We start from the raw sequence: 115,204 nt of genomic DNA, 5'->3' as shown, positions 1-115,204 counted from the left end.
ATTCATTCATAAATAAACAAGAACCTTTGGGTGAATTTCGTCTAATTTAGAACCGTTAGAAAAAAAGTAACTCCCAATGCCATCTTCCACGGGTTTTGGGTCCCAATACCGTCTTCGACGGTGTAATTTAGAACCGTTAGATCAAATTTAATTATTTCATCTTTTATAAATGACGATATTAATACTTATACTTTATATGTTTTGTTAAAATAAACGCTTAACATTAAAAATAATATAAGCTAACCTTCCTTAAATTTATATATACGTTTTTTTGATAAGTGAATTTTACCTTAGACGCGTATGATGTGCGCTAATCGCACAACGAAAGGGTCCCGCACTAAGCGGATCTTAAATAGCCTTTCTCACCATACTAGCAAGATACTAGTGTTCAAAATAAATATATCATACTATTTGAGTTATTTCATAACTATATCTATACTAAATTCAACTTATTAGCCGGGAACAGTTTGTTAACGCCAAATGTTAGATATTACCGTTTAACAGTGACATCCAAGTTGGGTAGTATGCTCAAAGTTGGAGCTCACGAACTCTTGCAAAACGTGAGTAATAACACGTACGCTCATAGGCTCAATAGGCAAATACCTGAAACCATATGAAATCAAGATTCACTATTGGGTCTCCAAGCCAACATCATTTCCGCCAGTTCCCCCAAAGAGGGCCTCAACTGTGTAACACCCCGTAATTTAAGGTATTATAATAATGATAATACTATTACTTTTACTATTATAAAATGATTTTGTTAGAAATTAAAATATGATAGGTGACCGTATATAGAGTCGAGATTATACTATTTAATAGCCGGATACTTTAAGTATCTAGACTTATGTTTTAAAGTAACGGGTGTTTAAACGATTTGTATTAGAGGGATTAGGAGTGTAAATACCCGTTAAATTAGTAGATAAACATGATATAGTGGAGCTTTATGGATTATACACGTATACACCTACATACATACTTATCAGATTTCATCTGATACTCCCTCCAAAGAGAGAAACACAGGAAAATCAAGAAGAAAAGAAAGGAGGGCTGAATTCATGTTTATTTTATCATCTTTATATTGATTTCAAGTGATATTCCCATCATTTAATTCAAGTAAGTTGTTGTTCATAATTCTTAAGCAAAAAGTCTTGACTTTTGATGAGATATAGAATAAAAGAGTGGAATTGAGCTAAAAGATTTTAGGGTTTTGTTTCTATGATGTTAACAAACATATAGGAACCATCAATTTTAACTATTGAAAGATGATTTTATGACCTAACTATGATTATATGAAAAATCATGGTTAGTGAAACAATAGAAGTTTTTCATAAATTAAAAGGTTTAATGAGCTTATATGATGATATTAATGTTGTTTAGTTAGTGGGTTATGGTAGAAAATTCACTAGCCAAGATTATGAGTTAACTAGTAAGTTGTACATGAAGCTTGACTTTTAAAAGTCAAACTGGTCAAGTTAAGATTTGTGGTGAAATTTGTTTAAGAGAAGTTCTTATGGTTATTATAATGATGTTTATATGTTAATTGTATAGGTGCTAAAGTTGGAAGTCTCATTGTGATTGAATTGCTAGTAAGCGGCTAAGATGAGTAATATGGGGATTAGACGGGTCACATGACCACATGACCCCGAGGTGTCATGTATTCATGTGATAGTTACAGTTAGACTATATGACCCCGAGGTGTCATATAGTTCTTCGATAGTTATGTTACGTGTAATGCGATAAGAGTTGTTTGCATCATAGGGATATTCTAGCTTTATTGCTAGATTAAAATTGTTATGTGCTAAGTTGTTATATGTGTTGCATATGCACGGATCTGTTGCAAGATAAGAGTTGTAAATCCCTATGTTTGCTATTGATAAGATGTTGATATGCTTGTTTAATTGCTTATATTGCTCACTAAGCTTTTTGCTTATTTCTTTAGTTGTTTAACTTGGTAGGTGCAAGCAGGTTAGGTTTTAAGAAAGAACACCGGGAAGGAAAGGCTAGTGAGGAAGCTTAGCGTGGACTTACTTGTGCTAGTAGGTATATGAAAGTCTCTTTTTGAATTGTCGAGTTGATGCCCAACTTGAATTAAATCGCCCTGTATTTTGAGTTAGTATGTAATGGAACAGGTCGTCCATATCTTGATTAACCTTGTTGGTCAATGACAAGTTGGAGTCTTCTTGTAAATTATGGTAGTTAAGACAACCCTACAATATTTTCATATAAGTTTAAGGCCATGTAATATGGTCATGTTGTTTATATATGTAAAAGTCTTAGTTTTACCCATTTTGCATATCATTGGGTGGAATAACTTAATTAGGTTTTCTTATGGGTCAAAAAGGATATTTTGAGTTGAATGTATTCTAATTATGGTACAAAAGAGATCTGCACTTAGGTAGGTTTATGTATAGTCATTTGGTATAAGATATGTTTAGTTTTGTCTAAAGAAAAGTGGGTCAAACTGTGTCGTAAAACAGCTGCTGGGTGCTGTTTGTTTTCTGATCAGCAAGTTGCTGTATTTTTCAGTAACCTTCATGTTCCTGGGCTGTTTTTGAACTGCTGTAATTTTGTGTGTGTCTTGTTTTGGGTGAAACCAAAAACAGGTATTGAAAGTATGGTTGTAGCTCTTTGAAATGGTACAGGTTTCATGCAATACGGATGTGTTTAAGTGTGTCAAATATACGTCACAAAACTGCTCGTTGGAGCAGTTTTCTTGTAAGTCAATTGAATTTAAAATGGTTATAACTCCATTTTTAGTAAATGAGCTATCCACGGAAAGGGGAAGAAGTCTACTTTCTAATGGTTATGGTATTAAAGTCTAAATCAAAATTAATTTCAAGTTATAAGTTGTTGAACAGTTGCTGTCCTAGTCGGTTGCCCCATTTTAGTTTGTATAAGAGTACACATGTTTCTGTTATTAGACCATGTTTTTTTTTAAAAAAAAAGTTGGGCGTTTCAAACTGGCCATCTTGTTTTTACATTAATAAGTTAATAATTACAACGTTACTACCGACATCGCCAGCGCCACAACCACAACCGCCGCCACATTCCCCACCGACTGTTATTGTTAACGTCGCCACCACCACTATCTGCAGTCGCCACCACACCTGCACATCATTTATTCTTAGATATATTTATATCTTTTTGTTTATATCTTTTTGATGAACAAATTGATGTCATAAATTAAATAAACTTCTGACTTAATAATAGTAATACATAAATATATTTAGCAAGGAGTATATTTGATCAGCTTAACACTTAGATTATCCGATTTTAAAAACCATTATAACATCTTCTTTTTTCGGTAGGTAGTCACTACATTTAACTTTACAACATCACTAAATCTCTCTTTCTTTATAAAAATTCAAACACCCCATCCTTCTAAAAAGAGAAGAGATAATTGTATAATAGCTTTTGTTTATTAAGTCAATAAACAAACATATTTGATTGAGTTAATGAATTAAGACAATTAAGATTAAATCATGACTTTTTAATTAAAACGTGATAACGTTCGAATTATACATATTTAGTTGAGCGTTTTGGTGCCATTTAACGTACAAATATGGCCCATTTGAATGTAATTTAATGTATTTTAGTTACCTATCATAAGTGTTTTTTTGTAGGTAGCATTGGAAATTGATGGGGAAATGCACTAAAAAAATAATAGAAATGTTGTTGCACTGTTTTGGTCATAACTTATTAATTCGGACTCCGATCGAGATGATTCAACTTTCTACAGGTTCAGAAGATTATTATCTACAAGTTTTATGTTGATCTCTTCCGATGAATTAGCCACTATGATCACGTTTTGGAAGTTTGAAACACGAAGATAAAACATGAAATCGACATTAATCACTTCGGCCCCATTCAATTAATATTTGCAACATTGAATTGAAAATTTACATTCCAATAGACAAGTTTCTGATACAATTTGGCTCAGAGCTTCACTATTCACTACTATAGACCAAAACTCAATGTCGAAAAATTCATCGCAAGTTGTTGAAGACATGAGCTATAAATATCACTCGTAGAAGGACGTTCAAAGTGTGCCTACTAGTGAGAGCTACCATCTCACTCTTCCTCAGAGCTACCATCTCACTCTTCCTCAACATTAAAGTTATTTGTAGTTTTAGTAATTCTAGTAGTAGTTACCATTGTCATTCGAAAAACTTGCTGTGACAATTCCCGTTCAAAACTCAAATCGCATTCTAAATCAGTTTATATTAATTAATAAATGTATTAGCAACATCTTCAAGTTACAGCAAGTTTGTTTCTTAGTTTACACTCATTTCAAGTTTGAGTTAGTAACAACTGTTCGAAAAACTTCGGTCTCCATTTGTGAAAAATCCACACGTTAGATTTTAGTTTTGAAGGGTGTTCCAAGTTCGTTAATGATCCATTAAGTAGTGTGTAAAGTTTCGCGAAGTTTCTTTACCATCCGTTCGTTCGCATGAAAAACATTCACGAGTATTTTTCACGAATTTTGATCTAGTTTACGGGTTAATTGTGAAGGGTTCAAAGTCATCTTAGTAGTTCGATAGATAGATTGAGGCTTAGTCTAGTTGCATTAAAAAGTAGAAGTGTTACCGGCTACCATAACAGCTAGTTCGAGTGAGACGAAGTAGGCTGTTGGTGCAAGTTCTTGAAAGGTTTTGTTTAGATTTCAAAGTTCTCCATCAATCATCTCATTCACGTAAGGGTTGATATTAATGCTAAACTTTTAGTCTCCTAGTCTGATAGACATTAGCAGCAGTATTTAAATAGTGAGGTAAAAGTCTTATTACCGTTGGAGGTTAACTTTTCATATCGTTACTTTAAGTCATTTCCATTTTTAGTTTGATAATCGGATAGTGACAGTCTGATTATAAACTGGAGGTTGAAATTAATTTCTGGTCCCAAAGATCAAACAAACTCTTTTCGTTAAAAATAGTTTTAAAAAACTATTTTTAGGTTGTAATGACCTTAAAATTTATCTTTCGCTCCTCTTACACCAAAATTTACTTTTCAGTCAATTAAAAGCTTTCAAAAGATCACTTTTAGTTTGTTAAGCAACGTGACAACTCGGTCATAAACCCCCCAATTTTACACTTTATTTTTAGAGTAGATTCAATATTGTTATTAACTACTAATCTAATTCCCTTGGACGATCTTGCACTTACTACTAGCTATACTATACGCGACGGGGTACACTGTCCATGTGTGTAATATAATTATTAATATATCATTGTTTTATAAATTTAAAACTTGGGTGATTTTTACGAACAAAACAATTTAATAAAATATACACTAAAATACACGCATCAAGACGTTACCAAACACTACCTAATAGTACTTCCGTTTTAGATTATGCTATAAGAAAGTTAGTTTGAAAATGAGACAATTGTCCTTAATGAACCCCAATGGAAAGAGTTATTATGAAAGACCTAATTCGTTATTAATGAACTAATTTACACCTTAAACCACCTACACACTGGACCTGTCACCACTACTAATATTAACCGCCATTACCACCCGTCGCCGCCACTCTCAAGATATAACATACATATCCTAATAACCATTTTTTATTCAAAACATTTTAATATCATCAAAGCATACATATCCTAATAACCATTTATGTTTTATCCATAACTAATTTTATGTTATAATAAAAATTTGGATTGAGATTCCCTAAAGTTATAGTAACTTTATAGGTAAAGTTAGGATCATCTCCACCATTGAATTAAAATCAAAGGTTAAGATTCAAAAATGATTTTTTTAATCTTAACAATTGATTTTAATCCAATGATCCACATCCATCAACTTTACCTATAAAGTTGATATTAACTTTAGGGAATCTCAATCCTAAAAATTTAATATGTTCATCTTGCGTATTACGCGGGAAAACAAACTAACTTGTTGTTTTAATAAGGGATAACTGCAGAAAATTGAAAACACCTTTCGACTAATTCACGAAAATAGCAGTGACCTTTAAAAGTTTTTTTTTTTAGAAATGAACTTTCATTTATTACCGGAAATAGCAACATTTGACACGTGTACATGGTGACGTGGACATTTTTTGATTACGTGACATTTTTTAATGACTTGGCATTATTTGTTATTTATCAGCTTCTTTTCATTGTTTTTTGTCGAGTCTATTCCATTTTCATGCATTGAGAAGCTATGTATGAAGATCATAAAGGAGACATAGATCTATCTCGAGATCATATAATAGATGCCAAAACGTCTTCGTTTTCGTCAGAGAGAAATCCTGTGGATGTTCAAGGTGAGACGAGAGTTTCATAGGCCGGATTTAGGCCATTTATAAAGAGTTTCCGCGGATGACATAGATCCAGATGGCGAAGGTCTAGAGTTTAACTCGAGCTCGAACAAACTGTTAGCGGTTTTTAAGTTAGTTGAAGAAATCAAAGAAAAAACCATTTCTACATCCAACAATAAATTATCGTTCCTTACTAAAAAGTAAACTTTTAAATGTCATTGTTATTTTCGTAAATTGGTCTGAAAGTCTTTTCTATTTTCTGTGTTATAAAGAATGTCACGTAATTAAAAATGCCACTTAATAAAAAATGTCCACGTGTCAAATGTTACTATTTCTGGTAATAAATGAAAGTTTATTTCTAAAAAATAAAACTTTTGAAGGTCACTGCTATTTTCGTGAATTTGTCGAAAAATGCTTTCTATTTTCTGCCGTTATCCCTTTTAATAATGTACATAATTCACGAAATTCACATATTATTTTTAATATGGTTATAAAATGAAAAATAATAAAGTGTTATCGTCCTATGTTTTATAGAATCAACTTTTGGTCCCCAGCTTATCTTGTAATTTATCTCTTTGCTAGGGGTCACTTTCTTTTCCTAAAAAATAAACTCAAAGTCGACAAAGTTTTTGAATATCCTTAAATTGTTATTAACTTCACATCTTGAGTAAATTGAGGATGCCAATGTTCAAAAAAAATAAAAAATAAAAATGAGGATGCTCTAGTACCTCTATGGGAAGACATGATTTCGATCTAGCAATGTTAGAATTATTTTGTAGGTTAGTTATTCAGTCGGTGTTTTAGTTAGGGGCGGTTTAGTTTAGTTGTAGGGACCATTTGGATTAATAATTTGATAAGAAATTGATGGAAATAAATATTTTATGAAAGTTGTAGCTAATTGTTTAAGTTTGAGCAAACGATGTTTACATCCAATTTAACGTTGTGCCTTCTATAGCGGTTAAAATTGGTGGTTTTTCTCTCCCCTGTGGCCCCTGACTTCGTGGATCAGTCGCTATTGACTGCATGCCCGTATGGATGTAATGGCTAGCCGTCCCGTGACATGAACACTAAAAAAAAATTGTTTAAGTTTTCTTTTTTTTAATAAAAAATTTAGATATTCAAAACACTTAAATACTTAAACACCAGTTTATGTTATTTTTTTAAAGAAAAATGATCCGTATTGCAGACTTTACCTAAACTTAGATACTGTCACTTTAAAAAAAGTTATAAATTAAACCTTTCAATTTGATAAACATACATAGTCTCCACTGAATTTTACATAACCTCCTATGAATTTTACATAATCTCTCCCTCCTTTAACTAAGATAGGGACTGCATGTTTTACCTAACATTTCCTTTTTTTTAATTGAACATTAATTTATACTTTTTTATTTATAAAAGACAGACTCTCTAGCACGAACCCGGTTAAGATAACGTAAGTTAGATTCTCTGTTGTGAGGACATGATCAACACCATTCAAAAATGAAAAAAAAAACCTTAAATTCAAGATAAATATAAAATATTATTAGCTTATCTTAATTTGTTTTATAAAAAATATTTGAAGCTTAGTTGAATACATTACAAGAAAAAAATATGATACATTATGTTTAAAATCATAAATGATATACATTATGACTTACTTAAATTGCAGATTAAAATATTGTAAAGATTTTTCTAGTTGGGTTTTAGAATAATTAGTATTCCTTACCTTTTTTTCTTTTCTAAATTTTCTTACTTATTATTTACATAGATAATACGGGTAATACATATATAGTAAATAGTAAGAACAGCGTGTGTAAAGTGGAAAAAAAAAGATGTCATAGTTGGGGTTTTGAATAATTCCTCACCGATGCCTCTTGTAGGAATCTGTTGGATAATAATTTTCAAGTCATGTTTACTTAGAAAAATTTTGTACCCGAAAATATTTCATAAAACAACACGGAACTAGAGATGCACAAAACCCGGACTATATCCTATATTTTAGTAATCAATAATTAGTTTGACTATTAGGGAAAAAAGATGGTTTTAACCATTTGCAAATTCTTTAACCAAAAATATTGAATTTCCCATTAAAATAATAAAGGTAATGGATAAACATGAATGAGGCTGCCACTGCCTATCTTATTATAGTATCCTTTTACCCAACATGTCATTATCCAACCGTTGTAGTGTCTGTTTCACTCACTACTAAAACAATACTGTCCTGACCTACTGTGTGTGTTTGTGACTGTGTGTAATCAATCAGCCACTGATCAGGTTCATCTCTTTCTTCTTCTTCTTCTTCTTCTTCTTATGTATATCTACTATATCACTGCTATATAATACTACAGTATATCTTCTGCTAAAAGAATCTTGATTTGACTGTCTCTTGTTTAGTATGAATCTGTCAGATTCCATGATTTGGTTACTTATGAAAAAGTTTAAGGGTCTATGAGTCTATTTGGTTGTAGGAAAACGTTTAAAGTTGTGACTTTATAGATAGATAAACGGGTAAACGGATGAGGTTTTTCCTGTTCAGATTACCCGGGAGGACAGGTTTTTGACTTAAAGATCTTTGCTTTCTTTTCTTTTCTAATGAGGATTTCCGCCACTAGGCCACCTTGGTGGTGGCGGCGGTTATAGTTGTGACTTTAAAGATCTTTGCTTTCTTTTATTTTCTAATGTTATTTGATTCGATAAGCCTGATTTGATCATCTTTCCATACTATATATTGTAATACCGTTAAAACTGAACAATAAGCTCACAAGTAAAAAAACAAGGAAAAAAATATGGACTTAGTATCCCAAAAGGATAAGTTAGACCAACACCCCCCTTCATGCAATGATAGTGTAGTGATATAGGACACACTAGTACCGGGTATTTTGTATGCAGTTAGCGTGATTTTTGCATGTGCTATATTGGCCAAGAGACGGGGGTTCAAACGGGCGGGTTACCATTTTGAAATGAATCAATGATTTCGGGTAGTGGGTTGGCTTTCTCATTTACGTGTGTGAACGTTTTGAGTTAAAACACTACTGATGTTGTCTGAACTTTTTGATGAAGATTTGAGCTTACAACAGGTAAAAATGCAAAGAAGTATCGGAACATTTCTATCACATGGAAGCGTTGTGAAGAATGCGGTTCTCCAACACATTCGTTTGGTGAATCCTCTTGCACGATCTCTTGTGAGGCATGAGTCAACTTCGGCAGCTCGTATTGAAGAGCAAGGTTTTGAAAGCACTAAAATTTCAGATGTTTTAAAAGGAAAGGGGAAAAGTGCCGATGGTTCATGGCTTTGGTGCACCACCGAAGATTCCGTGTATGACGCCGTCAAGTCGGTATGTAACATGGTTAAGGTCCATCTATGTAATGTAGAAGTGTTGAACAAATTTACTTGTAAGTGGGTTGATTCCAGTTACGTTTATCTCCAAATGGATCAATAGTTTTACAGTGTAAATATCAATCATAAAACTCCTAAATCAATCATAAAGTTGACAACTTTTTGTTGAAATACTATAATTATCATATTCAATTTTGACATGAAATTTTTTATTGATAAACTAAAATTGGACGGAAAGTATACATATAACCCAGCCATAGTTACCTTTTTGGCCCTTTACCTAAGCTGTCAAGCCACCCATTTTGCTGCCTCTATCGTAATGCATAGCAGTATTTACAGGCTAACCCAAAATGAAAACTTCATATGATTGTTATTATGGGCCTTTTCTTATATGACATGGTTCAAGTCTATTATGATGACCAAAAGAGTGTATGTTGCAGATGACACAACACAATGTTGGAGCTTTGGTGGTGGTGAAACCCGGGGAGGAGAAATCCATTGCTGGAATTATCACAGAAAGAGGTAATTCAGTGGAATTTTTGTCTTTCATCATATATAGTTAGAATTGTTCTGCAAATATTACCCTGTTTTGGTTGATAAGATCATAAGTTGCTAAACCCATACTTTTTCTTCAGATTATCTCAGGAAAATTATTGTTCAGGGAAGATCGTCGAAGTCAACCAAGGTTGGAGATATCATGACAGAAGAGGTATAAATATAATCTCACAACCTCCAAAACATGATCACGCTCCCTTCAGTTTGCCTCTTCGCTATTGCTTTTTAAGTTCGTTTTATGACCAATGACTGTTTTTTAAAGTGATCATTCTTTTGTTTTGGTTACAGAACAAGCTTATCACGGTCACTCCAGACACCAAAGTTCTGAAAGCAATGCAGTTGATGACAGGTATCTTATACTTCTATCCTTGCGTCATTGAAATTGCACATGGTTTTATGATATTGTATGACTGCTGCCTCATATACCAACTACATTAGGTGTTACATAATGAGATATAAGCTGTAATGATGACGGCAAAACCAGTTACTCCAACTTTGATGATTGTCAAAAAAAATTGTTATACTTCCAGCTTTTATGGGCATAGGAGTAAATCTTGCCAAATTTTTACGTAGTTCATTTTGATCCAAATCAAGGAATCAGTAATCACCTTTTTTCTCCCATAAAAATTGCAGCTATGGTATGGTCTTGTGAATAGGTTCAGCAATTCTTTGAGCTCAAAATTACTTGAACTTGTTTAAGTAGAACTAGCCTTGCTTAGCTGAGTATGGTTTTATTATTGAGCTACTCGAGGTTTCGAATAAAGCTCAATATTAGTCTAAGGTGGTTGCGTTGAGCTCAATCTCAGCTTGTCCACTGCCCTGTTCAAGTGTCTTGACTGTACCTTCTAACAACAAAAAGTTGAAGTGTAGTGATAATAATTGACTCAAAATGAAACTTGCGCAATTTTCATGGGATGGAGGGGATTTTTTCTAGCCATTATGTTACATTTTCGTTAGACTAATTAAGGAGCCGCGTTCTCTTTTCCATAAAATTGCAATGGTTTTATGAATGTTTTCAACAATTAGCCAAATGTCCTAAACCATCTAATAGTGACACAATATTGCGTGGTCTTATACATTGTATTACCAAAGTATTTAACGAGTAATCTAATGTTTCAAAACCTCCAAGAATGATAAAGTAATAGCGGAATTTCTAATACTAATATTGGCTAATAGTTGCTATCAACTATGAGAGCTGAAAACAAGTGGATCTTTTGTGAGAAAAGATCTGTAGTTCATGGGTCAATGGGTCCAGGTTGCAATGAGAAAAGTAACGATCTTATGGATCTTTTGTGTGATTTTGACTGTGTATATAGCCTCAGTGATTTAACCTAAGTAGATGTGGCAAATTGGGTGTGTTCAGTAATGGGTCAAAACAAGTTTCTTTGTGATTTTGACTGTGTATGTAGCCTCAGTGATTGAAGATCTGAGGCTAACCTAAAGTAGAGGTGGCAAAATGGGTGCGCTTGGTAATGAGTCAAAACAAGTTTCGCTTTCAATAAGTTGTCTATGGTACGAAGCGTAATGGGGCTGGGTTGGGTTGGGTTGAAATGTTACATTTTCTGCTCATTTTTATGAATATATAATGCGAATATTATAAAACTTTGTTGTTAGAATACTAATTCAGTGTTTTCAAAATAAAATGATTTGGCTCCAAGAATCAGAAGTAAGCTTTAGGCAACTTTCAATCCATTTTTTAGCTACAAAATCCATTAAGGATGAAACTTATCCGAATTATACCCATCTATAAGCAAATTGGTTGAGATTGTGACCTCTTATCTAATATTAGATTTTGGGCTTTAATCTTGGCAGATAATCGTATTAGACACATTCCAGTGATTGATGAAAAGGGCATGCTAGGCATGGTTTCCATTGGAGATGTGGTCCGTGCTGTTGTAAGCGAGCACAGGGAAGAGCTCAACCGTCTGAATGCGTTCATTCAAGGAGGCTACTAGAAACCATAGAACTCGACCACCTGAATGTGTTCATTCAAGGAGGCTACTAGAAACCATAGATGATGATAATGACGATAAGTTGCTTCTCTGTAAACACGGTTATATGCTGAGTTTGAAGTATGCCTTTTCTTTTAATGCTTGTATAATATTGTGTTGCTCTACAAACTTGACATAAAAAGCTTGAAGCTTTATATGTTATATTTCGTTCTGATGTCAATTGTGACTATGTGTGTGCAACTTGCGTGAGCTGTTATATTTTCTTGCTTTTCTTTTCTTTTTTTTTTTTTTTTTTAAATTTATAATCTGTTCTACAGGCCAGGTATCCTACAAATAGACCACTTTCTATATTCCACAATCTCATCTACTAAAATCGATCCTTCCAAACTCGTCAAGCTTCTGAAAACTTCGTGTCATATTGTTCACAAACTTAGGTCATTGGAAAGGGATAAACGGGGAAATTTTTACCTGTTCGGGTATTTGGGAAGGGTCAGTATTTTTTAATCAAATATCGGATGATTATAGAATTGTTTCTTAAAACATGTTTTATAATGTGAGACCTCTTGTGAAAAAATAAAACTCACATAAAACTCAGGACAACCAAGTCACTTTTATGTTAGTTCAAAAACACAAAGTTGGTCATCGTTATTATAAAAAAAATAAGGGAAATTTACTTTGTTTGATCAAATTGAGACCTTGTGGTCTTGTTTGATCAAAAACACCTGGCCACTCTCTCCTCTCTTCTCCCACTCTCCTCTTTCCGTGCTCCCCTTTTCTGCTAATGGTCATTTTTCAAAAAAAAAAAAAAAAAAACCTAATTTTCTATACACATTAAATCCTAATCCTATTTTACACAGATGATTTTGTAAAAGAATTATGAAGAAACGACCATAATATTTTTGTTGCTTGCCCTCTGTTCCATTAGTTGTTGTATTTGAAGAAACGACCATAATGGCAAAAATGTTGCTTGGGCTCTAACTTTTTCGTTCACAATTTTTAGGGCGTTTTAGAAAACTTTAATGGTTGGATACGACAATATGATTCATAAAGTAAGTGTTATACTTTACGACAGATAGAGTGTACTATTGAGTGAAATGACATCTCAAAATTTAGTTTATATAAATACAGGCTATATGAAGCCATAACATTGACAAACAAAACAAGATGGATCATGAGTGGTATGATTGGTATTTTAGATTTCTTGGTGAACAATATATTACGAAATATATGGTAAGGTTTATGGTAAGTTTTTTATTACTTATTTTTCTGGTTTACGTCAATAATTGAAATAATTCTTGCTATATACTATAATGAAATAAATATTCAATGTTATGGGAATAAAAAATGAGGAAGGGGGAAAAGAAGAGCGAAAAAGAGTAGCAAGGTGTCTTGCTTTGATGGGGTAACATGTCATATGTAAGACTACAAGGTCTCAATTTGACCAAACAGGTAAATTTTTCAAAAACTAAACTATGAATAACCAAGCCACTTTGACGGAGGCACAAATAACTGAAAATTGCCAATGAGGCACAATCGTCGTCGCTGCCACCCGTCATCGCCACAGCCGCCACAACATGCCGGCTCCATCTTCGTCGCATTGCACATGTACCCTTCCAATTCTATTGATATAAATAGACTCTCGACAAATCGAATCATTAATCTTAAATAATTCTTTATGGGAAAATGATCCGTACTGCAGATTTTACTTAAGCTTAGGTACTGTCACTTAAAAAAAAAGTTACAAATTAAACCTTTGAATTTGAAAAACATACACAGCCCCCCTGAATTTTACATAATCTCCCCCTGAATTTTACATAATTCTCACCCCTACTTTACCTAAGATAGGTACTGCATGCTTTACCTAATTTTTCCTTCTTCTTTGTATGGGTGTCTGGTCGTTTAATCTTTGGAAAAGTGACACTTGATTCTGTTTAGTTTCAAACACATAAAAAAGAGCCCAAATCAAAACAACATCAGGGATGCATAAGTACATGAATGTCACAACCTTTGCAATCAAATAAATACTACTCGTCACAATATTAGTTTTCGTACTATTCCAGAGTTCGTTTTGATTTATTTCACTTTTAAACTAGTACGAACTACACCTGTTCTTGTTTGTGTGCATACAATTATTGGCAGTAAATGCACAAAATAATTGGTTATGCCCCAAAACCAACAACCCCCTTGAAAGTTTGAATATGTGATATTATGGGTTTGTTTTTAATTTAAAAATATTCTTTGAAGTTTTAGTGTGTTTTTTTTCCCTTACCGGTGTAAATTATTCGCGAATGACGAGAGATTTAACATATGTTATCTTAACCGGATATCCGTAAAAGAATTGAGTGAAAAACTCAATTGTACCTACTATAAGATAGTGAAGGTTAAGTACATGTGGTAGTTATCTCCAAATATAAGGCATCACTCAAACCCGAGACTTCTTGTGAGGAAATAGGTCATTTGACCAACAATTTGGTGTCGGGATAATACTCCATGATCCATTAGTGATCGAAAAACTAACAGTTAAAAAAAATTGTCTAAGAAAAAGTTTTGAAACATTTAATTAAGGATTTCATATTTAAAAAGTTAAACAAAATGTTTGAACTGAAGATATAGAGAGTAATTGAACATTTATTATTTGACCCTAAAGACCGAAGCCCCCTCATGCGAATTAAATCAACTTAGTCAATGTTTTGTCCGGTTTTAACGATTTACCTTACACCACGAACACATTTTTAATTGTCATTACTACTTATACATATAATATAATGTGAAAGTGAAGTTATGAAGCATTACAAATCGTTAAAGATGGTACACATTGTGGCGCTAATTGCATATCAATAAAATGATATGCAAATGTCATGCTTTTTTACTTCCCCACGATATCACAATCAATAAATTCAAACGTATATTCATCATTTATAGCATGGCCGGACTTAAAAAAATCAATTCTGTTATTTCTCTTTTCACAAGTAGTAATCACTATAAATTAATAGCTTGTGGTGATTTATAGCTTATTCCACAAGTATTCACAAAAAACCCAAGTAAGTTACTACTAGTAAATTTGTTTTGTAATGTTATATATGAGGTGTATACACAGTTTAGCATGTAACATTGCTTATTATGTGTGAATATTTATGTTGTTGCATTTTGGTTTATGCAGCAATTTTTGCAAAAATAAACTCATGGAAGGAAGAATAACTACCCCTTCAGGTTTTAGCACCATTGCTAATCATGCAAGTTCAAGCAACCCAATCCGGTGGTTGTTTTCGGTTTTTTGGGGCATCATCATGTGTAAAGTTGTAAGTATTGGCCCCCTCTTTTGTGTTTCATAACTTTTAGGATGTTACAGTTCTGACGTTCGTTACAAATCTAGGCAATGTGCTATAATTGGCATTGTCCAATGCATATAAGTTGATCTCGAACTAGTAAGCTATGCATGTATCTTGAAAAAAAAGATGCATAACTTGCCATTTTGGATAGTTTTTAAATCAAAGTTCATAAGCCATTGTAATATATATATCTTCTTGTATATATGTTGTATACTTGTATACATTGTCTTCATTGAGTTATAAGATAAAATTTGTTTTTGTTGCAATGCAGGCTTATGACTTGATGGGAATACTTGGCCCGCTCATCTTCAAAGGCTTTAACAAACTAGACAATGCGCAAAAACTTGAATGGAAAAACCGGTATTGCACTTTTGTATTGTAACACTTATCGGCTTTCCTCCAGCTAGTATCTTGTGCCTACAACTCTTATATATTGTATTAGTAGCTCATTTGATATTAATTCATCTTCTTAATTAGGGGATTCTCAACCTTCCACGCACTCTTTGTAGTTGCTGGTTCTTTATACTTTCTACTCGTTTCGGATCTTTTTGATGAACATGCTCATCAAGAGTGGATTATTAACCGTTCATCTGCATCATGTGACACCATACTTGGGGTAATATTTTTTGTTACATCTCAAATTATATGTTTAGGGCACTTCACATCCTTATTTCGTGGGAAAATACAACAAATAACCAAGTATGACTTATTTATTTTTTTATCTTCTGATTATTGGACCATCTGACATGCCACATGTGTTTATAGATAGTTTTTACATGTAATATTACTTGTCAAAAAGACCATATTGCACGCTTATGTTCTCATTTGTTATTCTATTGTATTGCAGATGTCAATTGGTTACTTTTTGTCGGATTTGGGGATGATTTTTTGGACTTACCCGACTTTAGGTGGTTTTGAATTTGTAAGTCATACTCCCTAGCGCTGAGACAGATAAGCAACAAGCCCGTATGTGAGAGTTCAACTGATTATCGGTACAAATGTTCTTAATAAAACTATGAGTAAACCCTTTTCGGAAATTAAACTATTGCAAATAGTAGTTATATATAAAGTATCTCATACACACTTAAAGATAGTCGACGTATTTGGGCTTGTTGGGTTGCGTTGAACTAGAGTTGTGCTTAAGAACACTCCGATGACCATTTTATTGGATTCATGTTGATTATTTTCCTCTCGTGCCTTTACAGGTATTGCACCATGGACTCTCCATGTTTGCCATCGGTCAAGCCCTTTTAAGCGGCCAAGTTCAGTTTTACATCCTTATAGTCTTTATCACCGAGATCACCACACCTTTTGTGAACCTAAGATGGTACCTTCAACACACCATTTCTTCATCACATCTAAAGTACAAATGATCACTCGATGCACAAATGTAGGTATCTAGATGTCGCCGGGAAGAAGAACTCCACATTTTACTTGTTGAATGGTGTTGCATTGTTTGCAGGGTGGTTGGTAAAGACTTTCATATCTTAAGTCTTTCTACATTTAATCAATTCATCAAGAAAAAGGAGACAAACATATGATATATATTTTCGGGTTTTTTGTTTTTTTTTTTTGTAGGTTGCAAGGATCATCTTGTTTATCTTCTTTTTCTACCATATGTTTACACATTTTTATCAAGTACATTGCTCAAACCTTGACTTATTTTGAACTGTGAACAACCTTAGTGCACCAAGGCCGCCTCTGACCCCCTTTTTGCGTGTCGTTTCAGGTGAAGCAAATTTACGCAATGGGGTTCTACAGCGTGTTGACGATTCCCTCGGTGTTGGCTTTCATGAACTTGTTTTGGTTTTGGAAGATCCTTAGAGGGTTGATTAAAACCCTTTCCAAAATGAATAGGCACAGCCATAGTAGTTGACCACTAATTATTTGTTTTCAAGTACATTTGCTATTTTAATGATTGTATTTATAAGAATAAAAAGCTAATATAAAGCGTGAATGACTTGTCACACACCATAATTATATGAAGTGTTAAGTTTAAAACATTTCAAAGTAGTATAATACTCATATAATCCAATGATAAGGTAGGTAATTCTGATGAATTATTAAATTTTCAATCACTGTGTAGAAAAAGATGTGCAAAAGGCTTTGGTTATAGAGTTTCGATTATTTTATTCGTCTAAGAGTCAACAAATTGGAACGAGAAATAATCTAGAACTTTTCAAACACTAAATCTAATCATTTGTGTTTCCAAACTAAAAGAAATTGTACGCTAACTTATGCGTTTACCAACGATCAACAAATGATATATGGTGACGCTTGAAATTAAAAGATTTTGAGTTTAAATTCTGGTGTGAACAAAATGCTCACAAGAATATAGACATAAGTTTTTCCAACATGTGTTTCTTTTAGACTTAAAAATTAATTATATAAAGAGGCATGTCGATCCTAAATTACCATTCAAAACAAAAACTTATGCATTTGCAAAAAAGATGGAGGTGGCGATATATGACACAATGGTTTGAAGATTTGATGTGGGTTGTCTTATGAATGAGAGTGTTTAATATGTTGTTTTTTCTCAATCGCAATTTTTTTTTATAAAAGACTAGCTAGCTAGAAGCAAGTCGAGCCAAAAAAAACTTACTGAAGTGTAATGTACAACTTATAAGGAAAAGGAACAACAATAAACCTAACCAATGTGTCTTATTCTCTTTTTTCTTGCTAGGTTCAATCTTCCACCTGGTTCACCTGTTCATCTGGTTGAATCGTTTCGACATAAATCTGACCGGTTAATTGGAGGCAGTTTAACCTACCTGTTCAAATTGGTTATAAAGGCGGTTCTAGGTTGAATTGAGCTTGATCCAATCAGAGACGGAGCAAGAAACGTTTTTGCGAGGAGGCAATTTTAAAACTTGTTTGTTATAGTTATAAGAGTCGTATCCGAGAATGAAAAAAAAGACCCTCAAAAGAATTTGTTATCGACACCGGGTCTAACACTCATATTTAAAAATACTAGTTTTTTTAATAAATAATAACCACATGTATCGAACAAGGTCTTATTAAATGAAAACGTATTCAATCATATAATGCAAGAAACCCAAAAAATATACTTCTTTGGATATAATTAGCTTATATATATATACACACACACACAATTATAATTAAATGTTTGTGATAAATATAGATAATAACTTGAAAGAAAATAAATTTTTATAAACAGTTCCACTATAATGTACTACATATTTACATACCCAAACAACGAAAGTTTTTTCTTAAACTATACTTCATTTTTTCTATTAAAAATCAAAACAACTCGAGTTTTTTTAATCTTTCAATGAAAAAATCTATCTTAAAATTAATGCTCGATGACCAATGACATTCAAATAATAAGTTTATGATAAGTTGACAACAAATGTATCATTTGTATTTATTTCCTACTTACCTTTTCTTACTTTTAGAAAAAAATTACAAACATACCATTTAAATTTTGAAAAATTACATTGTACTAAAATTGAAGTGGGGGCTGCCCCTGCTGCCCCCCAAGCTGCAGCTACCCCTGTATCCAATAACACCTAAAAGGAGTGATAAGTGGCTTGGGGAAAAAGATAGTGAATTTAACATTGGGGTCAAAGAGTTTCTTACCGGTGATAAGGATATGTGTTCGAATAGTTTAGTTGGGTCTCCAAAAAATGCAACAAATTCACCTGGAGGACTTTGATGAACCGTAAATCTTACGTTATTATCTCTTCAAGACCGGATTGCAAGCTTAGAGGGTTGGCATCCCATCTTTCATTTCCTTTTTCACCCCACTCACTTCTAACCAATCACAACATGCCACCTCAACTCCACCACTCACTCACCACTCATCCAAATTTCGTTGGCATCCGACCACTCACTTCACCACTCATTTTACAATTTTCATTTTATTTAAACATTAAATTTTCATTAAACTAAAAACATTACATTATAAAAAGAAATAAAACATACATAATACTTAAAAAACATTACAAACACATTACATAATAAATAAAAACATAACTAACAAAATAATTTTAAAATACATAAAAACTAGAGAGTTGTGTGTGAAAATATGTAGTAAGTAGTATATATAGGAAAGGTAGATTGTGGTAAAATGAGATTTGTATTTGAAGAAGGTATTTAAAATTAGAGAGTTGTTTGTGTAAATATGTAGTAAGTAGTATATATAGGAAAGGTGAAAAGATAAAAAAATAAAAATAAAAAATCAAACGGCTCAAAATTTCAAAATGTAACCGTTGGCATACCTCGAAACCATGCAACATTTGAGTGGTGGACCGCGTGGTGTGACCACGCATTCTCACCCCGCCACGCGTGGTGAGGCGTTGGCGGCGGTGTTGAGTGGTGGTGCCGCGCCTATAATCCATCCAACATCCATCCGTTGTCAACCCCTTAATGATGTCCATTGTGGGCTATTGGTTGTGTGGCAAGAAGACTGAATCTGTGTAACATTTTTTTGTTTGGTAGTTATAAAAGTCTGACTAGTTAGTGCTTGGTGGGGTTCGACATACGTATAAAAAAAAAATCTTAAAATGTATTGTTATGATAAAAGTTTGGTGCTTATAAATTGAAAAGAATGATTTCAAGTTTTTGAAGATCGAAGGTTGGAAGAATTATTGTCAAATTTTAAATCCACCATCTCTTATATAAATAAAAAAGAATTATTTCTAGAAGATTTTTGTAGAAAATTTCCTATGTGGCAAACTCACAATCTTTCCTACAAATGTTTTTAGAAATTATGACATCATATTTATAATTATAATTTTAGCAACATTTTAGTTTTTAAAAAAATTAATCCACTTAACACTATCTTAATTACTTTATTAATTTTCATATAATTTTATAATTTACATTTAAGTCTTGATGAAACATTAATAAATATAGACATTTTTTTTAATTTATTTTTAAGTAAAAAGAATATTTTGAAGTAAAATATATAACTACATATTGTTTTTTTTTTACATGCTAGGTATCTTATATAAAAAGAAAGAAAAAATAGCTTGATATAAGAAGTTTAAAAAAATTATCATCAAATATATTAATGTTTGTTGTTTAAGTACAAATATATTTGATACACAAAAGCTTAAAGGTAACTATATGCATTTTGTTTGTCAAAACTATAAAAAAAATGTTGTAGTAAATAATCAAATAGATATTTCAGAATAGATTTAATCCATTTTGTCGTAACTTCAGCAGTAATGATCATACGTTTTTAAAAAAGCTTTCATTAATATGCCCGGGTTGAACCCGGCTTAATCATCTAGTGTGGTATATAATTAGAACGAAACATTATATGATTTGTTTGGAAAAAATGGTGTGAATAATGTTACAAAGCTTTGTATATGTTTCCCCTTGCGCAAACTTTATGAGTTTGTGAATAATATCATACGTTTAAATCCATTTTTCATAGCCCTAGATTAAAAAAAAAAAAAGGTTAAAATCTTTAGAAAAGGCCCACATACATCTCCCTTTGACCAAAGTCAGAAGACTTGTGCGGTCTTATTTAAACCCAAAAATTCCAGTTCCAGCTAAATAATATGTGTATAAAAACTCCCATATTCCTCTAAAAACTTTTCACCTACATCACCACCCCAAAATTCAATTCAAACCTGCTCTATTCACCAATTTTTATCATCATTTTTCCAATCAGTAACATAGTACAATCTCTTTCCTACCATTATTATCTTCATTATTACAGTGGGGATTTATCTCCACATGTTTTCTTTCTTTCTTCATAAATATTGAACAGACCCAGTAAGTTTTTTATTGGTTTTTAACCATAAAGTTTGTAACTTTATATATGGGGTTGTGTATGTATGTGAATCTTGAAGTGGGGTTTTGCTTATTTTTGTTTTATTTTTGTGTAGTTGGATTTTTTAATTTTTGCTGAAATTTTGGAGGAACAAAAAGATAATGGAAGGAAGTAGTTTGGATTATGGTGTATCTGGTTTGAAGGTTATTGGTGATCATGCAACTTCAAGTAACCAAATCTTGTGGTTGTTTTCAGTTTTTGGAGGCTTTATTATGTGTAAAGTTGTAAGTAATATTGCTTTTTTACTTTGTCTCTTGTACTTTTGGGTTGTGAAACCACAGCATTAGGAGGTGTTTGTTTTGGCTTTTTTTAGAGAGCTTATAGCTTCTTTAGCTAATTTTAAATGAAATAAGCTAGATTGACATCCTGTAGTCACAAGAGGTCTAGGTTTAATCTTGGTATGGCAAGAGAAAGGCTTTGGAAACGGTTAGGGGTCAGTCGTCAACGGTACATATCCGAGTCAAACACGGGCTAATAAAGGTTATTAGGTACACAACATGTACAAGCAGTAAACTGCAAATTATTCAACCAACTGAAACTTGAGCTTCTAAGATATTGTGTTGTGTGTACAATTTGAAGAGTTGAAGGGTGATTGTGTTTGCTTATATTAAAGTGCTTATGTGCTTTGAAGGGTGATTGCTAATATCAAAACTGCTTACATGCTTTAACATTAAGCTGATGCACACTTACATAAGCAATCTTAAACACCCTCTTAATCAGACAATTATTAAGGTAGTGTTAGGAAGGTGCCAAGCAATTCACAAATTTTGATTCTTTTTTTATGGAAAGTAATGATGAAATATTGGTACATAATTGTAGCTTACCTTTTAATCATTGTGTTGCAGCTAATATCAAATTGTTTTTATGTAAAATGATCATTTTACGTCTAGATAATCATCTAAACTTGCAAGCAGTTGCTGAAGCAAGTTACCAAGCATTAGAACTATATTCGAGATAGTTAGATTATCAATTTCAAGGCACATTTCTTACATCGATTCTAGCGACTTCATATGATGCGGATAATGAGAACCTTAATGTTTTTTCTCTTATGAATTAAAAGTTTAAAATCTTCATCTTTTGGCATTATCTGTTAATATGCTTTCAGCTTTGTTTTCCTTTGATTCTGAGAGGGTTACATTTTGATATTGAAGGTTTATGAATTGACTGGTGTAATTACCCCCTTGGTCTACAAAGGTTTTAACAAACTTGATGACATGCAGAAACTTGAATGGAAAAACAGGTTATATTCCTTTACCATTATGCTTATCATCTCTCGTTCTTGTTAATTTGTTGCCAGAGCTTATGTCTATTATCACATTATCTAACTTCACCATATATTACATTTTTAGGGGATTCTCGACCTTCCATGCACTTTTTGCAGCTATTGGTTCTCTATACTTTTTGGTCATTTCAAATCTTTTTGAAGAGCATAACCAAAAAGAGTTGATTATCAACCGTTCCTCCGCATCATCTGACACTCTACTTGGGGTGTGTCTTTTTTTTTTCCCCTCTCTCTCTAATGTACTTTATTTCTGTTTCTTGACATTTTTGGGTCGAAGCAGAGGTGTAACGCTGTATTATCTCAATAATATCTGAAAGTTTGAAGAAAATGATTTAGATGCATTGAAATGATAGATGGTTTGTACCTCATTGACAGCCTTTGGTACAACAGTAACTAACATATTGTGCTGTAATTATCATATTTCAAAATACACTATGGACGACTTTTAAACTTAAGTCTCTGTAACCACTTTTTTACGTTTTTGACCCGTTAAAGATAAGACATTAGAAGTCTTGATTTGGGAGCATTGCAAATGTAATAAATGATTGTGTGTCTTGTTGACAGAAATTAAAGTGTGGCTGATGTGTGTGTTCTTCTATGGTTGCAGATGTCCATTGGTTACTTTTTGTCAGATTTGGCGATGATAATATGGACTTATCCAGCTTTAGGCGGTGTTGAATATGTAAGTATATAGATACCTTAACCTTGGTCAAACAAGCTTGATATCTATGGGCTTGTGCAAGTGTAGAGTCTTGGCACGTCTTGATTTGACAAAAAATTATATTTCAAACTATAAGTTTAAACTGTATATAGAAACTTACAAGTAAGAAAAATGCTTATTGAAGCTGTTACAGTTTCAAAAGTTTTGTTTATGCTACACAACTATAGAATGATCAAAAGAGGTGATCACATGATTTTGGAAATGACGAAAAATGTTCAAATTGCCATGATGCCATTCAACTTTCTTTTTGTGCCAAATACCAACTTAATTAAGACTTAATTCAAAATAAGCATCATGGAGTCAACAGTATGAGTCAACAATCCCTCCCAAACACACACTTCAACCAGTTATCTTTTATCTGAGCTTTTGTGCTTTTCTTTAAAGTAGACCTGGAAAAATGGGCGGGTCGGGCGGGTTTGGGTAACGGGTCAAAGCGGGTGCGGGTCCAAGCAGGGTTTTCAGAAAATGCGGGTCAAAGCGGGTTGGGTGCGGGTCGACCCACTTTTTTCCCTACAAGTGAGAAGAAAAGTAACAATGACTAAAATTTAGTTGTTCCATATAATCGTCATTTAATAGTCTGACTAGTTACATCTTTCCATTTTATTTGCTTGTGTTGAGACAGAATAATGAAACAATTTCTCATTATGAATGATCTCGAATTCTCATTCCAAAAATATTTCTATATTTACAAAGAACATGTGCTAAAACATGGCCATTCGTATAGAGCACACTAGCACAGATCATGCTTCTACTTACCAACTATCATTCTGTAACACAAAGGTTAAAGTATTGTTTTTATTGTTTATTAATACGGAGCATAACGTTTTCAAATAAGTTGATATTTGTACATGATGTTAGGTTTTTTTTAGTGAATTAAAGAACTAATTTAAAAGGTAAAAGTGTACAATACATTATTGTTAGTATTATATTATACCTTATAAATAAATAATAAAAAAATATAAGAATTATATTTACATCGTTAATTAGTATATTTGTACGTGATAATAATTATTACTCGTATAACAAACACTTTACACATTTGCTAACACAATTACATATTTACGTGTAAGGTTTATTCATGGATACCATGCCACCAAGTACTGACACATACATATTTTTTAGATATTTTAAATATTATATTAAACTTTTTAAGTTATGAACAGTTAATACAATTATAAAAAAGAATAAATAAATAAATCTTGTTGTACTAGAAACGTGCATAAACCTTATTGGCAGCTCTCTTTCTTATCCTACGCCTCACCCAAAATCTGAATTTAGTTTTCCATCGTATACTTCCGTCGTCCACAAGATAGCAATAAAAGATACCCAATGGGATGACCCGTTCTGACTTCTGACCCGCTCAGAATTTTGGGAAAAGATTGAAGTTACCCACTAGACCCAATGTCATTGTTTTAAGCACGCCCATCTTAACCCAAAAGATCAATTTTTTCTTGCCCAAGGAAACCCGCTTTCTCCATATTGGGTATAAGTATTGCCAGGCTTACTTTAAAGTTTAGCTGTAACACAAAGATGCTCATAACTCATGTGGCCCTGGATGTTTGGTAGGCTCTACTTAATTAAGTTTCTCAAGCTGCCTAGCTCTGACCAGAATAAGCTCAAAGTTAGATCAGCTGGTCAAATAACGGGGGCGGGGTTTGATACTTTGTATACTCAGATATACTAAGCTTAATCAAAGTACTACTGAACTGATGAAATCTAGGACCGTCTGAATGAAAGTGTTCTGTTTGTTTATGTGAACTCATATTGATCATGATCTCTCTTGTTTTCACAGTTCTTCCACCATGGACTCTCTTTGTTTGCCATTGTTCAATCCCTCATAAGTGGCCAAGTTCAGTTTTACATCCTTATGGTTCTTTTCACTGAGATCACAACACCCTTTGTGAATCTAAGATGGTAATCATTAACAACATAAAGCACTTCAAACTTCATCTCTTTATATATTAAGTCCAAAAGTTGATCACTAAATATGCATATGCAGGTATTTGGATGTTGCCAATAAGAAGAACTCCACCCTTTACATGTTGAATGGCGTTGGAATGTTTTTAGGGTGGCTGGTAACGTCTATCGTATCGTAAATCTATCTAAAGTTTTAATTCACCAAAGACAAACATATTTTCAGTCATTTGTCAAATTGACAACAAACAATTTGGTTTTATATTCTATTAATTACATCAAAGAATCATATTTTCTAACGGATTACTGGATTTAAGAACAAAAAGCTGAATGACCTATAATACGTTTAAATCTTTTGGTGACTAACCCATTTTGTTGCTATTGTGATTTACATAATAAATGGTTTTGTGCTTATGCAGGTTGCCAGGATCATTTTGTTCATCTACTTTTTCTACCACATTTATACACATTTTGATCAGGTAAGTTGTTTCAAACCCATTTACCTATGAATAGATTGGTTTCAGTGTGTCTTATATCCGGGGTAAACGGGTCAAACTAAAAAGTTAAACATAAAAGGGATCAGCGTGTAGTCATTATAATATAATTTTGTTAATTTATATAACCTGTTAATCATTCCTACTAAGAAATGTTAAACTTGTAATTTTGTTAATATTGAATTATAAAACTAATATTGTTAATAAGTCAAAATGGACTTTTATTAATAGACTATATCTGCTATAGTCATCATTGTTTTAAAAATATTAAATTTTGGCCGACGATGTTCCACACTTCCATGTCAACCTGACTCATTCCGACCCCTACATAATAAATTTATTATCCGTTTTGACTTATTTCTAACTTGCCATTTTGCCACCTTTATTTTGTTGGTTTTGAACTGGGAAGACCTTGGTGCACCCGGTTTTACCATTATCGGCTCTGACCACCCTTTTCGTGTGTAATTATCAGGTGAAGCAAGTTTACTATCCAATGGGATTCTACACCTTGTTGACAATCCCTCCAGCATTGGCGTTGATGAATTTGTTTTGGTTCTACAAGATTGCCAAAGGAATGGTTAAAACTCTCACCAAGTTAAGAAAGCAGTCATAATAGTTGATTGTTTTTTTAGTAGTCACGTTAAACGTTCGTCCAAAATCAACATGTTGCTTTGGCAACAGCAAAAAAGCATGGAATGTTGCAATATCGGGAGATTTCAGGACAAAAAAAGGTCAAATATTATATATTTTGTTTGCCCTTTAAGTTCCCCAAGATATGCTTAAGATCATATATCTTCAGTAAACTATAGTTCTCACTAATTGGTGTTCAAGATGTACTTCTTTTGTTCAACAAGTTGTGTGTTTCTATATTTCATTTTCTTAAGCTTGTTGCTTATAAGGGTAAATGGATGGAGTATTCGTTAAGATTATTTGGAGAACTAGATTATTTGACTCAGATGTATATTCTCTAATTGAATTCTTTCTTTACACATCAGTTTTTCTTTTAATTTGAAATTAACAAGTTGGTGAGTGGTCAGATCCTGAGGATTAAATGAACAAAAGAAAAGTTTGTAAACAAATACACATGTGTATGTGTATATATAATTATATATAGTAAAGAAGATAATGCTGCCAGTGTGATGCTAATGTGCATCTCCCTTTCCCAAAGTTGACTTTGCACTGTGGGATTGGAATTGTGTTTGTTGGATCAACTTTTTTTTTTTTTTTGAAAAGTTTTGTTGGATCAACTTGTTTCCTCATCTTTGAATATTTGGTGGTAAATATAACTTTTACTTTGGATAATTAAGTTTTACTGTATCATTTCGACAAAAAACTTGTATTATAGACACAAAACTTGTGACCAAGTTTTCATTTTCAGGCTTTTCAACTTTTTCATTCTTTATCTGCAATGAATTCAATTCTCAATGAGCACTTTTTGGTTACATCATAATTATAAACTTTGGCTCTCATTTAAAGCCTAATGCTAACATTCTACATCAACACCACCCAATCCCTGGGTGGGGTATGGGAAAGTGAGAGGTAAACAGTCTTGCTTCTACCCAAAGATAGAGAGACTGCTTCAAATAGAAACCTCCGGCCAAAAAGAGATGAAAATTGAATAGTGAAGAAAGTTCAGTTACCGTACCTTTGAATTGTGTGTTGGGGATCTTTGAAGAAGATGAATTAGGGCAAGAAATGCAATGCTAACACTCTATTCCGAGTAATTCGGTGAATTAGAAGGCACTCTACGACCCCGGCTATGGTTTTTGTCTTATAAGACATGAAAGTATATGTTATTTATATGCAAAAAATTATGTTTACGATTAAAATAATTAACATCAAAGACATTTTATAGCATAAAAATACATTACAAATCTAAAAAAAGTTAGTTTATTAATAACAAGTTAACATTTATTTTGAGGATACAATTCATCAAAATGAATACATATAAGACCAATCTCCATGTAAACTAAAATGAATGAAAAAAATGATATTATTCTCCTCCACTTTGTCCGATTTTTTTCAGTCGCATGTATGTATTTATCTATACTTTTATATTTTTATATCTATACTATATTATAAAAAAATAGCCCTTTTTATTTTTGGTAATATTAAAAATATGTAATATTTTTACTTGGCACCCTTTAAAATACTTTCACATACATTACCCCCTTGACATTAATGATTAAATTACACTATCAATATTTTATCTTTTAAAATATGTCCATTAACCATTTACATCAATTATATACACAACTCAACGCCGCTCCACCACCAACCGTCGCCACCACGACCACCGTCGCATCGCGCGGATACCGTGCTAGTATTACTTTAATGATACATCAATTTTATGTCACGTTTTCTATTAATATATTTAAGTCCACAAATTCCAAGTATTTAGTATGTTTTCTTTTTATTATTGTTTTTGATTTCTCAAAAGTTCAAAACCAAATTCTGCCAAAGTTTTTAGAATTCATGTCTTAAAACTCAATTTGATATGCTATCATGGCCGAGAAGTGTTCTTACCTCTATCATTACCTCGGATAGTCTTGTTATTAGTTTTTTTAAATTCTTTTATTCATTAAGAGTCTTACAGTCGTACTTAACAGAAAGAAGAAAAAAAATCTCTAACAACACAGATAATCAAAAAGAAAGTCTTTAATCCCTGTACCTCTATTATAACTGAAAGTTACATTAAAGTTGTAATGTTAGTTTGAGGCATGAGTTTCTTTTTATTTTATAGGTACTTTATTTATTAATACGTTTAAAAAAATATAATTTTCATATAATTTAGTTATAAAATTTATTATCACCAGTCGTTTTTTGTTTAAAATCTCAACTATGTTCTTACTTATCGTATTAAATTTACCATATATGATATTTAACCATTTAAAGAAGACGCTATTAGTATGCGTAAACACAATCTCTTATATACATTAAAACAAATCCTTTTAACAGAAAAATGAAAAAATTTGTACCCTCAGTTGAATATCATCCATTATTTTCTACTCTTGAATCTAAATGCTTACATCAGCTTTGACTGGACTTTTAGTCAAAGACAATATTAATCCTCCAATTTCATCACAATGGTATTACACACCATCTAACAATTTGATAGCCTTCTTTCCCTTATGTCTTTTCAATCTCATTTACGGATAATAATTATTGGATCCATCAAGTTTAAAATTACACTTCCACTATTTTTTTCAATTGAAAATTATTTGCTAATTTTTTTCTTTCAATTTTTATACCTTTTAATATATATATATATATTTTTTTGACAGTTTATTATATGTACGAATTTAACTATTTTTATATGGTTTATCCGTGTTTTATGTAAGTTATAAGCCAGTTACTAGAAATAATATACTTTTTAAATTATTATTATGTCACTCATTATAAAAAAAAAAAAAAGCTTAATCATGCATAGAATGAAATATCAAAGATTTTTTACAGGTAAAACCAGATTAAACTTTATGGAAAGAAATACTTAATCTAATCATAGAACAAATAGAAAGTCATTCAAAAAGGAAGGCCCCGAAATTTGAACAAGAGGTCGGCCCAATTTCAATGAAGACAAACACTAATCTCACAGGCCGTAGCACACGCATTCGTTCCCTCCACTACCTCACGCGCTACACGTGTCACAATCTCAGCCCTTGAAAAATATCTCCTTAAATATCAGTAAATTCAGACCGTCAAACCTCCGTCCCCTTTTCTCTCTCTGAAACACACTTTCTCTCTCTAAAATTTATTTCTCTCTCTAAAACCGTCTCGCCGGCAATTTATTCATTCTTCCGTTACACACATACACAGCTATTAGGCTTTTAAAATGCATAATTAAAAAATACAATATATAGATATAGATACATATATATATACACACAGATTATTATATAGATATAGATATAAGGTATTATAAATTTTGAGAGAGTGAAATTAGCAAAGGATGTGGAGATCGTCGTTTTTGTTGTTGAAAGAAGGATTGACGTCAGGAATCGTTAGGTCTAAAACGACACCGTTTGGATTACTAACCGTATTTCCCGTTGAATCTAGTAACGGATTCTGTACTTGTTTGTTTTCCGGTACGTCCGGCGCCGGAGTAGGTCGCGGAGTACGGAGAGGTGTGAATGACGGTGTTAGAGCGATGTTTTCCACTACGGCCGGCTTCCGCGGCGGCGTAGGTGGTGGAGTATTCGGTGTAGGTATCAACGAAGGTGATAGAAGGTCGTTTTCGACTATTTCCGGTGGACATGGCGGCGGAGAACCACGGCGAGGTGTTGATAGTAACGGTGGCGGAGGAGAAGTACGGAACAATGGAGGTGAGAATGACGGAGATGTAATATCGGTTGCGGAAGCGAAGAAGCTGATGAGATTGGTGAATGTTGAAGCATTGAAAATGAAATTTGGTGCAGAAGGGAAAGAGGTGATATCTTATAAGGAGTTGTTACAGGCTTGTGAAGCGATGGGAGTTGCGAAATCGGTCGATGAAGCGAAAGCGTTTGCGACGGTTTTGGATGAGGCTGGTGTTGTTCTTATCTTTAGAGATAAAGTTTACCTTCATCCTGATAAGGTATAACACTAATTTAATCCATTTACATTGTTATTATTCTTATTTGTATTTGTATTTATGTGTTTAGTATGTTATAAGAGTTAGATTGGGTAGGGATGTTGATAGTTACATATATTGTTTGGAATGAAATGATGGGTCCCAAATTGTGTCAATCAAACTATGTCGTATTGCTATGACTGAGTTAGATGGAGGATAGAATATGGCTTGAAAAGAATAATCTGCATTTGTGGGTCTTTACATACATATAAATCGGAAGAAAGAAGAAACTTGGTAGGGAAATGAAGCAGGTATTGAGACTGATGATGTTCAGTTTTTACATTATTGCTTTAGTTGATCTTCGTTGAAGTCGATATATTGGTATAGAAAAGTTGAATTACTGATTTATTCGTTTGATTATTTGTATTCGAGATTAGGATAAAAGGTATTTCCTGATGATAATGTTTTAGCTGTTTAATAGGGCTGGTATTACTAACATAATTTTGTATTAGGAAAAAATTTCTACCATTTGACTTCCAATACAAATCCTTCTTGGGTCATAATGTAGTGAGAAAATTAAGCTGCATCTTTTCAGTGGGTTATCGTCTATTTTATTCTTCTTATTCTCTTTTTAGTCCACTAAAGCTATGTGTATAAGAATTTTTCAATTTTCCATGTGAATCATTAAGTGTGGGTAGTCATTGTCACCAATAGTTTCTCGAAGCAGGAGATCATGGAATGCTCCTTTCCTGTAAGATCACAATATTTTCTGCTTTGGAATATCCTTTACTGAAGATTAGCGTTGCCTTTATGAACAAGGGATAAGGTAGAATTAACTGTTGCGGTTTACTTCACTACTAAGTATTGATGCTACTGATTTAAATCTATAAGATTCCCTGTGATTTGTCTTTGTTAAAGTGTGTTTTTTTTATAAATATAGTAACAGTCATGAACTTCGGTGTGATTTTTAGTAAAATGGTTTGATCTACTAGTCTATCATCTCAATATGATTTCTCTACTTTTAATTAATTAGGAATAAAGGCAATTAAAAGTAGCATAAAGCCATAAAGACATGTTCTTTGTAGGCATTATGCTTAAGTGATGGGATTCCTTTGTAGAGAAGAATATCTATTCATTTCTGTTCTCAAGTTCTATTGGAACATTTTGCATAGTGGAAACAAGTTACTGCATACAACAAGTATAAGCTACCAGCCTACCAATGCACTTTGCTATGTATGTGTGATATGTACATTGATGAACTTCAATTAGTTTCTACAGTCATGTCAGCTGCATGTTAGTACCTTTTTGATAATGTGATATGACTGTACCCTTCTAATGACATGAAATTGACGTGTCCTGCTGCTTCTCTTTGCCTTGTAATTCTGCTATATAGAAGTTCCAACTCCATATGTGTTTACATTTTTGTAAATAAATTAGAAAATTGTCAAACACGCAAATATTTGATTCTCAATTTCAAAGAGAAGCACTTTCAAACACCATCTTTTGCTGTGTTATGAACTTATGATTATTCAATATCACATGATCACTTCCAAAACCTATATCGAAGCACCTTCTAATGTTACTTTAGTGTTATTTTTCGATAATCAGGTGGTGGATCTGGTCAGAAGGGCGGTACCTCTTGCCCTAACAGCTGATGATGATCCGAGAAGGGAGGAGCTAAAGCAGTTACAAGCCAAACTGGATGAAATTGATAGACTAGCTCACAAGCAGGTCCGCCGCATCCTCTATTCTGGGCTCGCGTTCTCTCTAGCTAATATCGGGCTCTTTTTCCGTTTAACTTTTTGGGAATTCTCTTGGGATGTTATGGAGCCAATTGCATTCTTTGCAACCACATCTGGTATAATTGTGGGGTATGCTTATTTCCTTATAACATCTAGGGACCCCACATACCAAGACTTGATGAAGAGGCTCTTCCTATCCCGAAGAAGAAAGCTGATGATAAAGCATAATTTTGACATTGAAAGATTCATGGAACTACAGAAGAAATGCAAGTCGCCTCTGGATGCGCCTCCTTCGGCTAAACATGATTTTGCAGGAGTGGAACTGGAAACTCGGGATCTCTTGCACAAGAACTAACAGAAAAGATTTAACTTTCTATTGACATGCGTTTTGACTTTTGATTCTCTTTGACAACCTGTCATTGAAATCAAGAAAGCGTCCACAAATTTTTGAGCTAAACTACTGAATTTTGTCATTGCCCTTTTGTGGGTTATAATACTTTTGAATCTTGTTTCAAGCCTGTTTTTAAAGGCATTAGCAATGCAAAAGCGTTAACCAGAAGGCTATGGTGTACTATCAGAATCGAACGTTCTCTAAATATAAGATTTTGGTATCGTTAACCATTTGGATTTGATTGTTTGTCACCAAGGATTTACACTCCTGAACAAATTCTGCTTATCCCAAAAAATGTCGTTGCCTTTTTTTAATGTACTGTTGTTGGTCTGCCTTCTGCGTATACAGATTGTGATCTTCAAGTACAATCAATATGGTTCTTTGTAGTTTGGACCATTGTCTGGCTTAAATCATTGATAGGTTGTTTGTATAAATTGGACTATTGTCAATGGCTTTAGAATTATGTGTGACCCCTCCAAAAGGTCGAATCTGGCTCGTGATAGATGTGTGTTGCACAGACGCACAGTTGCTGTATTCTTGTTATGCAGAATAACCAGTAGCCCAATTGTTTAAAATTTTAGCTTATGGCTTCACTTCTCTATATAAGGTAAGAAGCAAAGCATGTACCGGTAAATAAAGGGAAAAATACATAAAAAGGTAATCTATTTACTTAAAATTCCTAAAAAGAGGAACCTATATTGTTTTCGTCTATTTAAAGGATCCAGTTTTCATAAATTTCATAAAAAGGGGAACATCGTTAGTTTTTGACGCCAGGACCCGTTAAGTGACAATTTGAGATTTTTCAGCAAACCAAAACCAACCCCACCCAAAATCCCTCCCTCCCCCATCAATTAATTGATCGGAATTTGGCCCAGAAGTGGTCGGAATTGGAGTTGGTTCGGCAGGGAGAGATTTAGGGTTTTTACCCAATTTTTCAATTGAAACATCCCCTGGCTCGCAATCTAACCTTTTTCCATCAAACCAAAAACTTCCCCAGCCTTAATCGCTCCCTCCCTTGCCTTCAAATGATCGGAATCTGGTTGAACAGGCCGGAATTGGCGACGGCAGTACGGTGGTGGGTGTTTTTTGTGGCGGTCGCAAAGGGGGAAAACTCTCCTCAATTGAATTCAATTTTGATGATGATGATCTAAGATTGTATTTAGATTGAACATATAATTGATTGGCTTCACTATCTTACGTGTATGATTGATCATGGAGCTTTAATTCACGCAAAACCTCATTGCATCGTCGACCTCAATGTCTATATATTTAGATATTTTTCCATATTTTTTTTATTTTAATTTTAGGGTTTAATTTTGTTGGATTTTTTTTTTTTTTGGGGGGGGGGGATATCCTTTAATAGGTGACATGGCACTTAACGGGTTCCTGGCGTCAAAAACTAACGATGTTCTCCTTTGTAGGAAATTTATGAAAACCGGATTCATTAAATAGACGGAAAAAAATAGGTTCCTTTTTAGGAATTTTAGGTAAATAGGTTACCTTTTTATGTATTTTTCCCATAAATAAAAGAGTAAATTCCGTGTCCCTACGCTCAATCTATTTTTTGATGTTTTGCACATATTGTCTCTAAAATCACTGATTTGTTGCAAGAATAGTTCCTCCCTCACATAAATTGACTAATTAGGAGGGACTGTTCATGCAATGAAACAAGGACTTGAAAGACTAAAAAAATAATGATAGATGTTGAAAACTTGAAATAGAGATCATCCTTAGCAATCAAAAAGTGGTTTCAGGGAGTATTGGTGCAAAAATCACGACGAGGGACGAAGGCTGCGAAAATGACCAAACACGTGGACTATTAGACGCCTCGTTTTAGTCGGATCCGTCTAATATGGATCATGGTTGCAACAAAACATGGACTTTATGAACCGCCAGTGCTAGTGAATATGAAAAGGGACTCATCACTCATATTCCAAAAGTGAACAAACCATATGGACCTTGCATTCAGTTCTAGAACTATCAACGATACATATATTTATCTGCATCTAACATACCATGAACTATGAATCAACACAACAAAGTTTATTGTGCTGCATTATCTAGTTATAACATAATACAACATTTTTTCAATAATACAAACCCATTACGTTGCTGCTTTGATTCATGAATCATGCTATACTGTTACGTTGCAAAAATGGAAGTACATACTCTTTATTGATTGTGAAAATGCAATTTTACTTGTTAACTTTAGGACCAATTAGAAAAAGAACCATTGTTATCAATAGCGGTTCTGAAAATTCAAGTACCCAGTCCAAACTGGAAAAAAAAGCACCCAACCCATAAGATTCCAACTATATAAGCTATTGTTTTTTAATAATTGAGACGTTATAACAATAATACCACAATAGTTAACCAATGATTCGAGAAGTTCGCCTAACATTCTTCATAGCAAATTGGTTGATTAGCTCTTCGCAATTTATATTCTCTAGATTTCATTCTCAATAGTTATCATTGTCAATCCACTAAGTCTTTCTTGGGACATTTTTTAGTTGCTCAAATCTTGTTTCAAGGGAAAATCAAGTCTGATCAACAATATATAAAAAATAGTTCGCTTTGAAGTTCTCTCCGAGGTAAATGAAGCTTGTTGGTTACTTAAATTCTCACCAAATTGTTTTTTTCCTATGAATCACACGGTTTTGTGGAAAAATCGAATCAATTAACCATTTCACCAGCAATCTCCTTTTTAAAAATACACCAGTTAAATTGTTAGAACGCTTGGAGTAGTAATAATACTAGTTGAGAGATTTAATCTTTTAAAAATAAGAACACACTATGAAGAATTGAAGTGAAGAAGAAGTGAAGTTATGTAAGGAGTTGAAGAGAGAAAATATGAGTCACAATAGAATGGAGTGGCTGGCATGCTTCCCCATATGCCACGCCCTTACTCAAAATAAGTGGGTAAAGTACCCGTTATTAACTCAAAATTAAATACTAAGAAATTATTTTATGTTAAAACTACAAAAAGAGGTTCATTTATTTTATTTATTTTAAATTTTTTGGATGTTACAATTACCAAGGGCATAACTTTGTATGTATATACATATTTGATACCTAAAATATTATATATTTATTATTTAGACATTAACTTGTTACTGGAATCAGATATATCTATATAATATATCAGGCTTTTACATATAATATATATATATATAAACGTTTCTAAAATTTTGTGCCCCTCTCAAAAATTGTGTCCCGACCGGAGGTCTTACTTGCGCCCTCTGAGCCTCCCATGATTGTTATGTACAGATCGAGTTGCCAAATACGATATGTTAAGAACCATTGTTATATTTCTGTTGTTTACAAAAGTGTAATAATATTATACTAGCTAAGTATTCCGGGTTTAACCCGGGAATAGTAATAAAAGTTTTGTAAAAACATATATTTGATATTTAAGTTGTGACAGTCTAGCGGTACTCATAATCTCGTAATACTATATCTTATGTTTCAAATAAATTTAATTAGTTTATTAACCTGTATGATAAGCCAAAAGTTTAAAATTATGTTATTATAAAATTACTTATATGATGAAAAAATATAAAAGTCCCATGTATAAAATATTAGAGTTTTCAAAAGAAAATAAAAAAAAAACATCAAAAATAACAAAATAAAAATGAAATAAACTTTAATTAGGAAGGTGTTTTTGACATCATAAATAAATTAAATAAAAAAGAATTAATTTTAAGAAAAAATTTGGAGGTGACAAATTAGTTATTTTTGTAAAATGTGATGTCATAACAATTTTATTTTATTTAATATAAAGATAAATCATAAAATCAATAAGAGGTTCGAATTTGTTTATATTGGTCAATCAAAAGGCTTTTTCATGTTTATTTTTTATATTCATATTATTCTATTAAACTGTAAAGAAATACCTAATTTCATTTTTCGCGGTTTTGGGTCCCAATACCTCGACAATATATTGAAAATTTAAGATGTAGACAACTATAAAGAGAACTAGATTTTAGACCCGTATCAAATACACGGGTTTTATAACATTATTAATATAAGAATTAGTATATGTAAAAAAAAAACTTATACGTCAAATGTAAAAATATACTTAAATTTTTTTTAAGATATTCAAATGTTAATACTGAATTTTAAATCATATCAAGGCTAGATGGTGTAGCAAAATTTCTTTCAAACAAACTCTTGCAAAAAAAAGCAACATCTTAACTTTGATTACACTATTGACCGAGTTTTCATTGATGTTATGCAAAAGAGTAATTTTATTTTCGTTAAACATGATTGTTAAAAACAATAAAAGTAGCGACTGGTTTCGTGATGTTTTCAAAAAATTTGTTTGTTGTGATTTTATTTGTATGTTCAATTCATATTAGAAAAATTTGTATCCTTAATATAGTTTGATTCCAATTACTAATAACAACAATGATTATCCTAATTACTGTCTGATTACATTTACTAATAACAACAATTTAATTTAATAGAGTTAATAATATAAAATAAAATATTGATATAAATATGTAACTTTCCTAACTTTTAACTATATTTTGTTATGGGATAGACATTATACAATAAAGTATTAATTATTTTTAAATTGGGTTAAATGTGTAAATTGGTGATGAAAAACCAAAAAATGTAAACTAATTTAAACATGTGTTGATTTAATTAATTTTGAGAAATTGAGAGTTATGATTGGTCAATTGAAATTAGGTCAGTTGCTTTTAGTATATATATATATATATAAAGATAAAGATTGGATTTAAGACTGTAGACATTTTTTACAGTATCCCTAAATTACCCTTAACCCTAAAATAAGTAACAAACGTTCATTTCACACCACTTATTTGACTCCCTTTCTTTCATACTATCACTTTCCAATGTGACAGTGTCCATCATCAATGACATCCAACCATTGCCTTCCATATCCATCACCACCACACTAACCAGCGTTTTTTAAATAGTACCGCTGCAATGTGTGGACACCCATCTAGTATAAGATTGAAAAAGACCTTCAAGGTATGGGAACTTAAAATGGGCTTTTGAGTATTTGGGCTAGCTAGGGTTAGGGTTAGCTACTTTGCATCCATCTTCATTCATTTTTATTATTCCCTATTCTTTGTTTTCTTTCTCCTTTCTCTGCTTTACCAAGCCCTTTTGAAACACATACCAAGGTTCCAAGTTACTATACAAGCAGCTCGCTGATTAATGTTCTCTAGCCTTGGTGTGCAATTCCGACGATTTTATTTTTTTGTATGACTTATTTGATTTGTATTTTGTTTTAAAAATTTTCTTCAAATTCAAAACACACAAAAACCGATTGAAACCGAAAGTAACCACAACAGATAAAACCAATCAATATCGTAAATAACCAGAAAATTGTATACTATCATCTCCGGTCCCTTTGACGGACGAATGGGTAATGGAAAAGGGAGGATCTACAACATGTGTAGTAGACCATCTTCATAAACTATAAGTCATGAGTAACTACATAATCCTATTTAAAAATGAGGTTTCTTTACGGGTTACAGTTAGAATTAACCGGAACTTGGTAGTAATATTTCTTTGAGAAAGCTATCAAGGGTCTTGTTGGGCACTACCATAAAATGAAGTTTGAAAAAAAAGCGGGTAGAAACTCAATGTTTTATCACGGCTCACCTCAAATGAATAAATGTGATTTGTGATCATAACCGCTTGAAGACTCGGTCAACTAAGTTACCCATAATCTCTACATGAAGTCTATTCGTTCCATGTCTTCCGTAATATTAGGATAATAGTTTCCGTATCTTATTATATATATTGTAATTGTTGGCTTTGATACGTGATCATAACCGCTTGAAGACTTAGTCAACCAAGTTACCCATGATCTCAACTTGAAGTCTATTAAACTATTTGCATGCATGAATTTAGGATATATTAAGAAGTGGTTAATCCACAATTACATATTCCATGTCTTCTGTAATACTAGGATAGTGTTTTCCATATCTTATTATATATATTGTAATTGTTGGCTTTATGGGATAGAAGAGAAAATTGCAAGTCTTCGATTCAGTTTCTTTATCTTCGTTCTTTACTTTTGTGTCTAGGAGATTAACCATCTCAAATCTTTTGTGTCTAGGAGAAAATTGTACTACAGGTGTTAGATGTAAAAAATACAAATTCTGATAACAATATTATAGGGTAATAATGGTATTACAGATGAAATTTTTAAGCCAGTAGTACAATTATACAATATCCAAAGGACCCGTTTTGATCCTGGTCCATTTTGACCCACACCTAAGCAATACTATTTAAGGGGATACTTGGTTAAGTTAAAGAATGACAATGGAAAAGGCAAAGAGAATACTAAAGAATATAATGAGCATTTTTTAGTATTCCTTTCATTTTTTATGTTGCTTGGTTTATAAATATATATCAATTAATAACTAGTTAACTAAATTATATTTTTTTATTTAAGAAAGATTTATGAAATGTTAACATCTCATATTATAAAAAAAACAGGAAAAAAAAAATTCTCTTGAAAAAAACTAAAAGGAATTTGATTTTTTTGTAATATTCACATTTATGTTAAAACATTATAATAATTATATTTAACTATGGCTATAACTATACTGTAATATATACGAAGCATCTTATGCATGTTAACACGTAGTTGAAATATGTATTTTTAGTTAGAAATATGTTTTTTTATGTTCCATATTATATAATGGATATTTTAAAATATTGTGATAAGTCATTTATGAAGTTACAAACCGTATGAAAGTGAGGAAGTTAATTTCGGAAGTTAAATAAGATATGGTTAATAGTTGGTTATTCATTACCTAGTTTTATTACCCCAAATTTAATGAGTAATGGTGTATTATATAGTAATGGGTAATGATTACTTGGTAAATAATAAACCAATCAACATCAATGATAATCATTAACATTCCTTATCACTTAATACATCCAACCAAACATGAAACGACAAGACTCGATAAACTCAAAGACACACAAAAAAAAAAAATTTATATATATACCCTCACTGCGGCGCAGTGAGGTGAGTACACCCACTGCGCCGCAGTGCAAAACTTCGGACCAAAGCTGGAAGAACCTCCACTGCGCCGCAGTGGGCTTGGCACACTCCAACTGCGCCGCAGTGGGAAGAAAGGAAATTCTGGCCGTGGGATTCTCCACTGCGCCGCAGTGGCCCAAAACCCCGCAACATCAAACTTTGCTCACTTTAAGATTTAACCAAAACCTTCAAACCACAAACAAAATTATAAGCAAATTACATTCCAGAATTGATAGTAAGAGAGTTAACCCGAAAATATTCATATTTGTCAAATTCGTTTGATCCATGATCGACCACGCAACCATATGGGTCGATTACCCATTTGACATCTTACAACCAAACCAACTATCTTTATCGACTCCAAAAGACATGAACATGACCATTTACAAAACATATCAAAATATGACCAATAACAACCAAAATGTACCATAAGCCAAAGTTAAGAGGGACAACTAGGTTTCTAACCAAATCATGCTATTCTTCCGAGAATAGCCAAGGTACCTTCCAACTATCTACAATCCCTAGCAACTTCGTTCTCTATTCTTCAAGACAAGCAAACCTAGTTCCTTCTTCCGGAACCACCTATAAACAAAAGGGTAAACGTCTAAAAGGTAAGCGAATGCTTAGTGAATATGCTTGCATAATATCATATAAACGAAGGAGGGCAATGCTCAGGGGACTATTGCATATGGACTATGACACCGTCGTGTCATATCCATAATACTCACCCTTGGGCTAGGCATTACATGGATCCATATAAGCAAATGATTACAATCACAACAAATATAACATTAACAAATGCTCCACATGAGCCTATGGCCACCAATTAGGCCTGTAATCAAACTCAACCATAAACATGGGACTTAACGCCAAATCAATTACCACCATGGACTCACTCAACATGATTGGTAATTTACCCGACGAATATACAATATATGCAAGTATACTCACCTCCTTCGAGGAAACAACAAATAATCAAGATAACCGCAAAAGCACAATATCAAGCTTTCAACCTATCATATATCATAATGCATACATAAGAACATGTTCACTTTCCTAGCTATCTCAACATAGCTCAACAACCCTTTCACTAGATTCTAACCTCTAACCCATTTCACTAAGTCATTGAGTTGCTTATTTAACAAGTCTTTTCATATAAATTCCAAGGTTTCATCATCATCAACATTATTTCAATTACTAATAAAATCACCATTTTTCATAGTTGGAGTTTCACTACCATTATTCTCATTTAATTAAATTTTTAATATAAGCAACTCAATAACCAACTCATTATATACGATAATTTGGGGGAATTTCATACATGGACTCATTACTAGCAAAAACCCCCAATTTCCTATTCTCAAAAACCCTAATTCCTAGTAAAGAAGGGAAATTAGGGTTGGAAGTGATTACCTCAGGGAACACAAGACCAAATCAATACTTGAATTCACAAATTTCTCCTCTCTCTTTTCCTTGAAATAGTCGACCACCACCACCACTAACTAACCCACACCCTAACTTGTAAATTCTTGAATGATATTAGATTATGGTTCTTGATGAGTTTTTGATTTGAGATTAGAAGTCAAATTGCATGAATTGAGATTGGATTGAAGAATCAAGGAGTATGAAGAAGATATTGGAGTAAGTTAGGTGATGGAAGTGGAGTGGGAAAAATGGCTGGCATTCTAATGTGATGCCACGCCCCCTTTTTACTTTTGTGGGTATTTTACCCGCTATCCGCTAAAGTTCCAACTAAATTAACCCCATATCCAAAAATAAATTATTAGGAACTTATTTTAATGTCAAAACTACAAAAAGGGTTATTTTATTACCTTAAAATTATTGGGGTGTTACAAAACACCTCCATAATTTCTGTTTTGACGTGTCACTCAGCCCAACCCGACCCGTACATTTTATCACCCTTACTTCTAGATAGCAAAAACACAGAAGACATCGTAATTCTATGGTACGATTACCGTAAATTTCTTTTCTGATTTAACACCTTGTTTATATTCTAGGCTTAAAACAATATGGCAGAAGTTAAATATCCGATGGATCATACTTGGTACTAGATACCATTTGTATAGCATAGGATTATATAGGAACTTTTTTTTATTGTTGGACTTAAGTAAAATCAATTAAAAATTGACGTTTAATGAATGAATTTTTTCACAATGGAGCAAGACCGATTGCGTTTATTTCAAATATGCGTTCTATTTAACACACGTGAAACCACATTCATAGTCTCACATTTGTCTTTATTTTTCTTTTAATGAATTCAATTTGTCCGAGAAAGCTTAATATCTGATTTGTAACCATTATAAACCACATTAAACACACCCATGTACACGGCTTCACGACCGTATGCATTCCACGCCAGAAAAACAGACACCATCCCAAACGCCAGCAAGTAGCAGCCGGGGGGTTATCATGTTCCAAACTTCCAATAAAACAAATTGGATAATAGAGAAACAAAACTATACATTGCGTTGAAAGACCGATGAAGACTGTAGCTGAATGGGGGTGACTTCCAGCTAAAGGGATGAGGGGAGGGAAGAAGAGGATTAGTTTGAAATAAGTGTTTGACATATGCTACATACCTTTTCTTTTAAGAAAAGAATCATTTTTAAAATCTTCGTATTTTTCCAAAAAAGTAAAAGACGTTATTCAAGGCTTTTGCCTGCAGACTTAGATGCCTTACAACACAACAAATATTTATTTTGTCATTTTGACCTCTATAAAAGGGCTCGAAAAAACTAAAATGGTAAAAATTAACGTCAGGATAAAAGTTACCCCCCCCCCCCCCCCCATTTACCCATTCGTTTTGAACAAGTAATATGCTATTTGATATATGTTGTGAACATAAAAACAATAATAATATAATGATAATCATAGATGGACTTCTAAGGGCTTTTTGCCATGTCTTCATCTCAGCTGCTCTTTTCTAGAAAGAACCAGTTACAATCCGCAAGATGCACTTCACTACTTGGGGTAACCTTTAAAGAATTCATTGCTTGGTCATGGCACTCTTACTTGCCTCCGATGGTCACTTGGTCCCCACCATGCCCCTTTGAAAAAAATGTCGTCTATAGTATGTAGTTAATTTTACGTAAAACAAACGTACCTAAATTAAACTGAGAATTGATCTAAACTAAGTTTTTACCATGCGCATTTAACAATACTTTGGAGAGAACTCAAAAAAATTAAATTTCTTCTCTTGCTTTTTTTTACACCAAGTATCATATGCAAACGAAAAGGTACTGCTCATAACTACAGCCATAACATCTGTTTTGTTCCTAGTTAATCTCTAACAAAGCTAAAAACATATACTTGAAAGTATGTCATACAGTATCACAAGAGTTTATACAGATTGTTCTTCTTATAGATTATGAACTCACCCTCCATGTAATTCAGTAAATCAACCACAGCCATTTCTTTAGATCCGTTAAAGTGCTTCAATATGTCCGACAATGCAACCTACATTAGATGACCAACACACCAATTAGGTGGAAGAAACTCACATTATTCAAGTCAAAATAATCAGTTTCACAACACACATCTAAACACCCAACAAAGTGGTGAATCGATACTCACCCCATTTTCAAAGTTCTGAAGCCAGTCAGATAGGGATACTTCAGTGACCTCCAGAGGATGGTCTACGTGTAATGGTGTCTCAACCTTCTGACGCTTCCTTGGAGAATCCTCCGACAAGAGTATGACTTCGGTTTTCCCACAAGGTTCCTGGTTTGTGACATTGGGTCTATCAGATAACTCTTCTGTTCCATTAGAGTTGGGTTCACTATGCTTAGTAGAAGATGAAATAGCTTCAGCTGACATCCCAAGTTCGTGCATAGTTAACCATGCCTTGATATGAGTATAGTCAACCTGATACATCATGGTTAAAGTCGAACAAAGTTAAGCTATGACAGCCAGAGGAGTATTACAGCCCATTTAACAGTAAAAAGGTCAAGTTGGGCTATCTTTTCCTAATAAAGAGTGTAACTAAATAATTTAGCTAAAAAAGAATCAAATGGGTCTTCTAAACTGTTTGATTTAAAGAACTAGATAATTAATCCACTGATAATTTTTGCATTCATATTTAGCATCTTAGTTATCAATAATATTAATGAAAATAACAGTGACTGACTTGAAAGTAACAACTTTCACGTAATTCCATAACATAAACAACATTGATGTTAAACTATAGAGGCAAGTAAACATTCAGGAAAGAGAGAAGTCGTAGAATAGCAATGTACATTTGGTTTGGTCCATCTGGTTGTGATCAGTTAAAAAAACGCTAAATTAGTCATTGACTCATTGTAGCATAAGAAAAGTAGAAAACAATAACCAAATGTGGTTAAAAAAAACGTTAGCTAGTAAAACGGGCCATTTGAGAAACTATAACTACCAATATGGATCAATGTAGTAGAATTAACAAAACGGACAAGATCCGAAATTAAAAGCTTTACCTCCTCTGGTAGCACATCTTTGATAGGTTTCAGCTTGTCGTTCGAGCCAACTTTCAAAATTGCAGCTTGAATAAGAGCAACAATTTCTTGTGTCAAACCAATTTCTTTAAACAATCTAGGCCAGTCAACAAAACACCCTTCTCGTGCTGCATCCAAAACATATCCAAGTGCCGTTTGCACTTTGATAGGAGCCGATCGACCAGGAAAGTTCTAGGGAAAAAAAGTATAAACCGTGAAGAATAATTCTTAAAATAATATGATGAAGTTACTTATGGTGGCAATTTTGACACATACATATGAATGTATAGACTTGGATGCGTTCTAACTCCAAATGACACAGATTAAAAAACTTGCACACCTACAACGACCTAAATACTTACACCAATTGTCTCAAGTGAGACTTAAACCCACAATCTTTTGGTTGATAGGCCACACCCAATACTGCTAAGCCAAAGACCCTTTGGTCACAGTCTAACTTTGCTGCATACTAACCTTCCAAATTGTTTTATTTAAAAATTCGTGATTGTAATAAATTTTGTTTTCAACGGAAGAATTATTAATTTATTATTATATAATGTTATGGGAAGTAACTATTGATTTAAAAGAACAAAAGGTACTTGTAGGTCAACCAGGCACTGCCTGTTTTGATCCATTATCCAGCTCACCCAACCCACATATCTTGCCACCTCGGGAAGGTAGTCACTATCATTGAAAGAAAACATACAGCAATTTCTTCAGCCGAGAGACCATCCTCTTGCCACATTTTCCAAGCTCCGTACTTTGCAGGGGGCAAGTCTTTTGGTTGTTTTGGTCTCATGTAAGCTTGAGTAACTTCTATGGCTGCAACGCCGTCCAAAGAGAGGTCCAGTTGCTTTGAAAACTTCTGCATACTTAGAAGAAGATGATCTCCATACCTTGTTACAAGGTGCTGCATTTTATTGAGAATTTACAGGTTAAAGTTGACCAAAGCCAAATGGGAACTTAGTCTAATAATAAGAAAGATAAGACACATTACAGCTATGAATATGTATTTGAAAACTGCTTATGTGATATTATATATTTAAAATCAAGTAATCAGATTTATAGAACAGGCTATGGAGACTGGGAGACCATGTTTGGTGTACTAATGCTGTTTGAAGTTATAATAATTAGTTGTTTGAGCATTTGGCTATTTTAATAATTAACTAAGAATTAATGAGAAAAAAGGGCATTATTATACGTCATCAGAGAACAAATTAATTAAAATTTGAAGACATCTGATTATTTTTATAAATCAACCGTTCATTAGTTGGAAACAATAATCTAAACTTCCTATAATGATCCATATCCATAATACTAATGAGAATGTAGATAAAAAACTATTTATAATAATAGTAAAAGAAAGGGTAAAATAATGAATACTTCTAATTTTACCTTTATAAGTACTAGTTTTGTTGCAAATGGTAAGAAACTGAATATTCAACAATGCTCGGACAAAGAGAATCAGAACCATATACCTGGTTGACACCATCAATGTTTGCCAGCCTTGCTTTATTAGATGGCCTTGTTGCTGCTATCTTTTTTAATGTTAAATCACCACATATGGCATATCTGCAAAGTGATGTTAACTTCTTAACAAGAAATAAAAATCCATACTACAAGTTTACTAATTGTACTAATGAGGAATATAAAGATACATATAGTTGGGCTATGCAATGTTAATATAAGTACAAAAACTTACGGGGCAGTTCCAGCAGATCTTGCAAGCTTCATTCTCTCTTCTAAAAGCATTTTATAGAGTTCTGCCTCTGCCTAAATAAGAATTAATCAGATTTCAAAACAGAATTTCCCCCCGTGTTTAACAGAAAACAATAGTAGAGATAAAAAAAACAAGTAAAACTCAGCCATGTGACACAACTGATCAAGAATATTTACAAATGGATCTTGTACAAGTGATAATAGCCTGAAAATAATCATGCAATCATACACCCACATTTAAATTCTACAACTCAAACATGGCAATTTAACTTGTAGAAAGATTGATTTGGGTTTATATTTATCTCTAACAGATTAAAGGTATAAATAAAAATAGCTAATGAGTCAAAAAGGTCGAATGACCTTTGAAAATAAGAATCTGCACACAACTAAATCCTAAACCAATGTTTTCAAGTAAATGAAATATTATTGTAACAATATGATCTGTGTAATCCTTTTTGATACTAACTTCCAATAGTAGGTTCAAAAATTTTGGACAAAAATAATGAACTTGGTTCAACCCAACCCAGTAAATGACTTGTTCCGGCCCCTAACAAAACCGCCCAAACTGCCAATTTTTCCACCTCTGGTAAAAAAAAATGCAATTATCCACCTTCAAAAATTATGTATAAACCTAATGCTTGAATAGAAAATGCATCATACAATTTGGTATCGAAAGAGAAATTGATGCCATGTTTCTACTTTTCCAAGTTTACTGACATGGTAAATGCATATAAATTAGCACGTTAGAAAAGTAAAAAAAAAAAAAAAAAAGTATGTCCTTTTCGCATACCTGTGACAGTCCATCAGGTCCTGAGCCAGCTGCGCTGTCCCCATGACCACCAGATTCACTAATTATTGGCAAAAGCAATGGAGGCTGGTGATCGGGTCTACAGGATCTCAGAAAGTTTGCACCTTCTGCGTTAACACTGATACATTGAAAAGAAATTATCAGTTTCATGGTAAAGTCCACGAGCAGGAAATAATATCAACCAGTGAGAAAACCCTACATGATAACCGAGTCTTCAGAATAAATGAGACAAGGGTGTATGAACAGCATATATATTTAGCAATTTAAAAAATGAAATAAGGTAATAAACATACCTTACAGTCCTATAAGTATCTTTAGCAGTCTCAACCAAGTAACCTGCATCAAATTGCACAATTGGCTTACAACTACCTAACAATCAGTAAACTGGAACTAAGAAGTGGTGCATGTAGCTAACTCGCGATGGATAAAAAGTTCCAGAGGGTGCATTTTGGACCCATTTACTTATCAATGGGTCCATTTGTGTGCTATCTCTAACAAGTCAAACAGATGTGAAAAAATGCCAGCCCAGGTCTTAACGGTAGATAGTTTGCTTGTATATCCTTTATCTGATGATCGTATTTATCGTTAACTCGAGTTTGTCAACCTTGAAGCATTTTCTAAGTTGATCTAGTTTGGTACAAGCATGATCACTGGTCAAACTTATATTCCTAAGACATGCCTCAAAACTGCCTCTCAGGTTTGGTCTTATTTGAAAGGGAAAGGAGATTGAGTTCACAAGCTAAGAGTCCCACATAGAGTCTGCACAAATCATATGAAGTAAACTTTTTGAAAATTAATATTGTGCGAGGGGTATCCTACCCAAAAAAATTGGTGAAACAGGTACAAAACAAATTAAAGGAACAAATGCATGAAAATGTATTGAACTCTCAAAAGCTATATTAATATGTATGTAACTGTCAATTACATGCTATTGTATGTTTGTGACCTCTTATAACTTGTAAAGTGCTGACATGACACCACTTTGGATGACATGGCCTCTTATATGACTGCCACATCAACAAAACCACTTGTTACCTGATGAAAGAGTTACCGGATACATACAATAGCATGTAACTGAAAGTTTGAAGAAAACTAAAGATTTTTCATAGCTGAATACATACAACAGCGAAATAAGATACAATTAATACATATTCATGCACCTATCCCTAATCCAAATAGTTTAATATAATAGGCCTAAAAGGTCAAAGTGGCAAACTGGTCGAAATTCACCCAGAGCATATTTTTAGTGTTTTACCCAATTAAATAATTTATTTGGAAACTAGAGTATTGTAGGAATAACTTTAATTTTGATAATCATAGTTGACACATTATCTGTTGTTTATAGACTATTTAATATAGAAAAGAAAAAAGAAACAAGGGTTTTGGGTCACGCCAACCTGACCTGTTTTGACGTTTAACAAAACACTATCCTTAGTATCCTCTCTAGCCAAACCTGTTTTGACCTAATACCAAACCTACCCAGTTTACCACTTCTAGTCCCACACAAAAACAGACAAAAATTTAATAACTGAGACAAATAATCAAGCAAATGGGTGTAGCTTTGTTGGTGCAAAGTAAAATTAAATACAAAAATAATACGAGTATTGCATACCATGTGAAATTAGTTGAAAACCTAAATCTTTCCACCAATTTGCTGAAAAATCTTTCCCGAGTCCATGGTATGGGAGATTGTCAAACTGGTTCGCGGTAATCTTTTTGGCCTACAAGCCACAAGAAGATAATTAGAAACACAGTCAACGGAGCATTAAAGATACGTATGAGTGAAGGAAAAAGGAAAGCTATAAACAAAAAAAAACACATAAAATACAGATAAGTAGCATTGGATTCGCTAAAGGTTGCAAGATGGAAGACTTGGGCAGGTTGTCATACAGGTGTCAAAAGTCAGGTTGAAGAGGGATTTTTGTACAGGTCAAAACAGGATGGGTCAGATCATGTTGGCCTGCTATTCAAAATATGCAACAAGAAGTCAAGAATATTATAAAAATAATCTTAAACTTTCATAAACAACTTAAGAGGCTGCATATACAAAATTTAGCATTTGGGCGACTTTTAACCTCCTTGACCAGTTCGACCCATTTTTAATGTTCGTTTTTCCCCACAGTTATTTACTAATTTGGCCGATTCAAGATATAACAGTCCAATAGACCCATTAATAAGTAACTAGGTCAAAATTGCCACCTCTAGATTTGCGAAGAAATAATTAAGTAATAACACATCTGAATAAGACAAGAACAATTACATAACAATAAACCAGGTTATTTTAACGTCCTGCTCTATCATATAACAAAGCACAATTATACAAATCAGAGCTCATGCAAAATGCCCCTGCAACTTCTACTAGTAATAATGCATTCAACTGCAAATGCACACATGTGTTTGTGTGTGTGTTTGAGCCTAGAGCAGGTTATATCTGATTTTAGAAGTGATATCTTACACGAGAACCTCGAAGGACATCTATAGGCAAGTTAAGACCCCAGTTTCCACCACAAGCTCGGATACAACCCATCAAAAGAAATGCTTCTCTGGACATATCACTCTTCGCCTGTTGAGAGTTGGTGCAATTATCGCAATTTCCTGTTAAGGAAGAAATTGTTCAATGATTATCTAAACAAAACTCCATCAATAACTACTTCCATGTTTTAGGTAATTTATATCATAAATGCTCATAGTATAATCAAAATTCGTTAATTCCTGTAAAGATGAAGCAATTCAAATATTTAAACCATAATAGCTGATGCCTTTCTTAGATTTTATTAGCTGATGATAATCCATAATTCCTAAAACGCACACACACATACACACACACATATATAACAGCCAAAATTATTCCTCACCACAATTATTGGAAGAAAATGTTTCCCCAAAGTACTCCAGCAAAACTTTTCTTCTGCAAGTTGCCTGCATGCAATATTGTTGAGCAGCCATGAATGAATCCATAATAGCTTTCTTCTGTTTCACCTGTTGAGTTAAAATCGTACAATAATAAACTAAGCTAGGTTTAAAGCATTGACCAGATCCATATAAACAATTAGCAGATTCAACAAGACACTGATATACTGTATCCAAAAAAAGTTGGATAAGTGGTGAAAACTATCAACCCGATTATTTATAGGTGAATTAGGGAATTGATTTATCCCTACTGATTCAAATGGTCATATTAAAAAAAAAACAGTGAAAAAAAAATTGCCAAATGGATTGAACAGGTTAAAAGTTACCCAAAGCATTTTGTTTTATTTCTTACAGCTTACTAGATTTTTTAATTTTAACAAAAAATTGATTATCATTGTAGATGCATTGTAGGGTACTGTCATAGAATAGCAGCATAATTTCTCAAATGTTTCAGATTTATCATTATAAAATAACAAATATGAAACATATTTACCAAGTTTAGACTAAGCTAGTACGGTTCAATGTGTGACCAAATCTAAGACATCAAGATAAGTTGCTATTTTTTATTTTACCTAAAAAATCACACGTCAACTACTTTTACAAAACATGGAAAATAAATGTTTCTGGGTCAACCAATCTGGTTTCACATATACTAAAAACAACTTGATTCAACCCAAAGTCCAAACCCAGTTGGACCAATTACCCAACCCGCCCAGATCGTCATATGGTTAACATACCGAGCTTGCTTCCGCGCAATAAAACTCAGCTTTTCCAAAGTCACCTCTTGAAAAGTATAGCCAGCAATCAGAAGAAATACCGTCTCGACCACATCTCCCACTTTCTTGATAGTAAGATTCCAAACTCTTAGGGCACCCATAGTGGATCACATGCCTTATGTCCGGCTTATCAATACCCATTCCAAAAGCAATAGTTGCAACCATGACATTGAGCTCGTCCATTATGAAAGATCTACAGCAAGATATAAAATACAATCATCATCATTAAAAGAGCCATGATCATTTGAATGAATAATCAAGTTTAGAAAAAACTGAGACCTGTGTGACTCTTCACGATCCCTGTTACCCAATTGACCATGATACATTCCAGCCTTGATTCCAGCCCCACGGAGTGCTTTGGTAATCTACATAATCAAGTTAGATGGTAAACACACTCAAAAAGACAAGAATCAAGAGTGTCAGCTCAAGAATTTAACAATTAATTAAAAGTTTGGGTCAGACCAAGTAACTTTTGTACCCAAAACAATTTTTGCCCATACTTTCATTTTATTTATACAAACCAAGTGTGTCAGATATGATTACAAACCATATTACTTCAGTAATAATCTAATTGTTAAGTACAATAACTTTGAAGGTTCATCAATTACGTATTAATAATGTACTTTCATCAAGTTCGAGCAAGTATAACATATTCAACCCATTTAACTGTACCCTGTTTCAGATCAATTTTTAATTCTACCAGTCTAACTCATTAAAGATAAATGATAAATATAAGTCGAATCAACCCATTTGTGACTAAATTGATCAACAGTCACCTCTGTAAGCTCAAAACTTGAGAGCAGAAATGAATTTGTTGGGTGCTAAAATGAGAAGTATGATTCTACCCAGTTAGCAGTAAAATTATTTTTCTTGATCACATAAGTACAACAAAAAGAAAAAAAAAAAAAGAAAAAAAAAAAAAAAACTAAGGACAGCTACAAGAAACAAGTTTGAATTTTGAAGCATGAACTAGGGGTTTAAGATTAAGAAAGCTAACCTCTTGGACATCTTTTACAGTTGTACAGTATACAATAGTCGACCCACCGTCTGCCTCATATTTAGAAATTTGTGCCACAAGCTCATCCACAAATAAAGCCCCACGGTTAATAGATTTCACACCATAGAAGAGGTTTTTACGATCAAATGATCCAATAAAAACATGAGGGTCTTTCATTCTCAGTGAATCAATTATGTCCTTTCGGACCCTGGAATAAAGAGAATGGTTATCTATATCTCATCCTTCACTCTCTTGCATATTGTGTTAAATTAGAAACACATAAAGGGACCAATCCTTACACACTTTTTAATTTGAAAAAATATGTCAGATATAATATTTTTTACTTTTTATTGAACAGCTATGACAGAGAAGATAAATACTAAAAGACAAATCAAATAGCATAACACATACTTATCTGTGGCTGTTGCTGTCAATCCAACAAATGGAACATTTTGTAAGACATCTCGCAGCTTGTACAACTGTTTGTACTCCACACTGTAGGGCGGATGAAGATTAGGAAGGAATAGTAAGAACAAATTTTAAATGGTAAGTGACATACAAATAGAAATATATATATGTGTGTGTGTGTGCATGTGTGTGTGTGCGCGTGTCAGCGTATGTGTGTTTGTGAGCTTCAAGATCCAAAGAGCAGTAGCCCAAACTATGTTACCAAACTAAATTCTTCAAAGTAGGCTACTCTAATTAAGCTAGATTTAACCAAAAATAATAACAATACTTGACTAGATTACAGATCCAATCAAAGCTGTAAATCTTGTTATATTTCAGAAGCAGTGGTCAAGAAAGGATACATGAAAACCAATATTAGGCATAAAAAGTTGCATTAAAATATGCAACAGGGTAAATCCCTTGTACCCAAAAGAAAGTTGCATTAAAAAGTCTTAACGTTGGCTTTCTTAAATATTGAATGCATCAAAAGGTGAAGAACTAATACATTACTTACTAATAACCTAGAGACCCCAAATATGATCTTATAGGCCCAGTATCAATGTCACTGTAACCCAAAGGCAGAAAATCGTACATGTTGATCATAATGATATACCGATTTTTAATTATTTGCTAAACACGTATTCATCACTAAAAGGCCCGAATATTCTAGAGCAAACCACTATTGAAGATAAAACATATATAAATGGAAACCAACCGAAAATCATGGCCCCACTCCGAGATGCAGTGCGCTTCATCAACTGCCACTAGACAGATTCCCGTGTTAAGCAATCTCGACCAAAAGCTGCATTATTAGTAAAAACAGCTCAGGGCGTCATATCAGTTAATACTTATTTTGATCAGGGCAGCACATCATATCATCTATTTATCTCAATAACTGAAGTCAATCTAACATGTCAACCACACACCAAGTTGCAGTAGGCTATACTCAGACAACAGAGAAGGTGATGAGAATTGAGAAATCATCACACTAAAGCTATAATGTGTTGTTGACAATAATAAAGCAACCACGAGATATATTACTAGAGGTGGCCATTTCGATCCATTTATACTTGCATACTTATTTTTAATTATGTTTTACCTCTGTAGGAGTAATTGGTAAAGTAAAAAAAATAAAAATAAAACAAGAACAGAAATAAAAGGAGAAAAAGCACAAAAAAAGGATCATGGGTCAAAAGTTGCCAAAAAGGATTTTTTTCAGAGAATTAGGTTTATATTGAATCATATTTGATACAGAATTTGAAGTATAGAAAACGGCCACAGGAATACCGGTTAGACCACGTATATCATAGCAAAAGGCTCAACTTATCCCGGGTAGCCTAAACACGGATCCCTCTCCGTTTACCCATTTTCATTTGACAAACAAATTATCAATATGAAAAACTCATAGAAGTTAGAAAAAAGGTTTTTAAAAGAAACCTGTTTAGCAATCCTTACCTGTTAGGAAAAACGCAAGCCTTCTCAGGAGTCATGTATAGAATGTCATACTGACCACTCTCAGCTTTCTTTTGTGCAGTTGTGTCAGTCTGAGCAGAAGATAGATGCTCAGCTTTAATGCCCCTTTGTTTCATAGACATAACCTATAAACAAACAACATTTATATTAACATTTGATAATTTGTTAAAGCTCAACTACAGAGGATGAAGAAAACAGAAAATACCTGATCTTGCATCAAAGATAGAAGCGGACTTATAACTATAGCAGTTTTATTTGCAATCAACGGAGGCACCTGATAGCTTGATTAAATAAAACGAAAAAGTGCAAGTCAGTTGTGGAGTATTTATCACAATAGAATATGAATCACTGAATCCACATGAATTCCTGACTCTTACCTTTAAAAAAAGGCATTTATCACAAATAATTCACAGTATTGGCACTCTCTATTTTGATAGACATATATTGTCTACATCTTCTGGCAACTAAAATCCACTCTGTTGCTTATTTTTAACCATGCAACCACCTATAACTCCTTCACCACTTCTTCCAACTCAAAAAAATGAACCATACATACCTTTATATATTAAAGAGGTTATATTCAAAATTCAAACTTGATACGGTTCTTAAAACTTATATTTGCTGGCTTCCTCAAAACTTTATAAGGAGTAAGTAACATATAACTTGCTAAAAAATGAATACTATATTTAACATCAGTATCAACAATATATCACTTAATGCTTAACCAGCCGAGTATTTGTCTTTTATAGTTTGGCAAAATTAAACTCTACACGTCAAGAATAACGATACTTAATTACAACTCTCATAGAAGTATCACTTTCTAGAAACTGTATCACATAACCTACATCATTTAAAGTAGGTTGGTTGTTCCAAAACTATATAATGTGACATAATAAATAAGTTATTGCACCAAAATGACCCATTTTACTAAAAAGCTCACTAGCATACGACAACAGAACAAAAATCGATATATCAAATGATAAAACTAAAATATATAATTCACTACATACAATCAGTTTAACAACAGCTAGATACATTTCGGCGAGAAAAACGCCAAAATAATTAAAAGATATGCCCTAATGTAAATATACGGAAACCGAAAGATATTCAAGTACTACCATAACGACTTGCCGCTACCGGTAGCCATAACAACCAAACTGTCTTTTCCTTCCAATATCTTCTCGATTATCTCCTTTTGATACGGCCGAAATGTCGAAAACCCGAAATATTCCTATTTTTCATCATTTAAATAAAATAAAAAATAACATTTAAGTAAGGGATAGTGTTTAATCGCTCAGATAAAAACTGTTCAAAACTAACCTAAACACTAGGGTTTATGAGTAACAAATAAAATAAAATATTATCTATATATATATATTATAACATAGAGAGAAAATAACCTTGAGAGTAGATTCTGCCTTCATTTTGTTTCCGGGTAAAATAAAAGAGTGAAATCCAGGAAATGGAACACCGGGAAAACCTTTTATCTACTGTGAGTGAGTGACTATATATAAAAATAAAAATAATAAATGAAAATATATAAGTTGCTATCTGTAGTTTGTTTTCGCGCCATTTTCAGATGGAGCTTGCGATTTTTTTTAATTTTTTTATTTTATTTTAGGTTTTTGCTTTTCACTTTTTAGGTCGTGCTATTTATCAAAATATCAAAACTCCGTGAAATCTCCAAAAGTTCAAACTACAATTCCAGTGTATTCTTGAGTTTTTATTAAAAGAAAAAAAAAGATAAGATTGAATAAGAAAAAAAATTTTAAAAATTACATAAAAAAAAGATATTCTCTAGTTGAAAAAAAAAAAGTTGAAAGTTGAATGTATTCTTGAGTTAGAAGGGAAAGAAAAAAAAAAGATAAAAAGATATAATTTTACATTTATAGTCTTGTAGTAATTAAAACCTTTATATAAGTTTGAAGGGTATAATAATAATTTCACCACTTTTCCTTCCAAATCTTGTCAAAAGTGGCAAGAAAGTTTTGGGATTAAAACATCCTATTTTTCCCTTCTTTCTCTTCCCTTTCTTTTAAAACAAAAACTCAAGAATACAAAAACTAAAAGTTTCTTACCCTTTCTTTTCTTATCTCTTCAAAATAAAACTCAAGAATGCATTCTAAATCTTCTGTCTATTAATATAACAAACTAGTAAATCATCTCACGCGTTGTCGCGAGTGTAGCTTGTTAACGAATTAATAAAAGTTTTGTTATTTAAGTTTTTAACAATAATACGTACATAAATACATAGGGAGCTAATGTTCGTACCACAACGATTAATAAATCTACCACAGTTACGCAATACATATTTGTACAATATGTTGTGAAACTTGTACACTGTGGTATATATATCATTTTCTGCGGTACGTTTATCATTTCCCTAAATACATAGGATTGATAAGTGAATATTCACAAATAAAATTGTCACAGCATCCAAGACTTTGGAGTTTGATTAAATCATCAAATATTTTTGACAACTCATCGTATAGTCACCATACGAGATTTAGACCCGTATCAAATACATAGGTTTTATAATATTATCAATATTAGAATTAGTATATAAGAAAAAAAAATACTTATAAACTATTAATATATACATAAAAAGTAACATGGATATTCAAATATAAATACTGAATGATAAATTATATCGGGATGTTGTAACAAAGTTTCTTTAATAAAAATTCTTCCATAAAAGTAATATCTTAATTTTGATTACACAATTGACCAAATTTTCATTGATGTCTTGCAAAAAAAATAATTTTATTTTCTTTAGTCTAAATTATTATAACTTCTCATATTTTATTTTATTATCAAATTATGACATCATCAAATTTTAGTTTTATTGAACTGAGCCTTATAATTGGTTAATAAGTTATTAGATCAGTTGTGTTTTAGTATATATAAAGATAAAGATTTTGCATAGATGTCAATTATTTCCCGTTTTATTTGTTAGAGGTGAAATACTATACTCATACACATCCTATGTTTTTTTTATTTGTTTATAGATCTCATCCTTTTATTATATATTTTCACTCATCCTTTTTATTTTTGACGGATTACTTTCACTCCTCGTACCTAACAAGATCCGTAAAACATCATATTAGAAATCTCCCAACCGCCACCACCATCAGTCCATCACCTCCTCGATGTCTCCGACAGCTGCTACAAAGCCGCCGCCATCGCAACTTATTTCTCTGATATCACTACCATTACAACCCCATATGTATCATGCCTTTGTGTAGGTATATGATTCGAAGATCTATTATATGTGTTTCTTTTTAATATGATACGTTGTTAAACTTTTTTTTTTTTTTTTGCTTTTTGATATTGATGATGCCTACTATTCAGCTGAGAAGAAGAATGGAGGAGAGGAGAGAAGAGAAGGGTGGAAAAAGAGATGAAGTGAGATAGTGTATCCAAAGTAGGGATGTGCACGGTTTGGTCCAAACCCGGTTAAACCATTTAAACCGAGGTATTTGGACGGATTGGTTGGTTTTAAATCAAAATTTTGAACCGTTGGTTTGTTTTTTCCGTAAACCATTTGTATGGTTTGTATTTGGTTTTAAATATTATACATTCCGGTAAAACCAAACCGGACAATTTAGTTATAATAATTGTAAGTTTATATTTATATTTATAGTTAATAATAACAATGTAAATCATATATATATATACTTATTTGTCAAAGTTGTAGATATGATATCGAATCTTAAATTGTTATGTTTGTTTTGTCTAATAAGACTTATGGATATTTTGTTATGTCATGATATCGAATCTAAAATTATACGTATTATTTTTCCGTACTATACATTTAATTTCAAAAAAATAAAATAAAAAACCACTTAACCGTCCAAACCAAACCGGATTAATTGGTTTTAGTTGTTTTGGTTCGACATAACAATTTGGACGAATTGGTTTGTAAAATGGTGAAACCGTATGTATTGGTTTGGTTGAGATTTTTGACTAAAACCGTCCAAACCGACCATGCACATCCTTAATCCAAAGGTGCAAATTCAAAAGTTTTGTAACAAAGTTGAAAAGGGGGAAAATCTAATGTAGTTAAGTCAGTCTTAAAATATACTATATAATAAATTTTGAGGGGATAAAACAAAAAACAATTAAAGACAAGAGATTTTAGAATGTGATATATGAGATTATTTTGTGTCGATCTTAAAGCATGTTGAAATATATACTGCAATTAACATGTTCGCAAACAACAATTTTGTATCAATAATAACAAATTTCATCTATATACTTGTATAACATTATTTATGAAGTGATACAATCAAAATTGCCCATACAAAAATTCAAAAAATCAAAGAATATGTTACATCGTGAAAAATAATCATATATCGTAATTATGTTTAGTGACATATGGTTAGGGTTTAAACATTGTACCGACAAAATGATTTGCAGTATTGTGAGTTATTCTAGATTTTATTATGTCTGAATTCTCATTTTTATTATATTATAGTTTTTCTAATTCATAAAGTTATTATAAATAACCTCTAATTCACAAACGTTTGTCGCTACTAGCATAGGAGATATAGGTTGTTGTATACATTTTTAGGAACTTAGCGACAAGAAAGAAGTATTAGAGGAGTCGTCGACCACATGTCATCAAACTAAGACTGTCGTCGCTACCACCATCGCCGCTACATCCCGTGGGCATCCGTTTCATTTATATACAATCTAAGTTGAATGAGGATTTTTCATTTTATAAACTATTTGAGTTTTAACAAATGTCAACAATTTGATTCTTATTGGATATAGAGATTTTCATATTGGACACATCAATAAGTAAAAAATTTACAATAATAGTTATAATCTATTAAAGTATTATGAGTTAAAAACCAACACTGCATGTTCGCTCAACCATATCTACAAGGGAAGTGATATTAGTACCACTAATTTTAATAGTTTTATCACATTCATGATTGCTTTTATATTGTCAACCACAAAACTTGTACTTTGTATGTGGTATCTCCAACAAAAACAATACCATATGTATCACCACTAGGGATAAGCATATGCACCAGAAACTCGAAGCCAGTTTTCAATCTGCCCGAGGCCCATTCGGTTCTGGTTACGGGTCACCATTTCCTGTCATTTTAGGTTTTGGACCGGGTCTGTCCCAAATCCCGGTAAACCCGAAAATACATACATAGCCATGGTTTTATGGGTTTTTAATGTATGTATTAGCATAAAAATGATGACGAAGAGTGACATCTTGAAGATATTAATGCATTTAATATTGTTGAAGCTAGATAGTTAGTTCATGGAGAAGATGATGAAAGCATTTTTGAAATTTTTCTTTTTTCGTTAATGTGTGTTTGTAAAGTGCACCAAGTCTATCCATTTGGTGCTTGCGTTGAAATAAAAGATAAGAAAAGTATACGTGTAACTTATGTATTGCTAACTGGAGATAACATCAAATCTATCCATTTGTCAAATTATTATTAATATTATTTATATTTATATATAATATATATAAGTTAGTCACCACAAACTCAACACCTGACCTTTCCTATAAGATGATATATTTCTTCTTCTTCCCTACACAACCAATAACTCAAAGATGTATGCACTCAACTAGTTATCTAAACATCCACTTCAATCATTTACTAACAAAAAGCATTAATCCATATTGTTTCTATTCCCTCATCTTTCTCACGCACACACCAAACGATGATTCTTCACTCACGTTTTTGGAATTATGCAAATCCGAGTCAAGCCTTAGAACCCAAACCCGACCGGGTGTAACCCGGGCCTGAACCGACCATCTAAGAGAGTCAACGGGTCGGTCTTAGTTCCATTTGTCATGCATTTTTAGCTCACGGGTATTGACAATTCGAGTCGGGTCAAGCTGATTTTCAACCCGTGCACATCCTAATCACCACCTTATTTTTAACAGTTACATTTGGCCTTTGTATGTGGATTAACAAGTTCTATGGTTTAGGGTTTGAAGTTCTAAAACTTTTAAAGCTAAATGCGTGGTTGAGATTCACCTGGACACTAGCCTGGTTAGGTGATTAGTGGGTACCAAATGATACATGGATCACGGGTTCCCATCCAATTAATTTTTATTCGAATCAGAGGGGTAAAAGTTGTAACTTTCAATTACTCTATACGCGCGAATAAAACTAAGGGAACAAATCCTAAACCCTAAATAATTCCTTTGTTCGGAATGAAAGTTTGATTTGATTACAATAGATCATTACAAATCCATCCAAAAATGCTTATGGGTTGACTTTTTGAATGGATTACATCACGAAACAAAATATTTCAAATGCAGATTAAAGGGACGAACAAATCCATATGGTGGAATCACTAACCCATTTCATCCCGCTTCACCGTTAGGCAATTAAAACTTTGGTATAGATACTTTAACTTCAAAATCATGTTTTCCATTTGTTGTAAAAGATGTGAAATGCTTGGGATTTAACTTCGCTGTCGTCACCAAATTTTCCGACGAAGATTACGTCATTGTGGCGGTTTTGAGGTCTTTAGCTTTTGCGGGCTATGTTAAGGATCAAGTGGACAATGCTTTCAATACTGTTAGGGAGCATGTCGCATTTGAGACTCCTAATGAATACAAACTTAAGTCTTTAGAAAATGTTTTTTCAAAATATGATGGTGGTGTGGTTTTTAAGTCGGAGGCTTATGTGGTTTGTACATTGGTGGAGAAATTGATTAAGAAGACCGCATTCAAGTATAATAGTACTAAATAGTGCAAGGTGGCTTACTAAATGGTGCAAGGTGGCTGTGGTAATTTTGGGGATAATTACTACTAGTTTTTTACTTTTCAAACACACATTTACCGAAAAAAGAAAAATTCCAGAAAAGCTTACTTTCAAAACGAATAAAAACATGGCTATATATGTATTTTCGGGTTTACTAGATCCACCCGGTATTTATCGAGTTTTGGACCGACCGGACCCAAAACCCTAAAGGACAGGAAATGGTGACTCGAACCAAAACCGAATGGGTCTCGGACGGGACGAATCAGACGGGCTGAAAATGGGTTTTGGGTGTCCGATCCATATCTTATCCCTAATGGTGATACATGTGGTATTGTTTTTTATGGATATCACGTACCAAGTTTTGCAGTTGACAATATAAACCAGCAATACATGAATGTGATAAACTATTACTATTAGTGGTACCAATATCACTTATCTTGTAAATATGGTTGAGCGAACATGTATTGCTCGTTGTTAACTCATTATACTATAATATTTTTGACGACCCGCACATTCTCCTTATCATATTTAAAAATATAAAAAAACAAATAAATATAATATTCCCAAATTTTATTATATATACACTAAAAAGTGATATGAATATACAAGTTTTTTAATGCATGGATTATATAAGTTCTTATAGCACATAAATTTTTTAATTAATATTCTGTTAACCCTCCAAAGTTTAAATCTTTTAACTTTTGTCCCACATTAAAGTTATTGTTTTCATTTTATTGATACTAAAATTTTGGGTTCTCATGTTTTCACTAAACAACTTTCACATGGTCACAGATTTACTTTTAAATATTTGGTTGATTCTTTTCATCTGTATTATATATATATAACATTTTTAATATATAATAACTTTCATTATCGTTACGTTTTATGTTCATTTAACATTTAAAGTATTAATTTAGTTGTTGTTTATGCTTTTATAAAAAAAACTTATACAAATTTACAAGTTCTATATGCATCAAATGTAAAAGTGCTTATAGCACATAATAATTTTTACCGATTTTCATTTTATCCTTTTAAAGTTTCTATTTTTTAATTTATTTTTTTTAACAGTCGAATGATATATATTAATAACCAACTTTTGGCGAGTCACCGAAATTAAATTACATCAAATATGTATGACTAATGTACCAAAGTGGTCACACTAAGCTATGATTTATATTAAGACAATTAATCTAGAAAAAAGAATTGGAAACAACAAAGTCAAAAATATATCCAAGCTTGAGGCAATACTTCTTTTGAGGACAACTTCATTAACTTTTGTTTAACATCAAAGTTTTCGTTTTCATTTATTGACACTAAACTTTTAAGTTTTTATCAAACAACTTTCACATAGTTACATTTTTACTTTTAAACATTTAATTATGATCTATATCTATATCTATATCTATACTACCTTACAAAACATATGACTCCTCCTATTTTTTCAAAAAATAACTTAATCTACCTAAACTAGTCATTTCTCTTATTCATTAATTTGAATATCTTTCACCTAATATACGTATAATAACTTTAATAAATTATTTACAACATTGATCCCTCAACCCTTAAAATAAGTACACCACCACTTGTTGCCACCACCACCCGTCGCACTGCCGCCGCATCGAGCGGGCATATGACTAATTTTATATAAATATCGTTTTCAATATATATTAACTTTCATCGTCATTACAATTAATGTTCATGTAATTTTTAAATCATTAATATAATTATTGTTTATGTTTATTTGTTTATTATTATTGTTACATATTTAATAATTTTTTAAAAAATTTGGGTTGAATATTTAACATAAATTTGGATTAAAACTTTGTCGGGTAAAAAATCTCATATTAACAATCACAAATAAATTGATTCACCGTTGACTCAACTTAGACTTCTCTGACCAACCAGCCAAAAAAAAAAGAAAAGAAAAAAACACACACACCAAAAAATGATGATGATGAAGAAGAAAACATTGCTGCCAAAACCAGACCTAAAAATTTAATTTTACTTAAATAAAAGTTCATAAAATAATTTGTAAAAGATGGAGGGAGTAGCAGAAGGATTGTGGGAATTAGCAGAAATGTTTGAAAGGAAAGGAGAAATAGGGAAATCAATCAAGTGTTTGGAAGGAATATGTCAAAGCAATGTTAGTTTTCTCCCAGTTGTTGAAGTCAAAACGAGGCTCAGAATTGCTACTTTGCTTCTTAAACATTCTAATAATGTTAATCATGCTAAATCTCACCTTGAACGCTCTGTAAGTTTCCCTTTCTTTCTTTCTTTTCTTTCTCTCTCTCTTTTTTTTTTCACACACACACACAAATATATATATATATATATATTTTTGGGTTCAAATCCAGACCTCATGTTTAAGACAAATTGAACTGTTTTATTTGTATATATTTACTTTTACAACTTTGATCAAGGTTCAATGTTGGTAATTGTTATTTTTAGAAGTTTGACCGTTTTTCATGATTTAGTTAAGTGATGTTTTCCTAGATCAAACCAACTTATATTTAATCGAAAATGCTATGTGAAACATTATGATTATGATGTGTCAAGGTGTAATTTTTGGGTTGTGATGTTTAGAGGGGTCTTTTAAGATATACTACAAATCTGATTAACTATATGGAGTTGCACTTGTTTTTACAGCAACTACTCTTGAAGTCAATCCCCTCGTGCTTTGAGTTAAAGTGCAGAGCTTATAGCTTACTGAGTCAATGTTACCATCTTATTGGAGCTGTCTCTTCTCAAAAGCAGCTATTAAACAAGGGATTGGAACTTACTGCAACATTTGGGGAAGGGTATGTTTGTCTCTGTTAGCTCAAACTGGTGTTACTTAGTATACTTCCATTCTTGAAATTTGGGAATTCGAAACAGTTGATTTTTATTATCTAGATAAAGTTTTGAATCGGTATCCTTACATTGTCATTTTGGATTCTGAACTAATTGATATTATTGTCTATTTGAAGGTTTTCTGGGAAATTATGGTCATGCAACTTCAATTCCCAACTTGCTAATGCTCTCATCATAGAGGGAGATTATCAGGGTTCAGTATCTGCTTTGGAACAGGGTTATGTTTTTGCAAGTGAGATGTACTATCCAGAATTACAGGTTGTGTGAACTAATTACTTTATATTTCAACCAGTTAATATCACTTTGAGATATTTGGCAATTGGCAATATGTTTATGTACGTGTAATTCGACATTCTGTTACTCTACCGTATTTAATTTAGTTAAATCCATCATGGAGTTCTAGTGCAGTGTTAGGCTTGCTGGTTATTCATGTGGTTTTTATGTAATTTAATCGTTTTTGCTGTGCTTGTGAACAGATGTTTTTTGCAACTTCAGTACTGCATGTACACCTCATGCAATGGGAGGACGGAAGCTTAGTTGAAGGTGCTGTAAGTAGATGCAATGATGTTTGGGAGTCTATTGATCCAGACAGAGTAAGTCTAGATGTACTGTACTGTAGTATGTCTTTGGGCGGTTATAAAATCTGGCATGAAGTTCTACATGAGTTGCAACAATATTTTACATGACAACATAGTAGTAATAATGTCATATAATTCATTGTTAGAAGCTCTTTGACACACAAGAGCTCATTTTGTTGAGCTGTTACTTATTATGAGTTGATGCAAGAGTTCATTTTTCCCACTCTCCTTTGGGTTTGTGGGAGCTGGGTGGGCTGTGTGACGGTCATCATACACTACCTTTGTTAGGCTTACATTCTGCACACAGTGCTAAGCAAATATATATGCACGTTTTGATAGCATCTTTTTATGTCTATTCTGAATTTATTCTAATGTTAATTGGTTTTCACCTTACTCAAGAACCTGAAAAGTTGGTTTCACAAGGGCCATGACCATCTATATATTTCTTTCTTTATCCGCATTCGTTTCTAATCTAAACTACACGCCTCAGTTTTGATGTTGAACCTTGTGATATTGATTTACGTGCAATATTACAGTTTGATACAACTTTAATGAAAATTCATTAGTTTTTTCTTAAAAATCGGAAAAGAAAGTGTTTGCAGAGTTGCAGGTCAATCTGACCTGATCTGGCCTGTTGCATCCTGTACTTATAATGATCCGTTTCAAGCGGGAGCTGTTTCTTGATAAACTTTGAACTTTCAAGGCCTTAGCTGTTGATTGATTTCTATTTGCTATATACATTTACCTTAATGAATTTTCTAGGGCTTGACTGTTGATTGATATTTATTACTATGCGGTGTTATATTGCTAGCTATATAAATATATACATGTGGTTGTATTGAGTATTGATATCTAATATGTTTGTTTATAAATCTTTCTCACACTTCTAATATGTTATACTTACATTGACTCGTACTGTCATGGAATCCAGAAAGACCAATGCCTTGGTTTATTCTTCTACAACGAGTTGCTCCACATATTTTATCTTCTCCGTATATGTGACTACAAGAATGCTGGTCAACACGTTGATAAATTGGACGAAGCTATGAAGACTGACTTAGAAAAGATTCAACAGGCGCGGGAGCTCACAAAGGAACTCAATATAGTCAATGAAGGTCTCTCACAAGCTGATCTACCCTACAGAGATAGGGCTACTCTCAGCTCTAGACGAATTCAACTTGAAGGAGAAATCAGTAATTTTATTGGCCCAAACTCTATTGGTCAAGAAGTGCTAGAACCTGCGTACTTTGGTAATGTGAAACGAGAGTTAGGTGACAAGCTTGAGTTAGCACCTCCTCCCATTGATGGAGAGTGGCTACCCAAAAGTGCTATATATTCACTAGTTGATCTTATGGTTGTTATTTTTGGTCGCCCAAAGGGACTTTTCAAGGAGTGTGGAAAGAGAATTCAGTGTGGACTAAATACTATTCAAGGTAGATTTTTTGGCTTGTTTCATCACCATGAATTTCCAAATGTTTGTAAGCCTAAAGCTAGTAGTGGCAAAGTGACCGGGTTAAGGTATTCATTTGCGATGGATTCCAACCTGTTGCGTTCAGTTCGGACATTTCTTGATTTCCTGTTTCCTGCGTTTATGCAACTAGGCTGTAGAGCATGGCAGTGAACTTTTTATAATTGCTAATCTCGCATATAATATTTTGAAAAAGGTGTTTTTTGCTGTATATATGGCATGGACAAGAAAAACTTCTTGGTTGGCCTTTCTGTCCTTTTTATGGAATTTATTTACAATATTTCTTATGTGGCACGACCTGCTTTAGAAACTAAGTAAATTACTTGCTGCATGCAGCGGAGCTGGTGAAATATGGAATTACTGATGGTACCACAGGTAAGCTTTCTTATTATGAGTCCTAATGAGAAGATCCTTAGTTTTGGTATTCTATTTTTTCCCAACCACTTCAAATCAATGGATAGTCGATTAGATCTAACTTGTCCTTCTGACTCCAAGCAGAGGTGGATTTGCAACACTCTGCAATTTGGATGGCTGGCGTGTACTTGATGATATTAATGCAGTTTCTTGAGAATAAAGTAGCCATGGAACTAACTCGTGCTGATTTTGTTGAAGCACAAGAGGTTTGTCGTCTGTCTTCGACATTAGAGTTGCTTTTCATGTATGCTGTATGCTTATGGCGTCTCACTATTTTTGTTTGATTTCTGAAACGCCGAGTAATGTTTTGGAACTCATTCACTGGGTGTCTTGGATCAGATATTTTTTGGGTATGTTTTGAAACACATATTCCTTGGGTGTATACATGTATCTGTGTGTGTAGAGATATATATTTGGAACTGGAGCATGGTGGGCAAACTGTTTATAAATGTTGACCTAATACAAGACCACTCTAAAGTATTTTTCACTGCAAATTAGTCTTCCTTCCCGTACAAGTCTATTGAGATTGGGCATATAGGCAAAGACTATTCTTCAGCTTCAGGGAGTTGAGCTCATCCTGATTGGTTCCTTCTTGTACGAGCCTAATGAGCCTATGCATGTCACGGTTTGACATATATTAATTGGCCTTCTAGTCCTTTTTTTTGGCAACTCTGAAAGTAAATTCATTGAGAAAGTTTCTTTCTATATGTAATATGAAACAAGCCAACTATACTGTTACGAATAATAAGTCAATAAGTAGTTCGAGGGAGTATTGTGTCATAGTTGGAAGAAGAGGGACTAGATGTGTCAAGTTAGAACTTGGTTGTTAGAGGCGGTTACTCACATTATATACTGCTTGTATATACATTTTTACGGATATGAATATATGATTTGTGTGTGTGAAATTCACATATTCTCTCCTCTCTGAAATTCTTCTTATCATATACGAGCTGATCTAAGCTTTGATTTTTAATGAATCCACATGACCCATAGGAACCAAGTGGAGCTGACTGGTCTTAAGTCTCTTAGCAACCTTTGATAGTGAATTTTATAGTATGTTTATTTAGTTCTATTTAAAGGGTCTATTTTTTAATTTTGTATGAATTGAGCGAATTTTCAAGCGTATACGAGCTCATAGGAATCAAGCCTACATGGGCTGATGTAAGTTTGAGCTTATATGAACACATAGGAACTGAGCCTTACTTACCATGCCAATGGTTTAGACTTTGGCGGACAGAGATTGAGTGTAGTCTGAGCTTACATATGTCTAATGAGCAGAGTCTTTTGAGCCAAGAAAGCCCAGGCTTGTCTTAACTATCCATGGCTGCAACTTCTTGATATATCATGCCAATGATCTTTACACACACAACTCTACTATAGAATGAACATAGCCAATTGTTATAACTTTTTGCCTTTTTGGTGTTATGTTTATTCAATATTAAGAAGTTTATGTTGACATTTGAAAGTTGACATGATCAGCACCTTTTGAATCTAGAGTTCTACCTGACATGAATATCAGAATATGCCGGACTTGATAGGAAGCTGAAACAATATATATTTTCATGCTTACAGATATTATTGGAGATGAGGGGTTGGTTTAACCGTTTCCCCACAATTTTACAAGCTTGTGAAAGCATTATTGAGATGCTTAGAGGGCAATATGCCCATTGTGTCGCTTGTTATGATGAAGCTGCTTTTCATTTTGTTGAGGCAGCAAAGGTATGTTGTTGCTTATTTGAATCATATATATTATGTATTCCTTTTAGTTTCCTTGTATAAGTGAATTATATACCAGCCTACTAAAGTTTTGTGTGGATGTCTGCAGCTGACTGAGAGCAAATCTGCACAAGCCATCTGTCACGTTTATGCAGCTGTGTCTTACATATGCATTGGTGATCCAGATTCCTATGCAAAGGTGAACTTGCTTTTCTCTCGTTGCTCGAGTCTTTTCTTGCATGCCTTATGTTTTGAAGTTTCTTGTAAATGCAGGCTTTGGAGTTGGTTGGACCAATTTATAGAATAATCGATTCTTTTGTTGGAGTTCGAGAAAAAACTACTGCTCTTTTTGCATATGGATTTATTTTAATGAGGCAGGAGAATCTACAAGAAGCACGGTAGACATCCCTATTCTTTATAGCTAGCTCTACTTAACACTCATAGGTGGGCTGGCCGGGCATGTTGTTAGGTCAGAATGGCTTAGTTTGAAACAATCTGTGCTGACCCAAAAGTCATACTATATCGACAATCATCTAAGTTTCTGAATAAAATGATTTAGGAGGTTTTATGCATTAAATAATCTTTGGGTACACTGTCGACCCCTGTTACCATCTATCGTTTAAGTTTGTGTTTTTTATTGTGTGATTATATCCATTTGAGATGAAACATCATCTGAGTTGACCCATTTTAAACTTAATGGGTCAAAATCAGCACTTCCAATTGATCTTAAAGTGCAAAACCTGCCAGACATGAAGTAAATTTTCCAATTTAATCTTTCATCTTCTTTAGGTTCAATTTTTGAATATGGACATGTGTTTAGCAACCAAGGAATGTGCAGGTTAATAGGTCTATATGTGTTTAGGTCAAAACAGGTTGGGTTGACAACCAACATTTTTTTGTTCTTTGTTTGTAGTTTTTATTACAGTAATAATTAGTGCTACAAATATAGTTTTACTTGAATTAATTCAATAAATAATACTTGATAATATCTTAAATTGGAAACAGAACCATTTGGAGGTCTAAAGGGTTTGACTGCACTTTTGACAAATTTCGATCCATTTGACCTGCTTTCTTAATATTTAATTCAATCTTTTCTACTCGTACTTGTTATTAGAATCCAACTGGAACGGCTCGTTCTCAAATACATATTAGGAATTAGCTTGATGGCTCCATTTAGATTGATACCGCCCACCCTACCCTTTATATCTATGTGGCAGTCTTTTCACCTTAGAAAACTCTATCGCAGGGTTCGATTGGCAAGTGGGTTGCAGACAACTCATACAACTCTTGGCAATCTTCAACTAGTGTCGCAGTATCTAACGGTGCTTGGCAATCTGGCACTAGCTCTTCATGATACGAGTCAAGCCCGAGAAATTTTGAGGTCTTCCCTTACGTTAGCAAAGAAGCTTTATGATATTCCCACTCAGATTTGGGTCTTATCAAACCTGACTGGTAAGTTCCGCATTTCAGTCCCTCAACCTCAACCGCTACATTTGTATGCCATGTACTTGTTTAATTAATATATAAGTTTTAGCAAAATTGGAAATGAATAATGAAGCTTTGTGATTAAGAGGTTAAATTTGTATGGGAATGTGTTTTCTCAGTGGCACTTTCTGTGACAACAAAGTATGGATTTAAAGGATAGGTTGCTATACACGGGGTCAGATGGTTTTGGTAACAGGTCGAAGTAGGGCAACTTTTAGTACAGGTCAAAACGGGCCAGGCTTTGTTTGGCTGACCTGAAAACACCTTTTTGTTAATACTCCCTTCGCCCCGAAGTAGGTTGCACCAATGTCAATTTTTTAAAAGCTTAATTAACTGTTTTTTGGCATAAGGTTAAGCTCTCTTCGTGTTGTGAACATCTTTGCAGTTGCCAAAGATGTAGCCAACAAGGAAAGTTCATTAGTCCCTTTCTTTATGATAAGCTTTTACTGCAATAACATATTTTATATCTTTTAGCCTTGCATTTGGACTCTGTATGTATATGTGTCTATGTCATACACTTTTACCACTAATCAAGCCACATTCCTTGTGCAGCATTATATGAGCAAGTAGGTGAAAAGGAGAATGAAATGAATAATCGTGATTATGAAAAGAAAAAGGCAGATGAGCTGCAAAAAAGACTCACTAAGGCACATGCATCCCGTCATCACCGTGAACTTGTAAGTTTATCTGTCTCGTTATTTTCTATCATCAGTTTTTTTATACTCGTTGCATCCCATAAATGTTGCAGCAATAATGAATATAATAAATACCATCATTTCCGTATTGAAAATGAATCTATGGATTATATGTGGAATGCGATGCTATCATTCTTAGTTAATATGGAAACAATGGTGTTTATTCGTCACTAGCAACACTTGAACAACGATTTGAGTGGCTTTCAACTTGTTTGAATTAGGTGACTTTGTAGATTTGATCCATGAGTGATAAAATGTTAAATTTTACCCAAATCAACCCATGTTTATGTCAATTGAAGTGGATAATAAGATTGATTTCCAAATTATATTTAGCTTGTCAAATGTTATTTAGAAAACAGACTAAAAGTGTTTGCCAGTCGATCCGATGTGCACTTATGAACACCTTACGCAACCCACCCATTTCTCCATCTTCATGTGAAGCAAAACCAAAACCATTGATGGCTAGACTCGGGAGTTGTGACAATGGATAAATTGTTCCTTATGTAGTAAAATTTGTTAAAAATAAAAACTTTTGCACTTTCGATGTAATATTCAACTTTTCTGCATTTCGTGAACAGATTGAGAAGACAAAATTCCAAGTTCAAAGAATAAATGAAATTGATATCAAGCGAGCATTTGCTGGGCCATCCGTGAGAGTGGATCTCGACATACCTGAATCCGTTGGATTGTCATCATCCGCTTCCAGACCTTCATCAAGGCTCATGGATGTAGATCTCAAACGTGGGACCCGCAAACGATAGTTTCATTTAACTTGTGTATTCTCTATTTTGTTGTAGAACCGTGTTAATCGTAACTGATAGATAGCAGATCCATGTTCACGTAACATCTAGTTCATGTAGATGTAGTTAATTATTTAGGGTTTAGAGTGTATGCTATTTGTATATGTTATCGTAGGAACCTGATGTAATTGTACAATTGTGATCGATGTAAATGCATGAAGATTGAATCATTTACAGACTTCTTGTACACATGCATTGCAACTCGTGTCATTGCAAGGCATTTGGGGTAAGCCCTCAAATGAACAATTCTTTGTGCAACTGTGCACATACACAAGCACATCCAACTATCCAAGGCATTTGGGGGTAGTTATAATATTTATTTGTTTGCATAGCTATTTACTACTTAACCAGGAGATTAAATATACCCATTCAGCTAGAAAACAGAAACACAAAACCACTACATAAAAGAACTAGACGTAAAAAAAGCACATTAAATGTAAGGAAATCTATATACTTTTAGTAGCATTTAAGTTGGGTGTTTTTAAAGGTAAATAAGGATTATGTTTGTCATTTTAAAATGCTAAAGGATTGGAAATATAAATTTGTTTTATAATCTGGGTTCGAGTCTCACTTCTTATATTTATGGTGTAGATATTTTTTTAGAATTTTGGGTTTCATTATTAAACATATACGCAATTTAAGACTATGAAATAAGATAAAATGTCATTTAAAAAAATATATTAGAAAAGGGTGTTAGGACTAAAAGTCTAGAAAGATATATGTTACCCCATTAGTTGCATTGAGAGAAATTACACTAACTAGCATATGTAACATGACAACCCCAAACAAAATCAAATCAAACTATTTATAAACCTATTTAAGTAGTTTTAAAATGGGATAACCACATAGAATAGAAAGCACCTTTCAATCAATTCACGAAAATAACAGTGATCTTTAAAAGTTTTGTTTTTTAGAAATAAACTTTCATTTATTACCGGAAATAGCAACATTTGACACGTGGACAAGGTGACATGGACATTTTTTGATTATGTGGCATTTTTAATGACGTGTCATTCTTTATAGCACAGAAAATAGAAAGGACATTTCGAACAATTTACGAAAATATCAATGACCTTTACAAGTTTACTTTTTAGCAATGAACTTTAATTTATAGTAGGATTACTCCAACACCTCGTCGGTGTTAGATGTGGAAATGGTTTTTTCTTCGATTTCTTTAACTAACTTAGAAACCGTCGACAGTTTGTTCGAGTTCGAGAAAACCTCTGGACCTTCGCCATCTGGATCTATCTCATGTGCGGACAAACTCTTCTTAAACGAACCAAATCTGGCCTATGAAACTATCGTCTCACCTGAACATCCGCAGGATCTCTCTCCGACGAAAACAAAGACGTTTTAACATCTAGTTTTAGAGATTTTAAAACTCGAGATAGACGAAGAAGATATAGATCTATGTCTCCTTTATGATCTTCATACACAGTTTTTCAATGCTTGAAAATTGAAGAGACTCAACAAAAATCAATGAAAAGAAGGTGAAATTAGCTTCAAAATATAATGACGAGAAAAAATACCTTGTCGGAACCGAAACTGAAACGAAGCCATTTTGGGGGGAAATGACATGACTGATAAAAATTAAATAGTAAATAAATAAAATATAATGTCACGTCATTAAAAAATGCCACGTAATCAAAAATGTCCACGTCACCATGTCCACGTGTCAAATGTTGCTATTTCCTGTAATAAATGAAAGTTCATTTCTAAATAATAAAACTTTTAAAAGTCACTGCTATTTTCGTGAATTGGTTGAAAGGTGCTTTCTATTTTCTGCAGTTATCCCTTTTAAAATTTCATACTCCAACTATGTATAACGACTACACTTGCAGATGTTTATATACTTACTTTTCATTAACTTGATCACTCGAAGTAGTTCCTTTTGTCGTCGAGTAAAATATGATTGTTTACATCTCATTTTCTTTTATACCCATTTTAATAGTACATTTTTAGTGATATTGAGTATTGTTGTTTCTTGTAGCCTATAACAACATAGACATAAAAAGTGTCCTAAGAAGCAAAAAATTTAAGGAGGCAAAATGCAAAAACAATAAAAGGTGAAGGACTTGATAAAAATAAAACATATTTCAAGTATATAGATATAGATAGATAAGGTTTTATGATTGCTTTTGCTTTACTAATTATAATAACATAGAAAATCAAGAAAAGCATCATCCTCAACAAACATAAATATCCATAACTGTCTGAAAATTTTGAAACCATACAAACACAGAATGAGTGGAATGATGAAATCTGTGGGTGCTTCGGCGGTGGTGAACATCCCCACTGCCGCCGCCGCCGCCGCCGCCGCCACCACAACAACCCAGCTCCATCACTCCGCACAATGCTTCCCATTTCTGTCATTTCCACAACATTTGCCCAAACTCACTGCTAACTGTGTCAGCTGGAGAAGGACCAGCTCGGTCCGGACATCCGTTGCTGCTGCGAATTCTTCGGATACTGTCGAGAAGGTCTGGTTTGCTTCTTTTCTTTTTTTTTGCACCATATATATATATCATTAGGTTTTGTAATGTTGCATAGAAAAGTTACTAGTTTTTGGGCCATAGGGATATTAACTGGATGAGTAGAATGGTGCAAATTTAATGCTACTTATGTGGTAATGTGCCGGTTGGTTTAGATCAACTATCATCGATTCACCCGCTGCACATGTTTTTTGGAGGACTTTGTGAATATAGGTCACCGGTTTGAATACGGGCTTACTCCATATGGTGGAATCCGTAGACATGATGAACATTGCCCAACTTTGGTCCTTTGGAAAGGGTTAGTTTGTGCCCAAAGGACACACGGGGTTAAGGGTTTCTAACCGGCTAAAATTTGATTTTATTTGTCAGACTTGCAATAATTTTTTGTAAAATTGGTCCTGTCTTAGATGTAGCACATTGTTTATATATAATAATAATAAACTCTCAAAGTAATGCAGTAGCATGAGTGATCTCTCTCTCATATCGCAGAAGTGCAATGATACAAATCCATTTTTCAAATTGCAGGAAGCGGAAAGTAAGAAGACATACCATTTTGTGGTTGCAAATGCAAAATTCATGTTGGATGATGAAGAACATTTTCAAGAGCAGTTATTCGAAAGGGCCCGTCTTTTCAAAGAGAGGAATATGGAGCAGGATTTTTGGCTCGTGATCGAACCAAAGTTTTTAGATAAGTTCCCTGACATTACTAAGAGACTCAAGAGACCTGCGGTTGCTTTGGTGTCTACCAACGGTACATGGATCAAGTAAGCACCACCACATCTTTGGAAAATTTAGATACATTTTGATTTTAATGATATTAGTTATTTTACCATCCTACGAAAATACTACACTTGAAGATAACATACATCTTTGCCATACATTCTAAAAATACCCATTTGGTCTTAGAAATGAAAAACTCGACCCGTTAATGGATAAAGGGTTCAATTTGGGTAAGGTTATATTATCTTACGGGTCAAATGGGCTAAACTTAAAAAGGTGGTGAAATCGGAAACATCTCAAATGGGTCAAAAAAGTCATCTGGAATGTGTTCAAATGCATGATGAAACGTGGCTGATTGCATTTATGAAAAAAAACAAAGGGCATCATTTCATTAACAGTGTCTGTTTTATAACAAATAATATTAATCCATTTATAAAGCTAACAATGGATGTGAAAGTGTTAACACAGAACTTGCCTGGTACTAAAAATTGTGTTTTGACTCGTTACCTCTCCCTTTCCTACCCATTTTGCCGCCCTAACGTACCAATTTCTTTACCCATCTTGTTAAAGATGGAAGTAACATTTCATGTGGTTGTAACTATTTTGGGAAAAAATAATCCAACAGTTTGTTTCAATAATCAAGTTAATGAATTTACGAGTCTTTTCTTTATTTTAACAGATCATGTGCTATATCTAAATTATTAACAGGTTTATGAAGTTGAGACTAGACCGAGTTTTGTTAGAAAGTTTTGAAGCAGAAAGTCTCGAAGAAGCATTGGACTCAAATCCTGCTAACCTAGAGTTCGAGAAACCTAAAAATTGGGTAGCACCATACCCCAAATACGAGTATGGTTGGTGGGAGGATTTCCTGTTATCAACTGCTCAGAAGCAACAAGTATGAGAAATCACATATAGATTACAAAATGCTTTGGTGTTTTCTGCTGATATCTAGAGCTCACTAGACGACGCCTAAAGGTGTCTAAATGTGTAAAACGACGGTTGCAGGATCGATAGGAAGGTGTGTATGTTTGAGGTTTTAAGAATATTAAGCTATGTCTGTAAGTTTAACTTTTTGTCGAGATGAGTTTAAATGTTTTAAATATGATTTAAGGCCATGACCTTTGGTTTTGTTTTGGTTTTAAGCAAAGCATATATGATCATGCATGTATGTAGACAGCATTTCAGTGTTCCAGATGAAAAAAATATAATCACTTCATTAGTCTGAAAGGTAGCATTATATAATGTGTTGAAAATTCAAATCATATATTAACAAGTCATTAGTTTAAGAAGATTGTTTTAAGCAATGTTACGTCAACAAACAAATTACAAATAAAATTATACAAATTTACGTGTCACGAATTGAACATGGAGAGAGAAGCATGAAAGAGGAAAAAAAAAACCTTTAATTGGTCCATCTCACATGACAAGTGAGTTTGTACATATGTATTTGTAATTTGTTTGTCATTATAGAATTTTCCGTCATTTAAAGATATATTTTTTGTGTAAACTTTTAGTAAGAGTAAAAAAATTAATGAAAAATAGAATTGAAATCCTTTAAAATTACCTTAACCATTAAATTTTAATTAAGGAACAAGATTCAAAAGTAATTTTTAAATCTTAACCTTTAATTTTAATAAAGGGCCAATATGCTTTAAGTTGAAGTCAACTTTAGAGGATTCTCACCTAATATATTAATTTGTACAGCTTTAAAAACCGATTTTTTTAACTAACTTGATCCGACCATTTAAACCGGTTAGTGGTATTAATTTTATTTTTACAAAAAAGTTAAATAATGAAAGTAATCATTAATATACAGTTATAATTCGCTAATAAATAATATCATATAATTATAAATTTATATTTATAATGAAAAAATATATATAAATTGTAAAGTTCTTCACAAATTTTATTTTTTTGAACGTTCTTTCACAAATTTAAAAAGTAAATGACACTGGGACTACTGTTTAACGGAAAAAAGTCATCGTTTTGATTTTTCATTCAGTTTTCAATTCCATTCTAACAGAAAGAATATTATATTATATTATTATTATACAACAAAAAACAATTAAAAAAAAAAAAAACAACCGGCGAATCCAACTACAAATCTCGCCGGTGATCTCCGACGACCAACAATTCCGATCTCCAACATACAAATTACAAAACATCAATTTCCACATCTTATTATCATAATTTTTTAACTACAATTTCAATTTCCAAATGCCACCACAGCTTTTATAAAACATATATATATATAATTAAAATAATATAAAATGCAATCACAAATTTCCGGCAAGACACGTCAGCTTCTTCTTCTTAGAAGAAGAACAGCAGCAGCAGCAGCTTTTAATAATTATAATAATAATAATATTTTTTCTCATTCATTTCTTTTAAGAAATTTTGCAGATGATGATGAAAATGTACACAATTGTCATTCCGTTAGACATTTCTGGAGTAAACCTAACTGTTTTTACAGACATCCGTTTATTTCGGATTTCGGTCGTTGTCATTTCTTGAATAATAATTATAAATATGTAAGTATAGGTGTATTTATTTTTGTGATTATAGTTTATATGTAGTTGGATCATGATTGTGTGTATGTATGTAAGTGAAGTGGATGTTGATTATGTTAAAGGAATGAACTTTTGTTCGTTATGTTTAGGTAAAGTTATCGATAAATGTAACGAAAAGATCCAGGATGTGACAATGTGGGGTACCAAAAGTTCTCTCGCTCGTCGAAAGGAGTGAAGCGTCAAATTTTGGAGTCTAAAAGGATTAATTTTGGGTGGATTTAAGAACTTTCACTCTTTTTAACAAGCGAGAGATGTTTTGGGACTACACAATATCAAATTTTAGATTTTTGGTTACATTTCTTGGTAGTTTTTCTATATGTTTAGCAATTGAATTTATGTTGAAACTTGAGCTTCTCTAGAGCAAGTTAGGGAAATTATGGTGGGCTGGGCTGCTAAAATTTCTAGTTGTATATAAAAAGGAGTCAAAGTTCAAATTTTGGAGTGGAGGTTTGTTTAGGAATTAGGATCTTCATTTACATCTCTTGGCAATTTCCCCCAATGTTTAACTTGAAAGGGAGTCACTCATAAAGAGTACTTTTTCTTTGAAAGGCAAAAAAAAGGTACCCGTCAGTATCTTAGATTGATCATTTCCTTTTTTTTTTTTTTTTGTTTTGTAACGGCCTCAGATTGATTGTTTAACTTGCATGATTTTTTTTTCTGAAACATGTCAATGACCTGGTGTTGATCATTCATGTGTGCCAAACACCCAAACCATGTATAGTGTTTACTGTTTCCTTTATGTTCGATTTTAATATGGATTCTTATTTTTCACTCTAACAAGTAGAGTCATCATGTATCTCCCGACAGTGTTGATTTTAGATTATTGTTGATCACTTGATCTTTGATTTGGTTGTTTCCGGGTGCCGAAGTTCATCACTATGTTTGTAGTCAATTGAGTTTCTTAACTGGTATCTTGAAAATATGTGAATTAGTGTGTTCCTATCTAACCCTATGTTAAGATCGATACTTTTGTCATATGTTTATATCGTTGTGCTTATCAGGGTTATATGCCTAATGGGTACGCTTCATTAACAACATCCAGCGGCGGTGATGCAAAGGATTCAAAGCATACAAAGAAAAGTGAAGAAACGAATCTTGTTACAAAAGGAGAGGAAATCAATAATGCTAAAATTCTTACTACACTTGCGAAGTACTTGTGGATGAAAGATAACACGGAGTTCAGACTTAGAGTGCTCACTGCTATGGGATTCTTGGTTGGAGCCAAAGTGAGTAACGAGCTAATATTATTAGTTTATGTAGTATCAACGTCCATCATTTAAGGGATATTTTAAATCTGTATCAGGTAATGAATGTTCAAGTTCCCTTCTTGTTCAAGCTAGCCGTTGATTGGTTGACAACAGCAACAGGAAATCCAAGTTCACTTTCAGAGTTTGCAGCTGCGCATTCAACAGCTCTGGCCGTTTTTGTGAGTCCAGCAGCTGTATTGATTGGTTATGGGATAGCACGAACAGGGGCTTCTGCTTTCAACGGTACTTCATCATGAAGTAACTGCTGGTGCTTATCGTGATACTGTGTATTTGAATTCAAATCATACAATAAAGCATAATATAGCCTGTAATATTCATGTTCCGATGTAGTGCTGGATCTGGACTTATTAAATTGTTTTTTCTATTACAGAGTTGCGAACTGCAGTGTTTTCTAAGGTTGCATTGCGGACTATTAGATTGGTGTCAAGAAAGGTATGATCAAACTGAAATGACAGTTTCTCACCTAGTGCTCCTTACACTATTTGAGCTCTTAACATAAGGCATCTTGAAGAGCAGCTTATGACATACTTTCTGCGATATAGGTGTTTACACATTTACACCAGCTTGATCTGCGGTATCATCTTAGGTATAGCTGTTAATTTCCTGTTTGATCCGCCATTGATATTGGATAGAAGTTTTATCTTATATTAAAATATAGGTGCCAAGATACATGAATGATGAATGGGCACATATCTATTCAGTGTCAATCTAGTTCTATATTATAAATTACTCTAAACTGTAAAATGGATATGACCATGATAGAAAATGCACCATATTGTTAACGTAGTTGAATATTTTACTTATTGTTCGCACTATAATGGGTTAGTTACTGCCACCATTCCCTTAGGTTCTCCATGCGAAGCCTTTGGTTGAGGGTTCGAATCTTGCGAGCCTCATACATGGGGGATTTATGGTAAATAGGTGTTTCACTGGTGCAGTAGCTATGCTGGTTGTGAGTGGGTACCGCTAAGGTACCGGGGATCGGAGGGTTCCCTCCATCTACCCTTTTTTTTTATCCATATTGGATCACTGCTCATTCTGTTTACTTGCTTTTATCAAGGCAGCCAATTAATTTAGTTTCTTCAACCCTTGATACTGCAAAAGACTTGTATTGCTCGTTAGTATGTTTGACTGACATCTAAAGTGCAAAATGTTTATTGTCGTAACCTATTACAATCAAACATGTAAATGTATTGTCATGTAGTTGTCTCAGCCAATTATTGTGATGGAAACAAAGGTTTGCATCTATTTGTAGATGTTATGTTAATGCTTCGTATTTCACTTGAAGCCTAATATGAGGTTGCTAAGTAGCTAAAAGTTCTCTTCATATCTTCTCTATATTTTGTTTGCAGCCGAGAAACAGGTGCTCTAAATCGCATCATTGATCGTGGTAGCCGAGCTATTAACTTTATCCTCTCAGCCATGGTATTTAATGTTGTACCAACTATATTAGAGGTGAGATTGGTGTACTCAATACTATCTATTTGTGATCCTAATACTGATCTTCCATAAATTTCTTAGCATTTGCTATGATGGTATCAGATAAGGAATGGAATGGTTCATCATGAATATGTAAAAAAGTAGTTTATTTTGTCAAATGGAACGTGATTCCTTCCTTATGATTGATTTTCATTCCAAAACCACAGTTGTTTTTCTTTCCATTTCATGAGATAGTACAGTTTAATTCATTTTTAACTATGTTCTTTTAGATTTCTTTGGTATCTGGTATACTTGCGTACAATTTTGGAGCACCGTTTGCATGGATTACTTCTTTATCAGTTGCTGCATACGTTACCTTTACATTGGCCGTGACACAAGTACTTTGGTTTCATAACTTGTTTTAGTTCCTTCTCTTTTAATCAGAGCTGTCGTCTTAACTCATTTTTACCTCCAATTTTATCTCTTCCAGTGGAGGACTAAATTCCGGATGGATATGAACAAAGCGGATAATGATGCGAGTACACGAGCAATTGATTCACTTATTAATTATGAGGTATGCATGATGAAACAATTGACCTCTTTTCTTTCTCTTTATTTCCTCTCTCTTTTGCATTGTCTTCATACAAAGTTTCTGTCAGACTGTAAAGTATTTCAACAATGAGCAATTTGAAGCTGAGGAGTATGATAAATATCTAAAACGTAAGTGGCTTTTCTTCTCAAATGTATCATAAGATATTCAAGCTGGACTATTTAGTAGATTAGTTTCTATGCTTTAGAGGTGGCAATATGGCCCATTTAATGGGTTGATTGGTTTTTTGTTTTATTTCAAATGGGTCAATCAACTCATTTAGTTGGAAAGTGAACGTGTCACACATGTTGGAAATGTCGTAAAGTCTGTTTAATGTATACAGATATAGTTATTATTCTAACAATATATACTCGTATTATTTTAACATTATTAAACCATTAATTATCTATTAATAATAGCAAAAAAGGATTTTGACCCATTATCAACCCATCTGACCCACCCATCTTGCTACCTCTAGTAGTATGCCTGTCTTGAGTGGTAGGACGTAGGAGAAAGGGACAATAGGTTGATGTTAGCCAAGTGATTAACTTTTATACTAATTACTTTCAGGGTATGAAGATGCTGCCTTGAAGACACAACGCAGTCTTGCTTTTTTAAACTTTGGGCAAACTCTGATTTTCAGTACAGCTCTCTCAGCAGCAATGGTACTGAGTTCAGATGGTATTATGAATGGTGTGGCGACTGTCGGTGATTTGGTAAATTCTCTTTATTTCCCTGCTGTAGGTTTTTCTCCTAAGGTCTAAAGGTGGCATTTCGGACTAATCTACTTTTAAATGTGGTCAATCTGAGTAAATACCTAGCTACTAAGGCAAGGGACAAAATCGCCTAAAGTGTATTATTAATGGATAAAACCTCCGTATTCGTTTTATTTAACGGACTTAGGTTATTACTTTAAACACTTTGTTTTCATAATCTGTGTTTACGAGTTACCTGCCCCGACCGATCCCCTCATCTTGCCACCTCGAATGAAGTTGTATGATTTAGTGTGGCCATATAAGCTATTTATGATATGTGTAGGTTATGGTAAATGGGCTTCTCTTCCAGCTGTCTCTTCCACTCAACTTCCTTGGCAGTGTTTATCGCGAAACTGTGCAGAGTCTTATTGACATGAAATCCATGTTTCAGCTGCTTGAGGTAGTTTCCATTTTCTCCATCTTGCATTTTCATGATAAATCTACCATGATTTCCTTGTTCCATTTTTAATCATCAACTAGGCCTTGAGGTATGGAATTTTCTGATTGTTAGAACTCTCAGGAAGTCTCTTAACTCAACTTAAATAGATTCAATGGTTAAATTTCAGATGCACAATCTTACTATTTTTGCCCTAGGATGTATCATGAGAATGTCTACCATAACCTTGAAGCTTTGACTTTGAACATTAACTCTTTCATGGATGTTTATGTGGGCTCGAAAATAATAGTTGATGTATGGAACAATCAGCACTGTGATAAATGAATTTTAAAGTTGCTGTTTGAGAACATATATATGTTTTATATCTTTCTTGTGGGGTCTGTATTTTTATTTTCTTATACTCAGGGTCAGGTTATCTTTCTAGTAGGGAATTGTTAATCGTACCACAACTATTGATATATTTACCACAAACATGTATTACTGGCTTGTACAGTGTGTTATAATAGTTGTACAGTGTGGTAAATTTATCAAAAGTTATGGTACAAATATCACTTCCCTTTCTAGTACCTTAATCTGGACTGTTTTAATTGCAAGGTCTTCGTCATTTCATTTATTCTTATAAGAATTATGTGAGGGTTGTCAGGGTTGTGAAGGTCACACGATTTGGGTTGGGGTCAAAATCAGCAGCTTTTTTGTGCGCTCTGTTATGTTTCACGTTAGGTCAGGTTGACTTGAAACACACATTGTCAAGAATTTAATTCATCTTATCAATTATCAGTGTCCCGAATTATTTAAACATAATGATTTAGAAGGTTCTATGTAAGTAATTTTGTCTGATTTTACCTGTCTGACCAGTTAGATATTACACATAACCCAAATCAACCCATTAATAAGTAAAGTAGTCAAAACTGACTTGTCTAATTTTTATTGTGGTTTATAGTTGTGTCATTCTTTGTCAAAACTGCCATCTCTAACTTTTATCTTGGTTTTTCGGTGCCTTTTTCTTGTTTTTGAAGGAGAAAGCAGAAATCAGAGATGAAGAAGATGCAAAGCCTCTGGAGTTGAGTGGGGGTAGCGTTGAGTTTGAAAATGTTTATTTCAGGTGTAGTTTTCTCTTACTTGTGTTACTCTATAGAATTCTTATACATACTGCATAGACTGTTTCATATTGTGTCAATCTATGGTCATAAGTAATGATGCTTTTATTTCAGACATTGTCAAGAAAGTTAAACACAGTAGTCACCATTCACAACTATCTCTTAGAACTGATTACCTAATATACATCGTCAACTTATTTCATTGAAATTTTGTATGAATTTTTTTTGTTAAAGATATTTTGATGTCCATGTACTTGATTTAATGTACAAAGATGCTTAATGCCTGAGATATCAAGAGCAGGCGAACATGCCTACACAACTAACTTATAAACTGTTTATGTGTCGCAAGCGCTGCATCGTATATGATATGATGGCTTCGTTAATTTATATTGCTGATATGTACTCTGTTTTCACGACTTTAGTTATCTGACAGAAAGAAAGATTCTTGATGGGATATCTTTTGTTGTGCCAGCTGGGAAAAGTGTGGCTATTGTTGGAACTAGTGGCAGTGGTGAGACTTCTGTTCTTGGCAAAAAAACTTTATATTTTCATCTTTAAAGTGAGTAGCTTTCTTCATCTAGTTTGCGTACAATTATCTACAGCCAACATATGTTGTTGGCGTAATGTTTTTTTTTTTCATATTTATTTAGTATTAAGCTGACGGTGAAAATTGGAAACGGAAATCACACCAATAATTTGACCACCACAAATTAAATTTCATGTGCAGGGAAATCAACAATCCTTAGGATGATCTTTAGGTTCTTCGACCCGCAATCTGGCACGGTAACTAATATACATTATCTGATCACTAATTCGTATGAAGCTTTTTGGTAGTGGACGGTGGTGGAGAAATGGGTGGATCGGGTAATGGGGTCAGAACGAGTAATATGGATGTACAGTTTGGGTTGATCCAACTCATCTTTATTGAGAACTTTTTTTTTTCCAAAAAAAGTTAGCATGTTACATATGTTTACTAAAACTACATTATTACAATTACAATCATCTTGTGTGTGGACTGTGGATAAAGTGAATTAAAAGGTTATCACTTACTGAATATTGCTGCTTCACAGGTGAGTATAGATGGTCAGGATATACGAGAGGTGACACTAGAAAGCCTTAGGAAGCATATTGGTGTTGTTCCACAAGATACAGTAAGTTTGATAAAATTTCATCCTTGTGATGTCTTGTAGGCTTTTGTTGTACATATTATGTTTCTTTTACATTGATGTTTCTGTAATTTTTGCTTTTTGCAACCTGTGTTAATGAGCAGGTATTATTCAACAATACAATATTCCACAACATTCAATATGGTTCTCTATCATCTACCCCTGAGGAGGTTTATTCTTTTGCAGTATACTATACGTAAGTATATCACTAAATGGCTTTTTTCACTAACCAATAGGATCTTATAGGTATATGATGCTGCCCGAAAAGCAGCAATTCACGACACCATAATGAAATTTCCTGAAAAATATTCCACGCTTGTAGGGGAGCGTGGTCTTAAGGTGAGTCTTCTAGATGCATAATCTTTTGTTTATTTTTATGGCGTCTTATTGCTCATATGTTTTTAGTACAAAAATAGTAAAAGTTGCACTGGTATGCTCCAAAGCAACAAAGCAATTCTTATGTTTATTTTGGGAAAGTCGTTTGCTTATCTTTTTAATAGTAGAAAATTTTTTTCCCCATAACTACGCTATGTGTCAAAGATTGCAATCATTATGAGGCTTAGCGGCAAGTCATGGTAATGATGAATATTTGCTTTCCTACATGCTACTTTGGAATGAAATACCATTTGATTGTGGCTACAGGTTGCAAAATGAGTGGAAAGAAGAGAGAGAGAGAGAAGGGGGGGGGGGGGGGGGGGTAATGGTCTGGTCAATCTGGAAGACTTCTGTCAAAATCTTTTATATCTTTTAACTAATAGTGTGTAAAATCTTTTGATTAAAGCAATCAGAGGCTGTATGCATTAAAGACCTGTTCGACCCATTGACCCATCTCCTTTAGCTATGTGATTTTAGTATTTTACCTCTTCGAATAGTTAGAGTTACAATAACATAAAATAGTCCCATATATATATATGAATGGGTTAAAATTGCCACCCCAGTTTGTGACAAATATTGTTCTGACTAAATCCAATTTGGTTGTGCTGGGTAAAGCATAAATTATGTGTCTTTTAGTTTCTTCTCATCTTTAGTCCATTTTTGGAAGTTTTTTGGGTTTACACTAGTTGATTATCTTCCTGATGATTCACTTGCAGCTTAGTGGTGGTGAAAAGCAACGAGTATCATTAGCTCGTGCGTTCTTGAAAGCGCCTCCCATTTTGTAAGTGTGTCATCGCATACATTGTTACATATGCTAACAACTAAATTAATTAATTAAATAGGAAAACCGAGAGGGATCCCACTTTAGGCTACTGATACTGATTGTTAGGTATTAAGCTGATTTCAAGAGAACAAATAAGAGAAAACAACTGATTAACACAAATAAGCCGGATGTAAGTCGGCTGTTATAATAGAACGGCTGGAAATTAGAGCTCCAGTAACTCCCAAGTTCAACAGAACATAAAACAATATTCTAGACAAAGAAATTACGTATGGCACGCAGGCCTTATTTAAACATAACACTTAACCTAACTTGGCTGTCAAGTTATTACCAAAAGTAACAAACTAATTATCAAAACTTGTCACATAACCCCTTCAATTATTGAACTTCGTTTTTCTTTTTCTTTCTGTAATAAACACGCCAACTAGCCCCCCACTTCAGCGCACCCAACTGTTGAACCTGATCCGTAACACTACCCCCATCCCAAAGAACCACCTTGTCCTCAAGGTGAAAATCTGGAAATTGAGCTAACATTAGATCCATCTTCTCCCATGTTGCCTCTTCAACAGGTAAACCCACCCATGACAATAACACTTCCTTATTTGCACCCATTCCCCTTACACCCAATAACTCTTTAGGCTGCACCATCTCAGTCTTTTCTAAAACATATGGCAAAGTAGTTTCAGCTTGAACGTTCCCTAACGCCTTCTTTAGTTGTGACACGTGAAAAATGTTATGTATTGCCGACCCTTCAGGTAATTTCAGCTTATAGGCCACCTGCCCAATTTTTTCCAATACTTCAAATGATCCATAATAACGTGGTGATAACTTCTGATTAGAACGCGTTGTTACAGTTGATTGACGATATGGACGTAACTTGAGATAAGCCATTTCACCTATATTAAATTCTACATGCCTTTGCTTTTCATCAGCTTGAGCCTTCATGATATGCGGGGCACGGGAAAACTGGGTCTTCAGGTCCTCCAAGACTTGATTGCGTTCCACCAAGTATTTATCCACATCAAAAGTGAAAGCATTACCTGCATCATAATGCAAAAGTGCAGGAGGATCACGACCATACATGACCTTAAAAGGAGTCATTCCAATAGTTGAATGATATGACGTATTATATACCAATATTCTGCCCATGGTAACCACTTAATCCACTCTTTTTCGGTTTTCCAGAAACAAAACACCTTAAATATGTTTCCAAACTCCGATTAACAACCTCTGTTTGACCATCCGTTTGTGGACGATAGGCAATACTTCTTTTTAAAGCTGTTCCCATAAACTTGAACAATTCTGTCCAAAAATGACTTACAAAAACTTTGTCACGATCAGATACGATAGATTTAGGAATGCCATGCAGTCTTACTACCTTGTTAATGAACACAGATGCCACAGAGGAAGCCGTATATGGATGCTTCAAAGGAATAAAATGCGCCCCTTTACTGAGTCTATCCACCACTACAAATATCACAGTATACCCTCCCGATTTAGGTAATCCATCAATAAAATCCATTGTCAAATCTTCCCAAATCCGTTCTGGTAACGACAACGGTTGCAACAGCCCTGCTGGAGAAAGATTAGAATACTTGTTTCTTTGGCAAATGTCACGTTCAGCTACCAACTGGGAAATATCTCGACGCATTCCTTTCCAATAAAATTCTCGACTAATCCGTTGATATGTTTTTTGTGTACCTTCATGTCCACCCATGACGCCCCCATGAATGTCAAGGAATAACTGTTTGATCCAGTTAGACTTCTTTGGAAGAACAACTCGACCCTTATACCATAGAATTCCATCATGGACTGAATACCCATCCATTCCCAAGCTTCCATTTGTAACCTGATCTTGTAATTCTACTAACTCCTTATTAGTTTGCAACTCAAGGCGTAAGGCATCATCTAACACCACCCGACTAATGTTTACATTTCCCAATTCAAGTATCTCACCCCGACGTGATAAAGCATCAGCTGCCCCGTTCTCCCTTCCCGGTCGATACAAAATAGAAAATTCATACCCTGACAATTTCACAATCCACTTCTGATGTTCTCCAGGCATAGTCCGTTGTTCCAATAAAAATTTCAGACTCTTTTGATCAGTGACCACTGTAAACTTACGTCCTAGCAAATATGGACGCCACTTTTGAACTGCCAAAACAATGGCCATTAGCTCACGCTCATATACAGATTTTAACTGAGCTCTCTTACCTAACACTTAACTAAAATAAGCAATCGGTCTTCCTTCCTGCATTAACACCGCCCCAATCCCTTGCCCCGATGCATCCGTTTCTAATAAAAACTCCTTAGAAAAATCAGGAAGTGCCAACACCGGTACTCGGGTCATAACTTGTTTTAGTTCCTCAAAAGCACGAGAGGCTGCCTCTGACCACTTAAAACTATCTTTCTTAAGCAAATCTGTTAAAGGTCTTGCAATTGTTCCATACCCATTAACAAATTTACGGTAATACCCCGTCAATCCTAAAAAACCTCTTAACTCTCTTAAAGTTCGTGGTGTCGGCCAATCCGAGTAATCTTGGATGGATCTGCCATGACACCCTGACTTGTGACAATATGACCCAAATATTCCACACTTCGTTGGCCAAAAATGCACTTTATACGGTTACAGTATAAACCTTCCTTTCGTAGAATTTCAAAGACTAATGACAAATGTTCCCGATGGTCTTGCATACTTCGACTATAAACAAGAATATCATCAAAGAAAACTAAAACAAACTTACGGAGATAAGCTTGGAATACCTTGTTCATCAGCGACTGAAAAGTTGAAGGAGCATTGGTTAAACCAAACGACATAACTAGAAATTCATAATGACCATCATGTGTCTGAAAAGCTGTCTTGTGAACATCAGATTCCTTCATTCGAATTTGATGATACCCCGATTTAAGATCTAACTTTGAAAAAACCGTAGCACCATGTAACTCATCCAACAATTCATCTATAACAGGAATAGGAAACTTATCTAATACTGTTACTTTATTTAGAGCCCGATAATCAACACAGAACCGCCAACTTCCATCTTTCTTTTTAACCAATAATACCGGACTTGAGAAAGGACTACTACTTGGTCAAATAATTCCAGCCGTTAACATCTCTCCCACTAATTTCTCAATTTCATCCTTCTGAAATTGTGGGTAGCGATATGGCCGAACATTCACAGGTTCTGACCCACTTTTTAAAATAATGGCATGCTCATGTGCCCTAGATGGCGGTAAATCTGTTGGCATTAAAAATACATCCGCGAAAGAAACCAATAATTCATCCAAGTCTGGATGAACTTGAGACTCGGGATTAGTAACAATATCCAACCCAGCGCAACACAACAAATATCCTGCCTCAACCCTCTCAATATCCCGCACTAAAGAATGTAACAAGGTCGCTCCCCGTTGCAAACTCAACTCGCCACGTAGGGTGACTGCCCGTCCCTCATAGTAGAAACTCATAGTTAAAGCTCCCCAATTAACCCGTGTAACACCCAATTTCTGCAACCATTTCATTCCCAATATAACATCTGTGCTACCCAACTCCAAAGAATAAAAATCTTCGACCACCTCAATTTCTGGAAAACACACACACACGCTTTGGCACAAGCCAGAGCTGGTATCCAACTTCCCATTACCCAACACAATTCCCGTAGAACGAATTCCATAGACCACTAAACTTAGTGTATCTACCAACTTAACCGACACAAAATTATGAGTCGCTCCACAATCAATCAGAACCACCACATCTCGGACTCCTATCCTACCTTTCACCTGCATTGTCTGCGGAGAAGAAAAACCAACTACCGAGCAGGCAGAAACAGAAATTGCATCCAAATGAACATGTGACGAGTCTCCCTCATCCTCTGAATCATCCTCCCCAGCATCAATAAGCAACTGTAAACACCGCAAATTCTTATCCGGACAACGATGAGTTGGTCCAAACTTTCCATCACAGCGAAAACATAAACCTTTGGCACGCTTATCCGCATATTCTGCATCAGTCAACTGCTTAAACCCTGATTTTGTACCCCCACCCTTATCACCTACCTTTGCCTCTCCAATTTTGGTGGCTGCTCTCCCAACGTTTATCTGCTTACCACCGAACCCAATGCGTCCAGACCCCACTTTAACTCCTCCCTTGCCACCCTCAAGCAAACCACCCATGCGATCTTCATCAATCATAATGGCTAAACGTATTGTTTGAGGTAACCCGGTTGGTTGTAAAATACGAACCGCTGATCTAATCTCTTGTTTCAAACCTTTAATAAAGGTGCCTAGCATCACCACCTCCTGAAGTCCTGGCAATTGGGCTGCCAATGTTTCAAAGAGACTCACATATTCCCTTACCGTACCGGTCTGTTGAATTGCTAAAAACTGTTCGTACAAATTTCCAAGATGTGAAGGCTGGAATCGATCGAAAACATGAAACTTTAGTATATCCCAAGTCTCGAAAGACTCACGATTCTCACGCCATCTAAACTAATGCAACGCCCGTCCTTCTAAGCACAAAACCGCGGCTCTCAATCTCTCTCTAGGTTGCACAAACCCCTGCACATTAAAGAAACGTTCCATCTTGTATACCCAACCATACGCATCCTCCCCATCAAACATCGGCATCTTCAACTTACGCAAACGATAATCTCCCTGATGCACGGAATTATCCCCAAACTGATTGCATCCATGCTTGAAGATCTGGTCATGAAACAACCCCGATCTCTTGCTGTTCAACGCATTATTTGGTTCTGTAAACAAACCAGAAGCGTTTCCCGCTTCAAAATTCCCAAACCGCAACTCAGATTTCCCAATAGGACTAATCGAATGACCCCCCGACCATCTTTTGTACTCGAGATTTGAATTAATTACCTCAGCCTCTTGAGACTTTTAAACCGTAACACTTTTCTGGCATGGTGGTATATGGAATCGCTCCCGAAGAAACCGGGGAATTGTTCCTGGAACTTAGCTGTAACCAAATCCAGAATTTTGTTAGTAGTTTCCTCCAAGTTAGCTTTGAAATCCGCTGCCATCTCCTCCTGTCCACGCCTCAACTGATCTAATCTACTCTCAACAGCTGCTGCCCTTTCCTCCGATTCCCGCTTAAAATTCAGAAAGTCAGCATCTACTTCATTAACCTTACGAGTCATCTTTCCCACCAGTCGCAAGAGCAAAGGCTCTGATACCAATTGATACTGATTATTAGGTATTAAGCTGATTTCAAGAGAACAAATAAGAGAAAACAACTGATTAACACAAATAAGCCGGATGTAAGTCGGCTGTTATAATAGAACGGCTGGAAATTAGAGCTCCAGTAACTCCCAAGTTCAACAGAACATAAAACAATATTCTAGACAAAGAAATTACGTATGGCACGCAGGCCTTATTTAAACATAACACCTAACCTAACTTGGCTGTCAAGTTATTACCAAAAATAACAAACTAATTATCAAAACTTGTCACATAACCCCTTCAATTATTGAACTTCGTTTTTCTTTTTCTTTCTGTAATAAACACGCCAACTAGCCCCCCACTTCGGCCCACCCAACTGTTGAACCTGATCCGTAACATCTACTCGCGGAAATTGAGCTTTTTCTCTGATGTACTTGGCCTAACTGGTTCTGGTGGCCGTTTCCTTGACTATTACTTTCTACCTGGCCATCGCAAGATGTTTACCCAGTGAAGATTGAACCCTGTCTCTTCTGATACTTTCAGGACGCACGGCTTACCTCCGCGCTAAAGACTAAATTCTTGCACTAATGTTAGTTTGCAACAATGTCAAAATTCTTATATCTAGTTAACGCCAATGATCTTTTTTCACCTTCCTTGCAAAAATGCAAAATAGTTAACGCCAGTTTCCACTTATAGGTTTTCAAGTAATGGAATAATTGAACATGTTACTTACGTGGTCGGAAACTTACCTACATTCATGGGCGTTGCTAGGTGGTTATCATATTTCTTGAGTTTTGTAGTATGGTAAGAAGAGTTGAGAAGAAGAGATTTTGGGGGGAAAAATATTATTATCTCATTAAGCTCAAAACTAAAATACAATTACATTATATATTGAATCAAAATAACCGTCTCTAAGTAAGTTTGTTACAGAAGTTACATTATTGCCCCCTTAACTATTCTATACTCTACAAAATAGACTAGAAGTTTAATATCCTTTCCTAATTACATTTTATTACAATGTACAAAACAAGAGTATAGAGTCTTCTTCATCTTGCTACTTTGTCTTGTGACTTCAAAGGCATTAACACTAGAATTCGATGCTTCTTCTTTGACATTGTTTACATTCTCATACCCCTCGCAAGTTGAGAGGTTGTAAGGATTACAACAACTCAACTTGGATAAGCAATTGTAGTGCAGTGTTCTTGATAGAGCTTTTGTAAGAATATCTGCTATCTGAGCTTTTGTTGAGATGTATTGAGGGCTGATGTGACCTGATCTTATCTTCTCTCTTACAAAGTGACAATCCAGTTCTATATGTTTTGTTCTTTGATGATGAACTGGGTTAGAAGCAAGAGCTATTGTTGAGGCATTGTCACAAAGCATCACAATGGGAGTAGGAACAGAAACTGCAAGATCTTTCAATAAGCAAGTTAACCATGTAATTTCACAAGTACTATCAGCCAATGCTCTGTATTCAGCTTCAGTTGAAGATCTGGATACTACACTTTGTTTCTTGGATTGCCAGGAAATAAGACTATTGCCAAGAAATATGGCATAACCTGAAACTGACCTTCTGGACATTTGACAAGGAGCCCAGTCACTATCACAAAAATTGGTTAGTGTGAGGGTGTTGTAGGTAGGAAAGAAGAGTCCTTGGCCAGGATTAAGCTTGATGTATCTAAAAACTCTGAGTAAAGCTTTCATGTGATCAGAGGTGGGAGAGTGTGAGAATTGACTGAGGTGTTGAGCTGCAAAGGCAATATCAGGTCTTGTGATGATGAGATAAATGAGTTTTCCCACCAGTTTTCTGTATATGGTAGTGTCAGGTAGGGGTTCACCAGTTGTGGCAGTCAGTTTATGTGTTGGGTCAAGTGGTGTGATTGCTGGTTTAAGATGAGTTACCTCAGCCTGTTCAAGAAGATCAAGAGCATACTTTCTCTGGCTCATAGCCAAACCACTTTTGTTTCTGAGAAATTCAATCCCTAAATAATAGTGTAATGGACCAAGAGCCTTGATGCTAAATTGTTGATGTAACTTTGTTTTCACAGAATCTAGCAAATGTTGACTAGTTCCACAAATTAAAATATCATCGACATATACCAGTAAAGCCAGAAAATCCTTATTTGAGGTAAAGGTGAACAAAGAGGTGTTTGCATAACTCTGAATGAAGCCAAGTGTTGAGAGAAATGTGGTGAGTTTGATGAACCATTGTCTATTGGCTTATTTGAGACCATAAAGGGATTTGGTTAGCTTGCACACAGTGTAAGGGGGTAAAGTGTGTTTGTATCCTTTTGGAATGGTCATGTATACCTCTTCATTCAGATCACCATGTAAAAAAGCATTATTTACATCAAGTTGCTCAATTAACCAATCCTTTGTTATTGCTACAGCTAAAAGGGTTCTAACAGTTACCATTTTGGCAATTGGGGCAAAGGTTTCTTTGTAGTCTATGCCTAATTGCTGTGTGAAGCCTTGAGCAACTAGTCTGGCTTTGAATCTCTCTATTGTTCCATCAGCATGGTGTTTTATTCTATAAACCCATTTGCCTCCTATGGGGATTTTTCCAGGAGGAAAGGTGACTAAAGTCCAAGTATTATTCTTTTCTAATGCATCTATTTCAGTGGTCATGGCATCTATCCATTTTGGATCCTTGGATGCTTGATTGTAGGTCTTTGGTTCAGTGTGGGTATCAATAGAGTTGATTAGGTGTAGAGAAGAAGGAGAAAGGTTGGAGTAATTGAGGTAATTGTTGATTGAATATTTGGAGGTGACAGAATTAATATTAGAAGGAGGAAGTTTATATGAAAAATCTTTGAGTTTGGTTGAAATGGTTTTGGTTCTATTTGATTGCCTGGAAGGTTGTGGGTGTGGAGGTGGAGGTGGAGGTGGTTGTATTGGTGATGGTGTAATTATTGGTTCTGGAGAATTAGAAGTGGATGGAATAGAATGTGAAGGGGAAGAGATAGGAGAAATATTTTCAGAAGAGATTGGAGGTGGAAAGAATATAGGAGAAGAAATTGTAGTTGCAGGTTCTGAGGGGGTTTCATTGTGAAAGGGAAATTCAATTTCATGAAAAATTACATGTCTGCTGACAAAAATGGTATGATTATTTCGATTGTAAAGAAGATATCCTTTTTGATTTTGAGGGTAACCAAGTAACACACATGGAATGGCTCTAGGTGCAAATTTGTCATTGCTATGAACAGAGGCAAAACATTTGCAACCAATTGTTTTTAAATGAGTAATATCTGGAGTTTCATGGTAGATGACTTCATAGGTGGTTTTGAAATTTATAACACTAATTGGTAACCTATTAATTATATAGGTAGCAACCAAGATGGAATAACCCCACAGATTAGATGGAAAATTGGCTTGAATTTGGATTGCCCTGGCCACTTCTAACAAGTGTTTGTGTTTCCTTTCAACTCTAGCATTTTGTTGAGGAGTGTAAGGGCATGATGTTTGATGAATAATGCCATGGATTTGAAGAAAAGTTTGAAGATCAGAATTGGTGAATTCAGTGCCATTGTCAGTTCTTAATGTTTTGATTGATGTTTTGAATTGATTAAGAACATATGTATGAAATATTTTCAGAGTAGAAAAGACATGACATTTTGATGGAAGAAGGTAAACCCAAGTGGCTCTGGAATAGTCATCTACCAAAGTGAGAAAATATTTACATTTATTGATTGTTGGATGTTTATAAGGACCCCAAACATCAGCATGAACTAGTTCAAAAAGAGTATAAGCATGTGAATTACTAGAAGGAAAAGAAAGTAAATGTTGTTTAGACAGAGGACATATGCTACATTTTACAGAATCATGAGCATTTTTATTGAAAGAAATACAAGAAATCTTTTGTAAGACTTGAGAAGAAGCATGTCCCAGTCTAGCATGCCAGAGGCTTGGATTGCTTGTGGACGAGAGGATGGTGGTGGAGTTGTTCAGAATTGCAGAGGAGGTGAAGACATAGAGACCATGTGATACTGAGCCAAGATGGAGCACCCCATCATGGCCCTGCAAGTAACAGGCATTATTAGTGAAAGTAATAGCAGATTGAGTTGTTTTTGTGAGTTTTCTGATGGAAATGAGGTTATAAGCAAAAGTTGGAATATATAGCACATTATGCAGAGTAATTTTGGAGGTTAATTCAACTGAGCCAGTATGAGTGACTTTGACTTTTTGACCATTTGGTAGATATACAGATATAGGATTAGGACATGGGGTGAGTGTGGTGAATTGAGATGATTTTGTGCAAATATGGTCAGTAGCACCACTATCAAGAATCCAAGCATCTATAAAAGCATATATGCATGATACCACATGTTGATAAATGCATGCAGAAATGAAATAATAAGTGTCATTAGAATGATTACCCTGTGTAGTATGATGCATCATAAGCATGAGTTGATTGAGCTGGTTCTGCAATTGGTCCATCCTGCTATGCATGTTGTGATCTGAAGTTGTCTGAGTTTCCTTGAAAGGAGTGATATCCTGCATTGGTGTGGTGTTCTGCATTAGGGTGTTCTGATGTGGTGCTAGTTCTTGTATGAGAACAGAGTTGGCAATTTTCCCTTTGTATGGTCCAGGAGGTTTAAATTTTCCATGGAGAGGATGACCAGGGAGATATCCAATGATCTGATAGCACTCTTCTTTGAAATGACCTTTCCTGTTACATTTTCCACAAAATACTCCTTTTCTAAAAAGTCCTTTCCTGTCATTCACTCTAGGTGGATATGGGACTTTTGGTTTGAAGTTGGTATTGGTTTGAATGGCCCTCGAAATAGATGGTGTGTAGGTTGATAAAGTTGCAGGAGTGATGTTTGGTTTTGGCAAGATTCCTTCCCTCTGCTTTTCTTCCTGCCTAAGCATTCCATATGCCTTTGGAAAAGTTGGCAATGGTTGTTGAAGCAATAATTGACCTCTAATATTAGCATATGAGTCATCTAGGCCCATTAAAAATTGCATCAACCTCTTTCTTTGCTCTCTCTCACCATTAGTTTTTCCATTTTCACAAGTACAATTGCAGGTGCATGCATAAGGAGCCTCTAGTGCATCAATCTCATCCCAAAAACCTTTTAATTTGTGATAATAGACCTCTATACTAGCATTGTCCTGTTTGAGTTGTCACATCAACACTAATCTGGTAAATCCTATGAGCATCTAATTGTGCATAATGATCATTCAATTCTTTCCATAAATCAGCAGCAGTATTGATAAAACTCAAACTATATCCAATTGATTCAGAGATGGAGTTCAAGATCCAAGAAATTACCATGTCATTAGTTCTTTCCCACAGAGGTTTGAGAGGTGATGTTGTTGTTGGTTCTTTGTACTCTCCAGTGATGATCTTGAGTTTGTTCTTTGCACTTAACGCAATTAGCATTGATCTTTTCCATGAACCGAAGTTATCTGATGAGTTAACGTCTTTGAGATAAGAATGAGTCCTGGATGATCTGTTTGATGAAGATAAAGTGGATTCCACATCAATAAGTGATTCTTGATTTGTTGTTGTAGTTGTTTCGGTCGACATCCTTGATTTTGGATTTAATTGAATTATTTTGTGATTTTTCAAGAAATTAGGGTTTTGAGATGAAATTGGGGATTTTGATCAGGAGTGTTTAGGGTAGTATGAAAGTTATATCGGTCGACAGAAGAGAGAGAGTATAATCGATTTGATGAAGAAGTTGACCGGTGTCAATGGCGGATTCCGGTGATCGCCGGATAAAGCTCTGATACCATAAGAAGAGTTGAGAAGAAGAGATTTTGGGGGGAAAAATATTATTATCTCATTAAGTTCAAAACTAAAATACAATTACATTATATATTAAATCAAAATAACCGTCTCTAACTAAGTTTGTTACAGAAGTTACATTATTGCCCCCTCAACTATTCTATACTCTACAAAATAGACTAGAAGTTTAATATCCTTTCCTAATTACATTTTATTACAATGTACAAAACAAGAGTATAGAGTCTTCTTCATCTTGCTACTTTGTCTTGTGATTTCAAAGGCATTAACACTAGACTTCGATGCTTCTTCTTTGACATTGTTTACATTCTCATATGGGTCATAGAATGAATATGGGTTCCAATTTTAACTTATGTAGAAACCACATGGCAAATATTTATCTTAAGTGCAAGTATAAGGGATGTTTATAGAGTTGTGTAACAAACTGGACTGTAAATTTTGACCCATTGATGATGAATTAGTCAATTTGGATTATGTTTTATCTCAAATGGGTCAGACAAAAAAGTTCGGCTGGAAGGGGGAGTGGGCGAATGGGCTGAAAGTTTTTCAAAGTGTGCTTTTAAAGTATTCAACCTCCTAAGTAGTTTTGTTTAAAGTATTAGATTGTTCTTGTAATAATGGAGTTTTTGCAATACTATTGAACAAATATCTAAAAGCTTTCAAAAATTGGACAAAAAATCTCAAAATAATGTTTGCAGCTTAACTCGATAGATCTGATGCAACAAATACATGCAGTTTGGTTGCCAACCCTAAATAAATATACCGCTAACGCATCCCTTGCGAAGCCTATTGGCGTCGGTGCATCATGGTTGTCTTCTAATGTGCAAAAACATAGATGATAATTTATGTCATTTTCTTTCAGGTTGTGTGATGAAGCGACAAGTGCTCTAGATAGCACAACAGAAGCAGAGATACTAAGTGCACTAAGGTCACTCGCCAATAACAGAACATCCATCTTTATCGCTCATAGACTTACAACTGCAATGCAGTGTGATGAGGCGAGCTAGTCTCTCTGAAATCCTTTCCTGTTATTTAAATTCACGCCACAGTGTGCCCGGGGGGGGGGGGGGGGGGGGGGGGGGGGGATTACCCAGTTTAGTTACTAGTAGGTTGATTTGGGTTATATTCTGACAATCAAAATTTTAGGCTACGAGGAAACTATCCTTTTTGCTACCTGCAAAATCAATTTCTTCAGAAAATTAAGTTATTGTAAGTAATATTTTGGCTAAGATATCCTCCTGATAATCATGTGACTCGGAGGATAAATAGCAAGATGTTTTAGAAGGGTACATCATAAGCTGTAATTATGTATATCCGTAATCATATTTAACCATGAGTGTTTAAAACAAATCAAAAGTAAAATTGGACAATAAATGTCCTGTGCCTAGGTCAACTTAACCCATGTTGACCTGTACAGATTATTTTACTCATTTGACTGGTTGCACAACCCTCTCATTCAGCCACCCCTACTATTGGAGGGTTGTCTTGTAAAGTGTTCCAACCAACATTTTGCTAATTATGCCCTTTCATTTTATTTTCTCTAGATTATAGTTCTGGAAGGTGGCAGGGTCGTAGAACAAGGTCCTCATGAAGTTCTCTTGGCTAATGCTGGTCGATATGCACAACTCTGGTCTCAGCAAAATAGTACCATTGATTGACTTAACGGCATCATCAAAAGATTTGAAAGACGTACGGCTAACCTATCAAAACTAGATGGTTTTGCATTCTTTCATATTATAGTCATTGATCGTGCTACCAAAATAAGGTAAGGGTGGCTTTGAAAGAGTCATCAGCCGAGTCACTTTCCTGTTGTGTTATAGCCAACGCGTGTGCGGTGTGTGTACCAAAATAAGGTTCTAGGGAATAAAGACAAGTTGTAACTTGTTTAGGTCATTGTATTTTATGATCTTGATATTGTTTGCATATAAAACCTCACAAACATCATATATTGAAATGCAGCCATTGCAGACAGAATTTATGCTTGTTTAAAATACTGATTTTGGGTTCACAGGGCAAGCGTCTAAAGAGTTTGTTGAAAGTTAAAATATGTTCCTTGTAAATCTTCCAATTCGGTCACATGTGAAAGTCTTGAAGATTTAGTGATAACACTCTTTTTTAAAGATTTTTTATTTAGGTTACATGTTAGAATTTGTTCACATGCAATAAGTTACATAAGTGGAAGTGATAACAAAAAAAATTTTGAAGAAAAAAAAAAACTGAAGTTACTTTTCATTTATGTTTGGCTGAATATAAGTTAGCATGTAAACATTCTAGACCATTCATGTGTTACACATATTAAGAAACATGTAGTTTTACATGTTCTCTACCAATTCTTTTGATTTTTGAATATGAAGTCGAGTGAGAGAAACAGAACACCTTCATTTTTTTAATTTTTTTTCCATTGTAAATTTTGTATATAAATCGATAAGATTACATATCAATCGTAGATACATTTCTTTTTTCATAATATTAATCACAGGCCTTATTTTTGAACTAGATTAAACCCGTACGTTGTGCGGGACTGACTAAAACCGTAAACTAAAATTAACTGAAAATTAGAATTATTATTCATGGTTTATGATAATATAAAAAAATAGTCAATTTGTAACTGATGCAAATAATAGAATTATAATTTATAAATATATAATATATATCAAAAATGTTAAAGCATAACTAATGAAACATATAAATTAATAAATCATAAAATTCTTTTTAATAATCTATATTTATTAAATATAATATAATAAACAATCTCATTTGAAACAATGATATTTATCATTGAACTAATAAAAAGACGCGGTCTAAAACATATAAACATCTTTATGCTCATATATTATCAAAAGATGTAATCTTCTTAGTTATATAGAGATAAGTTGCAAATATAGATTTAAGTATAAAAAATATGTGTGTCAAATTGATTAAGTAAATATCTAATTTAACATTGATCATATAATCAGTTAGATATTAAGTAAATTATATTTCACGTAAATGGAAGGTAGAAAGAGATAAGTTATAAAGATCGACAATATATTATCAATATCTTCTAGTTAGTCTTAATATTTAATGAATATCTTTTGCAAAAAATAAACAAATACTAAGCTAGATCAAATTGTTTGTGCATAATATTAAAAGTTAGAGGTCATGAGTTCTAATCTTGTATTGTACTTTTTTATTTGCTATTTAAAATTGATAAAAAAAAAAAAAAAAGTCCACGTAGGCAAATGATGACTTGGCTAATGAAGTGCCACATGAGCACTAAAAATTTATAAATTTAAATGTCAATATATAAGAAAAAATGTTAAAGTTATTAGAAAATGTCACCTAAGCAAAAAGCCTAGATGGCATGAAAAGAGAGGCGCCACATAGGAAAAAACATATGTTCTCTTAGTTATATAGAGAGAGTTACTGATTTATTTTTATTTTTTACATTTTTTCTTGGATTAAATACAATTTTATTTTATTTTTAATATGTCATAAACAATTCGTGTATTTGACATGGGCCTAAATCTAGTTTAATTAAAGAGATTGATGAAATTAATTGATGTTTATGTGCATCCTTTTGAGAAGAAAATATTATGGTTTGTTGATGTAATTGAAAACAAAATTGAAGGATTAATTTGTAATTATCGGTCAAATCATTAATTTGATTTTTAGGGTTTTTATTTTTTATCTATACTCCACCTACCTCGTTAAATAATGTCTAAAAACACATTTAATGAAATAATTTATAAATTGTATCTCTCAAGTGCTAATATAACTACATTACCCCTTATCAATCACCTTTATGTAAATAACCTACAATACCCGCCGCCGCTGCCACCACTGTCACCACTACTAGTCATCATCACCACCCGTCACTGTTGCTGCCACTACACCGTATCCGCTTTAAGTGGCTTTCCTTTTTGTTAAAGAGAAAGCTATTTATATGATATTGGGAATCTGTGTATTGAAATTTGTTGAATATGGTATTTTGAATATAATTTTTCTTTTCTCCGGGTCTTACGCATACATTAAATTGTTGTTACATTATTTTGTTTAAAAAAGTCGTATTAAACGATTAAAATAGTATTAAAGCAGAAGAAAACAATTCCATCATCATACCTACATTAGTGTATTAATTAGTTAGTATCACATTATATAAATGAGTGATATATCGGATTCTTCACTCATATATACCCAATTAAGTAAAGAGTGTTATTTTGAAAATTGAAGGATTAATTTGCAATTATCGGTTGGTCAAATCATTAATTTGATTTTTAGGGTTTCTTTTTAGTTTTTTTTTTATAACTTCTTTGTTTTTTTATCTATACTCTACCTGCCTATTTAAATAATGTCCAAAAACACTCGTAATGAAATAATTTACAAATTGTATCTCTCAAGTGCCTTATCAATTACTTTTATGTCAATAACCTAACATATCCGCTGCCGCCGCCACCAACACTATCGCCATTACTAGTCATCATCACCACCACCCGCCGCCGTTGCTGCCACTACACCGTCTCCGCTTTACGTGGCTTTCCTTTTTGTCATAGAGAAAACTATTTATATAATATTTGGAATCTGAGTATTGAAATTTGTTGAATATGAATGTACTTTGAATATAACTTTTCTTTTCTCCGGGTCTTAAGCATACACGTATACATTAAATTGTTTTTATATTATTTTGTTTAAAAAAGCCGTATTAAACGGTTAAAGTAGTATTAAAGCAGAAGAAAACAATTCCATCATCATATCGACACTAGTGTATTAATTAGTTAGTATCACATTATATAATTGAGTGATATGTATATTGGATTCTTCGCTTATATATACCCAATTAAGCACAGAGCTAGACAGTCATAAAAAAATTCTCAATTTTATTAGATTTTTTTAGCTTTTAAGATAGTAACAAGTCCGGTCAAATATTGATTTGAAGAAGCAAACAACTGAGTAAGTTTGTTTTATTATTTACCAAAAAATGTTTAGTTTTGATTTCTATTACTTGATATCTTTGTCTATTTATGGCATTCTATCTTTTTATTGGACATATTTTACAAGTTCAAATCTACATGATATCTGACAACTGGTGTGTGAAATTTACCGATAAACATGGATATATATTTGGTGTGTGATTGTGTGCAGAAATTTTGTTTTTCTCTAGATTCTAAGCATATACACATGCATTAAATTTTTGTTAAGTTATTTTTTTAATAAAATAAATAAATTTTACGGTCAAAGTTACATTTAAACAAAAATGAAAAAAATAAATCTCCATCATGTCTATTTTTACTTTATAAATCTGACCAAATCTCCGATCATATACCTAAATTACCCACGAAGTTAGACAATCATTCAAAACATTTCTTGACATTTTAATATACTAGTTAATTAACCGGTACATGTTAATTAAAACTTCAAAATCATAAACTATATTATAAAAAATATATGTAATGTTTGTTGTTGAAACATTATTATATAACTTGATATAAAATTATAATTCAACTAACAAAATTTATAGTTGATAAATCAACTGACACAATAATAATTTATAAAATAAAAATAATTATTGCATTAAGTAAATAAAAAAAATACATTTTTTTGGTAAAAATGTATAAGTGAGAATTTTTTTCTTTTTAATAAAAGATTAATATTTTTATTAAACGTGTAAAGGGTAATCTTTATTTTCATATGACATCATAATTATATTAAAAAATCTTTTAAGGTAAAATATGGATTTGCAACATAAAAAATATTTTAAAAATACTTGTAAAAAACAATCTTTTTTATTTAATATAAAGATTTTTTTAAATATAAGATAACAAGAAGTCTCGTTGCATATTGATTTGAAGGAAGAAGTAATTGAGTAAGCTTGTTATCTAATTTACCAAATATACAGATTTTGAATTCTATAAGTTTTTTTAAACGACATATTTGGGTTTAACGACACATCTTTTTATATATTCAATGCCAATTTCAAAAGAAATTATTATAGAAAAAACCTTTGTCTTTATATATGGAAGTATTTCATTCATACCAAAATTTAAATGAAAATTGATTTTAGACATTGTAAGGCAGTATCTTATGTAATTGCATTAATATGAAATAAGCAATATTTCAAGTATTTATTAGGCCAAAACTTTAATAGATATATACCATTTTTTAAACTATACTTAATTTTTGTTCTTTAAAGTTGCGTTAATATATTGGTTGATTAATATACCTTATCCTAAGCATATAATGATTTGTATGCACTCTGTTTATACATCAAATTTTAGCCTTTACACTATTAAATTTATGAAAATATTAAACGCAACCCTTAGGGTGCATAAAAATTTGCACCTTTCCTATCACAAATTCACCATTGAATTTTATAACAGATGTACAACACTTATATATAATGGTGTATGACTAAAAATTAATAGTGTACGGATCATCACACTTGTTAATTGATGGGTCAAATTGTGAACTCTGCAGAAGATATATGGATAATGCAAATAATGACGCTATAGTTGTAGCCCCTACTATTGCTAACGAAAATCTGCAAATCAATCATCATCAAGTTAATGAAATCAGCGATCAGCCCAAAAAGACTAGACGAGGACAGCCTTCTAAAAATGACGCTACCAAATCGCGCAGTGGGCCGAGTAGTGGCACCAATCCGGTGAACGCTACAGTACTACACAATTATTCCTTGAGAAGTCGAAAAGGAAATTGTGATGGTAATTTTAAAACAAGATTTCAATTAGCTCTTTTAATTTTATATATGCGGAACTCTAGCCGTAGTACCACAATTATATATATATATAGTTCCTTATTTTTAGAATCATTTTTTTTAATAACCATGAGAACTCTTAAAAAAAATATTTGTTTACATGTTTTTTTCGTTCATTCACATGTGAAATGATATAAAAAAATATGTTGTAGAAGAAACTTTTTTAAAAAATCTTCAAAATAGCCTTTGTAAACTTGTGAATGAATATGTTCACGTTTTTATTCACATGTTAACAAATGGGTATATATAAGGTTTGAAAAAAACTTTCTTGTACAACATGTATTTTTATAACGTTTCACATGTGCATAAACAAAAAAATGATCCAATACATAATTTAAGAGTTCTCAAGGTTCTTAAAAAAATGGGTTCTCAAAATAAGGTTCCCCTATATATATATATGTATATATATATATATAAACCTATTTTTTTTGTAAGAATCGTGAGAACTCTTGAATTTCATATTGGAACACATGTTTTTTGTCATTCACATATGAAATGTTGTAAAAACATATGTTGTAGAACAAATTTTTTTTTCGAAACCTTATATATAGCCGGTTGTCACATGTGAACAAAAACGTGAATAAATTCATTCACAAGTTCATAATTGGCTAATTTGAAGGTTTCTTGAAAAAGTTTCTTCTACAACATATATTTTTATATCATTTCACATGTGAATGAACAAAAAAAACATGTGAACAAATATATAATTTAAGAGTTCTCATGTTTTAAAAAAAAAATGGTTCTCAAAATAAGGAATCTATATATATATATATATATATTGTGTTAAGTAATTGGTTTTGGTTTTAATTTAATGGAAATTATAATGCAGGTGTTAATAATGGTGAAAGTAGTAACAATAATAATAATAATGGTTCTAATTATAACATAAATGATGAAACAAGTATTGCAGCAAATCTTTTACTATGCATTAGTAATAATAATAATAAAAAAAAAGTGAATAAATCACAAGCAGCAGCTGAGACGGGTAAAATGATGACTACTACAGCCAGCTGTGACAGCATCGAGGAGTCTATATATATGCAGTTGGCTCCATCAGTTTCTTCTACTGATGAGGATACTACTACAGATCATCAAATCACACCAAATGATGCTAATGATGATGATGATGATCACCCTGCTGCTGCTGCTGATCCAGATCAACATCAGGACGTCACGGATGAAGAAACTACTACTACTACTCTAGCTTATAAGAGGATGGCGAAAGAGCCGCGAGATTTCAACAACTTTATAAGGTGGAGTTCTATTCGGTTTGATGATGATGACGACGACGATGGTGATGATGACGATAATGACGATGACGATGATGATACATTCATGTGATCGATATATATATGATGAACCATATGTTATATGTGTCTTTGATATTCCGTTTTTTCTATCTCCCTCAGCTCCTTTTGCGAGCACATTTACAACTATATATAAAAATTTGGATTTTTGCCCCGTGCGGTTCTTGAATTATATTTTCAAAACTTTTAGTATTTAATCAATAAAATTTCTAATAAGCAACATTTAAATAAAAAATTATATAAAATTAATTGAAAGTATTTAAAAATCTAATATTCAAAATTTTCTTAATATCAGATCCACTACATTAATGAGTGGAAAAACAAAATATTAGAATACATACATACATTGATACATTTAGCAATAACAATTTTGTGAAATAAACTTGATATAGTGACTTAGACACTTCGTACAAAACACATATTAATATAGATGTATTTATAGGTTAGTAATTAACAAACTTATATATTGAAAAAAGGTGATAGCAATTATTTATTTGGAACCAATAAAAAGTTGACTTATTTTATTTAATATATTGTTATTTTCTTTTATTGATATTGTAACGAAAAAGGAATGTAGTATTTATTAAATGGAAAAATTCATGGAGATGACATATAGAAAAAATCTTATGTGGCAAAGTATAAATATAGTTTTAAGTTGAATAAGAATAGTTTTAAAATAAAAACACGGTGAAAACACTTAAAAACTACATTTTGATGCATTAAAAATCCATAAAACTAACATATTGTATAACTAATTATCATTATTTATGTGTTTAACAACACATTGTTATGTCAAAAAAAATCATGTTTTTTTGTTTTATGCATCCATGTTGGATGCATATTCATCAAAATGATGCATCCAACAAAAAACGTGATTTTTTTGATTTTGACGGATCAATGTGTTGTTAAACACTTAAATAATGATAATTAATTATGCACTATGTTAGTTTTATAGACTTTTAATACTTCAAAATGATGTTTTTAAGTGTTCTCACCGTTCTTATTTTAAAAGTGTTCTCACCGGAGTGTTCACGTATATAAGGTTGTGCTAGTGGCGGTGCTAGTTAATACTTCAAAATGATGTTACCTATATATATATATATATGAGAAAAGTGAGTGTTTGGTTGTCAACTTGTCATGTACCTAAGCTAGGTATAGAACCACTCAAATACTAATATTCTACGAGTAATATTTTGAATAAATAATGAACCCTCATGCATTTTATGGATTAAAAAGTAAAATAAGATAAGTAAATAACAACCACATACTCTCATCCCTCTCTCTTTTTCTCTCTCTATATTATATATAGCTTCTTTCCAATTTATGGAACATGTCAATCAACAAACTATCTATAGAATATGTCACTCTTGTGGCCATATATAACTCCTAACCACTGATGAATAGTGATAAAATTATTTGGCAGAGTTATCAAAAGAGGTATATAAAAAAAGGCAGAGATTCCCTCAAGTTATTAGGACTAGTAGCCCTAAGATAAGTGACTTCTTGGCCATTCATTCTTTGTATATATGATGAGTAAAGTTGCAATGATACTGACCATTAGATTAAAATCAATGGTTGAGATTTAAAGATAAATATTGAATCTTGATCATTGATTTCAATCTAATGGTCATAATCCTCCTAACTTTACCCCTCAATTTGAAATTAACTTGAGGGAATACTTACCCATAAAAAAACCCACAATATATGCTCACCATTCACTACTAGCATTTGCTTGCTTGCATTTGATTACCTTATATATGTATGGTAATTAATATATCCACTAGTTTAATTATCGTAAAGAGCTTATATTATTAATACGAGATGGGTATTCGCGCAATTCGGCGGCGGTGGTGGCAACGGGTTATGCTAGTGGCGGTGGTGGTAACGATGTGGCTATTAATCTAAAAGTAGTTGACGTAAATGGTAGTGTAGTTGTTTTATGGTTAATGGATGTATCTTTTGTAAATAACTTTATTATGAATATTATAAAGATATTAGGTGGAAATATTTAAATTAATTAATAAGAGAGATAGATAGTTTGGATAAATATGAGTGTACAGTATTTTAAGGGTATATTGAATATATTTAGTGTGTGAGTTAGGAATGTGTTAAAAATTAAGGGTATTTTGGTGACGTAAATGGCAGTGTAGTTATTTTATGGTTAATGGATGTATCTTTTGTAAATAACTTTTTTAAGAATATTATAGAGATATTAGGTGAAAATATTTAAATTAATTAATAAGGGAGATAGATAGTTTGGATAAATATGAGTATACAAGATTTTAAGGATATACTGAATATATTTAGTGTGTGAGTTATGAATGTGCTGAAAATTAAGGGTATTTTAAAGGTAGAGAGTTGAAAAGAGAGGAAGGTAGTTTGTTTATTAATACGAGAGATAGTGCACGCGCGTTGCGGCAGTGAGATGGTGTGGTGATAGGTTAAGTCATAGAGTATGATAGTCACATGCCTTAGCCGTAAGGGCTCCGCCCTCGGATTTAAAAATTCATTAAAAGTATATCGAATTACATCTCTAATGAAAAAGTATAAAATTTTAAGAACACCCATACAATTTTTATAATTTGTCGATATACGGTTTTTGAGATAAAAGATTTTGAATGAATTAGAGGAATAAAATAATTTATGGATGATAAAAAAATGAGTGGTTGAGATTTGAGGAGATAAAAAAAATGAATGATTGATATTTAAGGTTATTATAGGTATATTAGGTAGATATGTTTAAGTTAGTGAATAAAGAAGATGGGTAATTTAGGTATTTCAAATCATCTTTTGAGATTTTAAAAAATAGCAAAATGCTTTATAAGATAGTATTAAATATTAGATAGTATAGATATATAAGTAGTTATATTATATGTCTGCGCGATCCGACAGCGAGTAACAACTACGGCGGTATAACGCAGTGTGATTATTAGTTTCTGGTAATTGAAATTTACATAATATATATAAATGTATTATTTACTTTATATGAATTGAAATTTTGTTTTCTCGGGATCCGAAGCTGAATTTTATGATTAAAGTCATATTTAATTATTATACCTAAACTATGTATAGCGTATTGAGATCATCTAAAGTTGTTATCTTCACATTATAATACTGAATGGTGTGTATATTGAATGTATTCAGTAAGCACAAATCTAGACAATCATATGGGGAAAAAAATCTCAATATTTTGATGTCTTTCCAAAACTTAAATCTCGTTTCATATTGATTTGAAGAAAGAACCAATCGAGTAAGTTTGCTTTATGATTTACCAAAATTGCTTGATTTTAGTTCCTAAAAACTTGTGGCCTGGTCCCTAATAAAGCAAAGCTCTCCCCTATTAAATATTTATGTCTTTGAAATACTTTATTTGTCTTTGAACTTTTTTGTTTTTTTTTCTTTACATAACTACCAAAAATTCCTAATAAAGCAGACCGTCTTCCCCACTACTACCGCCGCATTGCGCGGGTACCATGCGTCCATGCCCGTTACTACATTATACATATCTATCTATTTGAGCATGTTTTACAAGTTTATAGATGATATATATATATATATATATATTTGAAAACCAGTATTTAAAATTTACTAAACATGAAAAATATTGTTTTTTATGTGGATTGGAGTAATAATTTCATTCCCTAGACCCCAATTATACACGCAAACATTAAATTTTTATTAACTTTTTTTTTTAAATAATAAAAACCAGATTTAACGGTTAAAATTATATTTAAGCAGAAAATAACAGTTGCATCGTCATATCCATTCTGGTGTATTACTTAACTATCATCATGTTATAATACTGAGTGGTATGTTTATCCGAGTCTCCGTTTATATATACCCAATTACGCACAAACCCTATACAATCATTAGAAAAGAAAAAAAAGTAAGTAACGTCCAATGTCGTTTTCCATGGGTTTTGGGTCTCAATACCTCGACGGTGTATGAGGGAGGTTAAGATGTAGACAGTCTTACCCCTAGCACGACGGTGTTTCGCTAAAAAGGCAAAAGGTGAGGGTTAAATGGGATGTCTAAGGGTGATGAAAAGCCAAGATTCTTTCACTCGTGGCTAATCAATTAAAAGACTAAATTATAGAAATCAATTCAAGGGGATGTGGTTTTATGTTTGGAACGAATGGATTGTGAATCTATTGATTGTTGGACGTTAATTCTATTCCCATTTTTGTTGCTGTAGCACTAGCACTCATGATCAAAAATTCAAAATATGTGATGGTCCCCATATTCTTGGCATCATTGGTCTTAGTTTGTGTTGGTGGACAGCAAGATGTTAGATACAAATATGGCTGCTCGTGATTTACCTTCTTTTTGGACTGAATTTCTACGTAATTGGGTATATATAACCGGAGTCGGATATACATACCACCCAACAATATTTTTTGGACCATTTCTTGATTTGTGCATGTCATACCACTCAGCCTTATAATGTGATGAACTGATGATCGCTAGGTAATACACTAGAATGGATATGACGATGAAACTGTTTTATTTTGCTTAATTATAACTTTAACCGTTAAATATGGCTTTTAAAAAAAATAATAACAAAAGAATTAATGTATGCATGTATACCCTCCCCGACCCGTAAAAACCCGCCCCGGGACCCGTGAAAACCCATAAAATTGGAACCGTGACCCGACCCGTGATAAATCGGGTCGGGTCGAGTTCGGGCGGGTCACGGGTTTCCTTCACCTTTTTTCGGTTTTTGGCTTGACTCAGCCCGGACCGACCCGACCCGCCCAACCCGTGGCCCAAAAATGCAACAAAAGCTTGACCCGTTAGCCCTTCGGGCAGGTCGGTTCCGGGGCGGGTCACGGGTTCCGATTTTTTTTCTCATCCCTAATCTAGAGAGCAAAATTTCTATTCAAATCAACAAAAATATAATATTTTCAAGTTTAGAAAATTTAAAATACCAAATTTTTTATACCGATTTTCAAATAACATTTATAAACATGTAAAACATGCCCAAATATTGATAGATATAAATATATAATACCAGTATTTAAAATTTACTAAACATGAAAAAAAATATATATATATTTTTTTGGATTTGAGTAAAATTTTTGTTCCCTAAATCCCAATTATGCACGCAAACATTAAATTGTTATTAACTTTTTTTTTTAAGAAAAGTCAAATTTAACGGTTAAAGTTATATTTAAGTAGAAAAAAACGGTTAAAGAATCTTGGTTTATCATCACCCTTATACAATCATTAGAAATGATAAGGCAAAAAGATGAGGGTTAAATGGGATGTCTAAGGGTGATGATAAACCAAGATTCTTTCAATCGTGGGTAATCAATTAAAAGACAGAATTATTAAAATCAATTCAAGGGCAAGTAGTGTTATGTTTGGAATGAATGGATTGTGAATCTATTGATTGCTAAACGTTTATTCTATTCCACTTTTGTTGTTGTAGCACTCTATTAGGGGTGAGTATGAGTCGGTTTTTGCCTAAAACCGAAACTCGAACCGATTCATTCGGTCTTTAGAAATCAAAACCATTGGATTCGGTTTTTGTTCGGTTCGGTTTCTCGGTTTTCCGGTTCGGCTTGGATCGGTTTCGGTTTTTTCTTTTAAATTTTTTTTAAAAAGTTTTTTATATATTATGTTATAAATTTAACTTTCAATTGTTAAGAAAAAAAAAATGATATTATAAAAACTAAAGTACAGAGAAGCTTTTTATTAGCTAATTTTATTTTTCAGGTGTTAAAATTGGTGTAACTTTTATAAAACGAATTGTTTTTACTGTACGTTTTTATTAAAATTGTATAATTTATATAGATTTTGTACATTAAAAAAATAAAAAGAGTAAATATATTAACATATTTATAAATTAAAAGTAATAAATATATATGTAATATGATATAAATATAAAATATATTAAAATATATTCAGTTCGGTTCGGTTTTTAATCGGTTTTTTGGCATATGAAACCGAAACTCGAACCGATCCGTTTGGTTTTTAGAAAACAAAAACCAAACCAATAGATTTCGTTCAGTTTTCTTTTTTTTTGTTTGGTTTTTTCGGCTTTTAGTTTTCCGGTTCGGTTTTTGCTCACCCATACACTTTATGATCAGAATATGTGATAGTCCCCATATTCTTGGCATCATTGGTCTTAGTTTTGTGTTGGTGGATAGCAATATGTTAGATACAAATATGGCTGACTTTCAAAAAATAATAATAATAATAAATAAAAAAAAATACAAATATGGCTGCTCGTGATGTAAGCCTTCTTTTTGACTGAATTTCTACACAACCCATATTTCTTTTTGTTCTTTGTAATTCATTCGGTCCCAAGGCATGGTTAGGATTACAACAAAAATACCACGAAATGAAACCTAGTGGCTTGACCTTAGTTGGTTATGAATTTTTCTCGTGTATTGGGTCACCGTAATTGACACAAGTTTTTTCACTCATTTTGTAATCCTTTAATGTTTCGGAAAGAGTCTAAATAAATTGTTCTGGTTATATCTAATAAAAAATCTTGTAACATATTGATGTGAAGATAGAAGCAATCGAGTCAGTTTGCTTGATTTATGATTTACCAAAAATGCTTAATTTTGATTCCTAAAAACCGGTGTTTTTAGTCTACCTCTGACATTATATTATATCTATCTATATTTGGGCATGTTTTACAAGTTTAGTTTATAGATGTTGTTTGAAAATCCGTATATAAAATTTTCAGTATTTGAAATTTACTATACTTAAAAATATTATATTTTTGTTGATTTGAATAGAAATTTTGTTCTCTACATCCAATTATACATGCATATATTAATTTTTTTTTTTAACATTATACTTAAAAAAAACCAGATTTAACGGTTAAAGTTATATTTAAGCAGAAAAAAACTGTTTCATCGTCATATCCATTTTAGTGTAATACTTAGCTATGATCACGTTATAATAATGTGTGGTATGTATATCCGAATCTCAGGTTATATATATATATATTATATCCAATTTCGCACAAATCTATACAATGATTAGCAGAGGCGAAGCCATGTTGATACTTGGCTGGGCCAAGGCCCATCCTGAACATACGAATGTTATCAATATTTATATGTATAAGTCCATAAAATATTAATTTATAGTGTGCTTCCCATCCACCAAAGTCTAAATAAGTTGACAGGCCCACTTAGTTATTTAGATTATATTAATATATCTTCTTAGAGCGTAGTTTTTCTTTGGAAGTTTAGGAGTTACATTTCTGTTTCCTTTCTTTTTATCTCTATCTAACAAAGTCATCATAAAAGTATAGTAGTCTTTTTCCTTCATAATTCAGTTCTTTTTCTTCTTTGACTATATTATTTATGCTTGACTGTGCCATTTCTACTTACTTAGTGTATTAGCAAATTAGTACACAAAAATTTTATTAATCGTTGTTATGTTTAATATGTTTATTTTGATCTAGGTGTTTGTTAGTAGAAACGAGATGAGGTTATTGTTTTTCTTTGCTTTTTTTGGTTTATGTTTGGTCTATAATTATTTACGGGTTCAAAGTGTTTTGATTTCGTAATAAAATGTGCGATGAATTTCTTTTTATGCTCTTGTTCTTTATATTGAGAAAATAACCGAGACGCATAGCTTAGCTTCAATTTTAGATGGTTTTAATGAATCGAGTTCAGCTAAAATTTTTTAAATAATAACGTCAGATAAAGTTTGTTGTATTCTCTTTGTTTATTTTTGTTATTCGTTTTGACGGAATAATTTTTAGCTTTTATTACTAGTTGTCTAGTTTGGCCCTTCCAAAGTATAGATTTTGGCTTCGCCACTGATGATTAGGAAAGATTTCTAGATATTTTTGCTGAACAGGCAAAAAAAAATTAGTGTTAAATGGGATGTCAAGGTTGATGAAAATCAAGATTTTCTCACTCGGTAATCAATTAAGAGACGGGATTACGGAAATCAATTCATGGGGAGTGATGGTGGATGGCATGTGGTGTAAATGAAAGAAGAGATATTTACTTAAATAAACAAAAAAAAGTCCTTATTTTATGAATTAAACACACTTTTGAATACTTGCCAATTTGAACATTATACCCGTGAGATTTTGATAATAACCATACGGAATGTATCAACCAATTTATACTTGCCACGTGTCTTTACGTTTTTTTCTTCATCCATCTCCAGATCGAGTTATGTGTGTATCCCTAAACTAAACAAATCAAGATACTACCACCACATATCCAACCATTGTTCCTTCAATTAATTAAAGTATATTTAGGGTTCTACGCTTTCTATTTCGCGTTGGGGAGGATTTCCTTTTGTTGATGGAATATATGATTACAAAACGATTGACAAATTCAAAATATGCTCGTTATTGAATAAAACGTTAATGAGGCTCAACATCAGTGGCCTCTTTTCGTCTAACGACAACATGACTCATTTGAGTGATATACGGTCTAAGTTTGATCTCGTTCCACGTGTATTCACCAGTTATAAATGTTTGTTTCATAACAGGTCTTGCCTTATAAAAACCGTCGCCACATGAACTCACTATTTTAGGTACAAGGTCATGCTAGTTGTTTCAATTTTGATCAGATTGCGTAGCTTTCAAAACATATTTCATGACATGCTAAACTAAATTCTCTGTTGTTAAAAAAAACATGCAGATTTCAAGAATCCCAAATTGTGGCCTCGGCTGCCATTTTTATGATCAGATTATTATAATTAAGTAAAATTGCCCACTATAGTTTTTGTGCACATAATTACACACTGTTGTTATGTGTTCAAGTTTTAAACAATAAAATTACCTGAACTTTATGCTCGATTACTATTACTGGAATGCTTGTCTGGGGAAAAAAGTTAAGAATACTTAGATTCAAAATTTTTATCTTTGCAAGTTTTCGAAGGGGGTGATTATTGTGTGTCATGGGTGAAGAGATAAAATGATGACGGGATGTGGGTGGACTGCACTTGGTGGGGGAGGAATATGCCAGCTGTTGGATTCTAATTTGATGATGGAGTCCGTGAGTTATATACCAAAACCTCACGGGTATAATGTCCAAATTGATAAGTTTTAAAATGTGTGTTTAATTCATAATATAAGAGTTTTTTTTCTTTTTTTGTTTATTTAGGTAAATATCCCATAAAAGAACCGGGGTGGTAAAGCAAGAGGCTTTTCACTTTTCAGTTCGATAAGCGTTTGCTTTTAGAAAAAGCGGGTCAGATGAGGCCATGGTTCTGTAACAGCTGAATCTCTCTTATTTCGGTTTTCGGATATGGCCTTGAGGCTTTCTTATTTACCTCTATGTGACAATGAGTCGATACTATATGACAAACCAGGGGCGGCCTCGAGAATTCAAATGCCTAGTCCAGCCGAGAAAAAAAATGCCCTCAACTCTTAGGAATTCATTTATATAAGAATTTTTTTAAATATAATTGAGACATTATAACAATAACAAAATGATAGTATTAGAAATACATATAACCAATGATTTGAGAAGCTCACTTAGCATTCTTCATAGGGGAATGGTTGATTAGCTCTTCGCAGTCTATACTATGTATAATTTTATTCTCAATAGCTATCATTGCCAATCTACTAAGTCTTTCTTAGAACATTGTTGATCGTAAGTAAGATTTTAATAGCTTCAGCTTCGAAAAACTCATTTTGATAGATACAACCGTGACTGGAATAGTCAACAATATTCTACATGTAATGTTGCATTCAGGAAATAACCAAGCTTTTTCAAGATCTTCAAAAAGTGTCAAGAGGATTTAATTTTTATCTTCTAAATTTTATTTAGATGTTTAATAATTAACTCTATGTTAACACATGGGTTCCCTTAAATATGCCAACGTAGATAGTCTAATTAAGCTTTATTTAGTTAATTGTAAAAACATGTACTATCTATGTATTCTCTCTATCTATTACTAAGGACATAACTTTATATGTACATACATATTTAGTACCTAAAATATTATATATTTACAATTTAGTCATTAATTTGTTATTAGAATCAAATATATTTATATTTATATAATACAACATATTATATTTTTACATATATAATATCCATAGAAAACTTTAACATTTTTGTACCCTTCAAAATTATGCTTCATACGGATGTCTTGCTTGCCAGCCCTCCGGGTCTCCCCTGTGACAACCCATAATAACCATTTACTATTACTAAAAGTGTCCGTGTGCGGTAGTTACGTGTAAGATATGAAGTTATAATGATACTCGGATCGTATTATGCTGCCGTTCACAAAAATAAAAATAAAAATAATGATATTATGCTAAAATAGTTGATTTTTGTTTTTCTTCTTTGAACAACAGATTATTCAACTTTTACTTCCCGAATACCTATGATGAAACATAAGACTACGGAGAAATAGTAAAAATCATTGTTTTTAAAAATTCAAAATTCTAAGATAAGATGAGATTTTGTATTGTTGTTTTGATTTTACAGCTTCTGAAAGTTAAGTTCGGACAAGATTCCTCACGAGGTTTACTTTCAAACAAAGTACCTCATATATTCCATTGTAAAACCCAAATTTATACCATTTTACATTGTAGACATCACAAATTGAAAGACAAAGTTGACCCAGTTTATATCAACAATGCTATCTTTGTGTGGAAAATGCATGGTTTATTCATAATTATGATAAACACAAGATGCAAATGTATATGCAACCTTCCTTTGTCTTATATTAGGAAAAAACATGTATCATAAGAACATCCAATCTATTTCATAGGACTAATCGAAACTTGGTTGACATTTCTGCATATATTATTACATTATTCCAAATTTAGCAAACCGTCGAAAAACAAGGCAACAATGGGTAATTCTGTCTCACTTGTCTGCTGCCAAAATGAAATGGTAAAACAAAGAGGAGAAGTTCTAGTAATCAAAGAAGATGGGGATTTAATAAGGTTCAAAGACGGGACGTTTGTGAGAGACGTGTTATCTGCTTATCAGCATCACAAGGTAATTCGGTGTTGTTCAGAAAGAACAGTTTTACAAGGAGAAATGCAACTAAGTTGCAACTGCCTTTACTTCTTATTGCCAGTTGGGTTAGCACTTAGTGATAGTATGTATCATAGCCTTGTTCGGACAGTAGCATCACGACATCTGGTTACTAATAGGCCTCCAAAGTTTAGGATAGAACAGAACAATCAACAGAGAAGGGAACAGGGTCATGCACAAGATCAAATGCACAACGATTTTAGTGTTTCATACAAGTGGAAACCAATTCTAAGGACGATACCAGAGATAGCCTCGCCTTCTTCCTAATAAGGTAAAACTTAACTGGACATTCGGCGGGTTGCCAATCCAAAGGATTTATGCAAAGCGTCGACCCTCCACATAAACTGTGTAAATCGCATTTTATAAAGGCCGACGGGGCTCCAAAGGGAGTTTTTTAGGCCTATTTGGTTTATCTTTTTGTATTTATTCAAATGATTGGTTTTTCTATTTGTATCTTAGAGTGTAAACTCTAACGTGAGTTGATTTCCTGTTACACCATGACTACTTCAAACTGTAATAATATGTCTGTTTTTGGGCATAATTACTCAATAGTCAATAGTGAATGCTGGGCTTCCATCTTTTGATGTTCATATGAGTTAAATCCACTAATTGATTAAGTGAAAGATTCATAGCTAATTGATATTTATGCAAAGTATCACTATGTGGGTGTTGTTATATGGTGGTTGTAGTGCGGCAAGGGAATGGAAATGCGAGTAGCAACTAACTTTGAATTCCTCGGTGCACACTTTTTTTTTCGTACGCGTCTTCGTTTTATAGCCATAAAAAGTATCTTGCGGCTCATTAGCGTGATATGGTTGATGCAGTATCATGTCTGCCATTAAAGATGAATTATAGGCTTGCTCACCAGCTACACTAGGTGGTTGTCAATCACTTCATGTAAAAATGACAGAGAAAGTAGATTTGAAAATCTTGGTTCTGCACGACCCTCAATCGAGGTTAGGTTGACTTCTATCGAGGTAATCATACTTTGTCGAGGTTGACTTCCATATAGGTGCCTATTTTGTCTTCTAATGTAGCTTTTGACTTTCTCGTCCATTTTGACTTGTTTTTGATTTGTTATTTCACCAATTTTTGTTCGTTCTTAAATTTTACTTACAAAACACTTATGCAAATAATAATTACCTAAAATGCATTCATTCATGAAATGGGTTATAAATATACATTGAAAAAACCGGATAACACGTAATTAGATATATATTATTTTAGCATTATCAATGAGCAACATATTCTACCAAAATTTGATTATCATAAAATTCATGGCAATTATGGAAAAAAAAAACCCTATGTGGAGACATGATTTACGCTCATTAGCTTTTAAGCTAGCGGATTTAAATTTCCTTTCTTTTTTAACGGCAAACCTCAATTTTTGTTGATTCCCCCATCTAGTTACTTTGGACAAAACTTTTACTAGGACATCCCAGTAGAATTCAAACCTGCGCCCCCACAAAAGGAAAACCCCCAGGCCACCTTTTCTATCAAGAGACGGCAACGAATTTATAAACTTTGGTCTTGTACAAATAAATTCAAGAATGCTAAGGTAAAAAGTAAAATTATAAACATATAAAACAAATCTATACTATATTATAAAAAGAATAACCCTGTTTATTTTTGGTAATGTTGAAAATATGTAATATTTTCACTTAACACCCCTTAAAATACTTTCATATACACTATCCTCTTAACATTAATGATTAAATTACACTGTCAGTCCTTTATCATTTAAAATATGTCCATTAACCTTTTATATCAATTAAATACACAACTCACCGCCGCTCCACCACAAACAGTCGTCCAACCATCACACCGTCGCCGCCACGACCACCGCCGCATAGCGCGGGTACCGTGCTAGTTAAAATAAAATTATGTGTGAGAATTTAT

At 33.3% G+C, this 115,204-nt stretch overlaps 8 protein-coding genes across 9 annotated transcripts; 7 read left to right on the top strand and 1 right to left on the bottom strand.

Annotated features, from left to right (window-relative positions):
• The first annotated feature begins 8,405 nt into the window (after window positions 1-8,405).
• On the top strand, window positions 8,406-12,302 carry LOC122582334 (CBS domain-containing protein CBSX3, mitochondrial-like). 2 transcript variants are annotated; one of them, XM_043754703.1, is made up of 6 exons: window positions 8,406-8,512; window positions 9,299-9,573; window positions 10,016-10,097; window positions 10,211-10,284; window positions 10,419-10,479; window positions 11,943-12,302. In XM_043754703.1, the coding sequence occupies exons 2-6, from the start codon at window positions 9,322-9,324 to the stop codon at window positions 12,083-12,085; spliced, it is 612 nt and encodes a 203-aa protein (XP_043610638.1). In that variant the 5' UTR covers window positions 8,406-8,512; window positions 9,299-9,321; the 3' UTR covers window positions 12,086-12,302. The 2 variants fall into 2 exon arrangements, with proteins under 2 accessions (XP_043610638.1, XP_043610639.1); XM_043754704.1 differs by having other exon boundaries at window positions 8,409-8,512; window positions 9,316-9,573.
• A 2,962-nt stretch (window positions 12,303-15,264) lies between these two features.
• Window positions 15,265-17,287, top strand: LOC122581616 (TLC domain-containing protein 4-B-like). The gene is made up of 8 exons (XM_043753859.1): window positions 15,265-15,381; window positions 15,683-15,771; window positions 15,889-16,027; window positions 16,259-16,333; window positions 16,617-16,738; window positions 16,806-16,881; window positions 16,990-17,049; window positions 17,141-17,287. The coding sequence occupies exons 1-8, from the start codon at window positions 15,265-15,267 to the stop codon at window positions 17,285-17,287; spliced, it is 825 nt and encodes a 274-aa protein (XP_043609794.1).
• A 3,677-nt stretch (window positions 17,288-20,964) lies between these two features.
• On the top strand, window positions 20,965-26,619 carry LOC122582022 (TLC domain-containing protein 4-B-like). Its single transcript, XM_043754367.1, has 9 exons — window positions 20,965-21,159; window positions 21,273-21,441; window positions 22,369-22,457; window positions 22,567-22,705; window positions 23,107-23,181; window positions 25,013-25,134; window positions 25,220-25,295; window positions 25,554-25,613; window positions 26,101-26,619. The coding sequence occupies exons 2-9, from the start codon at window positions 21,319-21,321 to the stop codon at window positions 26,239-26,241; spliced, it is 825 nt and encodes a 274-aa protein (XP_043610302.1). The 5' UTR covers window positions 20,965-21,159; window positions 21,273-21,318; the 3' UTR covers window positions 26,242-26,619.
• A 2,731-nt stretch (window positions 26,620-29,350) lies between these two features.
• Window positions 29,351-32,549, top strand: LOC122583820 (calcium uniporter protein 6, mitochondrial-like). Its single transcript, XM_043756200.1, has 2 exons — window positions 29,351-30,201; window positions 31,786-32,549. The coding sequence occupies exons 1-2, from the start codon at window positions 29,578-29,580 to the stop codon at window positions 32,272-32,274; spliced, it is 1,113 nt and encodes a 370-aa protein (XP_043612135.1). The 5' UTR covers window positions 29,351-29,577; the 3' UTR covers window positions 32,275-32,549.
• A 9,976-nt stretch (window positions 32,550-42,525) lies between these two features.
• On the bottom strand, window positions 42,526-54,439 carry LOC122582601 (ATP-dependent DNA helicase RecQ-like). Its single transcript, XM_043755013.1, has 20 exons — window positions 54,361-54,439; window positions 54,079-54,191; window positions 53,166-53,241; window positions 52,943-53,085; window positions 52,203-52,289; window positions 51,452-51,535; window positions 51,041-51,248; window positions 50,323-50,408; window positions 50,005-50,236; window positions 49,213-49,336; window positions 48,813-48,952; window positions 47,970-48,078; window positions 46,651-46,693; window positions 46,340-46,475; window positions 45,533-45,603; window positions 45,309-45,402; window positions 44,537-44,740; window positions 43,813-44,022; window positions 42,938-43,228; window positions 42,526-42,820 (listed from the first exon to the last, which is right to left on the bottom strand). The coding sequence occupies exons 1-20, from the start codon at window positions 54,382-54,384 to the stop codon at window positions 42,695-42,697; spliced, it is 2,601 nt and encodes an 866-aa protein (XP_043610948.1). The 5' UTR covers window positions 54,385-54,439; the 3' UTR covers window positions 42,526-42,694.
• Window positions 54,440-61,441: 7,002 nt separating this feature from the next.
• LOC122582785 (sister chromatid cohesion protein SCC4) lies at window positions 61,442-69,882 on the top strand. The gene is made up of 13 exons (XM_043755223.1): window positions 61,442-61,957; window positions 62,353-62,504; window positions 62,673-62,814; window positions 63,033-63,149; window positions 64,066-64,567; window positions 64,939-64,977; window positions 65,101-65,222; window positions 66,589-66,735; window positions 66,842-66,931; window positions 67,006-67,130; window positions 67,979-68,184; window positions 68,770-68,894; window positions 69,491-69,882. The coding sequence occupies exons 1-13, from the start codon at window positions 61,745-61,747 to the stop codon at window positions 69,671-69,673; spliced, it is 2,163 nt and encodes a 720-aa protein (XP_043611158.1). The 5' UTR covers window positions 61,442-61,744; the 3' UTR covers window positions 69,674-69,882.
• Window positions 69,883-71,842: 1,960 nt separating this feature from the next.
• On the top strand, window positions 71,843-74,052 carry LOC122581658. Its single transcript, XM_043753904.1, has 3 exons — window positions 71,843-72,192; window positions 72,730-72,968; window positions 73,633-74,052. The coding sequence occupies exons 1-3, from the start codon at window positions 71,956-71,958 to the stop codon at window positions 73,823-73,825; spliced, it is 669 nt and encodes a 222-aa protein (XP_043609839.1). The 5' UTR covers window positions 71,843-71,955; the 3' UTR covers window positions 73,826-74,052.
• A 908-nt stretch (window positions 74,053-74,960) lies between these two features.
• Window positions 74,961-96,236, top strand: LOC122582796 (ABC transporter B family member 25, mitochondrial-like). Its single transcript, XM_043755233.1, has 20 exons — window positions 74,961-75,455; window positions 76,496-76,720; window positions 76,798-76,984; window positions 77,133-77,194; window positions 77,305-77,348; window positions 78,115-78,217; window positions 78,472-78,579; window positions 78,672-78,755; window positions 78,841-78,901; window positions 79,341-79,486; window positions 79,809-79,925; window positions 80,939-81,024; window positions 81,442-81,530; window positions 81,747-81,802; window positions 82,090-82,170; window positions 82,290-82,355; window positions 82,432-82,524; window positions 83,277-83,341; window positions 95,125-95,260; window positions 95,807-96,236. The coding sequence occupies exons 1-20, from the start codon at window positions 75,195-75,197 to the stop codon at window positions 95,918-95,920; spliced, it is 2,184 nt and encodes a 727-aa protein (XP_043611168.1). The 5' UTR covers window positions 74,961-75,194; the 3' UTR covers window positions 95,921-96,236.
• Window positions 96,237-115,204: the final 18,968 nt, after the last annotated feature.

The sequence above is a fragment of the Erigeron canadensis genome, chromosome 9 (genome assembly GCF_010389155.1).
Source record: "Erigeron canadensis isolate Cc75 chromosome 9, C_canadensis_v1, whole genome shotgun sequence".
Classification (NCBI taxonomy): domain Eukaryota; kingdom Viridiplantae; phylum Streptophyta; class Magnoliopsida; order Asterales; family Asteraceae; genus Erigeron; species Erigeron canadensis.
Note: the sequence above shows the minus strand (reverse complement) of the source record. Positions and strands in the feature narration are given on the sequence as shown.

What these genes read in the sequence shown, in the direction of transcription:
- LOC122582601 (XM_043755013.1), bottom strand. Translation starts at nt 54,384, where the DNA reads ATGAAGGCAGAATCTACTCTCAAG. An exon ending in ATTGCGCGGAAGCAAGCTCG is followed by an intron (nt 49,337 to 50,004) that starts GTATGTTAACCA and finishes TTAACTCAACAG; the next exon opens with GTGAAACAGAAGAAAGCTAT. An exon ending in ATTTTCTTCCAATAATTGTG is followed by an intron (nt 48,953 to 49,212) that starts GTGAGGAATAAT and finishes CTTCCTTAACAG; the next exon opens with GAAATTGCGATAATTGCACC.
- LOC122582785 (XM_043755223.1), top strand. Translation starts at nt 61,745, where the DNA reads ATGGAGGGAGTAGCAGAAGGATTGTGGGAATTAGCAGAAATGTTTGAA. An exon ending in ACTGCAACATTTGGGGAAGG is followed by an intron (nt 62,505 to 62,672) that starts GTATGTTTGTCT and finishes GTCTATTTGAAG; the next exon opens with GTTTTCTGGGAAATTATGGT. An exon ending in AATTACTGATGGTACCACAG is followed by an intron (nt 64,978 to 65,100) that starts GTAAGCTTTCTT and finishes GACTCCAAGCAG; the next exon opens with AGGTGGATTTGCAACACTCT.
- LOC122583820 (XM_043756200.1), top strand. Translation starts at nt 29,578, where the DNA reads ATGTGGAGATCGTCGTTTTTGTTGTTGAAAGAAGGATTGACGTCAGGA. An exon ending in TTTACCTTCATCCTGATAAG is followed by an intron (nt 30,202 to 31,785) that starts GTATAACACTAA and finishes TTCGATAATCAG; the next exon opens with GTGGTGGATCTGGTCAGAAG.
- LOC122582022 (XM_043754367.1), top strand. Translation starts at nt 21,319, where the DNA reads ATGGAAGGAAGTAGTTTGGATTATGGTGTATCTGGTTTGAAGGTTATT. An exon ending in AAACTTGAATGGAAAAACAG is followed by an intron (nt 22,458 to 22,566) that starts GTTATATTCCTT and finishes TTACATTTTTAG; the next exon opens with GGGATTCTCGACCTTCCATG. An exon ending in GAATGTTTTTAGGGTGGCTG is followed by an intron (nt 25,296 to 25,553) that starts GTAACGTCTATC and finishes GTGCTTATGCAG; the next exon opens with GTTGCCAGGATCATTTTGTT.
- LOC122582334 (XM_043754703.1), top strand. Translation starts at nt 9,322, where the DNA reads ATGCAAAGAAGTATCGGAACATTTCTATCACATGGAAGCGTTGTGAAG. An exon ending in TGTATGACGCCGTCAAGTCG is followed by an intron (nt 9,574 to 10,015) that starts GTATGTAACATG and finishes TGTATGTTGCAG; the next exon opens with ATGACACAACACAATGTTGG. An exon ending in TGGAATTATCACAGAAAGAG is followed by an intron (nt 10,098 to 10,210) that starts GTAATTCAGTGG and finishes CTTTTTCTTCAG; the next exon opens with ATTATCTCAGGAAAATTATT.
- LOC122582796 (XM_043755233.1), top strand. Translation starts at nt 75,195, where the DNA reads ATGCAATCACAAATTTCCGGCAAGACACGTCAGCTTCTTCTTCTTAGA. An exon ending in TTAGATTGGTGTCAAGAAAG is followed by an intron (nt 77,195 to 77,304) that starts GTATGATCAAAC and finishes TCTGCGATATAG; the next exon opens with GTGTTTACACATTTACACCA. An exon ending in TTACATTGGCCGTGACACAA is followed by an intron (nt 78,580 to 78,671) that starts GTACTTTGGTTT and finishes TATCTCTTCCAG; the next exon opens with TGGAGGACTAAATTCCGGAT.
- LOC122581658 (XM_043753904.1), top strand. Translation starts at nt 71,956, where the DNA reads ATGAGTGGAATGATGAAATCTGTGGGTGCTTCGGCGGTGGTGAACATC. An exon ending in CTTCGGATACTGTCGAGAAG is followed by an intron (nt 72,193 to 72,729) that starts GTCTGGTTTGCT and finishes TTCAAATTGCAG; the next exon opens with GAAGCGGAAAGTAAGAAGAC. An exon ending in ACCAACGGTACATGGATCAA is followed by an intron (nt 72,969 to 73,632) that starts GTAAGCACCACC and finishes AATTATTAACAG; the next exon opens with GTTTATGAAGTTGAGACTAG.
- LOC122581616 (XM_043753859.1), top strand. Translation starts at nt 15,265, where the DNA reads ATGGAAGGAAGAATAACTACCCCTTCAGGTTTTAGCACCATTGCTAAT. An exon ending in CATGTGACACCATACTTGGG is followed by an intron (nt 16,028 to 16,258) that starts GTAATATTTTTT and finishes ATTGTATTGCAG; the next exon opens with ATGTCAATTGGTTACTTTTT. An exon ending in CCTTTTGTGAACCTAAGATG is followed by an intron (nt 16,739 to 16,805) that starts GTACCTTCAACA and finishes GCACAAATGTAG; the next exon opens with GTATCTAGATGTCGCCGGGA.